This window comes from Cajanus cajan, chromosome 6 (assembly GCF_000230855.2).
Source record: "Cajanus cajan strain Asha chromosome 6, NIPB_CcT2T_4, whole genome shotgun sequence".
NCBI lineage: Eukaryota > Viridiplantae > Streptophyta > Magnoliopsida > Fabales > Fabaceae > Cajanus > Cajanus cajan.
This window is the reverse complement of record NC_138522.1, coordinates 45,878,669-45,998,795: the sequence shown is the minus strand read 5'-3', so window position 1 is coordinate 45,998,795 and position 120,127 is coordinate 45,878,669. Positions and strand designations below refer to the sequence as shown.

At 31.4% G+C, this 120,127-nt stretch overlaps 9 protein-coding genes and 3 pseudogenes across 19 annotated transcripts in view; 9 read left to right on the top strand and 3 right to left on the bottom strand.

The window, feature by feature from the left end:
• Positions 1–4,094: 4,094 nt before the first annotated feature.
• On the top strand, positions 4,095–7,034 carry LOC109796349 (putative disease resistance protein RGA3). The gene is made up of 2 exons (XM_083077218.1): positions 4,095–4,571; positions 4,695–7,034. Exons 1-2 carry the CDS (start codon positions 4,266–4,268, stop codon positions 6,900–6,902), a joined length of 2,514 nt encoding a protein of 837 aa, XP_082933344.1. The 5' UTR covers positions 4,095–4,265; the 3' UTR covers positions 6,903–7,034.
• Positions 7,035–10,860: 3,826 nt separating this feature from the next.
• LOC109796350 (putative disease resistance protein RGA1) lies at positions 10,861–18,884 on the top strand. Its single transcript, XM_083077217.1, has 2 exons — positions 10,861–11,450; positions 16,361–18,884. Exons 1-2 carry the CDS (start codon positions 11,145–11,147, stop codon positions 18,689–18,691), a joined length of 2,637 nt encoding a protein of 878 aa, XP_082933343.1. The 5' UTR covers positions 10,861–11,144; the 3' UTR covers positions 18,692–18,884.
• A 2,142-nt stretch (positions 18,885–21,026) lies between these two features.
• On the top strand, positions 21,027–24,116 carry LOC145959097 (putative disease resistance protein RGA1; annotated as a pseudogene).
• Positions 24,117–33,816: 9,700 nt separating this feature from the next.
• LOC109797323 (putative disease resistance protein RGA1) lies at positions 33,817–36,774 on the top strand. The gene has a single exon (XM_020357330.3). It carries the CDS (start codon positions 33,927–33,929, stop codon positions 36,525–36,527), a length of 2,601 nt encoding a protein of 866 aa, XP_020212919.2. The 5' UTR covers positions 33,817–33,926; the 3' UTR covers positions 36,528–36,774.
• Positions 36,775–43,295: 6,521 nt separating this feature from the next.
• Positions 43,296–50,616, top strand: LOC145959096 (disease resistance protein RGA2-like; annotated as a pseudogene).
• LOC109797247 (Insulinase (Peptidase family M16) family protein) lies at positions 45,033–63,942 on the bottom strand. Of its 4 annotated transcripts, XM_020357221.3 has the most exons (26): positions 63,579–63,942; positions 63,410–63,485; positions 62,633–62,700; positions 60,750–60,841; positions 60,599–60,672; positions 60,462–60,505; positions 58,397–58,448; positions 58,028–58,150; positions 57,822–57,934; positions 57,567–57,729; positions 55,721–55,813; positions 55,399–55,484; positions 52,456–52,542; positions 52,257–52,360; positions 51,567–51,669; positions 51,305–51,400; positions 51,033–51,222; positions 50,855–50,916; positions 49,614–49,718; positions 47,985–48,186; positions 47,701–47,909; positions 46,610–46,734; positions 46,478–46,529; positions 46,302–46,388; positions 45,826–45,948; positions 45,033–45,659 (listed from the first exon to the last, which is right to left on the bottom strand). In XM_020357221.3, the coding sequence occupies exons 1-26, from the start codon at positions 63,699–63,701 to the stop codon at positions 45,417–45,419; spliced, it is 2,895 nt and encodes a 964-aa protein (XP_020212810.2). In that variant the 5' UTR covers positions 63,702–63,942; the 3' UTR covers positions 45,033–45,416. The 4 variants fall into 4 exon arrangements, with proteins under 4 accessions (XP_020212810.2, XP_082933341.1, XP_020212811.2 ...); XM_083077215.1 differs by lacking the exons at positions 63,410–63,485; positions 63,579–63,942 and adding an exon at positions 63,030–63,334; XM_020357222.3 differs by lacking the exons at positions 63,410–63,485; positions 63,579–63,942 and having other exon boundaries at positions 62,589–62,706.
• Positions 63,943–68,452: 4,510 nt separating this feature from the next.
• Positions 68,453–71,633, top strand: LOC109795892 (disease resistance protein RGA2-like; annotated as a pseudogene).
• Positions 71,634–71,761: 128 nt separating this feature from the next.
• LOC109795869 (putative disease resistance protein RGA1) lies at positions 71,762–75,834 on the top strand. Its single transcript, XM_020355430.3, has 2 exons — positions 71,762–75,389; positions 75,551–75,834. Exon 1 carries the CDS (start codon positions 72,825–72,827, stop codon positions 75,372–75,374), a length of 2,550 nt encoding a protein of 849 aa, XP_020211019.1. The 5' UTR covers positions 71,762–72,824; the 3' UTR covers positions 75,375–75,389; positions 75,551–75,834.
• Positions 75,835–77,153: 1,319 nt separating this feature from the next.
• LOC109797783 (putative disease resistance protein RGA1) lies at positions 77,154–80,119 on the top strand. Its single transcript, XM_020357921.3, has one exon. It carries the CDS (start codon positions 77,283–77,285, stop codon positions 79,857–79,859), a length of 2,577 nt encoding a protein of 858 aa, XP_020213510.1. The 5' UTR covers positions 77,154–77,282; the 3' UTR covers positions 79,860–80,119.
• Positions 80,120–90,906: 10,787 nt separating this feature from the next.
• On the top strand, positions 90,907–95,413 carry LOC109796929 (uncharacterized). 2 transcript variants are annotated; one of them, XM_020356790.3, is made up of 3 exons: positions 90,907–91,292; positions 91,523–94,169; positions 94,658–95,413. In XM_020356790.3, the coding sequence occupies exons 2-3, from the start codon at positions 91,832–91,834 to the stop codon at positions 94,981–94,983; spliced, it is 2,664 nt and encodes an 887-aa protein (XP_020212379.2). In that variant the 5' UTR covers positions 90,907–91,292; positions 91,523–91,831; the 3' UTR covers positions 94,984–95,413. The 2 variants fall into 2 exon arrangements, with proteins under 2 accessions (XP_020212379.2, XP_020212378.2); XM_020356789.3 differs by having other exon boundaries at positions 90,907–91,320.
• Positions 95,414–102,177: 6,764 nt separating this feature from the next.
• Positions 102,178–103,848, bottom strand: LOC109797237 (uncharacterized). 3 transcript variants are annotated; one of them, XM_020357207.3, is made up of 3 exons: positions 103,700–103,848; positions 102,584–102,691; positions 102,178–102,505 (listed from the first exon to the last, which is right to left on the bottom strand). In XM_020357207.3, exons 2-3 carry the CDS (start codon positions 102,675–102,677, stop codon positions 102,360–102,362), a joined length of 240 nt encoding a protein of 79 aa, XP_020212796.1. In that variant the 5' UTR covers positions 102,678–102,691; positions 103,700–103,848; the 3' UTR covers positions 102,178–102,359. The 3 variants fall into 3 exon arrangements, with proteins under 3 accessions (XP_020212796.1, XP_020212797.1, XP_029126785.1); XM_020357208.3 differs by having other exon boundaries at positions 102,584–102,686; positions 103,700–103,839; XM_029270952.2 differs by lacking the exon at positions 103,700–103,848 and adding an exon at positions 102,809–102,942.
• A 2,043-nt stretch (positions 103,849–105,891) lies between these two features.
• Positions 105,892–120,127, bottom strand: part of LOC109797106 (protein SEMI-ROLLED LEAF 2) — a 15,089-nt gene continuing 853 nt past the window's right edge. For 2 of the 5 annotated variants that reach the window (XM_083077209.1, XM_083077210.1), the window contains 18 exons: positions 119,581–119,655; positions 118,278–118,393; positions 116,852–116,966; positions 116,577–116,705; positions 113,787–113,834; positions 112,751–112,953; positions 112,470–112,666; positions 112,066–112,358; positions 111,731–111,880; positions 111,207–111,632; positions 110,825–110,971; positions 109,983–110,070; positions 108,786–108,913; positions 108,267–108,467; positions 108,082–108,180; positions 107,836–107,958; positions 107,500–107,727; positions 105,892–106,559 (listed from right to left, as the gene is read on the bottom strand). In XM_083077209.1, coding sequence (XP_082933335.1) covers positions 106,389–106,559; positions 107,500–107,727; positions 107,836–107,958; positions 108,082–108,180; positions 108,267–108,467; positions 108,786–108,913; positions 109,983–110,070; positions 110,825–110,971; positions 111,207–111,632; positions 111,731–111,880; positions 112,066–112,358; positions 112,470–112,666; positions 112,751–112,953; positions 113,787–113,834; positions 116,577–116,705; positions 116,852–116,966; positions 118,278–118,393; positions 119,581–119,655 — 2,937 coding nt within the window. In that variant the 3' untranslated portion in view covers positions 105,892–106,388. The remainder of the gene's footprint in view (positions 106,560–107,499; positions 107,728–107,835; positions 107,959–108,081; positions 108,181–108,266; positions 108,468–108,785; positions 108,914–109,982; positions 110,071–110,824; positions 110,972–111,206; positions 111,633–111,730; positions 111,881–112,065; positions 112,359–112,469; positions 112,667–112,750; positions 112,954–113,786; positions 113,835–116,576; positions 116,706–116,851; positions 116,967–118,277; positions 118,394–119,580; positions 119,656–120,127) is intronic. The other 3 variants (XM_083077213.1, XM_083077212.1, XM_083077214.1) reach the window with 3 other exon arrangements.

Genomic DNA, 120,127 nt, shown 5'->3' with positions numbered 1-120,127 from the left:
TAGATTTAAATTTCTGTATTGATTAATTTCGAATTGAATTAGGTTGATTAAGAATTCGTATTTGTTATGAACAATGAAAATTACATCGTATGAATTGAAACCTTGAACCAATATTTGATAATATTGAAATTCTGTGTTTGGATTCTATCTTCTCTTTTCTATATTGTTGTTTACAATTTGTTTGAAACAAAATTCCTCCAAACCTAACACAATTACATGATAAAAACCAAAAATAGAATGAACTTGTGTCTTTGAGAGATGACCTAGGTTAATTCTCTATATTACAAATTTTTTGAGAAACCTAGTTTTGTTTGATAATGACTCGGCAATGCTATCAAAATGACATCGTTGCTAGGAACACAAGTCATTTTGTTTTGATTTTTATCATGTATACTAACAGTTTGATGAAATGTTTCCATTTTGTATACCAAGTGTTTATATAAATGTCTTTATTTTTCTGTCTCTAAATAATAGAGTATTCTGTTGCTTTTATAATTTTAGTTTTTAGGTTTGTAGTATAGGTAAATTTTTGTTTCTATTTTTGTTTGTTTGTTTAGTCACTAACTCCCTACAGGTTCAGATTCGTCTCTAATTCTGTTTCAAATAATAGGTATATTTTGTTGTTCGTCTCTAAATAATATAGAGTTTGTTATTTGTTTGCTTAAAAAAAAAGAGTTTGCTGTTCATCTCTAATTCTATTTCTGATTATTGAAAAAAAATTGCAATTGTTTTGTTGCTATTTTGTAGTTTTTTTGTTGCTGTTTTGCAATTTTTTCGTTGATGTTTTACAATTTTTCCATTGCTGTTCTGTAGTTATTTTGTTGTTGTTTCTTTTTACTGCCAAAACAGAGGAAAAACAAAGTAAAAGGTGTAGAAAAAAATAGTGGACTAATAGAAATCCGAAGATGGAGAAATTGTCTTCCATAGAACCTACTCAGAAATTTTCATTTCTTCTCTGATTGGGCTGAAACTTGGCTGGCAAAGGTAAACGTGATTATGAGCAAACATACTCCCTTTAGAAGTTTTCTGGGCTCAAAATTGCGAAATTCCTTCATCTTGATAGAGTTCTATAAATTTTTACATAGGGGTATTTTGGTAATTTAGAAAAAGTAGCTCCGATTGGGCTCAAATTTTGCCAGAAGGTAGCTAAAATTCATAGATTTGGGGCTCAAATTTGCGACGATGTTGATTCTGATGGGGTTTTGCTTCACAGCGACGTTGATTTTGCTGATGAGGGAGGGCGCGGCTAAAGCCGCGCGTGGTGCACTTGGGGTCGGCGAAGGCAACGACGCGATGATTGTTGGCACGACACTACTTGAGGAATTGGTGGAGGTCTAGGGTTTCGGTGGAAGAAGAAGAGTGGAGAAGAAAACTTTAAGTAAATCCACGTAGGCATCCACGTGACAAGGAGTTAACCTCGTTAGTCAAATTTGGACGAAAGTCCCTAATTATTGAGGTATTTTAAATTAAATTGAGACCAAATTGAAACAAAAAATTGAAGTGAGATCAAATTAAAACTTTTTAATATTATAAGGGAGCAAATTAGGCTTTTAGCCTATAATTTATTAAGCAAGGGTTTGTTTAGATAAACTTTTTTATTAATATTTTTAGGAGATAAAAATAAAAAAAATTATAAATTAAAATTATCTTATACATAAATTAAAAAATATATTTTAAAGAAATTAATATAATTTTTGTTTTACAAATTAACTTGTGTATAAATTAATTTTAATTTTTGAATAAGCATTTATATTTCTTTTAGAAATGATTTTAGAGAAGTTTCCCTAAATAAATTGTGATATAAATCTAATTTCGAAAAAGAGTCAATAGCTAATAAAAATTATCTTTTCTTATGGCTTTTCTTTTTCTTTTTGTTATAATCACCCAAAAAAGAGATTTAGAACTTAAGTTATGATCAAATTAGTAAGTGGTGGTTATGATGTCAAATTTAGATTGAAAAGTTGCAGTATTGTAATTTTTTAAAATAAAAGATAAAAAAAATTAATTCTTGAGGTCAATATAAAAATTAGATAATTGTATCATCTTTCTAACAAAATTGATATCAATTTGATATTATATGTATAACTCTTAATATCGCATTTAGACCCCACAATATCGTAAGAGCTTAATATAAGGAGAGACAATTTGAAAGTTGTAATGGTGAGTTGTTATACCCTTTAAGTATTTAATCTTGGAGATGTTTTAAAAATCTTATATCAATCATTAAGAAAGAGAAAGAATGAGAGGGGATATTTGTGAATGAGTTATGATGATGATACAAAGTTATGTTTGTGTTACCTTATGCTTGAGACATTGTGTCTATATGCAATATGAAGTGTTTTTATGTGATATGCATGATATGATATGTTTATGGGTAGCATGAGAAATTTATATGTGATAGGAGATGTCACGCATGATATAACCTAAGAAGATTATACGTAATATGTAATGAGATGTTGATATTTGACTTGAGAATATTATTTCCAGTGTTTGAAACATTGGTGAATAATGTGATGTGGAATGATGATTATATGTGACATGAGAATGAAACGATGTTAATGTGTATGCATGAGTTTTACGTTAAGATGATATGTTAAGAGAATGAAATGAGTATGAATTGAATTTATAAGACTAAGCCTTTGGGTCAAAAGACTAAGCCTTTAGACCATGTGATTAAAACAATTAAATGCAACTAAAATTTAAAAAAATCATAAGCATGGTGAAAATTTCATAAACATAAGTCCAAAAAGAAATTGAAAAATTCAATAATCTAATTTCATATTATTTTCTAATTGTTCACGAAACATATTTTTCACATGATTTTTATTATGATTTTAACTCTATTGATTTAGACGTCAATTGAATTTCATAGATTTCATATACATGAATAATAAGTTTCAAGTCTTCGATCAATAAAAAAACTAATTGAAACTCATTTCACAAAATTGGAAATGATAATTTTTTTAAAAGGAAAAAATTGATCCAAATGTAAAGGATAAAAGATTAAAATTAACATTTTAATAGATAAAGATCAAAATAAATCTAAAAAATATGATAAATGACTAAAATTATAATTTAGTTAATTTTTTATTATATTTAATATTATTGTGATGTATAATGTCATTTTAAAAATTATTTGGTTGCTTTTTATATTTTAATTTAACTTAAATATATTTTTAGTCCTATAAATTTAAGGAGTTTTACTTTTGATCCCTGTATTTTCCCCCCTTTTTCTTCATGTTTTTTAAATTTGTAAACATTAATTTGGTCCTGTAAAATAAATAAATTTTGGTTTAATTTTTGTAAAATATTTTTCTTTGATTTTTGTCTCTCTAAATTTAAAGTTACTATTTTTTGTCCCTAATAATTATTTTAAGAAAGATGAGTAACAAGCATTTTAAGGATCTATACAAATTTTTAGAGATAAACACTAACATATAATCATATGTAACACATAGAATGTTCACTTAACCTTTTAATAAACATAAAGGATAATAACAAGGTTTCAATTTTTCAGAGATGAAAAAAAAACTTTATAGAGACTAAAATAAAAAACAACAACTAATTTTATACGAACTAAAACCATTTTTATTTTATTTTTGGTTAAAATTTAATTTGTATTTTTTAATTTCTAAAATAAAATAACATCTTATAAGTGTTTAAAGAATGATATATTTAGACATCTTAAAATTGTATGAGTATTTATTAAATATTATTAAATAATTTTTAAAATTATTAAATATTTATAAATTAGCTAATATTTATTTTTATAAAATTTAATTTAAAAATCTCATCATATAAATACAATTTTAAAATTAATTTACTATAATAAAAACAAATTATCATATAAAACTTAACAATTTAAAATTTGATAAATTTGAATTGATTTATCCAAATAAAATATTTTAAAATTAATAAAAATTAAAATAAAATAATTTAAATTAAAAAAATTTAAAATTTCTTAAATTTGTAAATTTTCTCTCCCAATCACAGCATTTACCTAGCAATGAATTTCTTATCCAAAGATGAGAGCTAAGGGACACCAGTGTCCAGTATGAGTTTGAAGAAAGATGTTTGGAGTTTGGATTTGGACAGAAGTCAGAGTCAATAATATTGTGGCATTAATAGCCGCGAGTCAAAATCAACGACTTATGCAGTTACCCCGATAGGTGTACATATCATGTTTTTCCACTATACACCATAGTCATTGGTCATTCTCACCACAAACTTATATCCCAATTCCTTTATGCTCTTTCCTGAGTATCATGGCCGAATATTTTGTCTTTGATATTGCTGAATCATTGCTGAGGAAGCTTGCTTCTTCTGTTTATGAAGAAGCTTCTCGTGCCTATCATGTGTATGAGGATGTGCAAGGGATCAAAGACACCTTGTCAATTGTGAAAGGTGTGTTGTTGGATGCTGAGGAGAAGAGGGAGCAGAAGCATGGGTTGCGTGAATGGCTCAGGCAGATTCAAAACGTATGCTTAGATGCTGAAGATATATTGGATGGATTTGAGTACCAAAACTTGAGAAAGCAAGTTGTCAAAGCTTCAGGCAGCACTAGAATGAAGGTAGGCCACTTCTTTTCTTCCTCAAATTCCCTTCTTTTCCGTTTTAGGATGGCTCATCAAATCAAATATATTAGACATAGATTGGATAAGATAGCAGCTGATGGCAACAAGTTTGGTCTTCAGAGAATTGATGTTGACCACAGACTTGTGCAAAGGAGGGAAATGACTTATTCCTATGTTGACGCTTCAGGCGTTATAGGAAGGGAGAAGGATAGGGAGGAAATTATCAAGCTTTTGATGCAACCTCTCCCTCATGGTGATGGTGATGGAGATAGAAGTCTGTGTGTTATTCCCATCGTAGGCATTGGAGGCTTAGGGAAGACCACACTTGCAAAGTTGGTGTTCAATGATAAGAGGATGGACGATTTTTTCCAATTAAAGATGTGGGTGTGTATCTCAGATGATTTCGACATTAGGCAGTTAATTATTAAAATTATCAACTCAGCTTCTGCTTCAGCCCCAATTATTTTTCTTGCTCACCATGAAAACATTAACAGCTTAGATATTGAGCAGTTACAAAGTCGTCTTAGATACACACTTTCTTGTCAGAAGTATTTACTAGTGTTGGATGATATATGGAATGACGACCGAGCAAAATGGATAGAGTTGAAAGATTTCTTGAAGGTTGGTGCAGTGGGAAGCAAAATCTTGGTGACAACACGAAGTAGCTCAATTGCTTCGATGATGGGCACAGTTCCCTCGTATATTTTAGAAGGCCTTTCTATGGAGAATTGTTTATCTCTTTTTGTCAAATGGGCATTTAAGGAAGGCGAAGAAAACGAATATCCAAATCTGGTGGAAATCGGAAAAGAAATTGTGAAAAAGTGTCGAGGGGTTCCACTAGCGGTGCGAACTTTAGGGAGTTCCCTGTTCTTAAATTATGATTTAGAAAGGTGGAAATTCATAAGAGATCATGAGATATGGAACTTGCAACAAAAAAAAGATGACATTTTACCTGCTCTGAAGTTGAGCTATGATCAAATGCCATCCCATTTGAGACATTGTTTTGCTTATTTTTCCCTTTTTCCTAAAGATTTTGGTTTTGCTGGTCTTGAAATTTCTAGTCTTTGGGTGGCACTTGGATTACTAGGACCTCCAGTTGGAAATCAAAAGCTACGGAATATTGCAAGACAGTATATAGATGAGTTGCATTCTAGATCATTTCTTGAGGATTTTGAGGACTTTGGCCACATTTACTATTTCAAAGTACATGATTTAGTACATGATCTTGCGTCATATGTCGCTAAAGAGGAGCATCTACTGGTAAACTCCACTCAGAATATACCTAAGCAAGTAAGGCATTTGTCAGTTGGGGAAACTGATTCACTTAGCCATGCTTTATTCTTCAAGTCCAGAAGTGTGAGAACTATATTATTTCCCATCGTTGGAATGGGTGTTGACAATGAAGCTCTTTTGGTCACATGGATAACAAGATACAAATACTTACGGATTTTAGATTTAAGTGATTCCTCATTTGAGACACTACCTAATTCGATTGCTAAATTGAAGCATTTGCGAGCTCTCACACTCGAAAATAATTGCAAAATAAAAAGACTTCCTGATTCTATACGCAAACTCCAAAACTTGCAACTTTTGTCACTCAGAGGATGCGTGGAGCTTGAAACATTGCCTAAAGGATTAGGAATGTTAATCAGCCTTCAACACTTGCATATAACCACAAAACAATCTATTCTTTCAGAGGATGAATTTGCAAGCTTGTGCAGTCTCCAATCTTTGATTTTTGAATATTGTGACAATTTGAAGTTTTTGTTCAGATGGGCACAACTTACATCCCTTCAAGTTTTGCATGTTCAATCGTGTGGGAGCCTTGAGTCCTTACCTCTTCATATTCTCCCTAAACTGGAAGTTCTGCTTGTAATAAGGTGCGAGATGCTAAATCTGTCGTGGAACTATGAAAGCCAAATCCAAAGATTGAGGATGAAATTTCTGCATGTCGAGAATTGTCCAAGGCAAGAAAGATTGCCTCACTGGATTGAAGGAGCCACTGATACTTTGCAGACATTGTTAATTTTAAATTGTGATAGTCTTAAGTTGCTTCCTGAGTGGCTGACAAGAATGAGTCATCTTAAGATGCTCCACATTGTTAACTGTCCTCAACTGTTGTTTCTCCCAAGTGGCATGCATCGACTCACTGCCCTTGAAGATTTGAGCATAGATGGTTGTCCTGAACTGTGTCGAAAATGTGAGCCACAATCTGGTGAGTACTGGTCTTTCATCTCTCACATCAAACGTCTTTCCATTGGAGAAACAAGAGAAGGGGACCTCCTTTTTCGATTGCAGTTGCGGATGCGGTTGAAATTGCGGGATTAGTAAAACTGAAATGCTGCGCAGGCACGGCGACTAAAATTTAAATTATGATCTTGTATGAATTTTTCTTTTCCTCGTTGAACTGTTCAATCCACTAAAAATTGTGTATGGAGTACGTCGATGTCTTGTTTTGTATTTATTTGTATTTTTTTTAGAGATATACATTTTAGTCTAATTTTACTCATTGGCTCTATGTATAGTGAGCATATTTAAAACAAAATTTAAACATTAATATCATGCTATTTTAAAAATAAGGAATCAGATTTTAATTTACAATAATTAAAGTAAATTAAATATAAGTATTAGAAACCAAAAATAACATATTTTTAACAAAATTAATTTATTCTTTCTTTGATTTATACTTCTCTTTAAAAGATGATTCTTCATCATTTTCATTCTCCTGGTAAATATAAGTCTCTTTAAATGATATGTATTTTTGTACTCTTCATTTATATTTTCATCATTTATAGTTGGTTTTTCCTTTGTCAAATTTAAAAGCAAAATTCTTGTCTTTCCTATGAACTTTGAGCACTTTTGTGTTTGTATAGCTAATCACATAATTTTTTTATCTTCAAATAACAGTTTGTTGCCTTTCTAATAACTAAGCAACATTCAACAAATCTTGATTAATATTATGAACATATAAAACATCAAATTTGACTCTTCTAAAGTAAAATAAAGTACTTTAGAGGATAAAGTGCATTTACAACCGTTGATTATAAAATTAATGATTAAGATTTGGGATAAAATTAAATTCTTGCAAAAATAAAGTATAAAATTAATTATAATATCAATAGTTGATTTAGTGCAATTTCTTCACTTTAGAGGAGTTAGATTCTAATCAATATATATATATATATATATATATATATATATATATATATATGTATATATATATTAATATATGAATAATTTTTATTTGTAATTATTTATTTGCCTTTTATCATAATGTGTGCTCCATTCCCTTAAGATATATCAATTTTGTTGACCTCCATGGAAAACTCTTAGTCATAAGCCATATGATTTGTATAACAACTATTAATAAGCCAAGCTTTTGTGAATTTATTGGTTGTGAAACATGTCATTCAAAATAGTTGTTGACTTGTTCTTGTTGTTGTTGATCTTCTTTTTGTTGATTAGTAACAAAGTTTAATACCTTTTGTTGCACATGAGATTTGCATACTTTTTCATGTGCCTTAATAGGTCACATTTGTTACTTCTTGCATCAAGCTTTCACAAATATCTTTGTTATGGATGATTAGTCTTTTTACAGTAAGGACATTTCCATAAAAAAAAATTTAAGTGTTATTATTTTGGTTGTCCTTTAGAAATGGTTCCTTCTTGTTTTTGTCACTATTGATGTTCTTCTATTTAACTAAATATACACACTTCACAATGCCTTTTTATTTTAATGCATAGTAGTGATCTTATGTAACCTCATATATCATGATAGTTAAGAAAAATAACTTATATACTATGTTGTATAGTTGCTAAAATTTGAACTGAAAGATGAAATCAAAGTGTTGTAGCACGGTGGCATTTGCAGCTATGTTGAACAATGTCAATGCCATGGTGATTAATTTGTATCTTCTGAGATTTGTATTTGGGCATAACTATGTGCTTGCCTATGACACAGGGATAATTCTATATGGGCACAATACCTAGGAATGTCCTTTGCATTAGTATTTTTAGTCTGGATTATCTAAAATTGGTATAATTCTAATTTCTAATAGATTGTATCTCTATAACAGAAGGGAAACTTTCTTGTTTTATTTGTCGCGCATATGGTTGACTTGCTTTATTTGTTTATCAAGTTAGTTTTAAGGTGTTTTTTTGTGTCATGTTGGCATGATCGGCCCGGTTGATTTAAGTTTTAATTTTTACATTTAATCATTTCTGGATGAATTAAATTGGATACATTCTTTGTTTAACAACAACTTTAACTAAATTTTGGCTGATGAAATGGGGCTTGGAAAAGACAATGCAAACCTTCAATTTGTAGGGAGAGGGAATATAATTATGTTTGTGAATTCTACACATCATATTCATTTTCAATTTTTAAATCACTTGTGCCTTCTCTTTTTGATTCAGCATTGCAATTTTTAGATTGATAAGGCTATTATTTGTCTTTTTATCTACTGCTAAATATTAATGGCTGACTAGCTAGGGTTCTAATTTTATCCGCTTGATAACATGATAATATTTGTGGGACCATGTTCTGTGGGTTTTTAGTTAAGATACATGAAATTGAACTGAGATCTTTATCACGATTAAATTATATTTTTAATCTTTTATTTTATTTAATTTGATCTTTTATTATTAAAAGGTCCAATTTAATTCTTTAATTTTCTAAAATATGCGACATAAGTATTTTTGTCCAATTAAAGATTAATGATGTTAATTTCTTATACACAAAGAAAATGACACATATTATTAAGTGTACCAAAATTTATGGTCTCAAATACTTGTACTAACAATGCCCCAAAACTTCTTGAAGAGAGTGAAATTAAATCCTGCTGCATCTGAGCTTTTAACCCCATAGCAGCTCCACACCGCCATTTTAACTCTTCCTTTAAAATGGGAGCCACCAGAACCTTGTTTTGTGCCTCAATTAGCCGATTGAACTGTGAAAGGCAAATCCAAAGATTGAGGATGAACTGTCCTCAGCTGTTGTATCTTCCAAGTGACATGCATCCCTCGAAGATTTGTGCATAGATTGCTGTCCTGAATTGTGTCCAAAATGTCAGCCTCAATCTGGTGAGTACTGGTCCTTCATCGCTCACTCATCCAAATTTGTAATTCTTTTTCTACTTCTCAAATTTGTTTCTCTATCCTATACCGTTGCACGGGAACACAATACTCAATTCACGTTCCAAATCACTTCTTCACCCACTCATCCAAATGCAAAAATACACGCCCCCAAGAACCTGGTGTAATGGTGTGCAAATTAATTCGCATTTTCACACGAAATTGCAACATGCCGACATAAACCTCAGCCAATATATATAACTTATAACAAGGTAATTGATAATCATACTTTTACTTCTTTTTATTATAATAATATATAATTTAGGTAATTAATTATCACTTGTTCTACTATTGTTACCTATAAGGATTCTTGTGTCATTCACAGTCATTTATTTTATTTTATTTTTCTCTAATTATATACTAAATAATAAGTAATAAATAAATTTCATTATATTATTTAATCAAGTTTATGTATTTAATGTAAGATATTTATGACTAGGAAAATATTCATGTATTATATTTTAAAATTAAAATTTTTATAATAAAACATAAAGAATTGATCTAAATTTATCATTTTTTAAAATATAATTACAAAAAATGATCTTTACTAAATAGGAGTTCTCAAAATAATAATTATATTTTCACATAAAAAAGTAAATGTAAAAACAAATATTATTATTATTATTATTTAATTATATTAATCATTTTGCCTTTGTTAATTATTAGATGAAGAAGTCGACTACAACTGATGCATTCTTCAAAAGAAAAAATGTTGAAATTCAAACATCGAAGAAAAAACAATTAAATCTATTAGTGGAGAGTGATCAATTGAATTCTATATTTTAATAGATTATCAACGTATTTAAAATTTTAGAGCAAATAAATACAGATATTTTTTATTTAAAATTTAATTTATCTTCTTGGAATAAGTGAGTTTCTTTTATATATACTAAATAATCAAGGTACTTCATGTTTTTTAATAGTTACACATAAAGAAATATTAGAAATTATAGATAGTTATTCAGAAAAAATATAAAAAAGTTTTTACATTATTAATGAGTATAATTATTTATTAAAAGTAGAAATTTTTATTGATAATTATTTATTAAAAAGTAGAAACTTAAAAGTGATTAACAAAATATATCGATTTATAATATGTATAAATGTATAGATATATAAATAATTGGCCTCCAATTCATTCAACTCCGACTCATTCCTTAATAATATATAATTATTTTCATTTATATTTATGAGATCTAGTTAAGTGTACCGTCGTAATACCGTGACTTGAAGAGTCACAAGTCAAAATTAACGACTTATGTGGTTACCCGATAGGTGTACATACCATCTGTTTCCTTTATACAACAGTGTCACGTCATTGTCTCATCGAACTCATCGGTCATCCTTACTGTTCAATTTGGAAAACAAACTTATAGGAGCACGAATGACTGCACCACAAACTTACATCCCAATTCCTTTCTGCTCTTTCCTAATATCATGGCCGAATATTTTGTCTTCGATATTGCTGAATCACTGCTGGGGAACCTTGCTTCTTCTGTTTATGAACAAGCTTCTCGAGCCTATCATGTGTATGACGATGTGCAAGGGATCAAAGACACCTTGTCAATTGTGAAAGGTGTGTTGTTGGATGCTGAGGAGAAGAGGGAGCAGAAGCATGGGTTGCGTGAATGGCTCAGCCAGATTCAAAACGCATGCTTAGATGCTGAAGATATATTGGATGGATTTCAGTGCCAAAACTTGAGAAAGCAAGTTGTCAAAGCTTCAGGCTCTACCAGAATGAAGGTAGTGTTGAATATGGTGTGGCAAATTTAGTCCCACATCGAATAAGTTTTTTTTGATGTGGCCAAATTAGTCTCACATTGGATAGGTTTGGGAATGTGTAGTGCCTTAGGTTCTATATATAGAAACCCTTCCCTTCACTTTGAAATCATCCCAACTACAAGTTCATTTGTAACTTCTAAGGCTTGTAGTTTTCTCTTCTCTCTCTATTGTAATATTTCTTAGTGAAATATATTTGGTAGTGTCCGAGGAAGTAGGCATAATTGGCTGAACCTCGTTAAATTCTTGGTGTTCTTTCTTTCTTGTTTTGCTTTTGGTTTAAAATTTGCTAGACGTTTTCGCAACAATTGGTATCAAGAGCCAGGTTATTTTAAGGAAAAAACACTATGCTCTGTGCGCTGTAGGTATTCTATAGTCGGCACATCAGAAAATTTTTCCTTAATCCTGGATTTTTTTTATTATTTGACATTTAGCAAATTTTAAACCTCTGTTCAAATTGAGCTGAGATGGCAAACGAAGAAAATCCACTTAGAATTACATCATCAACTTTGAATGCTTCTTCAAGCATTTTGCAAAGAGCTGTTGGTGGGAATCCAAGGTTGATGGTAGAGATTTTCGATGGCAGCGGTCATTTCGGCATGTGGCAAAGTGAGGTTCTAGATGCTCTTTTTCAGCAAGGTCTAGACATTACAATTGAAGGAAAGAAACCAGAAAGTATGGGAGAGGAAGATTGGAAGACCCTCAATCGATTGGCATGTGGTACAATAAGGTCATGCTTATCAAGAGAGCAGAAGTATGCATTCTGCAAAGAGACCTCTGCTAGTAAGTTGATGACGGAGTTGGAGGAAAAGTTCTTGAAGAAAAGCAGTCAGAATAAACTTCACATGAAGAAAAGGCTGTTTCGGTTCACTTACATTCCTGGTGCCACAATGAATGATCACATCACTAGTTTTAATCAGCTTGTTGCTGATTTGTTAAACCTGGACGTGACTTTTGAAGATGAGGATCTTGCCCTAATGTTGTTGGGATCACTTCCTGAAGAGTTTGAGTTTCTGGAAACAACTCTACTCCATGGGAAGGTTGCTGTGTCTCTAAATGAAGTTTGTGGAGCCCTATACAGCTATGAACTGAGGAGAAAAGACAAAAAAGATAGTTCAGAGAAGGCTAATGAAGCTTTGGTTGCAAGAGGACGTCCGGTGATCCAGGCGAAAGGAAAGAAGAAGCGATCGAAGTCGAAGGCTAAAGTTGGGAAAGATGAGTGTGCCTTTTGTCGAGAAAAGGGGCATTGGAAGAAAGATTGTCCTAAACTAAAAAACAAAGGTCAATCTAAGACTGTTGCAGATTCAAATGTAGCTGAGTATGTTGATGACTCAGATTATTCACTTGCTGTTTCTGGTTCAACCAGCTCTTCTAGTGCTTGGATTCTTGATTCGGGATGCAGCAATCATATGTGTCCTAATCGAGAATGGTTCTATGATTTCAGAGAACTAGAAGAAGGAGTTGTTTATACAGCAAATGATGTTCCTCTTACCACACATGGGATTGGTTCTATTCGATTGAAGAATCGTGATGGAGCAATCAGAACTTTGAAGGATGTTCGTTTTGTCCCGAGTTTATCAAGAAATCTCATTTCTGTGGGAGCCTTAGAAGAGAAGGGTTTCATGGTGCACGCAGAAGGTGGAGTAATGAAGATAATCTCTGGAGCTCTGGTGGTAATGAAAGGAGTTCGGAAAAATAATAGGTTGTACTATTACCAAGGTACTACTATTATTGGAACTGCAGCAGTGGCATCCAGTGACGAGAAGGAGTTGGAGTCGGCCAAGTTATGGCATATGCGGCTGGGACACGCTGGTGAAAGATCCTTGAATTTACTCATGAAACAAGGATTGTTGAAAAATATTCAGGCTTGCAAATTGGACTTTTGTGAGCATTGTGTCAAAGGGAAGAAGACAAGGGTGAAATTTGGAACAGCTATCCATGATACTAAAGGTATTTTGGATTATGTTCATTCTGATGTGTGGGGACCTTCAAAAACAGCATCATTGGCAGGAAACCACTACTATGTCACCTTTGTTGATGATTTTTCCCGGAGAATTTGGGTGTATGCAATAAAGACTAAGGATGAGGTGCTTGGAATTTTCCTTAAATGGAAAAAGAGGATGGAAACCCAAACTGGGCGAAAGATCAAGCATTTTCGAACAGACAATGGTGGGGAGTACACGAGTGATCCATTTAAGAAGGCTTGCGAAGAAAGCGGCATTGTCAGACACTTCACAGTCAAGCACACACCACAACAAAATGGAGTGGCAGAACGCATGAATCGAACATTGCTGGAGAAAGTTCGGTGTATGTTGTCCAATGCTGGATTGGGCAAACAGTTTTGGGCTGAAGCTGTTGTATATGCGAGTCATCTTATCAATCGCCTACCATCAAGTGCAATTGGTGGCAAAACACCACTAGAGAAATGGTTCGGAAAACCTGCTACAGATTATGATTCCTTACATGTATTTGGCTGCACTGCTTATTATCATGTTAAGGAGTCAAAATTGGATCCTCGTGCAAAGAAAGCAATTTTCATGGGGATTGCATCTGGTGTAAAAGGATATCGTCTTTGGTGCCTAGAGACCAAGAAGACAATCATTAGCAGGGATGTCACCTTTGATGAATCTACCATGTTGGGAAAGGTGACAACAGAACAAAAGAAGAATGGTACTCCAAAACAGGTGGAGTTTGAAAGGAAGATTGTTTTTCCAGCAAATGATGAAGAAAAAACTCCTATGGTAGATGAGGAGTCAGATGAAGAAGAGGTTCATATCCAAGAACCTCCACAGCAACTTGAATCAATTGCATTAAGAAAGCCAAAGAGGACAACCATAATGCCTGCTCGTTATGTTGATATGGTGTCCTATGCATCTCCAGTTGCAAGTGATGATATTCCTACCACTTATATTGAAGCAGTCAAAGGTTCAGAAGAAGATAAGTGGAGAAGTGCCATGTCCGAAGAAATGGAGTCCCTTAGAAGGAACCAGACTTGGAAGTTAGCAAATCTTCCAAAGGGAAAGAAAGCAATTGGGTGCAAATGGGTATATGCAAAGAAAGATGGATTTCCTGACAAGTCAGAAGTGCGCTACAAAGCAAGGTTAGTAGCCAAAGGTTATGCTCAGAAGGAAGGAATTGACTACAATGAGGTGTTTTCTCCAGTTGTAAAACACTCTTCCATCCGTGTTCTGTTGGCTTTGGTGGCACAATTGGATATGGAGCTGGTTCAAATGGATGTAAAGACGACATTTTTACATGGAGACTTGGAGGAGGAAATCTATATGACTCAGCCTGAAGGGTTCAAGGTTGCTGGAAAAGAAAATATGTTTTGTAAACTTGAAAAATCGTTGTACGGATTGAAGCAATCACCAAGACAATGGTACAAACGATTTGACAAGTTTATGTTGAGGCAAAAGTACACAAGGAGCAAGTACGATCACTGTGTGTATTTGCGCAAGCTGCATGATGGATCTTTTATATATCTTCTTCTTTATGTTGATGATATGTTGATTGCTTCCAAGAACAAAGAGGAAATTGAGAAGTTAAAAACTCAATTAAATGGTGAATTTGAAATGAAGGATCTTGGTGAAGCAAAGAAGATTCTTGGCATGGAGATAAGTAGAGACAGAAAATTGGGAAGACTTTGTTTAACTCAGAAAGAGTATTTGAAAAGGGTACTAAAACGTTTTGGCATATCTGATGAATCCAAACCTGTTAGTACACCACTTGCTTCTCATTTTAAACTCAGTGCAAATTTATCTCCAAGAGATGCAGCAGAGAAAGCCTACATGTCTAAAGTTTCATATGCTAGCGCTGTTGGAAGCTTAATGTATGCTATGGTGTGTACAAGGCCTGACATTTCTTATGCAGTAGGGGTTGTGAGCAGGTACATGCATAATCCAGGAAAAGAGCATTGGCAAGCTGTGAAATGGATTCTACGGTACATTCTGAACACTGTAGATGTTGGTTTGGTATTTCAGCAGGAACAAGATGGTCAAAATGTGGTTGGATATTGTGATTCCAACTATGCTGGAGATCTGGATAATCGTCGATCAACTACTGGCTATGTTTTTACTTTGGCAAAAGCACCGGTATGTTGGAGGTCTACTTTACAGTCAACTGTAGCTTTGTCTACAACAGAGGCAGAGTATATGGCTTTGACAGAGGCTGTGAAGGAAGCAATTTGGCTTCAAGGGTTGCTTGGTGAATTAGGAATTCTACAAAAGCATGTGAAGGTGCATTGTGATAGTCAAAGTGCAATCATGTTGGCAAAGAATCAAACTTACCATGCAAGGACGAAGCATATTGATGTTCGTTACCACTTCATAAGAGAGATTATCGAAGAAGGTGGAGTGGCTATCCAGAAGATAAGGACCACAGAGAATCCAGCTGATATATTGACAAAGGTAGTAGATTCAATCAAGTTCCAACACTGTTTGGACTTGATTAATATTATCAAAATTTGAAGACTGCATTGGTAGACACTATCAAAGATGAGAGATTTGAAAATATGAAATTTGCCAAGGTGGAGATTTGTTGAATATGGTGTGGCAAATTTAGTCCCACATCGAATAAGTTTTTTTTGATGTGGCCAAATTAGTCCCACATTGGATAGGTTTGGGAATGTGTAGTGCCTTAGGTTCTATATATAGAAACCCTTCCCTTCACTTTGAAATCATCCCAACTACAAGTTCATTTGTAACTTCTAAGGCTTGTAGTTTTCTCTTCTCTCTCTATTGTAATATTTCTTAGTGAAATATATTTGGTAGTGTCCGAGGAAGTAGGCATAATTGGCTGAACCTCGTTAAATTCTTGGTGTTCTTTCTTTCTTGTTTTGCTTTTGGTTTAAAATTTGCTAGACGTTTCCGCAACAGGTAGGCCACTTCTTTTCTTCCTCTAATTCTCTTCTTTTACGTTTTAAGATGGCTCGTCAAATCAAATATATTAGAAATAGATTGGATAAGATAGCAGCTGATGGCAACAAGTTTGGTCTTCAGAGGATTCATGTTGACCGCAGACTTGTGCAAAGGAGGGAAATGACTTATTCCTATATTGATGCTTCAGGGGTTATAGGAAGGGAGAATGATAAGGAAGCCATTTTAAAACTTTTAATGCAGCCTCATCCTCTTGGTGATGGTGATAAAAGTCTTTGTGTTATTCCCTTAGTGGGTATTGGAGGCTTGGGGAAGACTACACTGGCAAAGTTGGTGTTCAATGATAAGAGGATGGATGAACTTTTCAAATTGAAGATGTGGGTGTGTGTCTCAGATGATTTTGACATTAGGCAGATAATTATTAAAATCATAAACTCTGCCTCTGCTTCAGCTCCAAATATTGCTTTTGCTCACCAAGAAAACCTTAACAGCTTAGATATTGAGCAGTTACAAAGTCGTCTTAGACACAAGCTTTCTAGTCAGAAGTATTTACTAGTTTTGGATGATATATGGAGTGATGACCGTACAAAATGGATAGAGTTGAAAGATTTATTGAAGGTTGGTGCAGTGGGAAGCAAAATCATAGTGACAACACGAAGCAACACAATTGCTTCAATGATGGGCACTGTTACCCCGTATGTTTTAGAAGGTCTTTCTATGGAGAATTGTTTATCTCTGTTTGTCAAATGGGCATTTAAGGAAGGCGAAGAAACAAAATATCCAAATTTAGTGGAGATAGGAAAAGAAATTGTGAAAAAATGTCGAGGAGTTCCATTGGCGGTTCGAACTTTAGGAAGTTCCCTATTCTTAAATTTTAATTTAGAAAGGTGGAAATTTGTAAGAGATCACGAGATATGGAACTTAAAACAGAAAAAAGATGACATTTTACCTGCTCTCAAGTTAAGCTATGATCAAATGCCATCCTATTTGAGGCACTGTTTTGCTTACTTTTCCCTTTTTCCTAAAGATTTTTGTTTTTCTGATGCTTGTGTTACTGATCTTTGGGGGGCACATGGATTGCTTAGATCTCCAGTTGGAAGTCAAAAGATAGAGAATATATCTAGACTATATATAGATGAGTTACGTTCAAGATCATTTCTAGAGGATTTTGAGGACTTAGGCGCCCACCTTTACTGTTTCAAAGTACATGATTTAGTACATGATCTTGCACTGTACATTGCCAAGGGGGAGCTTGTAGTGGTCAACTCCCATACTAGTAATATACCTGGGCAAGTAAGGCATTTATCAGTTGTTGAAAATGATTCACTTAGCAATGCTTTGTTCTACAAGTCCAGAAGGGTGAGGACTATACTTTTTCCCATCCATGGGGTGGGTGTTGACAGTGAATCTCTTTTGTATACATGGATAACAAGATACAAATACTTACGGGTTTTAAGTTTAAGTGATTCCCGTATTGAGACTCTGCCTAATTCAATTGGTAAATTGGAGCATCTGCGAGCTCTCTGTCTTGAAAATAACAGAAAAATAAAAAGACTTCCTCATTCTATATGCAAACTCCAAAATTTGAAATTTTTGTCCCTGAGAGGATGCATGGAGCTTGAAACATTGCCTAAAGGATTAGGAATGTTAGTCAGCCTTCAAAGATTGCTCATAACCACAAAACAATCTATTCTGTCCGAAGATGAGTTTGCAAGCCTTAACAATCTTCATACTTTGAGTTTTGAATATTGTGACAATTTGAAGTTTTTGTTCAGAAGGGCACAACTCACATCCCTTAAAGTTTTGCTTGTTCAATCATGTGGGGGCCTTGAGTCCTTACCTCTTCATATTCTCCCAAAACTGGAAGTTTTGTTTGTAATAAGGTGCATGACGCTAAATCTGTCGTTGAACTGTGAAAGCCCAAACCATAGTTTGAGGATGAAACTTCTGCATCTTGAGCATTGTCCAAGGCAACAGACGTTGCCCCAATGGATTCAAGGAGCCGCAGACACTTTGCAGACATTGTCCATTTTAAATTGTGATAGTCTTGAGGTGCTTCCTGAGTGGCTGACAAGAATGAGTCATCTTAAGATGCTCCATATTTTTAACTGTCCTCAGCTATTGTCTCTCCCAAATGACATGCATAGCCTCACTGCCCTTGAAGATTTGAGCATAGATGGTTGTCCTGAATTGTGTCGAAAATGTGAACCACAATCTGGTGAGTACTGGTCCTTCATCTCTCACATCAAACGCTTTTCCATTGGAGAAACAAGAGAAGAGAAACTTCTTTTTCGAATGCTGTCGCAGTTGCGGTTGAGATTGCGCAATTAGTAAAACTGAAATGTTGCATAGGCATGGAGACTACAACAGTGAAGAGAAGATCATCCTTCTAATGTGATTTTGTTTTCTGTTTTTCATTTTCTGAGATCAAGTTTCATTTGTGCAGTTCCGAACTGCAACCCCTGTGAACAAATAAAGGTTTCGGTTCAAAATTGATTGCAGGGTTTAGGGTTTAATAAACTTATTCAACTTAATAGTACAATATCTACTAAATCAACTTAAATTTCCGGCCGTCTAGGTGCTTTTTGTGAAGGAGGTCTTATTGTTATGGGATCTGAGGCTGTCATATTCTGCACAAAACTACTGAATTATGAAAAAATTGCTGTCAGCTTTTGTTTCTAGAACGAGAAATGCTTGTTAGTTTGAAATTATACACACGAAATCATATACGAATTGCAGTTACGTGATTTCTATCTTATTTACTCTAATTTTATTTTAAATTTTATCTCCATCCAATGAAATACAAACATGTGGCTTTTTGTAGTTTTACGTGTGAAATCTTGTCGTACCAAATAGTAGTGCTCTTTTAGAATTTATTTATTAACATTTTTAGGAGAAGAAAATAAAAGGGAAAAATAAAATAATAAAAATTATTTTATTAAGTTAAAAAGTATATTTTGAAGAAATTAATATAATTTTTTTTACAAATTAACTTGTGTATAAATTAATTTTAGTTTTTGAATAAACATTTATATTTCTTTTAAAAATGATTTTAGAGAAGTTTTGCTAAATAGATCATGATATAAATTTGACTTCAGAGAAGAGTCAAAAGTTGATAAAATCTATTTTTTCTTATGGCTTTTCTCTTTCTTTTCGTTGTAATCACTCAAAAAAGAGGTTTAAAACTTAAGTTATGATCAAATTAATAAGCGTTGGTCAAGATGTTAAATTTAGATTAAAAAGTTTCGATTTTGTAATTTTTTAAAAATAATAGATGAAAAAATTAACTCTTGAGGTCAACATAAAAGTTTTAGATAATTGTATCATCTTTCTAACAAAATTAATATCAATTTGAAATCAGATATATAATTCTTTATATCGCGTTTAGACCCCATAATATTGTAAGAGCTTAATATAAGGAAAGATAATTTGAGAGTTGTAATGGTGAGTTATTTTACCCTTTAAATATTTAATCTTGAAGATGGTTTAAGAAACTTATGTCAATGGTTTAAAAAGAACAAGAATAAAAGGGGATATTTGTGAATGAGTTATGATGATGATACAAGATTATGTTTGTGTTACCTGGTGCTTGAGACTTTGTGTCTATATACAATGTGAGATGTTTTTATGTGATGTGCATGATATGATATGTTTTATGTGTAGCATGAAAAATTTATATGTAATAGGAGATGATTATGCATGATATAATATGAGAAGGTTATTCGTAATGTGATGAGATGTTGATATTTCACTTGAGAATATTGTGTGCAATGTTTGAAATATTAGTGAATAATGTGATGTGAGATGATGATAATGTGTGACATGAGAATGAAACAATGTTGATGTGTATGCATAAGTTTTACATTAAGATGATATGTTAAGAGAATTAGATGAGTATGAGATTAAGCCTTCATGCCATGAAATTTAAACAATTAAACGCAACTAAAATTCAAACAAAAAAAATTCATAAATATGATAAAAATTACATAAACATAAGTCCAAAAAGAATTGAAAAATTCAATAATATAATTTCATATTATTTTCTAATTATTCATGAAATATATTTTTCACGTAATTTTTACTATGATTATAACTCTATTGGATTTAGACTCCAATTAAATTTCATGGTTTTCAAATACATGAAGATAATAAGTTTCAAGTCTTGGATCAATAAAAAAAAATTGACTCAAAATCATTTCACAAAATTGGAAATAATTTTTTTAAAAGGATCAAATTGATCCAAATATAAAAGATATAAGACTAAAATTAACATTTTAACATATAAGAATCAAAATAAGATAAGAGACCAAAATTTAATTTAGCCAATTTTTTAAATTATTTTTAATATTATAGTGATGTATATAATGTCATTTTAAAATTTATTTAGTTATTTTTTATATATTTATTTGACTTAAATATGTTTTTACTCCTTATAAAATTAAGGAATTTTGCTTTTGATTCTTGTAGTTTTTTTTCCCCTTTTTTCATGTTTTTTTTTTAATTTTGTAAACATTATTTTGTCCCGTAAAATAAATAAATTTTAGTTTAATTTTTGTAAAATATTTTTCTTTAATTTTTATTTTTTAAAATTGAAAATTACTATTTTTTGTTCTTAACAGTTATTTTAAGGAAGATGAGTAACAATCATAGGTAACAAACATTAAGATATAATCATATGTAATACCAAATTAATTACTAGCGGTGAATTTCTTATCTAAAGATGAGAGCTAAGAGCCTACACCGGTATGAGTTTGAAGAAAGATGTTTGGAGTTTGGACAGAAGTCAGAGTCAATAATATTGTGGCATTAATAGCCGCGAGTCAAAATCAACGACTTATGCAGTTACCCTGATAGGTGTACATATCATGTTTTTCCTTTAAACACCATAGTCATTGGTCATTCTCACTGTTTCAATTGGAAAACATGTGTATTTGAACAGGGAGGGATACGAATGACCGCACCTCAAACTTATATCCCAATTCCTTTATGCTCATTCCTGAATATCGTGGCCGAATATTTTGTCTTCGATATTGCAGAATCACTGCTGGGGAAGCTTGCTTCTTCTGTTTATGAACAAGCTTCTCGTGCTTATCACGTGTATGAGGATATGCAAGGGATCAAAGACACCTTATCAATTGTGAAAGGTGTGTTGTTGGATGCTGAGGAGAAGAGGGAGCAGAAGCATGGGTTGCGTGAATGGCTCAGCCAGATTCAAAATGTATGCTTAGATGTTGAAGATATATTGGATGGATTTGAGTGCCAAAACTTGAGAAAGCAGGTTGTCAAAGCTTCAGGCAGCACCAGGATGAAGGTAGGCCACTTTTTTTCTTCCTCTAATGCTCTTGTTTTCCGTCTTAGGATGGCTCATCAAATCAAATATGTTAGGCATAAATTGGATAAGATTGCCGCTGATGGAAACAAGCTTTGTCTTGAGAGGATTAATGTTGACCAAAAGCTTGTGCAAAGGAGAGAAATGACTTATTCCCATGTTGATGCTTCAGGGGTTATAGGAAGGGAGAATGATAGGGAGGAAATTATCAAGCTTTTGATGCAACCTCACCCTCATGGTGATGGTGGTGGAGATAAAAGTGTGTGTGTTATTCCCATAGTGGGTATTGGAGGCTTGGGGAAGACCACACTGGCAAAGTTGGTGTGTAATGATAAGAGGATGGATGAACTTTTCCAATTGAAGATGTGGGTGTGTGTCTCAGATGATTTTGACATTAGGCAAATAATTATTAAAATCATCAACTCTGCTTCTGCTTCAGCTCCAAATATTGCTCTTGGTCACCAAGAAAACATTAACAGCTTAGATATTGAGCAGTTACAAAGTCGTCTTAGACACAAGCTTTCTGGTCAGAAGTATTTACTAGTGTTAGATGATATATGGAGTGATGACCGTTCAAAATGGGTAGAGTTGAAAGATTTATTGAAGGTTGGTGTAGTGGGAAGCAAAATCATAGTGACAACACGAAGTAACACAATTGCTTCAATGATGAGCACTGTTCACTCGTATATTTTAGAAGGCCTTTCTATAGAGAATTGTTTATCATTATTTGTCAAATGGGCATTTAAGGAAGGGGAAGAAACAAAATATCCAAATTTGGTGGAGATAGGAAAAGAAATTGTGAAAAAATGTCGAGGAGTTCCACTGGCTGTTCGAACTTTAGGAAGTTCCCTGTTTTTAAATTTTGATTTGGAAAGGTGGCAATTTGTAAGAGACCATGAGATATGGAACTTAAAACAAAAGAAAGATGACATTTTACCTGCTCTTAAGTTGAGTTATGATCAAATGCCATCCTATTTGAGACGCTGTTTTGCGTACTTTTCCCTTTTTCCTAAAGATGCTGGTTTTTCTGGTTTTCACATTTCTAATGTTTGGGTGGCACTAGGATTACTTGGATCTCCAGTTGGAAATCGGAAGATAGCAAATATTGCAAGACAATATATAGATGAGTTACATTCAAGGTCATTTCTGGAGGATTTTGAGGACTTTGGCTACTTTTACTGTTTCAAAGTCCATGATTTGGTACATGATCTTGCGCTGTACATTGCGAAAGAGGAGCTTCTAGTGGTAAATTCCAGTACTTGCAATATACCTCAGCAAGTAAGGCATTAACCCATTTTTGAAAACATTTCACATAACCATGCTTTGTTCCCCAAGTCCAGAAGTGTGAGAACTATATTTTTTCCGATCCATGGAATAGGTTTGCACAGTGAAGCTCTTTTGAATATATAGATAACTAGATACAAATATTTACGGATTTTAAATTTAAGTGATTCCTCTTTAGAGACTCTACCTAATTCCATTGCTATACTGGAACATTTGCGAATTCTCAATCTTGAAAATAATTGCAAATTAAAAAGACTTCCTCATTCTATATGCAAACTCCAAAATTTGCTAGTTTTGTCGCTCAGAGGATGTGTGGAGCTTGAAACATTGCCTAAAGGAATAGGGATGTTAATCAGCCTTGAGCACTTGCATATAACCACAAAACAGTCTTCCATTCCAGAGGATGAATTTGCAAGCTTGAACAATCTTCAAATTCTGACTTTTGAATATTGCGACAATTTGAAGGTTTTGTTCAGAAGGGCACAACTCACTTCCCTTGAAATTTTGCATGTTCAATCATGTGGGAGCCTTGAGTCCTTACCTCTTCATATTCTGCCTAAACTGGAAGTCCTGTCTGTAATAAGGTGCGAGATGCTAAATCTTTCGTTGAACTATGAAAGCCCAAACCAAAGTTTGAGGATGAAGTATCTGCACCTTGAGCATTGTCCAAGGCAACAGACATTCCCTCAATGGATTCAAGGTGCTTCCTGAGTGGCTGACAACAATGAGTTATCTTAAGATGCTCCATATTGTTAACTGTCCTCAACTGTTGTACCTCCCAAGTGGCATACATCGCCTCACTGCACTTGAAGATTTGAGCATAGATGGTTGTGCTGAACTGTGTAAAAAATGTGAGCCACAATCTGGTGAGTACTGGTCCCTCATCTCTCACATCAAACGCCTTTCCATTGGAGAAACAAGAGAAGGGCACATCCTTTTTCAAATGCAGTCGCGGGTGCGGTTGAAACTGCGGGATTAGTAAAACTGAAATGCTGCGCAGGCACGGCGACTAAAATTTAAATTATGATCTTGTGTCAATTTTTCTTTTCCTCGTTTAACTGTTCAATCCACTCAAAAATGTTTGGTATGCAGTAGATACATTGATGTCTTTTTTTTTATTATTATTTTTATTTCTTTGACTTATACTTTACTTTTTAAAAGATTCTTCATCATCTTCATTTTTTTCATAAATATAAATTTCTTTAAAGAAAAAAACGTATTCTCTTATTCTTTATTTGTATCTTCATCATTTACAGTTGATTCTTTGTTTGTTAAATTTAAAGCAGAGTTCTTATCTTTTCTAATAACCGAATAATACTTAATAAATTTTGATTAATATTAACAACATATAAAATATTGAATTTGACTCTTTTGGAGTAAGGAAATAGGCTTTGAAAGAAAAAGTGTCCTCCAGATTATTAATTATAAAATCAATCATTAAGATTTGAATAAAATTAAATTCTTACAAAATAAAATCTAATTTAATTCAACAATTGATTTTTGTAATAAATGGTTATTGCACTTTATTTTTTGATGTGTAATTTCTTCATTTTAGAGGAGCTAAATCCCAAATATAATATATATTAATGACATATATGAATGGTTTTTAATTATAATTATTTATTTGCCTTTTATTTCAATATGTGCTAAATTCCCTTTAGATATATTAATTTTGTTGTGCTATATGAAGGCTCTCAATCATAAGTCATATGGTTTGTATAATAACTATTAAGTCAAGTTTTTGTGGGTTTATTGGTGGTGAAGCATGTCATTGAAAGTAGTAATAGTAGTAGCAGTAGTTCTTCTTCTTCTTTTTTTTGTTGATTTTTAACAATGTTGATTACTTTTTGTTGCACATGAAATTTGCATACTTTTTATGTGTTTTAATAGATCACCTTTGTAACTTCTTGCATCAAGCTTTCACAATATCATTATTGTGTATGATTAGTCTTTTTACAATAAAGGCATCATGAAAAAATTTTAAGTATTATTTTGGTTGTTCTTTCGAAATGGTTCCTTCTTACTTATATCACATTGATATTCTTTTATTTAACTAAATATACACACTTCACAATTCCTTTATTATTCTGATGCATAATGATTTTATATAACTTTATATATCATGATAATTAAGAAAAACAACTTATATATTTCATTGTATATTTTGAATAAAAAAATGAATTAACTACATTCATTTTTTTTCATAATACTTGATAAATTTCTATCATTTATTTATAATATATGCATTTAAGAGGGTTTATTTGTTTATTTTTAAGTCATTTTCTCATGTAAAATTTGTCTATGTTGTCATCCTCGTATGAGAATTTTTTATTTTTTATTTATGTTTATTAATATAATTTAAACAATACTTCAAAATTAATAATTAAAAATTAATATATGTTTGAGAAGTATAACTTTTGTTAATCAAAAATTATTTTAACACTAACGCAAGCTGCCTAAATAACATCAGGTCTACTTCCATATTTGAGACAAACTTTACAACCTTTGAGTCATGAGACTTGAAAATATATATAACTAATTCATTTATGTGTGTCTTAATCATTGATAATTACGTACTTGCATAATAAGAAAATAAGCCCGAGGGAAATTTTCTTTGTGAATTTTAAATCTATTCAAAATATTATCGCGAAATTTCTTTCACATAAATCCTATAGGAACATTTCTTGTGTATTTTTTTCACAAGAAAATTCGTATGAAATTTTGTACGGATTTTAAAATTGCATAAACTTGTTACCGACGTATAGAATCATATGGGGACTAAAGTCAGCAGGAAAATCCGCGGATGTATAGATGAGTGTTAGCTGCGTGTTTTTAGAAAAAAATTTCAGTGTGCCACCTTCTATTATGTATTACTATCTCTCTTCTTAAATTAAAAAAAAAAAATAGTATCTTATTTTAATCTTAATTATAAAAAATATAAGATTATTTTTAAATTTATTCGTCAGTGACTATCTTTTATATTTTTAACTTATTATGAGTCATTTATTCATTTTTAAAATAAAAATATATTCAAAATAAAAAATACTACAAGTCATATTCATTAGTTAGAAAAATTATTCTTTATTTTTAAATAATGTTATTAAATATAATTCTCATTAACGCCATTTAATTTTATGGACATTTAAAAAATATTTTAAATTATGACGTTGATAAATTAGATACTTATTCCTTATATATAAAAACGAAGTTGGTATCACTTAAGTTCTAATTAAATAAATTACGATTTTTTTTCTTTAAATGTTTTAATTATAAAAATACATAAGTGTTGAGATTTTCGTTGAAGTACTTTTGTTATAATTGTAAATTAGTTTAATTCCATCAACGGTCTCAAACACGGCAAGTATACCGGCCGTTCAAGTAGTAAAAATATCGTATCCACAGGGATTAGAAGGTAAAATAAGCATTTATTGACTATTCGTGACTAAAGAATAATTCCAATTTATAGTTTGTCATGTAAATGTGAGATGAAGAGCATGACTATTGGAATGTTAAAACTATAAAAAGATTAGTTTTAGAATGGGAAAGGGTAGAAATGAGATAATGGTATTGTGAGGTTGTGGGGGTCAGATTTCACCGAACGAAACACTAATGTATCCTTAATCTCTTGTTAAATTCATTGCTTAGTCAACCCATAAGTTTACTCAAACCTAATCCCTTAGAGAAAGCCTAGGTGCGGATATTGAATATCAATCCCTTGAGTACCCAATACCTACACCCGCATTACGGGCTAGGGTTTAAGACTACTAATGGGTCAAGCTCTATCCCTAGATACAATTTCCACTAGGCATATGTTCCAGAACTCATTTCAAAGGTATTTCCCAATACTCAATGGAACCTTAAATCATGCAAAGGGTGATCAATCCAAAGCAAGCATTAAGCATAGAAACGTACACAACAAAGAATGAAACAACATGTATATATATCATTAAAAACGTAAGGATTACATTAGAGTACGTTGGTTACATCTAACCCCACAAAATGGGTGAAACCACTCAACAAAGAGGGCAAATACAAAATAGAGATGAAAGGAGGATGAAGAACCGAAGGAAAGATCCGCACACGAACGGCTCCAAGCTCCGGGAATCCCTTCCACAGCTCCTAAAACTCGTCCAATGTGTGAATGGAGGTTTCTCCCCCGAAAATGGCTTCAAATACGGGCCTGGGAGATCAGATTAGGGTTCCGCGCCCGGCGCGTAAGTCTTGGCGCCCGGCGCGAAGCCTTCCCAACAAACTTTCTGCCTTAAGACACGCGCCCGGCGCAATTCATATTGCGCCCGGCGCATTGGCTTCCATAGACGAAATACTCTGCTTTGCTAGCCTGGCGCAGGTCTTATTGCGCCCGGCGCAACACCTCTTCTCTGCTCCTTAGCCTCTTTGGTTTCCAATCCTATGGGTCTTCAATCCTTAAGTCTCTAGCTCAATACCTGCACAAAAAATGAGATGTATTAAGGTATTGTTAGCTAAATTTGGGTTAGTTATATCTGCACACAAAATGAACCAAAAAGAGAACAATTATATTGCAATGGTTCAGAGGATGACCGGAATTTGTTTAATAAATCTCATCCAAAAAGAGGTAAAATTGAGACTTAACAATAAGTTAAGTCGTATTTGTGAAATACAGCTCACAAAATATAATAAAAATTACTTAATTATATTTGAGATATATAATTTTATAAAATACCGTTAAGAAATAGAAAATTATATTTAACCATACATATTTTGTATTATTATATATATTCTTCTGGATTGGATAATCGAGTCATGAAAAGTATTTTATTTTATAGTAAAACACTACTAAAAATATATAATTCACCGTCCAATTAATACCTACCTCATAATAATTAATTTTTTTTTTCAGATTTTGACTTTTAATAAAAAGAAGATAATTTAGAAAAGAAAAATATTTTTATACTTATTATAAAGGAGATATATGTAATCATCTTTTATTTTTATTTTTTAATAAATTATTATATCCTTTAAAGATTAAAAAAAATTATATTTTTCCTAAATAATTATATTAACTAATATTTTATTTATATATAATTATTAAAGATATAAAGTGTTTTGACTACTCTCCTTTTATATAATATTGATGGAAACTAGTGAAATCAATTAGACTGTGCTAATGGAATTATGGTTGCAATTAATATTGCATTCATTTTTGTTTTTTGGGCAAAGCACAAATCTCATCTTCTCTTGACGTACCAGCAACCAGTAGCCACTATCAGTCTGTCACCGACTCCTTAGTGTGTATTAAAACTCTGTAGTGACGATATTTTCTTATTGAAACTATATAAGAAAAATGATATTTAAACACTTCTTATTACAAACACCTCTCAATAACTATTAATTCTCTCTATTTTTTTTTCTTTATTTTATTTTATCATAGTGATATCATATCTTTATAATTTTGTATCTATTTCCTTCGGCGTCAAATAAGTTGTTAGTGTTGCATATTTTAAGACATTTTAAATGTATTATTTTTTATATTATTAGAAAAGTGTCATTTTCTTGCAAATTTTTCTGTAAAAAAATATTTGCAGAAATTTTTTGCGAATTTGCTGCAAAAAAATATTCACAGAAATTTTTTGTGAATTTATTTGCTAACAATAATTTACAGATATTTCTTACAAATTTTGCTACAATTTTAATAATTATAGAAATTTTTTTTCATGGTAAAAATTTACGAAAAATATTGTAAGAATTTTATTTTTTTTCTTGCAGATTTTCTTACAAAAATAAATTCGCAAGTAATGTTTACTAAATGGTAGAAAAAATTGCAGGTAACTTTTCATGCGGATTTCCCTGCAAATTTTAATCCGCAGGAAAAATAAAAAAAATACATTTCAATTTATAAATTTAATATTTTAAAAAAATTTCAAGTATCACATTGATTGAAAATAAAATAATTAAAGAGTATATAAGTTGGGCAACACTTACCTTACAAGTTGATTTGTATAGTTAAGTGTTAGACTTATAATCTACAATCTTAGAATTTAAAAAATTATATATCACATGTTGGAGGCATGAAAACAAATGTTTCGGATGAATTCATTGTGAGCATTTTATAGAATTTATAGTAATTTATTTAATTTTTTTCGTAAAATATATTCCTGCAGAATTTCTTGCAAAAAAATTCATTAGAGACTTTCCTGCGAATTTTTTTTTTCAGGAAACTTTCCTGCAAATTTTTTTTTTGTAGGAAATTTTTTTTGCAAGAAATTTTCGCAGGAAAATTTCCTGCAAATTTTAAAATTTGCAAAAATATATTATCCACGAAGGTATTACCTGCAGATAAAATTTCGCAGAAAAATTTGTAAGAACAACGTTTCCTGCGAATTTTTCATAAAAATTCGCAGGAAAAATCTCATGTAATAAGAGAAATTCTAGTAGTGTTAATTTAAATTTAAAATAATTATTTTATTAATTACAAGTTTTAAATTTTAATTGATATTAATTTTAATAAGATATAATAATATAATAATATAATAATATGACTGTTATAGCTTTAATTAATTTGACTTATCAAACAATTTTAAAATTAATTATTTTTAATTCTTGTAATTAATTTTAGTCTCCTATAAATATTGAGAATTAGTAAGAGTTAATGTACTAAGCATTGCTCTATTCTCTCCTTTTTGAGTTAAGAACTTGTTAATTCTACATCTTCAATCTAGTATTAGAAAGATTCTGTTGTATCTTGAGGACTTGCGTGAGAATATGCAGATAAGTCCTTTGAAATAATACATTGCAAGTCTTAGAAGTTCAGACCACTTCGTGTATTTAGCATCGATAGACAACAAATTAAAAGACATAAAGTTGTTTATGAAAAATCTTGAAGAATGTGAGAGTTAAGCACATGGTTGTGAAGGAGAACATGACTTGTGCGCACTACTATGGTTGTCACATGTGGAAGAGAACAAGATGTCAATTAAGTAAACCATTAATTGTGTTTTGTTTGCCGATAGTTATGACTTTGATCTTGTCAAACGCTAATAAGTTCTTGTTGGAAGGTCGATGTTGATGGCTTAAGAAGTCTAATTGTGCATTAAATTAAAAGTTTTTGAGGAAAATTAAATATTTGTTTATTTGTGTGAAAGCCTATGGTGAAGTGGTGGAGAAAATAATTGTGATACATAAAAGAATGGTATATGTAATTAATATTATTTAGAAAAGAATGGTGAGAAAAATTATAATTTTTATAAGACTCACCTAGAACCAACATAGATAAATAATTATATTGATCTTAGTGTGAATGATTTTATGTGATAATGAACATTTTTTCTCTAACTTTGGAGATATGTATGCTGATATTAGTAATGTGAACCTTTTGAGTTTAACTCTTCAAAGTTATTTGTATGAGAATGTGAATTATTAACAAATTTTCTAGATATCTTGATATGCTAGATAGATGTCATAAATTATGGTACTTAACATTGTGGATTTTCTAATGTATTAAAAAAAATACAATGATGATTAATTAAGTTTTGGATCCATATGAGGAAAAATCCACTAATGTTGCGTCATTACACTTATTATACTAAAATTAATTTGAGATCAACCAAATATAATTGTTGAATAAATATATATAATTGTTGATTCAGAGTTAGTTATTCTGGAAATGGTTGATTATTAAGTTTAGTAATTGAGAACCTCTTAACAAATATTATATTTGAAATATAAAATTAAGAAATAATGTAATATCACAATTGTTTAAAAGATCAAAAATTATGTGTAGTCAAATTTACTTGATCCTTTGATTTCAAGCCCCTAGGGAAGATATTATTTACTAAACATCATGAGTTATTTATAAACACCAAAGGGAATGAGATTTTTATTAAAGTTATTTGAAACAAACAAGGATAGTAACTCAAAATTTTGTGATTGGAGACCCGTGAAGAAGGTTCAATGGGAAAAATAAGTCATTTTTTTTAGTTCTTTTAGCACTAAAATTGATTTTAATTTTTTTTTTTAATTTTTTAATCTATGCCTGTGATGTGAGAAAGTACTAAAGTTGCATTAATGAGAGAATAATCTTTATAGTTAAGTTTTATGTGATTATAAGAAAGTTTGACATTTTATAAAAGATTTTAATGATTTTCATATTCCTTATAGGTGATGTATGAATTGTAGTATACACTTGATAAAATCACCCAAATGAGTGTCAAGTGGGACCACTTACATGGGATCTTAGTGAGATTTCTAGAACACTTATGAATACGAGCGCGTGCATGGCCTAAAAGTATAACGTAATGATAATAATGATTATTATGGGGATGTATTGTGATTACTTAACCTTTTATAAAGATTTTAATGATTTTCATATTCGTTATATATGAATTGCATCATACACTTAATAAAATCTTTTATATGAGTGTCAAGTGGGGCTAGGATCTTGGCGAGATCTCAAGAACACTTTTGAATATCGGGCAAGCATATGGCCTGAAAGCGCAACACAATGATAATGACAATGATTGTAGGGATGTATTATGATTGGTTAACCTATGATATACACCAAGTGTTTTGGGGACTAAACTTACTCCACTATGTGATAAGTTTTATCAAAGTAAGTCTAATTCAATAGCTTGTTACACTAGGTCCGTATTATATCCTATATAAGAACTCAAAATATCTTTTTAAACCTTTTGAAATATGTAGCAGATTGCTGTATATTTTTAAATATTTTAAACGGTTAATATATTTGTTAAATTATTTTGAATTTAAATTTAAAATAATTATTTTATTAATTATAGGTATTAAAACTTAATTAATATTGATTTTAATCTAACGATTGCAATTTTAATTAATTTTAATTATCAAGAATTTTTAAATTAATTATTTTAAATTTTTGTACTTAATTATAGGCACAACGATTGGTATCTTTTCTATAAATATTGAATCGGTAAGAATCAAATATACTAAGGAGGATGTATTAGATTAGGATTTTAATGAATTTTAAAAGATTTTTTTTATTATAAAAAAAGTTTTGTGGTATTCAAACAAGTCTTTGTTTTAATATAAAAAAGTCATGTAATATTCAATCAAAATACTTAAGATTTTTTAAGAGTCCATCAAAATCTGATAGTATTCAATTAAGATAAACGAGATCTATTTAGGAGTTTCTCAAAATATGGTGGTATTCAACTCAAACTTTTTTTTACTTAAAAAAAGTTTGTTGGTATTAAAAAAATATAGAGATTTCAATGAATTATTTTGAATACTAGATTTTATGAGATTTTTTAGCATAATTTACATGTAATTCACTCATTAAATAATCTCACCGAAACCTTTGAGATTTTGCACAACTTTTTTTCACTTGCTATTTTTACTCTTGCTTCTTTTTTTTTTCCTCTTAAATCTTTTCTCTAGCCTTTCTCGCTTCTCTCTCATTTTTTTCTCAACTTCTCTCGTCATTTTCGTCATTCTTGCTTCTTTCTCTTCTTTTCTTCTGTATCTTATTCTCTTCTTCTTTTTATTCATCTTTCTCATTTATTTATTATTCTCCTTCTTCTCATTTTTTCTCTCCTCCCTCACCTTTCTTGCTTCTCTTTCTCTTTCTATTTTTATTCATTCTTTCATTTATCCGTTCTTCTTCTTCTCTTATCTTTTTTTTTTAATCTATGAATTGATGTATAATTTATTAATATATATATTTTAAAAATTATTTAAATTAAAAATGATTTTTGCATTATTAACTATTATTTATTGTTAAAATTTTAAAATTATTAAAATTTAACTGTTTATTTTAAACCAAATTTAATATTGAAATATAAATTTTGAAATAAATATTAAAAAGACTTTGCACGTCATGATATTGACCTTCAAAATGAAAATGAGGTTTTTAATTTATATCATGCATCTTTAAAAAATGTGATTGAAATGATATTTAGTAATTTTAAATCACGCTTCACAAATTTTAAGTCAAGATCACTATTTCTATTTAACACACAAACTGAACTTGTATTAACATAATATTACATAACTTTTTTCGCAAAGAATGTCGGATAAATATTCAATTGAATCAATAGATGAATCTTCATCTTCAATGTTACTAGTTAATGAAGACTATTTAAACATATTGTTTAGACTCAAGTACATGAAAAATAATATGTCAATGCATAGAGAGCTAGTATAACTTTAGATATTGAGAAAATGTTAATTAGAAGGACATTAAAGACAATTTAATTATTTGTCAAAAGATAAAAATAATTATGTTGGTTTTACTTTTTTTTATTATTTATATTTTTTTATTAAATCTTGTAATATTATAAATTCATTAAATCTAAATTATAAAGTCTTGATTAAAATTTGATTTTAATTTTAAAAAAAAAATCTTAAAAGTCTTTTAAAATCTATTAAATCTATAAAACTTTTTTTTATATTAAAATTATCATTTGAAATTTCAATCCAATATATTCCTTAAATAGTGTTCTCATCTCTTTGTTCTGTTTTTTCTAGATTAAAGACTTTTGCATCCTCATTAAAGAAAATGATGTTGTATGTTGAAAAATTTATGTGAGAGTTTGCTGATAAATATAATATATTAATAATCAATTTTTATTTCACAACGGCGGAGTGAAGAAACCTTTTGTATTTTAATTCTTGTAAACTCATTCACACTTTCAACTATTGGTATTTCCACTCTCGATAATGTCTTTTTCAACTATTGCTTTTCTTATTGAGTCTAGCAAATTTGTGTGTTCTTCCAATTTTTCTTTTAAGTCTCTCAAAGTGTGCAAGGTGTCAACCAAGTTGTCAAGTGGAAGAAAAATATTTAGTATTTCAATATTATAAAGTAATTACACGCTGGTGGCATTTATTACTGTGGAACCCATTAGCCAAGGCAATGTATAATTATTGATTTGGCACAGAAGTTGACTTTGCAACAAGTGTTTTGCTTATCTCTGGTGTTGAGTTTCTCACAACGTAACGATGGCGGAGTCATTCCTCTTCAGCATTGCGGAGTCCCTTATGGCAAAGCTTGCTTCTCGAGCTTTTGAAGAAGCTTCTCAGGTGTTGGGTGTATACGATCATCTCAAAGACTTTGAAAAAACTCTCTCATTAGTCCAGGCTATGCTGTTAGATGCTGACCAAAAGCAAGAGCAGAATCGTGAATTGCAAGAATGGTTGAAGCAGATCAAATGTGTCTTCTACGATGCTGAAGATGTGTTGGATGAATTTGAGTGCCAAACACTACGAAAGCAAGTGGTCAAAGCTCACGGTACCACCAAAAACAAGGTAGGTCACTTCTTCTCGACCTCTAATCCACTTGTTTTTCGTTATAGGATGGCTCAAAATATTAAAGATATCAACAAGAGGTTTGACAAGCTTGCAGCTGATAGGCATAAGTTTGGCCTTCAAATAATTCATGTTGACACACGTGTTGTTCATACTAGAGAACTAACACACTCCCGTGTGGCCGATTTAGATGTGATAGGAAGGGATCATGATAAAGAAAAGATCATAGAGCTTTTGATGCAGAAGAAGCCTAATGATGATGATACAAGTCTCTCTGTTATTCCCATAGTAGGGATGGGAGGCTTGGGAAAGACTACACTTGCAAAGTTTGTGTTCAATGATAAGAGAATAAATGAGTGTTTCCCATTCAAGATGTGGGTGTGTGTTTCTGATGATTTTGATATTAAACACTTGATTATCAAAATTATCAATACTGTCAATGATTTAGCTTCAGCTGATGCCCCTCCTCTCCAACATAATTTAAACATGTTGGATCTAGAGCAACTGCAAAATCAATTGACAAACAGACTTTTTGGTAAAGAATTTCTACTCGTTTTAGATGACGTGTGGAATGAAGACCGTGTTAAATGGGTTGAGTTGGAAAATTTAATACAAGTAGGTGCTGCAGGAAGTAAAATTCTAGTGACTACACGTAGTCATTCCATTGCTTCCATGATGGGCACTGTTCCCTCTTACATTTTAGAAGGTCTTTCTTTAGAGGATTCATTGTCTCTATTTATCAAATGGGCATTTCAAAAAGGAGAAAAGGACAAGCATCCTCATTTGGTAAATATTGGGAGAGATATTGTAAAAAGATGCGGAGGGGTTCCATTGGCAGTGAGAACATTAGGAAGTTTACTATTCTCAAAATTTGAGGCAAATGAATGGGAATATGTGAGAGACAGTGAAATTTGGAGTTTGTCACACAAAAAAGTTGACATTTTACCTGCACTTAAATTAAGTTATGATCTCATGCCATCCTATTTGAGACAATGTTTTGCATTATTTTCCCTTTTCCCAAAAGATTATGAAATCACTACTTTTGAGATAATTTTACTTTGGGGAGCACTTGGGCTCCTTACTTCACCAAAAAAGAACATGACACTTGAAGATGTTGCCAATCAATATTTATATGAACTACAGTCAAGATCTTTTCTCCAAGATTTTTTGAGCTTTGGCACTTATTATGTATTTACACTACATGATTTGGTGCATGATCTTGCTCTATTTGTTGCAAAAGATGAGTGTCTATTTATAAATTCTCATGTTCAAAATATTCCTGACAATGTTCGACATCTATGTTTTGCTGAAAGAAATTTGCTTGGTAGTTTATTCACCACAAAATCAGTAGCTGTAAGAACCATATTGTTTCAAGATATTGATACAATAGGATTCAATGGTGAGACTTTACTAAATACTTGTGTGTCAAAATTCAAATACTTGCGAGTTTTGGATTTAAGTTATTCAACATTTGAGATTTTTCCTCGTTCCATTGGCAAGTTGAAACACTTGAGGTATTTAAGCATCATGAATAGTCACAATATTAAGAGACTCCCTAATTCTATTTGCAAGCTCCAACATTTGCAAGTGTTGAAACTTGATGGATGCACAAAGTTGGAAACATTGCCCAAAGGATTAAGAAAATTGATCAGTCTCCGACATTTGGAGATAACCACAAAGCAATCTATTTTGCCAGCCAATGAGATTGTCAACTTAAGCTCGCTTGCATTTCTATCTATTCAGTCAAGCCAAAATTTGGAGTTTATCTTCACAGGGGAGAAATTCCTCGCTCTTCAAACATTTAGTGTTTCTTCCTGTCAAAATCTAAAGTCTTTGCCTCTGGATGTTAAAAAATTCCCTAAATTAGAAAGTTTGGTTGTCAAAGACTGTGATAATTTGGACTTGGAACTGTGGAAGGACCACCATGAAGAACAAAGCCCCGAGTTGAAGTTAAAATATGTTGAATTTTGGGATTTACCACAAATGGTGGGCTTGCCTCAATGGCTTAAAAAAACTACCAACTTGTTACACTCCTTGTTCCTTTTCAATTGTGACAATCTTGAGATGCTTCCAGAGTGGTTGTCAACTTTGACTAATCTAAAAACACTTGTTATAGAAAATTGTCCAAAGTTACTATCTCTCCCAAATAACATCCATCACCTCACTGCACTTGAAATTTTGATAATTCAAGGTTGTCCTGAATTATGTAAAAAATGTGAGCCTCATGTGGGAGAGTATTGGCCTAAAATATCACATATCAGAGATGTTATACTTGAAGATTCAGATGAAGAGTAAGAAGAAATAGACAAAAAGCAAGACCAACAAGAATGCTTTGATGGATGAGATAAGTGTTAAAGTCCTTATTTTATGTATTTATTCTTTAGATTTTTTTTTTATAAAATAGAAATCTAATTTGATAAATTCAGGGGTGCTTTCTATTATGTAGATTGTGATTCTTGATGATAGTTCACATCAAATCGTACATGGATAACTTGTTTTTGGTGTAAGCCTCTTTGATTATATCTGTTTATCTTTCAGTTTTTCTTTCGTGAAAATAAATTTGTATTTTCAGTAAAGACATTTGATTTTAGAACCATCATCATAATTGTGTAATACATCGATTTTAGTTATGTTTTTCGAAATTCGAATTGTGGTGAGTGCTTTTTCTTTCATTTATCACGTTTTTCATTTATATATTGATATTTAGATGATGAATTGTTTTAATATTTAATTAATTGGACTCGGGATTGCATTCAAAATTAGTTTTGTTTTTTGTCCCATTCAATTTAATTTTAGGTTTTGTCCCATGAACAGTGTAGAGGCAACATCTTGGTGAAACATATGTGACTAAACGGAGATGATTATCATCCACAATTTATGGGTGTTATTTTCAGGAATTTAAATAGCACTCTGATTATCTTATATATAGTTTATAGTAATATTAAAACTAGATTATGACTTGTGCATTGCACAGTTTCACAATATAATATGATATAATCATGAAATATTATAACTATTTAAAAATTTGCATTAAATTATGAAATAAATATTTTTAAAATATTTGTTGAAATTGTGCATATTTTTTTCAAATGAGGTTTTTAGAGATTTTTCTAACTTCTTAATGAATTCAATTTTTTATTTATCACATTTATTTATGTATTAAATTTTAATATTTTAAAATTAATTATCAATAATTTAAAATAATCTTATGCTTTAAAATAAAAATTTATCTTAAATCTAAAATATAATTCATTTACTCAAAAATATTTATTTATATAAATCTTAAATATAATTACATATTTAAATGTAATATTTATTTGTATATCTAATTTATTATAAATTTCAGTAATATATAATAAACATTTAACCTATGAAATTAATGCACGCAAAAGCTAATTAAAATACTAGTATATAAAAACTAACATATATTTGTCAAAATTATATTAATTATAGAAATTATTTCTAAACTATTATTTTACAAAAAATTAATTTACTAGTTAAAATATTAATAAATCATATATAGAAAATGTATATTTGTCAAAAAATTTAGGAGACATTAATTTTTAGAATATAGTTGATGAGACGATTGTAATAATTAATAACTGTAAAGAATGTAGTTGTTGAAGAAAAGGGTAAAAGTAAATGGTTGGAATGCGCGGGTGGTGAAGATTGCTGCACAAAATGTTGGAGGATTGGGGAAGAACACACTTGCAAAGTTGGTGTTGAATGATGGGAGGGTAGATTAACTTTTCCAATTGAAGATGTGGGTGTGTATATATATGTATCTCTCATGACTTTTAACATAAGACAGATAATTATTAAAATAATCAATTCTGTTTAAAACGAAAGGAAGAACATTTTACCAGCTCTTAAGTTGAGCTATGATCAACTGTTTTGCGTTCTTTTCTCTTTATCCAAAAGATTTTGGATGCAAATTTTTAATCTTTGGTTGGCACTTGGATCTCTGGTTGGAAGTCAAAAGCTAGAGAATGTTGCAAGACAATATATAGATGAGTTACTGCCCTTGAAGATTATCGGAGAAACAAGAAAGCATATCTCCTTTTACGAGTAAAACTGAAATGCTGCGCAGCCACAGGGACTCAAATTTAAGTTCTGATCTTATATGATTTTTTTTTCTTCGTTAAACTCTTCAATCCACTCAGAAAATGTTTGGTATGGAATAAGTTGATGTGTTGTTATATATATATATATAGAGAGAGAGAGAAATTCTAATACAAAATTTAAGTATTAATATTATACTGGATGATAAATTATCAAGATTAAAAAATAATTTATATAGTTAATTTTAATTAATTCTATTATAAATTTAATTTTTATTTTAAATATATTGTTTATAATTATTATATTTAATGTTAGTTATAAGTAAATATTAATAATATATGAAGGGTATTAAAAAAATTAACGTTGAGTAATTTTAAAAATTAACAATTGTTATTTATAATTAAGATTGAAAATAGTATTACTCTAAAAATAAGAAAACAAATTTTAAAAGAATCAAAACAAGTTAAATCTAAATATTTAAAACATAAATAACATATTTCTAACAAAAACTAATTTATTCTTTCTTTGTCGATCAATTTGGTTTTTAACTTCAAATTTTTCTTCTCTTTTTTTTTTTTTTATGTTTGTTTTCTTTGTCAATCAATTTGGATTTTAACTTCAAATTTTTCTTTTCTCTTTTTTTTTTTTTATGTTTGTTTTCTTTTTCTTATATTTCTTATCCAATCTTTCTTGAGTGAGATTAACTTAACATTTGATTTGTGTTTCTCCTTCATCATCTTTGTTCTTCTCGTGAGCATCAAATTCTATAAAAAAAACAATATGTATTTTTATATTATTTATTTATATCTTCATCTTCTATAGTTAACATCTCCTTCGTTAAATTTAAAGCAAAATTTTTAATTTCTTATGAACTTTAATCAATTTTGTGTTTGTATAGTTAATCATGCAATTATTATTTTAAAATAACACTTTGTTACCTTTATAAGATAATGAGCAACAATTACTAAATTTTAATTAATATAAAAACATGTAAGACAACATATATTAATTTCAAACATGAATCATGAGTTATTTATAAACATTAAGGGGAATAAGATTTTATTAAAGTGACTTAAAACAAACAATGATGGTAACTCAACTTTTGTGATAGGAGATCCCGTGAAGAAGGTTTAATGGGAAAAATATAAGTTATTTGTTTGTTCTTTTAGAACTAAAATTGATTTTAATAAAAAAAAATTTAATCTCTTCCTATGGTGTGAGAAAGTACTAAAGTTGCATTAATGAGAGGATAATCTTTATAGTTAAGTTTTATGTAATTATGAAAAAGTTTGACCTCTTATAAAATTTTTAATGATTTTCATATTCCTTATGCATGATGTATGAATTGTGCATACACTTAATAAAATCACTTAAATGAGTGTCAAGTGAGACCACTTATATGAGATCTTGGCGAGATTTCTAAAACATTTATGAATACCCAGCACCTACATGACCTAAAAGTACAACACAATGATAATGTAATTATTATGGGGGTGTATTGTGATTAGTTAACCTTTTATAAAGATTTTAATGATTTTCATATTCGTAATGTATGAATTGCAGCATACACTTAATAAAATCACTTATATCAGTGTCAAGTGGGGCTAGGATCTTGGCAAGATCTTAAGAGTACTCAACGATAATGACAATGATTGTAGGGATGTATTATGATTGGTTAACCTATGATATACACCAAGTGTTTTGGGGGCTAAACTCACTACAACATGTGATAAGTTTTATCAAAGTAAGTATGATTCAATAGCTTGTTACACTAGGTCCGTATTATATCCTATATGAGACCTCAAAATGTCTTTTTAAACCTTTTAAAATATGTACAAATTGTTGTATATTTTGAAATATTTCAAAAGGCTAATTTATTTGTAAAATTATTTTGAATTTAAATTTTAAATAGTTATTTTGTTAATTATAGGTATTAAAACTTAATTAATATTGATTTTAATCTAACTATTTCAGTTTTAATTAATTTTAATTATCAAGCATTTTTAAATTAATTATTTTTAATTTTTGTGCTTAATTATAGGTATAACGGTCAATATCTCTTCTATAAATATTGAAACAGTAAGAATCAAATATACTAAGAGCAACTCTAACAGGAGTTACACTTACTTGTCCCATGAAGCAACTCAAGCCCCAATTTCTTGCCATTGGAGGATTCTGACGTGGTAACATGAGTTGCTTGAAGAAGAGAGAGAGTTGCTTTCTCAAGTAACCGTTCCTTACCAGATTTCAAGCAGATCTTATTGAACATATTTTGGAACGTTTAAAAAATAATAATGATAAAAATTAATTTCGTATAATGTCTATGTATTTACTATGCTTTATTTTATTTTTAATATCTATTTATTGTGTATTTTTTCTCGTAATTTATTTTCTTTCATTGTAGTGCAATTATCCTTTTTAATAAAAATTTAAAATTGGTTCATAAATGATTAGAAAAAAATTCTAAAAGTTGAATTTCTTAAAATTTCTTATCATTGGAGTAAATTTGTGTTTGAGTTGCTTAATACTGACATGACACACTGTGACCACTTTTTTCATTTTTCAATGCATGAAACAACTCAAATGAGTTGCTTCCATTGGAGATGCCCTAAGGATGATGTATTAGATTAAGATTTCAATGAATTTTAAAAGACTTTTTTATTATAAAAAAAAGTCTTGTGATATTCAAACAAAACTTTATTTTAATATAAAAAGGTCATGTGGTATTCAATAAAAACAATCGAGATTTTTTTTAGGAGTTCATCAAAATTTGATAGTATTCAATTGAAATAAATCAAGATCTTTTTAGGAGTCCGTCAAAATATGGTGGTATTTAATTCAAACTTTTTTACTTAAAAAAAGTGTGTTGGTATTAAAAAAAATATAGAGATTTCAATGGATTATTTTGAATAATGAATTTTGTGAGACTTTTTAATATAATTTACTTGTAATTCACTCATTAACAATCTCAACAAAATCTTTGAGATTTTGCATAACTTTTTTTCCCTTGCTATTTTTACTCATTCTTGCTTCTCTCTCATATTTTTTCTCTCCTTCTCTTGTCATTCTTGCTTCTCTCTCTTCTTTTCTTTTCTATCTTATTCTCTTTTTCTTTTTATTCATCTCTCTCATTTATTTCTTCTTCTTCCTCTTCATCTCATTTTTTTTTCTCCATCTTTTTCACCTTTCTTACTTCTCTTTCTCTCTTTTCATCTCTCTTCTCTTTCTCTTTTTATTTGTTTCTCTCATTTATCTCTTCTTCTTCTTCTTCTTCTCCTTTTATCTTTTTATAATCTATCAATTGATATATAATTTATCAATATTTATTTTTAATTATTTAATATTATTTATTGTTAAAATTTTTTAATTATTAAAATTTAAAGATTTATTTTTAATAAAATTTAATATTGAAATATAAAATTTTGAAACAAATATTAAAAAGACTTTACATGTCACGATAATGACCTTCAAAATAAAAATGAAGTTTTCAATTTATACCATGCATCTTTAAAAAAATGTGATTGAAATGATATGTAGTATTTTAAAATCACGCTTCATAATTTTTAAGTCAAGATTACTATTTCTATTTAAGACACAAATTGAATTTGTATTAACATATAACACTACATAAATTTTTTGTAGAGAATGTCATTCTGATGAATTTTCAATTGAATTATCATCTTTAATACTACTAGTTAATAAAGACCATTTAAACATATTGTTTATACTCAAATGCATGAAATATAATATGTCAATGCATAAAGGACTAATATAACTTTAGATATGTCAAGAAATATTAGTTAGAGGACATTAAAGATAATTATTTGTCAAAAGATAGAGACAATTATTTGTTAAAAGATAAAAATAATTATGTTGGTTTTACTTTTTTTTATTATTTATATTTATTTTTTATTAAATCTTATAACATTACAAATCCATAATTTTCCTGTGAAATCTATAAAAAAAATTCTTTAAAATCTTATGACATAAATTTATCAAAATCTAAATTACAAAGTCTTGATTAAAATTTGAGTTTTTAAATTTTTTTTAAGAAAATCTTAAAAGTCATGACATTCATATAAATTCTTTTAAAATTTTTTAAAATCTACTGGATTTTTTTATGTTAAAATTGTCTTTCAAAATTTCAATCCAATACACTCCTTAAGTTCTATTCTTTTCTCAGGGTAGCCTATGACTTGTTTCGCTTAAAACTTTCCTTGTAATTACTCTAAGTGAATTCTTAGAGTGAGTAACTCATTCGCTTAAGCAAGTTATCATGTGTGTCTAGGAGTAGTCTCTGTATAGACTTGCTCAAAGCAAGTAGTTAATTGCTTAAAGTGAGTTCTTTAAAAAAAAATTCCCTCATAGTACATCCAATTAATCTTGGAATGATCTTGGGTTGTTTTTTTTTTTTTTAATTTGTAACTTTTAATTTCCTTTTTCCATGTGTTACATCTCAACAAAGAAACTATTAAAAATACTTAAGATTAAGCAATTTCATCCTAAAAGTTAAAATTTCATCCTAAAAGTTAAAATTAACTTTAAATGTATATTTGTGATCTAAAACAAGATTTTGCAGCATAAAATGTACTTAATAGGTATCTAAATTAGATTAAAAAAAATATTGACATATTTAACCATTTTCAAAAATTTCAACTGTGTTGTCAAGTGGAAGAAAAATATTAGTATTTCAACATTATAAATTAATAACTCGGTTGCGTGGTACATTAATTATTAATTCACTACGCAAGCCAGGTACGTTAATCAAAGAATTGTTTTGGCTCTTGGATGTTGTTAGTTCATGGGTTGTTGAAAAATAAAAATATTTTAAGAGAGAAAAGAAAAAAAATTTATAACATATAGCATGTGGCTTAGGTGATAGAAACAAAAACATTTTATATAATTGATTGATAATAAGGAAATTACTTAGTAATTCAATATTATAAATGACAGAGGTTGGTAGAATGTGACATTTATTATTATGGAATTCACTATATATGAAAACCAAGCGCATATGGTTAATTAAGTGATCAGTGGAACAAAAGTTGACTTAAAAACAAGTCTTTTGCATTCCGATCTGTGGTGAGTTCCCGACAACAACTATGGCGGAATCATTTCTCTTCAGTATCGCGGAGTCACTCATGGTAAAGCTTGCTTCTCGGGCTTACGAAGAAGCTTCTCAGGTCCTAGGTGTATATGATCAACTCAGAGTTTAACGAAACTCTCTCAATAGTGAAGGCTGTGCTGTTAGATGCTGACCAAAAGCAGGAGCAGAATCATGAATTGCAAGAATGGTTGAAGCAGATCAAATGTGTCTTCTACGATGCTGAAGATGTGTTGGATGAATTTGAGTGCCAAACACTACGAAAGCAAGTGGTCAAAGCTCACGGTACCGCCAAAGAAAAGGTAGGTCACTTCTTCTCAAGCTCTAATCCACTTGTTTTTCGTTATAGGATGGCTCAACAAATTAAACATATCAACAAGAGGCTTGACAAGGTTGCAGCTGATAGGCATAAGTTTGGCCTTCAAATAATTCATGTTGACACACATGTTGTGCATAAGAGAGAATTGACACACTCTCATGTGGTTAATTCAGATGTGATAGGAAGAGAACAAGATAAAGAAAAGATCATAGAACTTTTGATGCAGGAGAATTCTAATGATGATGATAAAAGTCTATTTGTTATCTCCATTATGGGGATGGGAGGCTTGGGAAAGACAACACTTACAAAGATTATGTTCAATGATGAGAGAACACGAGTATTTCTCATTGAAAATGTGGGTGTATGTTTTTGATGACTTTGATATTAAGCAATTGATTATCAAAATCATCAATTTCGTCATTGATTTTGTTTCTCCTAATGCTCTTCCTCTCCAACAAAATTTAAATATGTTGGATCTAGAACAACTACAAAATCAATTGACAAATAAACTTGTCAGTCAAAAATTCTTACTTGTCTTAAATGAATTGTGGAATGAAGACCGTGTTAAATGGATTGAGTTGAAAATTTTAATACATGTAAGTGTAGTAGGAAGTAAAATTTAACTGACTACACGTAGTCAAACAATTGCTTCCATGATGGGAACTGTCTCCTCTCACATTTTAGAAAGTCTTTCCCTAGAAGATTCATTATCTTTATTTGTCAAATGGACATTTAAAGAAGGAGAAGAGGAAAAACATACTCATTTAGTAAATATTGGGAGAGAAATTGTAAAAAGATGCAAAGGGATTCCATTGACTATGAGAACATTAGGGAGCTCATTATTTTCGAAAGTTGGGACAAATGAGTAGGAAAACATGAGGGAGAGTAAGATTTAGAATATTTCACACAAAAAAAAGATGATATTTTACCTGCACTTAAATTAAGTTATGATCTCATGCCTTCCTATTTGAGACAATGCTTTGCATTGTTTTCCCTTTACCCAAAGATTATATATTTTCTAATAGAGTTAATTGCACTTTGGTCGACACTTGGCTTCCTTGCTTCACAGAACAAGAATAGGACACTGGAAGATTTTGCCAATCAATATTCATATCAATCATTGTCAAAAAAAATTTGACCTTGGCACTGTTTTTTTTATTTAAAATACATGATTTGGTGCATGATCTTGCTCTATTTGTTGCAAAAGGATGAGTATCTATTTATAAATTCTCCCAATCAGTCGAGAAAAGAACACGGTTGCCCATCTTGAGCACTAAATATTTGATATGACCCATAATTATTTAATATGCCATAGTTGCTCCAAAAACACATGTAAAAAAATATAAATACAAGCTGGCAGAAATGTTTGACATTCTTATTACATGGCCTTGCATTGCCTAACCTGCTATTTAGCTTACCACAATAAGTTCGTGGCATATAGAACAAATAAAAACGTTTAACCGTAAATTTATTACAAAAAGAATTGTAAGCCATTTAGAGACCAGAAATGGGATTCATATATTTCTGCTCATGCAAGTTATCATTCAATCAAATATAGATTGACAGCACATAGCACGTCAGTGAATTGAAAAGGGGAACATTTTGTCCCAGCTATCATGAGTGCCCGATATTACAGGTGATCTTTCATTTAAGTATTTCTTTAAGGTGAGGAAGTTTATAAACCAGGAAGATGCACTCGCTATAATTTCATCTGCCCAGAAAGTCCTTTAAATGAACCATAAAGAGATTGTGATCTTCTAAATGTGAATATATTATCTATTTTTGCCGAGTGTGTTTCTGAGGCTTCTGCTTTGTATTCAGAAGAATGGCGGTTCCCATGAACTCGTACACTTAAAGTTTTCTTTCGAGGTGCACCAACTTTGACATATTCATTGAAGAAATCTATCAATTCTTGAAGAGTGAGCAGTTTCAATGCTTCAACCTGTTCCAAAGCCATACAGTAGAATCATTAACGCATTCAAGTATAGCGCCAAACCCATCATTAGTGCTTATATTATGAGTTTCAGCGCTATTTTCAATTTTCAAGTCAACTAATCCAACTTAAAGTCCTAAATTCTCCCGTGTAATGAACAGAAAGAAGTACATACCTCATAGTCTCTTCTATCAAACCTCAAAGTACCATCGCTGATCTCTCGCCAGAAAAAAGCTGATTCTTCCCTTAAATTTTTGTGTTTCTCTAGTTTCATATCTATCAAAGCATTTACATTACTCTGCATACAAGCAGTTCAGAAGTCACATGAATAAAGTATTTAGAACCCAAATACCAACACAGATTATAATGATTTGTTAAGTTTAAACAGTTAGGTAAAGGCTCGAGATACATCACTCTTTTTTTTCAGATTTGTGATTATTTACCCAACTTTAGTCATTGGTGTGTAAAAATTGTTGCCCTTGCTTATAAATGATAATGATGCAAATAAAGTCACAAACGTAGATACTTGTGCACATTCCCGTCAAGTGAACATGTAGATATCCTTTATGATTAATTAGAACCAACAATTGCAGGGAACAACAATTCCAGGAAACAGCTAAATAAAATATTAATTAGAACCAACTAACAAACCTTGAATTCATCATTTGTCATCTCGCAGAGTTTGGTCTCAAACATTTGGAGAAATGCCATAACCCTTTGCTCAATGTTTCCGGGAGACTGAGAAGCAAGTAAAGTACTGGACTTAAGCATAGGTCATACATTAAAAATTATTTCAGATTAGTTCCAACTTCCGAATAGGAAGATACCTTTACTGTGGATTGGATAATAAACTGTAGGCCACGTATACCAGAATCATTCCTACGTGTTTAAAATTGAAGTTAAAAACAAGGGTTAGTCTTTCAAGCTAAATACATAGAGGATGCTAAAGATCAACATACCTCTGCATGAGCACAGTAATGTACCCAAGTTGCTCTACTGATCGTAGCTGATGAAAGGTCGGTTGCTTTGCAACAAGGGCAAAAAGCTGAAGTTTAACATTCAGCTTAAAGTCGTCTCGACCTACCTACAGATTTTATAGGAGGATGATAAGCAACAGTGGCTTAAAAAAATACACTTAAATCTGAAAATTTTCTTATTATTCTGAATTGATGGGTACAATCAAATACATAGGCATGTAACATAATCAATCCCTAAAGTTTAGGGATAAAGATAAATCTGACTAAGGAAAACTAAACTATAAATCGGGAGAAGATAAACTAGTATATCTAAACTATATCTTAATGAATTATTTTAACATAAACTAGTATATCTAAAACTATATCTTATAGAACTATCTTAACAAATACAATGGAAAAAAAAAAAAAAAAAAAAGTTGATCAAATGGCAGGGCCAAAAGGTGGGAGAAAAATACAAGTCAAAATAAATAGACAGAAAAACTGAGAACATAGGTGGCCTTCAAAATAGTGAAAATTCATGTAATAGAACCTCCATTAAGAGCAAGGCCTTTATAAAATTAAAATTTTAAGAAATTCAACACTTCAACTAGTTACCAGGAAGAATTATTCCAAATTGGAAATGCCAAAAATACCTAAATATGTAAAAGGAAACATGGCAGAGAAAGATAAACAAGAATGACAAAACTTCAGGGATATATGATCCTGGCTAGAGTCATTGGGTGCAATACGATAACACTTTGTTGTCCAGTAATTAACATGAACAATTAACGTACACATTAGGGTTCCCTTCAAGATGATTTTCAACCAGAGTCCTTTTTCATGAAAAAACCTAATTAAGGCGACATACTGTTTTAGAAACAGCATAGTTGTTTAAAGCCTAGGGTTCATCAAAGTTAGTCAGTGTTGGCATCAATTTTGAACTGTTCACGGCCAAAATTATAAAACAGGCATAATGCAACAATTAACTTTTTGAGTCCAAAAAGTTATTTTGATGGATTGATGCATACCAGTCTGGCAAGCTAAACATATCTTAATACAAATCATCAACAGACAACTAATATAAACAAATTTACCTGTATGTAGTGCACAAGAGAAGAATTCTCTTCTTCAGGATTAAGACATTCTGATGGGTAGAAGTAATTCATGCCATTTTCAAGTTTTACAACCCGATTTGTCAAATGTTGAGATGAAAATAAAGGCTTGCACAGAGGTTTCGAATAATTAAAGAGAACATCTTCTATGTGCTTAACCATTGACTCTGCTTCGTGGCTTTCAATGTTCCCTGTAACAGAAATTTTCAATCTAATTTAAGTAAAAGTAACTCACGAACCATAAGGAGAGAGAAAGGCATAAGAACCTGCTATGTAAAACTCTAAAAAGGTCCCGGAGAGCATTGTTGGTACAAATTTAGCAAGATCTTCAACTTGAAGAGCAGGAAGTACATCTAGCTGTTCTATCCAAGGCCAGGTTTGATCTTGTAGGATCAAAGAGCAATAGTACATAGCCTGCTGATAGGGTTGTTGGTACTTGAAATTCTGGTATTCCTTGGTTACCATTTCCTGATAAAATGTATATGACAAGATAAATAAATAAATTTGACTTACAAATTAAAAATCAGGACAACTTTTATTTTAAAATTGTGAGCATGGACAAAATAATAAATCAAATACTGAACATGAGTCAATACTTATTTGTTTGCACATTTTCTTATTAAGATATAAACAAGGATATGGCTCCATGAATTTCACGGATTTATAAGCTTGTATACATTGTATGAATTTGAATATTACCATATTTTACTTTTTATTTGTATTTATTTTAGATTAATTTAATTTGTGACAGTTATAACTAAGTGATACATAATTATTCTCTAATAAGAATGAATAAAGAGAAATTAGGAGTTACACCTACGAGGTAAAGGTGGCAGAATTGTGCTTAAGATGGTTTGAACATGTGAGAAAAAGACAATAAGAAAATGGCTAGAATCTAGTTGGCCTCTTTGAACACTCAAGTTTTTTGAAGTAGATTACAGTAGCAAATTTTTCTTGTGGTTTGAATATGTTTGTTCATCTGTTTAAATAAATAGGGATACTTTCAAATGTACAAATTAAATCATTTTTTTATAAAATAGACATAAAATTATTCTTTTCTCAAGTGTTAGATTCCATCTTAAAACCAATTGGAATTAAATGAAATTGTCCTATAGATATATATATGTTGCACCCCGATCATTGAGACAGTCAATGTGGAACCTCTCAACACTCCTCCCTCCACAAAAGCCTGCCGCACCAGGCAATACCTATCATCAGAATAGGCTGCAAATGAAGATAGACTATAGATTCTTACAATGTTAGATTCATCTTAAAACCAATTGGCATTAAAGTGAGTTTGCCCAATAGATATAAAAGTTGTGCATACCAAGAATCGAGGCAAGTGATGTGGGACCTTCCAACATTAAGAACCAGAAAATTATTCTTTCTTAAAAATATTACAAACAAATTTCAATAGAATAGTTGAATTTTTAATTTAAAGTATTGGTCCTAAATATAAAAGTTTTTTCATCAGAAAACAAATTAAGTAGTTCCAAATTATTTAATTCCAATTTTAAAGATATTCTGCTAAATATAAATAGCAAGTTAGCAACAAAGAATTTGGTAACCTTTTCCACTAAAAGTGCCATAAAACTTTCCTAAAGCAAAACATTTTCAGGGGCCCACCAGAAGTTTAGAAGCTTGAAGCACAAAACAATCCAATGGAAATTCAATTATCAATAAGAGGCACCAGCTTGAGGCAGCATCAAAAGAGAAGAATAATTTAGAGGAAGAAAGTAACTGCTAATGTTTGATGGAAAAAGACAGTATAAAATAGAAGAATCCAACAAAGAATTATCCCTACCCCATGGTAAACAATATAAAAATTCATTTCAGTCACAAAATGACAAGAATGAGTGAATTGATGGTTGTGTGAGAAGAGTCTGATAGAGTACCTTGATAACTGAAAACCTGTCAGTTTTCACTTCAAAGGTCACAATCTTTGCAACTATAGTTTCGAGTAGAATCCTTAACTTGTGATTATAACCAAGGAGAGTCACCTGAAAACAAATGGCATTTCAATGATGAGAATGGAAGTAGCACACACATACAAAGGCATACGGAGGAAGGAAGAGTTCCTCTGTTTCTATTTTCATTTATACTGCCACACAAATTTCATCATACAAAGCAGCCAAATAAATAGCAGTCACTCGAAGGTTTAATTAAGATACAAAATTAGTTGATAGATAAATAAAACTGAGTTCATTACAATGAGTCGAAGAGCTCTTCCAAATTATTATATCCCTCCTCAATATAATAATCAATTTAACCATGTTATTGTGCTTTCAAATATCAAATTCACAATTATCAAGACCCCAGTTGTTAAACTTGACTCAATGTGAGCTGCCTTAATCAATCATAGTCATAAAAATGTAAACTAAATCCATAAGTATATATTTATTATTTGCATTTTTAAATCACGGTATATCATCTATATCTTTACAAGTGAACTGAACTATACAAGTATGAATTTCTTTTAATAAAGAAATACTAGCAACACACTTTTTCCCATACTTTATGTGTGTTTCTGTAACAAGTCCCACATCGGGGAGGTCTCCTCACCAAGGAGTCCTTATAAGGCGGGAGGTTCTCCAACCTCTTGGGCCGGCTTTTGAGGGATGGTTCCCCTCCTTAGCCTTATGCTCGTTACAATGGTGCTTTCATTGAGAGCCAGCCAAATCGAGAAGGGCTACCCACGGAGGGTTCTGACCATCGGAGGGTTCTGACCGGCAAGAAGGCCGAGTGAAGTGCCGGTGAGTGAAGTACCGTGGAGTGCAGCCATCGAGGACGCTGGCTTTCGAAGGGGGTGGTAATGTAACAAGTCCCACATCGGGGAGGTCTCCTCACCAAGGAGTCCTTATAAGGCGGGAGGTTCTCCAACCTCTTGGGCCGGCTTTTGAGGGATGGTTCCCCTCCTTAGCCTTATGCTCGTTACAGTTTCACTCCCTTTCAGTAGGCCTCACTCCATATCTAGTAGGTATGCAATGAATTTCATCTAATAAGGAAGTGATGAAAAGATTGTGCAAGAAACTGTTTTGCTAGCACTCGTCAACACTAAACAGTGATTGTAGACTATTATTTAATTATCTTATACGGAAATTACAATGTTGCAAACTAAAATAAATTAAAAGAGTACCTGGAAACCACCATCTGTGTGATTTATGTTGTAATATAGACCGGCAACCTGAGCATAATAAGCTGGATAAAAAATAAATCAGTAAAAATTACTTCAATTTGTATTTAGCAACTGAGTAGACACAATAATGCAGAAATAACTTTGTACAAGTAAAGTCTGCATATAACTAGCAACCTACCATATTCATTCAAGTAATCCATTAATAACTGTGTGAAAATATGTGCCAAAACTTCAGCCTCAGGAGAGTTTCCGGCATATGGACAATTGAAATCAATCTTTACAAAAGCCTTGGGTGTAGAAAACAATGTATCTGGCTTATACCATAAGGCTGAATAAGTTGACCTTCTTAACAAAACTGGAAACTTTACCTGTTTCAAAGTATTAAGTACATAATCAAAACAACCATGTTGAAAACCATACACATAAAAACAACTGGAAATTTTGACATACTTTTTCTTGCACAAGTTTAAGTGACAAGTCAGTCGGAATGAACTCGTTAGGAACTGGAAGATGCATATTTTCATCAGGAGCGGAAAGCACCCACCCCTGCAAGTACAAATGTTATTAGGACTATCAAGTTCCATTCTTTCACAACAATTTCAATATATAACTGACAGTAGACAAAGTGGACCCCCATCGGACAAACAGAAAACTTATTCAAATCAATAATCAAGTCCAAAAGTCAAGCATAAAAGTTCTCAAAAGCACATACCCGAATTGCAGAGCCAGTAATTTTTTCAATGGAATATGCAGTTCCATACCAAGGCTCCACCTTATCAGTAAGCCCCTCAAACTTCTTAGACTCCCAAAAGATTCTGCACAAGAATGAGTTAGCTTAAATTTAATCACAACAAAGTCACAGAACCAGTGATACAAAAGCTCAAACAATGATAACAAATAGTAACCAAAAAAAAAGCTAACTTTCTGCAAGTAACAAACATTAAATGTGTAATTTGAATTTGAATTCAGGAACTAATAGAAAGGGTTAGGGTTCTGATACTCCAAATATAGGATAAATTTGTCTGCAAAAGAAAGGCATCTTCCATATGATATGCTTAATCTGCTACAATCAAATTCATACTGCAAAAAAGATGCTAATCTTCACAAGGAAAGCTGGAGCACAACCATGACCATTAGCATCATTAAATAAAATGCTAACATAATCCTCTCAAATGGAGAAAAAATGAATTAAACTACTATTCAGTGACCAAATTCAATCAAATGAAAATATGCAAGCATGCAATTATAGTTCTGAAAAGTGAAAACCATATAACACAACATTCTTAAACAAGATATTTTGTTAGATATAAAACAACTTATGAACCACCACCTATTGTTAATCAGATTTTTATTTGTTGGGTGAAATAGCGGCTTAAGATTTTAGAAGAGTTGGTACACCTACCGCACTTTGTCGGGAGAAAGCTGATCTAGTACCATTTGAATAACACTTGGGCTAAATTTAGAAGGCAAGGATGATCCTGTCAACCAATCTTTTACAGGATAAAACTGTAAAATAACAAAGATCATTAATAATATGATTTCCACCAAAAAGCTCCCCTAGAAAGTTATTTACTTATTTTAGCAAAAGAAATATGGAGTACCTGCATATTTGATGCAATATTAACAACATAATCACTGGGAGGAATTTTGTCCTGATAATGAAACTTGGTCTCACAAACTGCTGAAAGCTTCATGAACACAGAAAATTCCATTAGAAGCTGTTTAATCCAGGTGTGCAAACAGAAAAAGAGAGAAATTGAAACCAAAAGGTAGTTCAACAATTTTCCTATGGCAAGTTATTGGCCTAAGACCACAGGTGAAACACATACGAAATTCACTATCATCAATAAAGATTGCAATTGTAAGTAGTATCAATTATTCAGCTTAAGACACACCATATTGAAGTGTAATTAAATACAAGCCACTTTAATACTCAATAAAATAATCTTAAAGAACTTTTGGTATAATTTGTTTTATGTGATTATTGGGAAAAACTCAAGTCCAACATCGACTAGAGATTAGGCAATTTAATAGTATATAAGTGGAAAGTAACTCTCACCTTACAAGCCGGTTTTTTAGGGTTTAGTTAGGCTTAAATCTACTATTCTAAAAGTGATTATTAATTATTAACTTTTTTAATTTGAAAATGAGATTTCAATAACGAAAGAGAAAAAGAAAAAAATGCCAGAGTATTAAATTTGTAAAAAAAAATATATAAAAAATCTCAAATAATTACTATTATATTTTACAATACCTAGAGTATCTTACACGATCTCTTAGGTATGTTATTCTTGTAGCAGGCATATAATAAAGCAGGTGTATGTAAGAAGGAAGGGGAGAGTGGGCTAGAAGCTAGCAAGGCCCAATAAATATTAGTTAGGTTTGTTATAAGTAGTCATCTTGTCACTGTTGAGTGTCTTTTATGCATGATTTGCACTCAACTTTTGGTACTCTTTTTGGTAATTGTAGATATTATATATGTTATTTTACCCCCCTTAATTTAAAGAATCAAGTTATACTATAAGAGTAGAGGAGTAGTAGCAAAATCTTAAGGAAATTCCTCATTTTTTGCAGTTTTTTTGGGAAGGCAGAGATCCACAGCCATAGTTGAGGATCTGGAGCTCGAGCTGTGGAAGTCTGGGAAGGAATTAGAAATCCAGAAAGTTGGAGCTATAGCTGTGGATCTGTAGTTATAGCTGTAGAAATCTGAAATGCAATTTGAAGTTCCAGAGAGTTGAAGCTAAAGCTGTGGACTCACAGCTAAAGCCATGGAAGCACCCAAGACCCAGCAAAAAACTCCAGAGATCCACAGCCATATCTGTGGCTTCACAACTGCAATGCTGGAGGTTCCTTAAGCTTGAAGGAGTTGCCATAGCTATAACTGTGAAACCACAGCTGCAGCGTTGGAGGTTTCTTCACTCTGAAGGACTCTCCACAGCCATAGCTGTGGATCTACAGCTGCAGCCGTGGGAGGAAAAACCACTTTTTGCCCCTGTTTTAAAGCTCATATAAAAGGGGAAAAGGAGAGAAAAACGGGGGGCATCACGAACAGAAGAGAAAAACAGAGTAAGGAGGACTTGAAGAGAGAACCAGAGGAGGAACTACTACTTGGGCAGTTGGGTCATTTGGGAACGAAGCCCAACCCCTTGTTTTCATCTCCAACTTTGTAATCTCTTCTTTTACTTCTTAGATCTTGTAATGGCCATGTGTGGCTAAACTCATTAAGGATTGGTTGGATGTAACTACTAACTCTTCTTCTTCTTAAATATATGCATTTTGATCTCATTATTTGTGCTTGATTCTTCTCTTAATGCTTATATCGGTTTGATCACCCGTTGTATGAATATTTAGTTTTTGAATCCAGTTGAAAAACGTTTTTAAAAACCCGAACTGAATCTTGCACCTAATCATTTCTCGTTCTAGGAATAGACTTGATTTGGTTAGTCACATTGTTCAAGTCATTGTTCTTAATGCAAAGTGTTAAACTCAAAACATAGAGGAATCATATTTTGAGATTAATGACTTTAGGATTCAACCTTGAGGAATCTTGTTGGATTACTTAATGAACGTGGAAATAATGAAATTAGAATCGCATTTATCTTAAGAAGATCTACGAGTTAGCAAGTACTTATGAACCAATCCTTGTTTCTTAACCATTGTTTTTACTACTTTCATTTTATTGTGTTGTTCTACTCTGTCTTTACTCATTTGCAATTATAACAACATTCTCATTTAAATCATTAGAGCAATAATTACTAAACACTCAAATCCCTGAGGACAATATTTGAATACTACTTCGAAACTTGGTCCGCTTGCCAAGTGGTGAGATTGTGAAAATCCTCATCAGTCACCCCATCTTCTTGTCTTTTATATTATTAATTTAATGTCAAGTGTCTCCGTAATTTTTCTTATACCTTTGTCAATGTCAAGTATTTCTTGCCACCCCATCTTCCTGTAATAATCGCTCTCTCATTTTTTAGTATAATTTTTCACAAAAAGATAAATAAATAAAGAGTTTATAACCAATAAGCAAAAGAATGAGTTGGTGGAGAAGTATCATGTTTCTGTGTAACTTTGTCTATACCTTCGTTAAGAAGTATTTATTGTCACCCCAACTTCTTGTAATCATCTCTTATTTTTTTAATTTAACTTGGAGTGACCCTTTGCAACTTTTTCTATATCTTTGTAAGTAGTAGTAGTAGTAATAATAGTGTCAAGTGTTATTGTAGTACTAGTAATAGTAGTGTCAAGTGTCTTTTTTTTTTTTTTTTGTTCGTTCCTGGAGTATCCACCGCCGATAGCAGTGACTAATCTCCTCGTTACGAGGGAGGCACCTCAAAGGGTGGGATAGCTGGCCCCAAGATTTAATGCGACTGCATACACAAGGCAAGATTCGAACTCCTGACCTTGCTTTAGCGTGGATCAACCCCTACCGCTGAACCACACCCTTGGGATTAGTCATTAGTGTCAAGTTTCTTTATAGTAGTATTAGTAGTAACAAGCATAGAGGATATATTAGACCCTAATGCAACCTAGATCCATACCTCCTTAAAAATCCATTTGTGAACACCACACCGTTGTAGAAGCTCAATGTATTTGAACAACAACCCAATGATATCTTGAATGTGCTCTACAAACCCAAGCAAAAAGTACAAATGAGTTTATAGAATCAATAAAAAATACATAAAATACCCTGAATTAAGTAAAAAGAACTACTAGTAGTAGTAATAGAAGGAATAAAATTAACAATCGCATAAATTCTGCCATGAAGAGCACAGTAAGAAGTTAACATGGTAAAGAAAAATTAAAAGACAGATATGTACCACAAATGAGAAAAAGATAGAGGAGAGGAAAGATAAAACTAACCATGACCAGCATCAGTAAGATCAATTACAACTTTAAAGAAAGAAAAGTCCAAACTCCAATCAGATTCACCTGCAGACAAGCCCGTGGACCATCCTGCAAATGGAATTTTTTCTAGGGGGTAAAATCAAACAATTCATAATAATAGTGGGTCTTCAATATGCTCCAATTCTATGTAGAAAGAAAAGGACTGACAGAGAAAGGAGGTGTAAGACAAAAATAATTTGTTCTGGATGCACAGACTCAACTATTAGGCTCAGGTAACTCTATCCATACACACTGCAAATAGCATTGCACTAACACATCATACAAGCTTGGAAATCTAACCCAAAATTATAAGAGCTTAATGGACATTCACCGACGGTGTAAAATAGTTTTACATTGTCAACCAATTGAATATTATCATTGGTATGACTTTTTACTAATTTATTATTAAAATCAACAACATACCATAAATGGAAATATGTGATGGGAGGACAGTGTAAAACTACTTTACACAGTCAGTGCATCACCTATTTTCTCAAATTATAATACAGTCCATTAATCTTTAGAATAATAGTATCTAAATTTCCAATTGTGCAATCTAAAGTTCAGTCATACATGTTACATTCCATATTAAAACCAATTGATATTAAATGAAGTTAATCAACAAATATATAAGTTGCACCACAAGAATAGAGGCAAGCAATGTGGACCTTCCACCCCCCCCCCCCCCCCCCAATACGCACGACATGAGTATGCCACTTTGACACAAGTAATGTCTAAATTATAGGACACTTCATACACACGCACAAAGAGAGACTCTAATGAGATGAAATATGAGTAACATAACAAAAGAATATGTGAGACACGGATGATTGAATCTGATTAAATATACATATCATTGGCAGGAATTTGTTAATTAAGTCAGAAATGTAGGGGAAATTGTCAAATTTCTAATATATTTTTTATGCAGTAACATGTATGTGAACATGGTGTGACTTATCATTAGGATTGACAAACTAAAGGTTAATACAAATGGTGTCAACCTGTGCACAGGTCATTGCCCAGAAGAGGGTCATGACAAAAAAGAATTCAGTCCATACTCCTTCAATTTGTTTCAAAAACCAGTTTTTACATGGTTGAAATTAGAGAGGACCGCAAAGAAAGTAACATTCTGAAATGTGGATAATTTAAAAATTTTCATTAATATAAGCAAGATCTAAGGGAGAGCCTTGGCACAACAGTAAGCTTGCTGCCTCGTGACTTGGAGGTTGAGTTTAAACCCTGTAAAATGCTTGCAAAGGGATGGATCCTTACACCTGACCTCCCTATGCAGCTAGCCCCACTTGGTGGGAACCTTGTGCACAAGGCCACCGTCTTATAGGCAAGATCTCTTATACTCCATTCCTATATCTAAGACACATTTTTAAATTTGTTTATCCCTTTTTATAAGACTCTTTTCAAATTGTTCCTTGAATCTTGAATTAATTAGTTTTTGACTAAAATACCCTTGATTACTTTACAATAAATGTTATATATTAATATATTAATAATTCATTAAGACTGATCCATTCTCTCTCTCTTGTGAAGATTGGAGAACATGATTCGCACAAGTTAATTAATTAGGTAAAAAGTAATTAAGTAGAAAAAGTGAGATGATGAGTCCCAATAATTTTAAGGGTAATTTTGAAAAAAAAATGTTAACAAATTTAATGCTACTAACTAATCTAACTTTCTTAATATGTGTGAATTAGTTGAAAAAGTCTTATACTTAGGAAAAGAGTAAATAGAAGGATTGGATTTCAAATGAGGTAGACAATTCTCAGAATATTAATACTGAAATATGCAACAGATGGAGAGTACCCACCCAACTTTTTCAAGATGTAATATAAAGACCCTTCTCCTTCATGACCAATGAGATGACCAAGATACCTGCATGGCCCTTCAGTGTAATGATGAATTTCAGGGGTTACTGGCCATAAAATTCTCAATTTATGACCTTGCTTTATTGGGACAGTCCTGACAAGAATCTAATATAGAAAGCCAAAATAGGAAATACATTAGAACCAACCCTAAAGAAATTAGTTCAATTTTCCCATTAAAACAAGTAAAAAATGTGCACCTGCAAATGCTCTGATTTGCATGGTTGACCACGAGCATGGAAACAACTTTTGTTGGTGTTTCTAATATACTGAAACTTTTCTTCTACAAGGTTTTGAATTTTATCTAGGCTTTCTGAAAATATCCATGTGCAAATAATTGGATTGTACCCATTCAAAGTAAATAAATAAACAAGTAAACCTATATATTGTAAACAATATTTGTTACCATTTGTGTAAATAACTAGATGCATTAGATTAGCAGAATAGTTTTCTTCGTAGAATTTGAGAAGCTCGTTCCTTGTGTCTAATCCTTTTGCTTTTGGCCTAACTTCCAAAGTGTCCCAGTTCCCTAACAAAACAGCTATTTTAGAGCACTGCAGTAGTGATTATGATGAGAAGAAGATTCCAACCATGTAAAAAGTAAAAACACAGAGTCAGTATGATTATGACTGGGTTATTATGACTGCAATTAGCCTATTTGGACCTGGTAATCATTGTGTAGTTTATTATGAGTGACAGACATGGTTTCAACATCTCCATTCCAAAAGTTATTCAGTTGTTTGAGTTTAAAAAAGAAATTAAATCAATCACTGACCTGTGCTAAATTTATGATACGGATGATCTCCATCACTGATATGTTTCTGAAGCTGCATAGATTGTGATGTTTCACAAGGAGAGAGACTGATAAAGATTATAATATTTCTTCATGAAAGGCTTAAAAAGGGGAAAGCACCCAATAAACCCACATACATATTGGAATAAAGAAAACACAAGTATAAAAGGAGGATAAACAAAAGGGGAAAGGGGAAGAAAAACAGATGAACTGCAAAGGTAACAAATCAGTCCACCTTCTTTGACTAACACAAATAAATTATGAATTTTTTGGTTTAGTAAATGCATGTTAAAAGTTGTCGATATTAGTCAATCCTAGGTTAAGATATGAGAGACAAGACACAATCCAACTTCCCTTTCCCCAGCTTTGCTATCAATCTGATCCAGCTGGAAGAGCAACAATTCCATATTTCCATGTCCTATGAATTGTCAGTCCAACTATTTTCCTGAGACCATGGCCTCAATTATCAGTAATTAAAAAACTTACTTTCAATGAATTTCAATATTTCATCACTGAACAACTCAGCACCAATAGTAAAAGCTACACAACACATCCAGAAATGAAAAGAAAAAGGAGAAGACTAATTCAACAAGTGAATCCTTAAAGTCATAACATAGGGGAGGGGATTATAACTGACGATAGACTTCCTCACACATCCTCAGTAGTCCAAATAATGCAGCATAATTAAAGTGACAGAACACACATAGGATAACCATGTTCAGCACCAGATTGCAATAAATGAGCTACTTACTGCTTTGAAACTTAATCTACACCAAGTTAGACCAATTTAGAATCTCACTGCAGTTAAGACTTAAGAGCTCTACATGGATACAGAAAAGGTCTTGAATATAACAATTATCAATCTAAGATAGTAGCATATAGCCAGCCCAAAAACTTCTAAAGGAGTATTGCACATAGTATGATGGCTGTTATTCTGAATTTTATACATACATAAATGCTCTAAAATTAAGAATAAAAAAATTACTCAAAAATTTACAATAAAAGGTCATAGGTTTTAAGCAAAACATATTGGCAAATAACAATAAAAGTCAAGAAAACAAATAAATTTGAAAGACATCAATATTTGGTTAAATTATACTTTTGGTCCTTTATCTTATTTTTAAGATTCATTATGATCTTTTATATTTTAAAAAAATTATTTTAGTCTTATCTTTTAAATTTGGGTCATTTTGATCCTTCCAAAATCATTATCATTTTTAGCTTTGTGACACAATTTGAATTGTTTTTTTGACAAATTCAAGACGTAAAACCTATTTCATTAGATTTGTCTGCGTAAAAAACTATTGCATCCAACTGATGTTTGAATTAAAAAAGTTATAAACATAGTGGAAATTGCCTGAAAAATAAATTATAGATTTTTTTAATTTTTCAGTTGTTCATTAGACTCATTTTTATGTTAGCTTCATCTTATTTAAGACTCGTTTTGATTCGAACATCAATTAGGTTCCATTGTTTTCATGCAGATAAATCTAATGGGACAAGTTTCAAATCTTGTATCAGCCAAAAGTTTCAAAATGGTGTCACAAAATTGAAAACGATCACTATTTCAAAATAATTAAATTGACCTAAATTTAGAAGATAAAAGACCAAAATAATTTTTTAAAATGATATAGGACCAAACTGAATCTTAAAAACAAGAAATAATTTTTTTAAATGATAAAGGACCAAACTGAATCTTAAAAACAAGATAAAGGACCAAAATGAATCTAAAAAATAAGATAAAGGACTAAAGCCAATAAGGGGATTTTTAACTCTAGCTCCACTACAGCCACTATTTTAGCTGTGATTGCAGCCACTAGTAAAAAACGCTGATATTCAAGCTTACAGCCTCTGCACCACTATAGCTAGCATGCTATAGATAATTATAATAGAATATTCAAACTATATTCCATCATAAAATATAGAAGCCATTTTTGCTCCATGTTAATACTATTGGAAAATCTGCTTCATAACTATAATAATTATCATCTAAAACAACCAACTTTAGCACAACCCCCTAAAATGAATTAAAAGCAATAGCACGTACCTGGTTCATTCTCCATGCATCAGATAATAAATTCTTCTGGTTTTCTGCAAAAGAGAGCAAAGGAAAAGTAAACAGAACAGATAAGAAACAAAGGAAATAAAACAAAAGATATCAAACAATAAAAAAGATTAGCTAACCAGAGTCAACAGCTTTAATTTCCCTCATGGTAGCATCAGCAGACATCAATGGTTTAGTGAAGAACTGAGCAAATCTGGAATACAAACCATACCCCAAGATCAGAATTTTTATCAGCGATATAAACAAGGAAACTATAAAAGTAGGATCTACCTGTCAAGAGCCTCTTCAAAACCATCTATGTTAACATCAAAAAAGTAGTTGGTGTGTTCAGAAGCTGTAAAAGCATTAGTGCTTCCTCCATGCTGTGTCAGGAAGGCAGACCACAGCAATGAAAATGAAATGAAACAAAACCAAAGATGTTAGCAGACAAATGCAAGAATAATTCAAAAAAAAAAAAATCAATGGAACTATTTGAGCTTTGTAAACCCCAATTGATATTTATATTTGATATAACTTATATTTGGTACAATATAAACTGAATAGAAATTCTTAAACCAGTTTTAAAAATACAATATTGTATCTACATAGACACGCAGAGTGGGAGGCCAGAGAATATGCATGAAACTCTTACCATCCTCAAACGGATAGCTAAACTAAAGTGATCAATAGGTCTTTGGAGGCTTATTTGATTTGTTTTGCTTCAAAACAACCAAAATATTGATCTCATTGACTACCTTGGCAGAATTATGGTATAACACTACATTCCATTGAGCATTGCTCCCTTTCAGACTGTGTATGAAAGACAGTCACCCACTGTGGTTTATTATATTGACGGAGAAACTCAAGTTTAAGCAGTTGCAAGGGAGTTGTGAGACAGATATGAGGCCCTAAGACAGCTAAAATCAACCTCAACAAAGCACAAGAACACATTCAACAATTTGTAGATCAAAAGAGGAAGGAGGTTCATTCTTCAATAGGGAATTGGATACTATAAAGTACCGAGACGTCTATAGAATGTCATGTCAAGCGTAAGCATGTTAGAGACGTTTTAGACACGATACCTATCAAACACACTTTGACACACATATGACACCTCTCTACCACATCACAACTAAAAATATTAATTTTATTGTTCCCTCCGATATCGCTTTAACACCTTTCCAACATGACTTAAATCCAAGCCAAGAGAGTGAGTCGACACTTACTCTTAGCTAAACACTTTTCTAACACTCCTATTATAAAAATTTTAAAAAGTCAACTTATTGATAAAAATTGCAAAGCTCATAACATTTTTTTACATGTCATAAGGCTCATTTTCATAAGAATTGCTCACTGTTTTTAACTTTTAAGATATATGCTTCATCTTCTAAGAGTCATTATCATATAAAAACTGTAAAGCTTATATATATGTGCCATGTCCCTATGTCCGACATTTTGAACATTAGCTGTGTTTGGATGTCTATGTCATGTCCAATGTCCGTGCGAGAGTTGGTGCTGCATAGATTGGGTAATCCTCAGACTCAAACCACACAAACAAAAATCTATTCTTTCAGAATCTAATCCTTTAGTCCGTTCTGGAATCTGCAAATTTTCTCTCTATTTATAATTTTGTTCTTGGCCAGTTAATATATGCAATTTTTGTCCTCTCACCCAACTTCTCTTTTAGAGTTTATGATTTCAACAACAAAATAAAAGAATTGCATTCAATTATTTTGCTAAGTTCCCTAGTTAGAGGTTGAATATTTGATGTTAGTAATTAGGATTCGATTTGAAAATTTTCTGAATTATTTTCCAGTTTTCCTACTTTCCTGAAATTAGAGATTGTAAATCAGGTTATAAATACTCAATACTCGATCATGCCGTGCCTCCTCAAGAAATTCAGATGTAATTTCTCCCTTTTCAAGTAGTGCTTTTGACAAAATTTCAACAGTGACTAACATTTATCTATAAATAACAATAAGATTAGGATACATGTCAACAAGGATTAAATATTTTCTTCAACTTTTTCATTTTATAGCAAGATGGATAAAAAAAAGTGAAGACCTAAACTACTTGGAACAAAATGGTTAAAACATCTGTTGCCTATTTCCAAAAGGAGTGGTATTGCACCTTTCACAACTTAAAAGGGAGTAGACATCCAAACATTATGATACCTCAGCAATATACTTGGAGTAGCTATCTTCCATTGGGTATTTTTCACTGGCATAAAACAGCATGTGCTCTGTCAACCAAAAACACAAATGACCAGAATAAAATTTTTGAAGTGGTTTTCAATTCAACCCAAAAAAGAAATAGGTAAATTTTCAGCACCCCACCCATTAAGCTATCAAGATATAGTTCTTGGCATAAATAATAATATCCAGACAGTAGAATCTAGTATTTTCTTTTTCTTTTTGGTTCCTAACAGCACTACATAAAAATCTATATCTCAAAGAGTCACACAAGGACACAAACATCTCGAGAAGCAAGTGCCCCAACAATTAGCTCCTCTTTTCAATGTCAACAGTCTATCTCTTCCAATCAATATATGGACTTTGAAACGAGTTTTACACAATCACTGATCTATAGACTCCAGTCCTCCGTCCCATTTCTGTGTCCTGTAATGCAATGTTGGTTATGTCACAGCTTTAAATTGCGGTTGTGGTTTTGTTAGGTTCTTGATGTTGCAGCAAATTGCACATAAGTTTGGCCAACGTGGCCACAATTGCGGTTGTGAAGACTCCAAAAGCCTTGATGTTACAGCCGAAATCATGGCCACGGACCATTCTAAAACCTCTGAGTGTAAGTGCACATAACGTCAATCTTCAAACAAGGAATCCAATCCTCTTCAGACTCGCGACACAGCAACCAAAATCCTACACAAATTGAAACCTATACACGACACAACAGATACAAAATTAGATAAAGCGATAAAATAAATAAATAAAAACCTAGGAAATGGGCGAGGCCTTCGAGGCCAGCAGGGTCACTGAAATAACCGACACCAACGTCCATGGAAGCAGCACACTGCAACAAGCAAAACCAAAACACGGAATCGGGAGAGTGAGCAAATTGAAAGGGAAAAGAGAATCGGAATCGGAGATCGAAGAGAAATTGGACCTTATCCGTATCGGGATCACTAATGAGGAGCACTTCAAGCGAGTTGTGAAGCACGACCCTTCTGTAATTCCTCTTGTCGATGCGCGCCTTCACGATCTCCACGTCGTCCTTTCCCACCGCCATCTTCTCCTTCGATATAAGGCGTTGGGAGGTAATGATTTGTTCTGTTCCTTGCGCTCGGAATTCGAATTGAGAGAAGATGAGAAGGGTGCTGCGGAAGATTGGTATTCTGAGGTAACGAATGAAAGTAAGCGGAGACGAAGACTCTGTTTTGTTTTGTTCTGCTTTTTCCAAGTCTACAACTCTACATGCATCTGGATTCTGGAGTGCGGTGGAGTCTGCTAGGTGCTGTGTAGGTGGTAAACAGTGTTTCGAATAATCTAATTTATTAATTACAAAGTAAAAATGGATTTTAACTGCACTTTTTTTGTATTCAAAGTTACGCAATGTCCAAAATCTTGTCATCAAATAATCTTTTCAATAATTTTTTCTCTACTTTTTTTTTCCCAAATTTTGCCTTTTCTTAGTTTACTATCATCAATTAAATTTACTATTGACGTAACATGAGATGCTAATATGGTAGTATATGTTGTGTTGGCATAAATGTGACGTGAGTATAATAACTTACAATTAGGAGACAAATGTGCAATATTTTAGAAATATGAAGATAAATATGCAATAATTTAAAAGTATGAGACGAAGTATTAATATTTGTTGTCTTTAAATTCAATGGATATTTTAACTTGCAAACACTACATTTTCACATACTAAATCACGTTATTATGGATTATCAACTTTTTATCCTTTTTTAATTCAATCCTACCATCCAAGGTCTTATTTGTTGTCATAAAGTCAGTTCATCATACATGTTACCACAAAGCATATACTCATATCTCATGGTAAGTTTCCATCATATATCTTTCACCTTCATTTACACATAATCTGTCTCTCACTTTCATTTAGACAACCCCCTTAAACACACTCCCGTTGGTTTTAATACATAAAACCAAATTCTCTCACATTCACTTACTAATTCAACCCATCACATCAATCTTTAATACACTTTTTTCATTTGTCACAAATACATCCACCTCCTTACCACATCATACCAATGTAACAAACATTTTTAGGAATATTGCTCTTGTACATTCTTCAAGAAAGACATAAATTTATGAATAATGTCAAGTATGATTTTTAAGATAATTATGATAAAAAAAATTATCATAACTGCCATACATAATAATTTATAACGGAACGATAATATAAAAATTTATTATATTATCAATACATAGTCTATTTTGTTTTTGCTACGAGTACAAAAGTTATTTAATATTTATAATTAAAAACAAAAGTATAAAAAAAAAATGAATAAGTCTAGGAAGGTAATGTTTGTAGGTTAGAATACTTTATGTTTATGGCTTTGGATAGGAGGATTCGGTAAAAAAGTGATCAAATAATAGTCTACGATCAAGAATAACACACTTTCATGTGTAAGAAGTTAGCTTTTTTGTGGGTTAGAATGGTCTAACAAAGTTTAAAGACAATAATATCAATATTTTTATCATATTACCATTATTATTTTCTCGCATATTGTACTTTTACTTTCTAAGTATTGCATATTTTTTTCTCATTGTATATTTTTTTCTTTCATTTTTTTTAAATATTGTACATTTATCCTTGATTACTTATGATGATAATAATGTCATGCTATAGATTCATGTAAACACCACATGTATTCACATGTTACATTAATGATAATATTTTCAACGAATAATCATTGTATTTTATATCACCTTTTCATAATTATACAAAGTACATTTGTTTTGATAAATTGTATCTAATGTAGAAATATAACCATACAAAAGATAGTTGACACAAAAGAAAAATCTTTATTATAAGAAAAGAATAAAACTACAAAGAAGGATTTTCAATAAATTATTTATCCTCTCACAATAATGCTCTCTAAGAATTGAACCCTTATTTTTTTTTTACCATTTCTACTTGAATTAATTTGACATGCAAATGCAACATGCAAAAGTTAAAATCATATGGACAAATCTTCATCTTGGTTTGAATTCAATAAGTCATTTGATTTTCGTCTTCCAACAATGTTGCTTTATTGGTTTATAGTGTTAACAAGCATGTGTAATATCAATGATTTCAAATAATGTTTAAACTTTACTAATGGAAGAGATTTTGTCATTTATTTTGTTAAATTATCAAAAGTAACAATCTTCTCTACCAACACATGACCTCATGCAATACTATTATAATGTCACAAATAATATGCACCTTGACATTAATATGATTTGTCCTCTCTCATGGTACATTTTGTTATTAGTTAACTGAATTTTTTAGCACCATTAATTTATTCCTTTTTAATTAATATAATAAATAATTGAAATTTTTGCAATAAAAAGGTAAATGCAACCAGTTTTATATTATGTTTTGCAACAACAAAAGATTCACCTTACAAATGCTAGTAAGATAATCAAATAAAACTAAAAACTAATATCAAGTGTTTAATAAGTTTTTGGCATTCTAAAAATATAAAAAAAATATAAAGAAACTTTAATTAATTGAAAGCAATAAAACTAAAACTTTAATATCATGTCTCATCAAAACATGGTATCCAAAGTTATATGTAAAAGAGGTCAAAACCTCTTTATTGGCGTCAAAATTCAATTGACCCTTACATGCAAATGGAAATTAGTCTAAATATAAACAAATAAACAAAGGAAATGAGATGCATCTTATTTTTACTCTTGGTGTGAAACAAAGGCCGCCAACCTCAAACATAACAATAACACAAAATAAAAAATATTCAAACACATCCAAGGGCAAACAACATTATGCAATGGGTTGTGCAAAAATGCAATTGTGCTTGTGGTGTAAAAACACATCATGAATAAAGTAACCTAAGAATACATGTTAAATAAAGTCACCCAACCCATGTGTCTACCATCAAATACTTTTGGTAGAAAAAGATCCACCAATGACTCGTCAGGATTACAAGATTGCACTAAGGTCACCCATACTTATCACAAAATATGATTAGGGTTTCTAAACTATGTTAAACCCCAAGATTTATATCCGAATATCCTTAATTTGACCCCCTTAGCATGTGATTCCATGCCAATACCTAGAAAACACAAATTTAATGCATTTGAAACATGCACATGTAAATATGATTCAAACAATTTAATTATATCATCATTTGATTGTCAACCGTCAATTGTTCAACTATTCAATTGGTTTGATTGATTATGTCGCTCAATTATTATCAAGTTCTTAAATAATTAAATATTAACAAATTACCTCTCTATTTTCCTACCTCACAATGCTCACTTATATCTAATAAACCCTTAATTTATTGCATTTTGTTATGCTTTCGATCACCATTTTTCCCCATTTATGATCATAGTTTTTAGCAAACTTCATTTGATTAAGTATACAACAAATAGGTAAAATGATACAAAAGAGAGACTTTGTACAAATAAAGACCAAAAGAGGTAACAAGTCGATTGAAGCATTATGCACGACCATGCTTACTTGAATCATGGTCGTGTTAAATAATATGCACAATTGTGTTTTCCCTTTGAGCACCACATGGCTAAAGAATCGCATCCTTGATGATAAAGCATGCATTTGCTATTAAGTACAATCATGTTCAAAAGTTTGTTTTAATTTTAATTATAAATAGGGATGTCCAAACCACATATTTACCATCCAATTTTTAGTCTTAGTTTCTCTTTTCCTATTTTTTGTTGAGGTTTTGTAAGAAGTTAAAAGTCAAACTCTTATGGTTAATTTTTTCCCTCTATTTAATGAATTCTAGTAGCATGTTGGGTTATTTGTCTAGCATGTCTGACTAGTCTCTCTACTGTATGTAATTATTCTTTGCGAACCCCTAATGATGAAGTGTATAATCAAACTTTTTTGGTTCATAGAACCCTCAATTAAATGAATATAAGAAATATCTATGATCAAACTTATTTTCTTAATTTCTAGTTGAATTAATTTGTTAATTTACTTGTACACTTTTATGTTTTGTTTTACAAATAAATTTTTTAAATTAATTTGAGATTTTTCTAAGACATAGACTGTCATGCATTGTCGACAATTACAAAAGTAAATTGGTAGCAAGATTTAATAATTCATGAAATTTATTTTGGAGGATACAATAAGTTACGACTCTAAACTTATCTTTGAATCTAAGTGACATTTTCTTATTTTATAATTTAATTCTTAAATTTATTCCCTCTGGAATTAAATTACATCAGACTATCAAATTCTATTTCAAACTACTAAAAAATCATAATTAAGTTACTAATTACTTAAATTAATCTTTTTAATTTTAATAATTATACTCTATTCATTATTATTATTATTGTGAAAAGGTACACTTGACTTTAAATATATTTTATACACAACAAGCTTTTCACACCGTCGCCGGGATCTAAATTCCAAGGAATGGGTTGTGGCTGATTTAAATCTTTAATTTTATTTTTTTGCTTTTTATTAACTGCTCTTAATTTCTTGCTTTTTATTTTTTTATTTATTTTTTTTCTACATTAAGTAAAGAGATGCATAATACATGCACACACTGGCTGAGGAAGAAGAAGAATACGTAGCAGGTAGCACACGAAGAACAAGAGTAGCTGGAAAAAAAATCATGGCAGAAGAATGCACATTAGAAAAATGGCTCCTCCCAAACATTATATCAAAAAGTTAAAAAAAAAAAAGTATATTTAAAAAAAATTGCTTACTAAAATAAAAATATAATTTTAAAATAATCCAAGATAATGTATAATTATAAAGTGGTTGGTCCAGAAAAGAAAAGAAAAAAAAGTAGAAAAAACAAAAAGAAATTCTTCCAAGTGGGCAGAACGCAGAAGTTGACTTGGAGGCATGAGTTCTGCGTTCAGATAGTTGTTAGTCAGACAATGCTGCAGCTGCACCGCCCATCGGTTTAGCATTTTGTTTAAAAAAAATTTTAACGTACATTCAAGAAAATTATATTCAAGAGTTATCAAGATTATGATATCTACTTGATTAATCCTAGACTCATAGTTAATAGTTTTCTCCAGACTCATTTCCCGAGATTTCTGCAAAAAAATTGCATAATCTTTTTTAACATATCTCTGGTGTTTGATTTCCTGATCATGGCGGAATCTTTTCTCTTCAGCATTGCTGAGTCACTCATAACAAAACTTGCTTCTCAGACTTTTGAAGAAGCTTCTCGTGTGCTGGGTTTGTACCACCATCTTCAAGAATTTACGGAGACTCTTACATTAGTCAAGGCTGTGCTGTTAGATGCTGACAACAAGCAGTGGCAGAACCATGAGTTGCGGGAATGGCTGAGGCAGCTCAAACGTGTCCTCTCTGATGCCGAAGATGTTCTAGATGAGTTTGAGTGCCAAACACTACAAAAGCTAGTGGTTAAAGCTCACGGTACCACCAAAGACAAGGTTGGTTACTTCTTCTCAAGATCTAATCCACTTGTTTTTCGTTATAAGATGGCTCAACACATTAAAGATATCAGCAAGAGGCTTGACAAGGTTGCAGCTGATAGGCATAAGTTTGGTCTTCAAATAATTCATGTTGACACACGTGTTGTACATCAGAGAGAACTGACACACTCCCATGTGGCTGATTCAGACGTGATAGGAAGGGAAGAGGATAAAGTAGAGATTATACAGCTTTTGATGCACCACAATTCTAATAACAATGACAAAAGTCTCTCTGTTATCCCCATTGTGGGGATTGGAGGTTTGGGGAAAACAACGCTAGCAAAGTTTGTGTTCAATGATGATAGGATACACGAGTGTTTCCCATTGAAGATTTGGGTGTGTCTTTCAGAAGACTTTGATATTAAGCAACTGATTATTAAAATCATCAATTCTGCTAATGATTCTGCTCATCAATTCTGCTAATGATTCTGCTTTACTCGCCCATGCTCCTGAACGCCAACAGAATTTGAACATGTTAGACATGGAGCAACTGCAAAATCAATTGAGAAACAAACTTGCAGGTCAAAAATTCTTACTCATCTTGGATGATGTATGGAACGAAGATCGTGTTAAATGGGTTGAGTTGAGGAATTTAATACAAGTAGGTGCTTCAGGAAGTAAAATTCTAGTGACCACACGTAGTCACTCCATTGCTTCCATGATGGGCACAGTTTCCCCTCACAATTTAAAGGGTCTTTCTCAAGAGGATTCATTGTCTTTGTTTGTCAAATGGGCCTTTAAAGAAGGAGAAGAGGAAAAATATCCTCATTTGATAAATATTGGTAGAGAAATTGTGAAAAAAAGCATAGGGATTCCCTTGGCAGTGAGAACATTAGGGAGTTTACTATTTTTGAAATTTGAGGTAAATGAGTGGAAATATGTGAGAGACAATGAAATTTGGAATTTTCCACAAAAAAAAAAAGATGACATTTTACCTGCACTGAAACTAAGTTATTATGATCTTATGCCAACCTATTTGAGACAATGCTTCGCTTTGTTTTCCCTCTACCCAAAGGATTATGAATTCATTAATTTTGAGGTAACTGCACTTTGGGGGGCACTTGGACTCCTTGTGTCTACAGAAAAGAATAGGACACGTGAAGATGTTGCCAATCAATATTTCCATGAACTACTGTCAAGATCATTTATTCAAGATTTTGTTAACTATGGCACTGCTTATTCATTTAAAATACATGATTTGGTGCATGATCTTGCCCTTTTTATTGCGAAAGATGAGTGTCTAGTCGTAAATTCCCACATTCAAAGTATACCTGAGAACATTAGGCATCTTTCTTTTGTTGAAAATGATTTGCATGGCAAACCATTCTGTGCAAAATCAGTTGGTGTGAGAACCATTCTATTTCCTAACGATGGTGTAGGAGCCAACAGCGAAGCTTTCTTTACATTGATTTCAAGGTACAAATACTTGCAGATATTGGATTTAAGTTATTCGACAGTTGAAGCATTGCCTCATTTCATCGGGAAGTCAAAACATTTAAGATCTCTCAGTCTTTATAATAATAAGAAAATTAAGAGACTCCCTGATTCTATTTGTAAGTTACAAAGTTTACAAGTGTTTGACCTTGGTGGATGCGAGGAGCTGGAAGCGTTACCCAAAGGATTAAGAAAATTGATCAGTCTCCGAGATTTAGTCATAACCACAAAGCAAGTTGTTTTTCCTGAGAAGGAAATTACAAACTTGAGTTCTCTTAAATATTTGACTATTGAATGTTGCAACAATGTGGAGTCTTTATTCTTAGAGATAGAACTTCCTGTTCTTAAAGCATTGGATGTTAATAGCTGTAAGAAACTAAAATGTTTGCCACTTGAAAGTAAACATTTTCCAGCTTTAGAGATTTTGAGTGTTAGGAACTGTGACCAGTTGGAATTGACCAGTGACCATGGTGATCAAAATCTCTACTTAAGGCTAAAAACAGTAATATTTGATTCTTTGCCACAGCTACTGACTTTGCCTCATTGGTTTCAAGGATCTGTTAACACATTACTATCCTTGATACTAGGGAACTGCAACAATCTTGAGGTGCTCCCAAATTTTCTGCCAATGGTAACTTGTCTGAAACTACTACTTATCAATGATTGTCCAAAGTTGGGGTCTCTTCCAGAGGGCATCTATTGCCTCACTGCCCTTGAATGTTTGGAAATCATAAACTGTCCTGAATTATGCAGAAAATACACGCTGCAAGTAGCAGAGTATTGGAGCCAAATATCTCACATCAAACAGATTAGGATTGTTGATTCAAATCTTTGATGATTATGCCAGTCCACTAGAGGTTGCACTGTGGATGATTGGAACCCTCTCAGTCCTTTTAGAGGTTGCACATTTTAGTTATATAAAATAAATGTTTATGTAAAATACTAGTTATATGTAAAATGTGTTGTTGAATTTTCTATTTGCCATGTCAAATTGTTAGTCTTGTGCCTTTATTTTTAAGGCTACTGTAAGCGTTCCACCAACAGGATATATACAGTTAGAATCTTGATGTAATAGATGCAATTGAATGGAACACATAAGCATCAACAATTTTTATTGGTGTGATACTGTGATTTTTCCAAGAATTTGGCTAGCATGCTATCTGATTCAGTGATTACTGATGTATGCTTCTCTGACAATGGTAAAAGCAAACAATGTGCAGAGGCTGAATGTGCAGACATATTGATAACTGATAAGTGTCCTTTCTTTTTTCACATATGGAGACATATCTTGTTGTAAACTGGTTTTGCCTATTGATTATCAAGTCTGAGTCTGTTAGTGGTGAAATGAATCACAGAATCGCAAACAATTTTTTTATATGAACAAAGTTCTGAATAGCCAGAATATTGCATGGGTACTCCTGAACAAGCACCCTACTCCTGTGAGTATCTGGTATCAGTACTTATTGGTATTAGTATACATGGATACATATCGAACATTCACTTATCACTCGTGTATAATTCAATTCATATAAATACCGAATTTTGTTATTGAATAGTTCGGTTTGATACTAAATGAATATCATTTCACTCACTTTAAAACTTCTATCGTACATAAACATTTTTTCTATCTTAATTAGAACATTGCGAAACTTATATTTATGTTATAATTCAATTACTTCATTATTTTTATTTTTCTATGATATATCCTGCCGTGTTCATATTTAACTTTTTAGAAATTTTATCATAGCTCTACCAGTACTGGTATGTGTACGCAATATCCTTATTCATGCAACTTGACAGTAAACCCTTCCTGTTCCGTGAATATTAGTGAAATTTACAGAGGATTATTTGGTAATAATTTGCCTTGAGCACAAATCATAAATGAGGTCATGATATCATTTCATAATTCACATGATACTTTTGCTGCTAAACGCTGCAAAGTTATAACACGCAGTTAAATTCCTTTCCAAAAATACATATTTTATATTTTCATTTTAAAATTTGTTGTCATTTAAAATTGAAATTTTAATCTAGAGGCAAGTTTTAGCGCGACATGGCTTTAGTAGGCACAAACCCAAACATTATCTCTTTATATTAAATTAACTGAATTTATTTTCTAGAAGACTATTTATTATTGTTTGTTGCAAGACAATAACGCTGGAAAATATCTATTCTTGATTGACTCCAAAGTCAAAGTAACACCTGTAATCCCTCAAAAGTCAAAACTGTTGCCACAACTTAGTTTCTTGCAGATGTTTTATACTGAAACCTCTTCCACTGTTGCAACTTACTGATAACCATGGCTGAATTATTCCTCTTCAGCATCGCGGAGTCACTCGTATCAAAGCTTGCTTCTCTGGCATATGAAGAAACTTCTCGGGTGCTGGGTTTATACGACTATCTTGCAGAGTTTACGCAGACTCTCTCATTAGTTAAGGCAGTGTTGTTAGATGCTGAGCAAAAGCAACAACAGAGTCATGAGCTGCGGGAATGGTTGAGGCAGATCAAACTTGTATTCTCTGATGCCGAAAATGTAATAGATGAATTTGAGTGTGAAACATTGCAAAAGCAAGTGGTCCAAGCTCATGGCAGCACCACAACCAAGGTAGCACACTTCTTCTTAAGTTCTAATCCACTTGTTTTTCATTATAGAATGGCTAAAAAGATCAAAAGAATTATGAAGAGATTAGACAAGGTTGCGGCAGACAGACATAAGTTTGGTCTTGAAACAGTTGATGTTGATAGACGTGTTGTGCATAGGAGGGATTTGACACACTCCTATGTTGTTGATTCGGATGTGGTAGGAAGGAATCATGATAAAGAAAACATTATTGAGCTTTTGATGCAGCAGAATCCTAATAATAATGACAGAAGTCTCTCTGTTATCCCCATTGTGGGGATTGGAGGCTTGGGAAAGACCACACTAGCAAAGTTTGTGTTCAATGATAGAAGGATACATGAGTTTTTCCCATTGAAGATGTGGGTTTGTCTTTCTAATGACTTTGACATTAAGCAAGTGATCATTAAAATTGTCAATTCTACCGGTGATTCTGCTGCTGACCAACAAAATTTACATATATTAGATATGGAGCAACTGCAAAGTAAATTAAGAAACAAACTTGGCAGTCAAAAGTTCTTACTTGTCTTGGATGACGTATGGAATGAAGATCTTGTTAAATGGGTTGAGTTGAGAGATTTAATACAAGTAGGTGCTACAGGAAGTAAAATTCTAGTGACTACTCGTAGTTGTGTGACTGCTTCCATGATGGGCACTGTTCCCTCTTACACTTTAGAAGGTCTTTCCATGGAGGATTCATTGTCTTTGTTTGTCAAATGGGCATTTAAAGACGGAGAAGAAAAAAAGTATCCATATTTAGTGAGTATTGGGAGAGAAATTGTTAAAAAATGCAAAGGAGTTCCTTTGGCCGTGAGAACATTAGGAAGTTTACTATTTTCAAAAGATAACAGAGAGGAATGGGAGTTGGTGAGAGACAATGCAGTTTGGAATTCAGCAAAATCTGAAGCTGCTATGTGGCCTGCACTTAAGATAAGTTTTGATCAAATGCCATCCAAATTGAGACAATGCTTTGCTTTGTTCAACCTTTACCCAAGTGATTATGCATTTCATAGTTTTGATGTTACATCGCTTTGGAGAGCACATGGTCTCCTTCCATCGCCAAATAGAAATCAAATATTGAAACATGGTTCAAATCAATATTTGCGTGAACTATGGTCAAGATCTTTTCTAGAGGATTTTGTTGACTACGGCATTGGTTTTGCTTTTAAAATACATGATTTGGTGCATGATATTTCACGGTATTTGGGAAGAGACTCCATAATTGTAAAATACCCCTTTGAGTTTAGACTAGAACTCAGGTATGTCCAGCATATATCTTTTCCTGAAAACGTTGGCATTGAAAATTTCCCCATCCACGAATTTGTAGATGTCAGAACCATACTATTTCCTACTGCAGGAGTTGGAGCCAATAGTGAAGCTTTTTTGATTAAGTGCACATCATGGTGCAAACGCTTGCGATTTTTAGATTTGAGTGATTCTATGTACAAAGATTTACCTCCTTACATTGGCAAGTTGAAACATTTAAGATATCTCAGTCTTGAGAATAATAACAACTTAAAGAAACTTCCTGATTCCCTTTGCAACCTCCAAAAGTTGGAAGTTTTGATACTCAGTGGATGCACAGAACTTGTAAAACTGCCTAAAGGTTTAAGAAAGTTGATCAGACTTCAACATTTGGAGATAACCACGAAGCTATGTGTTTTGCCCGAGACTGAGATTGCAAACTTGAGTTCTCTTGAGACTCTTAGAATTGAATTTTGCAACAATGTGGAATCTTTGTTTGGAGGGATTAAACTCCCTACTCTTAAAGTATTGTGTATTGCCAATTGCAAGAGTCTAAAGTACTTGCCACTTGATATTGAACATTTTCCTGAATTAGAGACTTTGTTAGTTGACAACTGTGATGTGTTGGAATTGTCAAAGGAACATAATGACCAAAACTTCAACTTGAGGTTGAAGGTTGTAAATTTTATTTCATTGCCACAGTTGGTGACCTTGCCTCATTGGCTTCAAGGGTCTCTGGAAACATTGCAATACTTGTTAATTTCAAGCTGCTACAATCTTGTGGGGCTTCCTGAATGGCTATCAGCTATGATTTGTCTGAAAACACTCTGTGTCACTAGTTGTCCTAATATGTTGTTTCTCCCTGATGACATCCCACGCCTCACCACCCTTGAACGATTGGAAATTGATGGGTATCCAGAATGGCGCCAACACTTACTCGTTGCTGAACCAGAAGAAGTGGAGGATGAGGAAGAAGAATTGGAATAAGAGCAAAAGGCAGAGGTAAGTTTAATAACAAAGATAAATGTTGGTTTTTTTCTGTTTTGGGTTTACATCATATAAGTTGTTGTTCTTGTAAACTTCTTTAGTCTTATAACAATGCTTTTTATGAGTATGCCACTACACTTGAAATTGAAGTTGGATTATTTGTTTGAATTGAACAGAGAATGGAGCAAGGAATTCAGATAATAGCCCACCTCAAATCAGTCAACCAGGGAAACATCCAAATTCTTTACTGGGGAACTTTCCTGTGTGTTTAAATTAATTTTTTTAGATTGAATCTGTGTATGATATGTTATTTGGTTGTCTGGGTTCTGATACTAAGTAGTAAGGACTCAACAACATTATTTCTGTAAAATTTTGTGAAAAGGGTTGCAAATGACTATTTAATCAAATGACGGAAGGATAGTATCTGAATGAGGATATAATATGTTGTTTAGACTGAGAATATTGTTGAGATAGACGAGTTATATTTATTTGTTTCAAGGAAACTATTTCATACCTTTTAACAAATTCGTTTAAGTGTTTCGATTATTTTATAATATGTTCTAATTCATGGTTTATACCAGCACACTAGGCGTTTGACGATTTGCCTTGGTGGGTTGCTAGAGGAATTAAATGAAATGGATTTCGTTTCACAACAGACAAGTGCACGCTCAGTTTGAAAATTAAATTTATCTTATGATTTAACTAGAACAGTACGAAATTATATTCATCTTATGATATATTAATGGGTAAAGGACATTCCCCGTCTTCTTTGGAATACTCATTCATTAATGAATGTAATGAGCGATTATTAAGAGATTTAAAGAAGAAAAAAACTTTTTTAACCTTTATTAATAAACAATTTTTTTTAAATGTTTTTAGACTTCAATTGTTATGTGTTATTAGTATAAAAAATATTATATTACTAACTAATTAGAAACTATCTTTCAGATGACTTTCACTTGCATAATCATATGCAATTAGGTGATGACAATATATATAAAATGTATCTTAATTAAGTTATTATTTAATTTATATCTTTAATGTGACTATCTATTGTACACTTAAATATTTTATATTTTATTACTAAACTTTTATCATCATTGTACGAATTTAACTTTTATTTAATATCTCCCTATCATTTAATTTTTAAAAATAACATGAATATTATAATATTAAATAAATTAATAATATAGTTTAAGTAATGTGATGGAAAAGAAATAGAGATGGAAAGAAAATAGGTGGAAAATGAGATGAAAGAAAAAAGTCATCATTATCTTTAACACATTCTTTCTCTTCGTTAATGTTATTTCCTTCAATTATAACCATTTATAATTTTTTTTTTCTAAATAAGTAACTCAATTTTTTAATTAGTAATATTTTATTCAAAAAAATAATTTTAAAAAACTATATAGTAATATTTTATTCTTTAAAGACATTGAAAAAAGCCAAGTGAAATTGAACTCTTGCTAAGCTTATTCACACTATCAAGTGAGTTTTATAGAAAGGATTCCACGACCTAGCTGAGATGCTGCTTTTTACGTGCAAGACAAAATTATTAATCATCTATTTCCACTCTCATTTATTTAATTTAACTCTTGCTTTTCTTATTGGTCTGAAAATATTGTTTGCAGTTTTTTTCTATTCTTTTTTCTCTCTCTCAGTAAGCAAGATGCCGGGTGATGTTGATATGAAAGAAAAATAGTTAGTATTTGAATATAAAAAAATAAGATTGTGGTGGTGGTGGCCGAGGGATTAATTATTAAGAAGTTATGTCTGCTACGCAAACTAGTGTATGATTAACAAGTGGAGTCCAGGTCAGTATTTGAGTTGGCAACCAGTGTTTTGTGCAAGTGCAATAGCTAGCCTTCCGATCTGTGGTGTTGGAGTCTTTGACAAGTGACAACAACTATGGCGGAATCATTTCTCTTCAGCATGGCGGAGTCACTCATAGCAAAGCTTGCTTCTCGGGCTTATGAGGAAGCTTCTCAGGTGCTGGGTGTATATGATCAACTCAAAGAGTTTAAACAAACTCTCTCATTAGTCAAGGCTGTGCTGTTAGATGCTGACCAAAAGCAGGAACACAACCATGAGCTGCGTGAATGGTTGAGACAAATCAAGCGTGTCTTCAATGATGCCCAAGATGTGCTGGATGAATTTCAGTGTCAAACACTACGAAAGCAAGTGGTCAAAGTTCATGGTACAACCAAGGAAAAGGTAGGCCACTTCTTCTCAACCTCTAATCCACTTGTTTTTCGCTATAGGATGGCTCAACAAATTAAACATATCAACGAGAGACTAAACAAGGTTGCAGCCGACAGGCATAAGTTTGGTCTTCAAATAATTCATGTTGACACACGTGTTGTGCATAAAAGAGAACGTCTCACACACTCTCGTGTGAGTGATTCAGATGTGATTGGAAGGGAACAGGATAAAGAAAACATCATAGAGTTGCTGATGCAGCAAAATCCTAATGATAATGTTACAAATCTCTCTGTTATCCCCATTGTGGGGATTGGAGGATTGGGAAAAACTACACTTGCAAAGTTTGTGTTCAATGATAAGAGAATAGATGAGTGTTTTCAATTGAAGATGTGGGTGTGTGTTTCTGATGACTTTGACATTAGTCAACTCATTATTAAGATCATCAGTTCTGCCAATGATTTAGTTTCTGCTGATGCTCCTCCTCTCCCACAAAATTTAAGCATGTTGGATCCTGAACAACTGCAAAATCAATTGACAAACAAACTTACAGGTCAAAAATTCTTACTCGTCTTGGACGACGTGTGGAATGAAGACCGTGTTAAATGGGTTGAGTTGGAAAATTTAATACAAGTAGGTGCGTTAGGAAGTAAAATTCTAGTGACTACACGTAGTCATTCAATTGCTTCCATGATGGGCACTGTTCCTACTCACATTTTGGAAGGCCTTTCTCAAGAGGATTCATTGTCTTTGTTTGTCAAGTGGGCATTTAAAGAAGGAGAAGAGAAAAAACATCCTCATTTAGTAAATATTGGGAGAGAAATTGTGAAAAAATGCAGAGGGGTTCCATTGGCTGTGAGAACATTAGGGAGTTTACTATTCTCAAAATTTGAGGTAAACGAGTGGGAACGTGTGAGAGATAATGAAATTTGGAAGTTGCCGCAGAAAAAAAATGACATTTTACCTGCACTGAAATTAAGTTATGATCTCATGCCATCCTATTTGAGACAATGCTTTGTATCGTTTTCCCTTTTTCCGAAGGACTATAATTTCAATAATTTGTTGGTAACTTCATTTTGGGGGGCACTTGGACTCCTTGAATCACCAGAAAATAATAGGATGCCAGGTGATGTTGCTAATCAGTATTTGCATGAACTACTTTCAAGATCTTTTATTCAAGATTTTTTCAACTTTGGAACTATATGTTCATTTTCCATACATGACTTGGTTCATGATCTTGCCTTGTTTATTGCAAAAGATGATTGTCTACTTGTAAATTCTCATATTCAAAGTATACCTGAGAATGTTCGGCACCTATCTATTGTTGAAAACGATTTACATGGCAAATTATTCGCCACAAAAGCGGTAGGTGTGAGAACTGTTCTCTTTCCTAATGAAGGTGTGGGAGCCAACAGTGAAGCTTTCCTCACATTGGTTTCGAGGTACAAATACCTGCAGATTTTGGATTTAAGTAATTCTACATTTGAAACTTTGCCTCGTTTCATCGGGAAGCTAAAACATTTACGATATTTCAGTCTTGAAAATAATAAGAAAATTAAGATACTCCCTGATTCTATTTGTAAGCTTCAAAATTTGCAAGTGTTGGATCTTAATAAATGCATGAAGCTAGAATCATTGCCCAAAAGATTAAGAAAATTGATTAGTCTCCGAGAATTTTTCATAACCACAAAGCAATCTGTTTTGCCGGAGAATGAGATTGCACACTTGAGTTCTCTTGAATCTTTGGTTATAACTAATTGCAACAATCTGGAGTCTTTATTCTCAGGGATAGAACTCCCATTTCTTAAAACATTGCTTGTTGATAACTGTGAGAGACTAAAGGCTTTTCCACTGGATAGTAAACATTATCCTGCATTAGAGACTTTGGCTGTTTATAGCTGTGACAATTTGGATTTGTCCAAGGGCCATGAAGACCAGAACTCCAACTTAAAGTTAAAATCAGTCCTATTTATATCTTTGCCAGAGCTAGGGACTTTGCCTCATTGGCTTCAAGGATCTGCTAACACATTACTATCCTTGGTACTGGATGACTGCCGGAATCTTGAGGTGCTTCCGGATTGGCTGCCGATGCTAACTTGTCTGGAAGTAATTTTTATCATCAATTGTCCAAAGTTGCAGTCTCTTCCAGATGGAATACAATGCCTCACTTCCCTTGAACGTTTGGAAATTGAAGACTGTCCCGAGTTGTGCACAAAATACATGCCGGAAGTTGGAGAGTGTTGGAACCAAATATCACACATCAAACAGATTACGATTAGAGAGTAAGAAGAGTTGGTAGAAGTGGAAGAAGAGTTACTGGAAGTGGAAAAAGAATTTGAGGAAGTGGAACTTGATATAGCCTGATAATTTTTGAACACCCTTGTTTTTCATTTTTTGGTTCCATGATTAATGCAGGTGATTATTGTTGAGTACTCTCTTAATGTTTTTTGATTTATGTCAGTTGATTATGTTGTTCACTAGCTGTTGCACTATGATGTTTGTTTTATGTAGACATGAATGATGATATATCTTTTATCTTTCTCTTATTTTATTCTTGCAAAAGAAATTTGGTTGTGACGGTGGCAGTTTATTTAAGAAGAAGAAAGAGGTGGAAAAGAAAGAAGAAAAGAGAGGTACGAGAAAGAAAAAAAAACACGAGAGGTACAAATTTAAAAATTATAAGTTTTGAAAAATATTAAAAATAATTTTTGAATTTAATATATTTTTTTAAAAAAAAAAGAGTATATTTATATAAAAATGGAGGTGAGCATAAAAAAAAGTGATCCGAAAAGTATTCATCCCCATCAAAGACGGTGCCATTTAGGACGAGGCCAATCACTGTGACATTGTATTCCACGAGCGTCAGGGCCAACTTTTGCAGGTTGCGCCAAGTCACTTAGGGTGTGTTGGAATAAACGTTCGAGGAAACGTGAACGTACATTTAAGTAAAAGAACCCTCACACTTACTTCTTCGTTTAATACTTCGAAATTCAAGATTGTCCGTTTGAAGCCTCTGAAACAGAAATCCAAACATACACTTTGCAGATTTTATTGACTAAAAAAGGGTCTATTTGGATATGATTTAAACAAACCTCACTTTCCCAACTCCCATCTACAAATTTCCTCCATTGCACTTTTATCAAAATATGTCTGTTTGCTTCTTTCTCTCCAATACCTCATATTCGTAGTGATGGGACAAATCCAAAACACCCACACACACAACTAATCTACCTTCATTTGTAAATTATTCATCCTAATTCCTATCCACCAATAGGATGAGTAGGAATAGGTTGTTTGAACTCAAATGGTAACTTTATTTTCTTAACGTATTCATACCGTTAAATTCCAAAGGTATTATTTTAAATAATTTAATTAATTTTTATTAAAATATTAATATTAATTAAATAAATAAATACTTATTCTAAAATTATATAAATATGAACTTAAATAAAAATAAAAATAAATGCATAATAATTAATTATGTTAATTTATATTACGAACTATCGTTACCAACAATAAATTAGCTAATGTTAATACATGTTTTGAATTATCCTTACCAGTCTTTTTGTATTAAAACAAAAAAAAATGTTTTCACAATCTAAAAAGGTTCTAAAATAATCAAAATAATATCAATTTTTTCACATCATATAAGGCAAAACAAATTAAATTATTTTCTCACATCATATTAGTCCAATACATTTACTTTATTAGATTATTTAGATTGGTTCCTGAAAATCATTGTAATTATTAAAACAAAATCAATCGGTTTAATTAAAGAGAATGGGAACCGTATTAGCTAGATTTTTTTTAATACATGAATTGACCTATAATATTAAATCATGTATTATATGTTATTTATAAGATTATGTCTCATGATCTTAAAATGATAAGCTTATTGGGATTTATAATATCACATTTGGTGTGTTCTGTTTATAATGTATAAATACCAAAAGCCCCTTAATTATTTATATTATTTTGATGGAAAAATTAAAAATAAAAAAGTAATACTTATAACTCTATGAATAGCCATACAATTTTATAAATAAAAGGACACTTAACTATTAAAAAAAATGTTGCACTCCTTTAATTATATATATATATATATATATATATATATATATATATATATATATATATATTGCGTCAATTTTATTTTCTAACATTTTATCATTAGAGAAGATGAAAAGAAATTGTAAATAATGATTTGAAAGATCACATAACCCAAATTGTTTTTTCGTCACATAACCCAAATTATTTTTTCTTCAAAATAATATATGTATAAAGGTACGTTTCTACTTAAGTCTTAATCTTATATTATTGATGATTTGACATGAACTTAATTGTTGTAATATTTATCATCATCTAGTTTCTCCGGCCTGTTTTTGTGACAAAGCGATCAAATTAACCCAGAAAAATTGATGAAGCAATAAAATGTAACCAAAGGTAATATATATATATAGGTAGGGGGAAGCTAAGAAAAATCCAAATGGTAGAGCTAAGATAAGATGAGGAGAGAGAGGTGAGACAAGAAATGATACAAGGTTCATGATGCATGTCTACTAAAGGTAGAACCCAGTCTCAATCACTAGAGATTCTACAGTGAAATCCCATATGCTTTTGGATGTTGGGGGTCATATGGATGATAATCACACCCATCATCCATGCACATGCAATGCAAGGTGGGGAAGTGGAGTCATGTCTTTGGAAAGTGAAAAGGGATTGGATTTTGTACATCCATTCTTTGCTTCTTAATTTATGCATCATATTCATACCATTTCATTGCCGGTGGCTAACAAGTAACAAGTAGGGTCCCTCTTTTTTTGGAATTTCTATTATCATCACTCTCATTATTGCAACATCACACCCGTTTTACTCATAATCATACCATTAATTTGCTTTCTGCGTTTTAATTTTCTTTTCTCGCCTTTCTCTTTTTAATCGTTAAATAAATGCTAGCTAACTACTCAATTCTGCACACTCGAGTGTTAATTATTCATCAAATTCAATAAAATAAGACAAACTAGTACTGGGTAGTTCCAGTGTTCGATTCAGTGGTAGTACTATATTTTATTAAAAAAGAAAAGTAATACTCTCTACGTTGCAGTCTAAATTGAAACCATATTTTATGCTTTGTGTGGCAGGGCAATGGGGCATGATTGTTTGGCGGATGCAAGATGCAATAACACAAATCAAATGTGTTGATTGATTCATGAACATGTTTATGTGGAATGTGGGGTATTATGATACACACAGTATTATGTACAAGGTATTACACCGTGTGATACATGCGTTTTTCATTTTTGGCAATACATAAATAAGTTTTTTTCATCTACAAAATTGTTTTTGAAGTTTAATTGTGTAAACGATTATGTTACTAACATATTAGAAATTGTCTTTTTAATGACATTTACCATACATAATGATATATGTAATGTGTAAATAGATGACAATTGTTTGAATGGTGAAAATATAGAGTACATGGATAAATTTACCCATAAAAAAGCATAACCCAAACATAATGGTGGTGACCATCTATAAACATCCAACGTTCAAGTCACTCGATATTTGAGCAGAGTAACAATATGGTAAACAGGAAAAGGAGACCTTACTTTTTAGCTGGAGTAGTGAGAGTTAATATGTTATCCTACATTTCCTTCCCTAGTGTATAATTAGGTATTATACGTGTGACTAGGTGAGGTTATGTGTGATTGAGTCTAATGTTGAATTGTTCCATTTATGGTCATGTTAGTCATGTGTTAACCTTGATAAATGTATTGATTTTGGATTTGTATAAATAGCTGAGTTGGTATGTTCGTCTGCAGCTGTGAATGAGAGTTTCACATTAGATAAAATTAAATATATTACATAGAATATAAGTAAGAAAGATCCATAAATTTAATACCTTAAGATTTTTTATTAAAATGTATCAAATTTACTTGTGTGGTTTGCTCATGATTCATTGAGGAGATATTCTTAGTGTTTAGTAATTGCTAGTAGCCGGAGCTTATTGATGATGATAGTTAAGTTTTAAATGTCACCATTGAATACTTGTGAATAATAAAAAAAGACTTTCTCTTAAGAGAGAACAAATCACGTGGAATAAATTCACATTTGAGTAAAAAATTGTTGATGTGCAAGTATAAATGAGAGTCTCATATTAGATAGTGTTGAATATGTTGAATAATATATAAGAGAGAAAGGAAAAATCTGATGTCTTAAAGTTTTGAGTTAAGATGTATTGTCAAATTTACTTGTATAATTTATTTATGAATCATTGTAGAGATCTCTCTAATATTTAACGTTCCTCATATTCTTAACATAATGTGAGTGTGGCAAGCCTCTAAATTAATGGTCCATGAACGTAATAACGATTTTAGAGTTTAAGAACTAATACGATAGTCTAATGTAACTATATAAAGTGTATCTTAATTAACTTCTTATTTTAATTCTATCTAATGGTAAAGATTAGAGTAATAATCTTAAATTCAAACTTTTAGTCATTGTGGTTATAATATATCCTATAAAAGAAAAAATAAAAAGTTTAAAATGCCTTTCATTAGAAAAGTATATTTATTCTAATAAAAATGCAAAATTCTTTTGATACTTAAATTTTTTGGCAATTTAAAGTATTTAATAAAATACATTTAATAGAAAAAGAATATCTTAAATTGTATTATTACATTTTTTTAAGGATTAACTTAGTAATTCTTTTAAAATTTTGAGATTTAAATTAAAATAAAAAAGAATGACAATACCATTTTGTTTTTACTTAATTATATATATATATATATATATATATATATATATATATATTTTTTTTTCTTTTCTTATGTTACAGTTTTGTTTCGTTTATTTTATTTTATTATTCTTTCTTCTTTTGCACTTTTTGTCTTCTCTTTTAAAATTTTCACAAACTTTATTCATCTACTAGTTAATTATGATGTGTTAATATTAAATGTTGACATGAGGGTTTACATTAATATAAACTAGCGATCCTTTGAAGATGGTAAAAGTGTTAGATGTAAGGTTTGAACCTTTAATCCTGCCTCACTACCACCAAATGCACTAGTCATTTGGCTTGTTTTCATCGAACTTGGCTTATAAAAGGATCAGCAGATGAGGTTGGGTCGAATTTGAATATATTTATTATTTTATTTAATTAAAATTTAATATATTAAAATAGGTTGAGTTTATGCAATTTTTTATTAAAATTTAAATATGATCACAGATAGGTTATATTAGATTGAATTAATTGAGTTAATATAATTAAATTTATTTTTTTAATAAAAAATTAAATATTTTAAAAATAAATATAAATCATTTGATACATTGTTACAAATATAATTTATTAACTTATAAAATAAACAATAGTACAAATTAAATTCTAAAATAAATATGTTAATTTGTTATATTATTATCAACTCAAAAAATTAATATTAATTAATATAAAATAAGATTTTAAATAAATATATTATTTTGTTACAATATTATCAATTTAAAAATGTACCCATAATTGAATAAGAGTGAAAATAAATATTGTCTTAAGTAAATAATTATTTAATAACTATTATTATTATTATTATAATTATTATTATATATTGTCGAGTCGGATCAGACCACTAGCCAAAAGCATAAAAATAGTTACATGATCTGTACAGTGACAGATTTTGACGAGTTAGGTTAAGTCTGATTAGAATACTAAAGTTTTGAACCAAAGTCATTGAGTTAGTTATTATTCACTTATTCGTACTCACTTACACCCCCTGTTGAGCATTATCATACAAACTAGTGAGATCGAAACATTTTATGTTTATGTATATTTTGTTTGAAAATAATATAAATAAAAAATTAAATAAAGTGAGATAATATATAATTACAAAAGAGTAAAATAATCTTTAACAAAATTAGAGACTAAACGTAGTTACAAAATAAGAGGATAGTTATTATTGATAGAGTGAATAATTAATTTTTTTATACATTTTTTTCTTCTATTTTACTCTTAAGGGTTGTGATGGTGGGAGAAAAAATAATATAATAAAATGATATAAATGCCTAAAAATGTGGAGGCTAAAGGAAGTATCCTTTTTATATATACTATAGATTTACCTTTTTTAATATTAAATATTTATTATTTAAAATTTTAAAAATAACATAAATATTACATTATTAAATAAATAATACTATAGTACTATAAATGATGTGATGAAAAGGAAATAAAGGAACTAAGGAGAAAGAGATGAAAGAAAAAGTGATTGTGTTTTAATATTCACTACATGATAAAATATTAAGAGTGTAATAAATTTATTTATTAAATATTTTATTTAAATTATATTTTTTATAAATCATAAATATTTATTTTATTAAATTATATAAAATTATTTTAGTTAAGATTATAATTTTAATCATATAAATACTTTATCATCTTAAGTATTACACCTCATTAAAAATTTATAAATTTATCTAGTAAAAAAATAAAAATAAATAACAAATATTTTAAGTAAGCTAGGTGAGTACAATTTAAGCTATAAATCAATATCATTGTTAAAAGGCATCAAGTTCAATATCTTAAAATCAAATATGCACTTGCCAAAAAATGGAGGTAAAAAGTATTTTATTGAAGGTCCTCAATTCTCAACTTATCGATCATTGGTCTCCAAATATTAGATGTTGGTTGTGCTTGCAAAAGAAACTCTAATGTCAAAATTAACAAGTAATCAAAGTGTTTGAGGGTATACTATATATGTTGCATACCTTTTGAAGATGAAATGCATGTATAAATACATAAAATAAAGTTATCATTATGAACTCGACTAATTAACTATATTCAAGTTATTTTATTGTTGCATATCAGTTGGACGTTATTTTTTTACTATGTTAATTTGTTAGGTTAAGCCGAGTATCCCTCAGTCAAGGACCCCTCGAATGAGTACCCTTTGATTGAGTACCCTTCAGTCATTTCGTCATATTATGTGAGCATGAGATTCTGACGCGTGATTGAGAGCAATTAGGTGTTCAAGACCTATTTAGTACAAAATTTGTCAAAAGTTCCTTATGAGTCTAGCTGAGTTAGTAAGACAAAATAATTTTTGATATAATATTTTAGTCTAATTGATCAAAATCATACGAATTGAAAAATAGAAGATATTGTGTTTATCTCAAAAGAACTATATTGAAAAAGTTATATAAAAATTTCAAATGCAAAATATAAAAGTTATTAATACATCTTTAGTAGTTCAGTTTAGATTATTTAAAAACAATGTCATTACAAACTAAAAAGAAAAAGGAATTCATGAGTAAAGTACTTTACTCTAATGAAGTTAAAAGTCTAAAATTTGTCATAGAACTAAACTAAATATTACACATGAAATTAGTAATTTTAGTTATTATATGACTAATCCATTGAAGTCTCACAGACAATATGTACAAATGTTTCTCAAATATTTGAGGGACTTAAATTTAATATTTAATAAATGAACAAATTAAGTTGTTAATCATATTATTCGAGTTTATGTTTTAGATTATATCAATGACCTTAATTATAAGATCGATATTTTTACTAGTTATATTTTTATATTTAAAAATAATTTTATCAATTGATGTAAGACTTTCCATTATTCTCTTATCAAATATTATTTAGACTTATTCTCTTATCAAATATTATTTAGACTTAATCAATGTGAGGTATTTGTTGGAAAAAAAAACAAGTAAAACATTTCAAATGACGAATAATAAATAACTCTAGAAATTCAAGTTAAGGTAAATATGTATCTTTTTATAGTTCGACTTTTTATTATTATATAATTTTAATATATAGATTAATATCATAATGAATACAAACCATTAATAATGAATGATTTAAAGTAATAATATTTTACTATCGTTGTTTAAATAACTTGTGTTCTAATATAAATAGGTAAAAATAATTGTAGAATTAAATTCAAAAAACAAAAAAAAAATTAATCCTTCCAAGACAAACTTCTGAAAGATAAGATTTCTTAGATAATTATTCTTTACAATAGTAAAAATTCTAAAATAAAAAAAAAAAAAGCAATTAGTAATTGCATACAAAATTACAATAACAACATCGATATTAATTTCACTTTCAAAAAAAGAAGGGAGAAATCTTGGAGGGATTTCGGTTATCTATATTGAAAAGTACTATACCTCCCAAAAAAGAAAACTAATGAAAAAAAAATGTGCTACGACATCCATGATGTTGTCCTTTGCTTTTATTAACGAAAGTTAATGTAGGAGGAAACTTTGTCAAGGAAGAATGTGAAATTTGCAACATTGTTTTAAAGTTTTCTTTCTAAATCATAACGATGATAATGCATAGTGGTGGCCACCCTACTGTCACAGACATGAATTGGACCCACATGTCTGCAAGATGCCTCTACTCCTTGCCCATTGCTTGGGCCCCACTCACCATATGAAATAATTCGATTTTTGCCATACTTTTTCATTTTCTGTTTTGCTTTTACGACTTGAATCATATGCCATGATATGCTACAGGAATTACCATATTACAATTCTCACTTCCTACTTATTGCCTATGCTACATATTAATGGACCTAAAGTACCTCTTTCTTTTATTTTGAGACATAAAACAGATAATTTCATTTATCCATTAGTAGTTTAGTACCACTACTTGGGTGCATGTGTAACTGGGTTTAGTTAACTACTTAAAAAGTTTATTCATGATATCAACATTTTTTTTTAATGTACGTTGAAATATATTTTAGTCATAACTTTACTTTCATTCTTATTGCTTCTCAGCCAATCCCGTTGGTTGAGATTCAAACAGAAAGGACACTTCAGATTATAAGATTAAATTTGTACACTCATGACGAAAATAATAAAAACAATAGTACTACTACTACTAATAATAATTTGCAACATTGAGAAGTAAATAATTTAAATCCTTAAGCATAAATAAACTTATAAAATCATAAAAAAAATTAACTATATCCATGTTAGTGCCAGAATTTTTAATATAATTGCACCGTTTACCTTTTCTCCTCATTTTCGCCATGCCTTTGTTGAAGTTCAAATATCTGTCTGTCTGTAACATCTCTGGTGAATGCGATCGTTCGTCGTTATCATGCTTTGCAAGAGAAAACAGTAACACTTTCCTCTTTCTCCGCTCTCTTTGCAGCCATATGGTCCACAACCATGTTCATTGATGTTGACTTTGTTGAAAACTTTTGTCTGCTGGATCTTTATATTATGAAAAATCATACATATAACTAATTTTGGGTGTAGGTGGAGAAAAAAAGATAAAGGTAAAAGAAAAACAATTAAAAAATATGATAAATAAAAAAATAAGGTGAGAGAAATAAATAAAAAAAACACTACACATATATGAATATCATTGTTGTAAAATACAATAGCCTTGCATAAAGTGTAACAATAAAAAAGTATACAGCGGTAACTTGTGAAGTAATTAATGGTTGCAATGATAACAGAGGGAACAATAAAAGGACAAAATATGCTTTCTAAAGTATGCTTTTTGACACTAGTGATTTTTTTAAACATGAATTGTGTGAATGCTGTACCTAGTTAATGTGATGTATTATCTGCGATACCGAGAATTAAGCTATAGCATAAAATTATGCCACTTGTTGGAATGTAGATGGTTTGTCTCACACTGCATTGCACAGCCATGTTACTGTGATATTGTTCTTCATTATTATACACTGAAGAGCCTTTTATTCACTCTATTCAAGAGATTTGGCTTTCCCAATAGCAATATTGCATAAACTCCAATAAGCTATTAGTGTTGTCTTCAAAAATAAAGATAACTCTCTGCTCTTAGAATGAAGAGAAGGGTGGAAATCAAGCACCGTAACTGGACAGTTTGATTGCTCAATCATGCATATGCCCTCTCAACAAATAAAGTTTAGGTGAAGTGTAGGTAGCAAATTCACCTTAGTACCTTATAATTGACATTCTATATTATATGTAAACTTCGAAGTTTGAACGTTTTGAACTAATAAAATTACAAGTTTCACATGAACTGAGATAAATTTTAAAATACATCCAAGTACCTTATAATTGACATTGTAACTTGGTGATGGAATCAGCATGGTTCCATTCAAGCTATATATGGTTACTCTTAACTGAGATATAAACTGAGTATTACAAATTATCTTTCTGATTTAACTTACACCGAATCCCTTTTATGCATACTTGTTAATATTTCCCTTTCATGATTGAATAGGCTGGATTCATGAATGCTAGAAACGTAGACTAGTGTATAGCTAAGTAGAAAATTTTGATCATGTAGGTGAAAGTAAGATCCATGAATAAGACAACAGATGAGGGGGGCCAGGTAAAAAAAATAGACAGCTCCCAGAAATACAAACCTATGAGGAAATTTGTTTAGGTATATTTAAGAAAATAAATTGAAATATATTCTGAAAAGAGCATGTCTCATTCCCTATATAAAATAAGCCTACATGGAGGGAATCCTAGGATTAGGTATTGTGATCTTTGCAGCACAACTTTATTGCCATCCCAAATCCATGATAATTTTCAGATGAGGCAATAGGGCATAGCAAATTGATTTCCCATCAGGGCCCTTTTCCCTTCCCCTTGTATGACAAACAAAACATTTGCTAGGCCCTGACATCCATCCACCATCCCCTCTTTCCATTTGCTGATTTACTTTAAATATGTGACAGCAAATTAAATGCTACAGGTTGAGTGTTTCACTAAACTGAAAACACAGAACCTGTTTATCATTTTTCCTGTATTTACTCCGTATAATATTTTTTTATTTATCAAAATTATAATAATAACATCAAAATTTAAACTTAAAACTATGTAACTCTATTCTAACTTGGTTTTAAGTAGATATCAATATTTTTCTATTCATAAAAGCTTAGATTAGTCAAGTCTCAAGATTACAACAAAACTGCTTGTGTCAGTTAAATTCTGCATCTAAAACCCACGTCAAAAGAAAAGTTACATACATTAACTTCTGATTTTTCACATCTTAGATTCACGTATTATGATTCTAACGTAGAATCAAACCCAGACTCACACTACGAAGAGCAATTGTAGAGGTGAATTACCCACTAATCAAATTCTCATATCATATCGTCAATGAAATTCAAACTCACGTTTTTTAATAATATGAGTCATATTTTTACCAAGTTAACCACGACAAGTTTTCTTGGCTGCTTAATATCTATGTAATGTATAATGACGGGGGAAAAACTTTATTTTATCAATGGAAAATGCATTTTCCTACTTAGATTTCATCTGTGTTGCCTTTTCCATTTTTCATTTTTCACCAGTACAAGACTAGACAACTTTTTGAAAATAAAGATTTGATTTTTGAGGATGAGAATTGAGGGCGCCCAATGCATTATGCTCCCAAACAGAAAACGCTGTGTTGAACTGTGCCCCACATGCAATGAGACAGGAGTTTTATGCAGCTTTCATTCAGTGATGACTGCCCATTTCTCGTGATGCCTACATGGGAAAGAATTTCATTCCCAATCTTTCTCACTCCCAAAAATCTCTCTCTTTCTCTCTCTCTCTCTCTCTCTGAGACATAAGAAAACACCTGGTCCGTGAACCCTGTGATAAAGCATTCAACTCTTCTCTCATTTCATCACTCACTGTTCACTGAAGAGTGAAGAAGTTTTTCCTCTGCATAGCTGCAGTCACTTTCTCTGTTGCTTCTGCAGATATGTTTTCTTCTGCTACCGAGTATGGCATGTTTCATATGCAACCCACGGTTCATAATGCTTCCACCTTTTGTCTCTTTTATCCTTCTAGTTTTCCTTCCCTTGAAAGTGAAAGCTTGTGTTTTTATTTTCCCCCATTTGTTTCCTTTGTTTCTAGAATGAAGTAGTGGCACATGTGTTTTTAATTTTAGACAAATCTCAGATGGGTTTTCTTCTAAATGTTGATATGTTTCTGGGGTTACTTTATTTCAGGTGAAAGCTTCTAAAGGTTTTTCCTTTAACTGATGCAAGTAGCAGCAGCTCGCTGAGGAAGAGACACAAGGGTGAACTCGGTTCCAAATCCTCACATTTGAAGAATAAAGAAAAAGGGAAAGTTCATTGTGGAGGAAAGTTGGATTTTTTTATATTTTTTATTTGGTGAAAAGAACGAGAAGCAAAAGTTGTTAATGGTGTGGTAGAGTTTTGATAGCAGTTTTGGCTATTGGAGAAGAACACTGTTGAGTGGAGTGGAAACACTAACACTTCACTTCACTTCAGCAGAGAAGAGAAGGGTGTGCAGTGATGGAAATTTTATGCTTGTTGCACATTCTGCTAGCTTGGTGTGTGTCAAGGTTTGAGCTTGTTGGTGCTGAGCTTCAGGACCAAGCTATATTACAAGCCATCAACCAAGAGCTTAGAGTCCCTGGATGGGGGGATGCAACCAACTCAGATTACTGCACTTGGCAAGGTGTCAGCTGTGGAAACCACTCAATGGTGGAGGGCTTGGATCTGTCTCATCGTAATCTTCGAGGTAATGTAACTTTAATGTCTCAGCTCAAAGCTTTGAAGCGGCTTGATCTTTCACGTAATAACTTTGATGGAGTGATTCCTCCTGCTTTTGGAAACTTAACTGATCTCGAAGTTCTAGATTTGTCTTCAAATAAGTTCCAGGGTTCAATTCCACCTCAGTTGGGTGGTCTCAGAAGCCTAAAATCATTGAACCTTTCCAATAATGTGCTTGTGGGAGAAATACCAATGGAACTCCAGGGCTTAGAGAATTTGCAGGATTTACAAATTTCTAGTAATCATTTGAGTGGTCTTATACCTTCTTGGGTGGGAAATTTAACCAATTTGAGACTTTTCACTGCTTATGAGAACCGTTTAGGTGGCAGGATTCCAGATGTTCTAGGCTTGATTCCCGAGCTTCAAATACTTAACCTGCACTCTAACCAGCTTGAAGGTTCAATTCCAGCAAGCATTTTTGCTCCAGGGAAGCTGCAATTTCTGGTTCTCACCCAGAATAATTTTAGTGGTGAACTTCCAAAGGAAATTGGGAACTGCAAAGCTCTTTCCAGTGTTCGAATTGGAAACAACCATCTCGTAGGTGCTATTCCTAATACCATTGGAAATCTTAGTAGCCTAACCTACTTTGAAGCCGATAATAATGATCTTTCTGGTGAGGTTGTGTCCGAATTTGCTCAGTGTTCCAATCTGACCCTCCTGAATTTGGCTTCAAATGGATTTACTGGAACAATTCCACAAGACTTTGGACAACTTATGAACCTTCAGGAATTAATTCTCTCTGGAAATAGCCTATTTGGCGACATTCCAAAATCAATTCTGAGTTGTAAAAGTCTCAACAAGCTTGATATTAGCAACAACAGATTCAATGGGACAATACCAAAAGAAATCTGCAATATCTCCCGGTTGCAGTACTTGCTGTTGGATCAGAATTTCATAAGAGGAGAGATCCCCCAAGAAATTGGAAGTTGTGCAAAACTTCTTCAGTTGCAATTGGGCAGTAATTATTTGACTGGAACTATTCCTCCTGAGATTGGTCACATTAGGAACTTACAGATAGCATTAAATTTGAGCTTCAATCATCTCCATGGTCCTCTGCCCCTTGAATTAGGAAAACTGGACAAACTTGTTTCTTTGGATGTTTCAAACAATCGGCTGTCCGGTAATATTCCACCTGAGCTTGGGGGAATGTTGAGCTTGATAGAGGTGAACTTCTCAAATAATCTGTTTGAAGGCCCTGTGCCAACTTTTGTACCATTCCAGAAGAGTCCTAGTTCAAGCTTTTTGGGCAATAAAGGGCTTTGTGGAGAGCCTTTGAACTATTCATGTGGAGACCTTTATGATGATCACAAGGCTTACCATCACAGGGTTTCTTACAGAATCATACTAGCTGTAATTGGTTCTGGTTTGGCTGTTTTTATGTCAGTAACTATAGTTGTCTTGCTGTTTATGATCAGAGAGAGGCAAGAAAAAGTAGCCAAAGATGCTGGGATTGTTGATGAAGGCACCAATGACAACCCAACTATAATTGCAGGAAGCGTTTTTGTTGATAATCTAAGACAAGCAGTGGACCTTGATGCCGTTGTTAAAGCAACTCTGAAAGACAGTAACAAGCTCAGCAGTGGAACTTTCAGCACAGTTTACAAGGCAATCATGCCTTCAGGAGTGGTCTTATCTGTTAGGAGACTGAAGTCTGTAGACAAGACAATAATCCACCACCAGAATAAGATGATTAGAGAACTTGAAAGACTGAGCAAAGTTTGTCACGATAATCTAGTGCGCCCCATTGGCTACGTTATTTATGAAGATGTTGCTCTTCTCTTGCATCATTATTTTCCAAATGGAACATTGGCTCAGCTTCTTCATGAGTCTACTAGGAAACCTGAATATCAGCCTGACTGGCCTGCTAGGTTAGCCATTGCCATTGGCGTGGCTGAAGGTTTGGCTTTCCTTCATCATGTGGCAATCATTCATCTTGACATTTCTACTGGCAATGTTCTCTTGGATGCAAATTTCAAGCCGTTGGTTGGGGAAATCGAGATTTCTAAACTTCTGGATCCAACCAAAGGCACCGCAAGTATCAGCGCAGTTGCTGGTTCATTTGGTTACATACCACCAGGTATACTACTTTCTGGCATGAAATTCTCCAATCTATTCTTCCTATTAACTTCTAAAGTAAATAGTTTATGTACTGATAGTTTAAATGGTTTTTACTTTATCATCAAATAACACATTACCATGTATGATTAGTATTTTGAATTTTACATCTTAAAAGTTAGAGTAAACACAGACACCACTGCTTGAGATTTCGTGAGATGTTGCACACACCTCTCACTTTGTCAATTCCTACACCAACCAGTCTTAATTGTTTGAAAAACAATATACTGTGACTCTATGAAAGAGAAGTTATTATAAACGTTAAAAAGATAAGAAAGTTGCGTGTATTTTTGCGAAATCTTAGGGGTATCACTGTAATTTATTCTAGAAGTTGTGTCAAAAATGATTTATGATTGGTTGAGAAATAAAATTTTATACCGACACTGCATAGAAATTAAACCAACTTTTATTGTGATTAGCACTTCATTTTACATCTCTCCTGTAATGCAGAATATGCATATACTATGCAAGTCACAGCACCAGGAAATGTTTACAGCTATGGTGTTGTTCTGCTGGAAATCCTCACAACTAGACTACCAGTTGATGAGGATTTTGGTGAAGGTGTAGATTTGGTGAAATGGGTTCATAGTGCTCCAGTAAGAGGGGAAACTCCAGAGCAGATATTGGATGCTAGGCTAAGCACAGTTTCCTTTGGTTGGAGGAAAGAAATGCTTGCTGCTTTGAAGGTCGCGTTGCTGTGCACTGACAACACACCAGCCAAACGACCGAAAATGAAGAATGTGGTGGAAATGCTTCGAGAGATAAACCAAAACTAAAAACAACGAGCCACTCAAGTGTTCTATTCTGCTGTAATCTACACCATTGAAGATTTGATGTATGCAAAACTCTCATGATACAAAGGAACTGATGAGTTACAACTTAAAACAGCTTTAAATAGTAGACTTGTATCAGGAATTATTTTTCATTGTGAAGGTGATGTTTCAAAGTGGATCCAAGGCCAATGGCATTGATAGATCCTTCACCTTTCTAGTTTGTCCAAAGGGTTAGTTGTGAAATGGCAGCTTATCTATTTGAGTTGGACACTATGTTAGGTTGTGGGAGGATAAATGCGACAAGAGACATTGGAATGAGATTATATCAGTTCCTATTATTGCATATAGAGTCCACAGTTTTCATATTGTATTTACTCATTTGGGAGATGTATGCACCTATTAATCAATCAATCTGTTCCCATTGAAACTGAAAGTTATAGTTTATTACTGAATGTTTTACTGTTTAGACATATCACAAAAAGTTTCATTGCCCAAAATATTATGAATAATATATCCTAGCATATGTAACTTACTTGACAATAACATTGTTCTTGTTTAAGGAACGGTCATACCTCTATTCCAAAATAGTTTCTGCCTTTTGGAAGTAGATATGTGGAAATTAGGATGACAAAATGAGTTCCATTTTTGAAGGAAAAGGAAAAGAAATTGTAGTTATATTATGTATACTTGGCCTACAAGGGAAATTAAGATGATTAAAGATTAACTTGTGTAAAAGTAGTTTGTGTTGGAAAACTTATTTATAAGTTAATTTTAATTTTAATTTTTTAAAGTTTTTTTTCCTATAAGTATTTTTGAAGAAGTTTATCTAAACAATTTTAATGCATAATCTATGCTTAAAGTGAGTTTTGATTTTGATCATTGTAATTTTTTTAATTTTTAAAAATTTATAAACATTGTTTTTGATTTCTATTAAATAAACAAATTTTATTTTTTATAAAATATATTTTTTTTAATTTTTATCTCTCTAATATTTAAAGTCATTATTTTTTTTTTGTCAAAATCTAAATTTCACTTTACTAACTTGTATTGATTTCTAATGTAGGCTTTTATTTCATAGATTATTAAGATAAAACTTCAATTATTATAAGATAACACCGATAAAAGCACCTCAGTTTTGTCCTAACTATCATCACATAATTGCATAATACTCGAAATAGATTGCACGCAGGACTAAACTTGTTAGAGACACAAAAAGCAGCATTGGCCTCAGTTAATAATGAGTTTATGTTTTTCTTTTATCAACCAATGGTATATGAGCAGCCTGGGCCACCAATGAGACGGTGTTCTTATGATGATGATTGTTACAGCCATGAAAATGGGTGCGTAACTGAAGAGGAGTGAGTGATCTCTTTCACTTTTTTCTAAATATATGTGCAGTGCATGACATAAACTTCTCTTCAACCTATTCAAATTTAATTTATTTGCATTGTTCTACAAACATTTCTCAGAAATTCATTCGGCTGTCAAATGTATTAATATATATACTACTGTAAAAGAAGAGTTATGTGTCTCCGTATATTTTGAAAAATAAAAATAAAATAAATAATACAATATAAAGTAGAATAATAGTGATTTTGAGTTTGAATCCTAATATATAATTGTACTAAATACTTGAAAGGAGAGTTTTGTTGATTATAAAAATTCTAACATGTTTGAACAAAATTATCTTTCATAAAAGATGATAAAATTTGTTAGTGCTAAAATCAAGTGAATACAAATCACAACATATTATCAATGGATATAGGAGAAAAAAATATTTAAAAAAATCGTGCATATAATATAAGTTTTTCATAATATAAGAGGAAAATTGGAATGAAAGAAGGTTTCCCTCGGTCACCATTAACTTATCAATTCATTTTAATTGTTTAATAAAACAATGATTAAATAACTTAGCATATGAGAATAGAGACCTTTCATTGGACATAAATCAAATAGTTCAATCCATCATAGATCATTTAAAACACAAATCTAATATAATATTTATCTATTAATTAGGTATTAAAATTATTATTGACCATAACTAGTATATTAATGAATTAAAAAATAATTCTTAATAATTGAGTAGTGTTAATTCACAAAATTAATTAATTAAATAATTAATAAAAAAATACACGTGATTTATAAAAAAAACCAATTAAATGAAAATATAAAAATAATTTACACTATGAATATATTCTAATTAAAAAAAATTCTTTGTATAATTAATTTATATAATTTCTTTTGATAATAGGATAAAAAAATTGATTTTCATACATTATTAGTATAAAGATTTTTACACTTTCAATCAATTAAAAATCATTCCACATATATTATTTTTTTAAAAAAAAATTATAGAACAAGCGTAACATACAAGATCAACCACCTATGATTCAATCACAATATAAAAACTTACATTATTAGTATAATTATATTAAATTCAAGAAAAATATATGAAATAAAATGATTGTGTGAGGAAGAAAAATAAATAAATAAATAATAATGTTAAAAAAAAATTGTGTTTGATTGTCATGAATCGTAAATATTTTGTATTATCAACTAATAAGAAATCATCTTCTGATAGTTATATGATATTTCCTTTGTCTCAAATCTTTAATTCTTTAAGATTAATCCACATAGATTAAAAAATATTTTATAGATGTAAATTTAGAATAAAAAACCTAATTTTTATTTCATTATCTTAACTCCATCATCTCATTTATGTAAGAAATAAAGGTGAACAACTAATGGAAAAATGTTTATTAAATAAAGTATGATTAAAAAAAATATTAATTAGACTTTGAAAATTTAAAAGGCCAATTATTTTTAGATAAAAAAGTTAAAAGGATTAAAGATTTAAAATAAATGAAGTAGTTAATATAAAAGTTAAAAAGCTCATAATGGTTTATAATTAGTGGACAATATAAATACTTTTACACTATGTATTTAAATTAAATTAAAAACTTAAATGGATAATATAACTCAATTAATAAATTCACTAATTTCTCTGATTATATTTCATTTTCTACTATTTTTTATTCTTCATTTTATTGTTCTCACCCTTCAATTATTTATTCACATAAACCAAAGTTTAATTAAACCAGTATATGTGATTTGTTGTGATTTTACAAACTACGTACCTATACTTCATTTCTTAACCAAATTTACATGGTTTTTCTGGCCTGATTTCACTCCCTTTTTCAATTCCAATTATACTCCTAGAGTATGATACATATGAATGGCCAACTGCACAAGAGTTAAATTTATAATTTTCATAAGAGATGTCAAGGAGGATGACAAAAATAAAAAATATTTTTCCACGAACTTTAACTACGAAAACAAACTTTTACAAATATAAACATATATGAGTAGATTTTTACATTTATTAATAATTACACTCTACAAACACGTATATATAAGTAGCTGTGGAAGGATATATATATATATATATATATATATATATATATATATATATATATATATATATATATATTTATTTATTTATTTATTTATTTTAGTGCAAGTAATAAAAATTAAATCTAAATCCTTTTGCATTTATTTTAATTATCTATGTGAATAACAAGTCTCACTTTAAAAATATATTTTATATGTTTGACTTAAACCTAAATCAACATTCTTATGATAATATTAAAATTTGTCATAATAATTGTTATTAAATTTATTACTCTAATTAAACCACCACTAGATGTCAAATCTTGTAAACTTTGATTTGTATTTGGATGTGTTTGAGAAAGTTGTGAAAATTATATTATTTCAACAATTGATTATTATTATAATCAATTATACTCCAAATAAATTTTTGTTTAGGTAAATTTATTGAAAAATAATTTTGAAATATTTGATTTTATGTGGATACAACAAAAAAATCAAATTTTATGCGGTGAATTAGCTTGGAAAAAAAAAATGTTCAAAATAATCATAAACTTCAAATTTTCAGATTCATCAAAACAATTTATTTTTTTTTTAGAAAAAAATTGTTTGCAAATTTAAGTTTGCCTTAAACAACCAACTTATTTTTTTTACAAATAACAAGTAACTTATTTTACAAAATTTATTTTATTCTCATTAAAATTGCTGAAATGGTGAGAAAAATCTTTCCCAAACAGACGAAGCACATACACACACACACGAAGTCTTAAATGGGTCAGATGGGTTCATATATCCACCTGTACTAGTATGAAACACATACTCTCATCGTATTGCTCTCTTCACATCTGTTTCAAACTTCAAATTCGATCCTCTTTGTCATTGCTCTATCATACTTTCCCACCAAATTATATCTCAAACTTTATTCACAACATTTTAAAATAAAAATAATTCTTATATATTAAATGTGAATGACTTTTGTAGAATAACATTTTTAAAGATTATCCTGTGATGGAGTCTTAGAAAAAATTTTAACTTGTCAAATTCAATTTTTATTCATCATCCTTATTTATGAATTAAAATTTAATATTTTTAAAGTAAAATATTAATAATTAAAATAATCCCTTACTGCAATATAAATTATTTATCTTAAATAGAAAATATATTTATATATTTTAAAATATTTTAAATATAATTTATAAATTTAAATGTAGTATTTATTTAAATATATAATTTTTTTTATAAAATTTAGTTATATATAATAAAAATTTAGCCTATCAATATATAGACTAAAATACCGGTAACGATATAAACCCCTTTTTAAAAAGCTTTTTCATAATAGATTTAACCAAATAGGAAAAAACAGATTTTATGTAACAAGAAACGTATTTAAACCAAAATCAATTTCATAACACTGGTTCCAATCCAAGAGAAGGCTTTAGTTGAATGGATGTATGTTGAACATTAGAGACACGATCACGTTGAGATTTTCCACAAAGGAGTGACGATGAAGATATATATATATATATATATATATATATATATATATATATATATATGTGCTTGCGATTTTCAACGAAGCTTGATTTAAGCGTCAACACTATCTTATAAATGTGTGATTAAACGAGCGTTTCCAAAATTTAGATGAAAAATTGATTTTAATATGTTTTGTTACACATCCACAAAGCCTTCAATGTACATCCATTTTGAAGCTATTTTCAACAGCTTTCACAGCCAAGACATTGGCTATTGTTAAAAATTGATTTTGAATTTGAATATTTTTGTTCTAAATTAAATTAGTAATCAAATTTAGTATAAAAAATCAAATCTAAATAAAAAACCTTAAATTTACTTCAACTCAAACTTAATTCGTTAACCTAACTTTAAATATTTAAATATTTATCCAAAATCATGTTTGTGCAAGCATTTGTAAAATTAATTTTAAATAAATTTGAGACTTAAATATATTTTTTCACTTTTAAGTTTAAAACTGATGGCTGATATTTTTAATTCTTGTAATTTTAAAAAATATATTTTAATTCCCCAAATCACAAATAATATTTCAATATTTCAAGTTTGTAGTAAAAGTGGGTTTTAAATTTTTTTATCCAACACAAACTATTCAAAGTTGTTTCAGTTAGAAATCAATTAATTCTCAATGTGAATCCAAACATGTCCTTAGATTATGGGTCATAAATGATCACAAGAGACTTGCATAATACTCTCAACACTTCACATTATTATGAATTAGCTATCATTTAACACATTCGTTTTAACTCGAATGTAAACTATGTTCTTATTAAACACATACAAGTTAATTAAACTTTTTCATCTTTATCAAGCAGCAGAAATAAAATCCCTGTAACTTGCTAAATTTTACGAGTAGCACCAACAAAATAAAGTAAAAACAAAAACCACATAATGCACAAGACGCAGATTTTTAACATGAAAAATTCTTTGATGCAAAGATAAAATCTGCAGGTCACCCAAACAAAAAACAGTTTAACTATGATCAATAAAGGTACAAAAAAGCTCCCAACAAAGTGCACAAACAATGCATACAATCAGCTAAAGCAACTCCCAGACCAATACTTAAAAATGAAAAACAAGAAAATGAAAACCTTCGAAAACATTGTTGTTGCTGAGAACAGTTTTTCTCTCACTCAAAATAATAAATCTCTCTTTCCCTAATCTAAACCTTCTCCAATTAGACTAAATGGCCTTGCATATTTGAGTCTTTCCTTAACACAGGAAGAGAACCCAAAACACTACAGTAAATACTCAAATCTAACAACAAATCCTAAAAAACAAACTTGCTAGTCAGGATCACATACGTGACCTTAACACAATCGTCAAAGGATGTTCTCTAGTCACCACCCAAAAAAATTAAATTCTAAACTCAGCAAAAAAGACTGCTTCAAACAAAACACGTGAATTTTCTTTCCACATAACCTTGCAAATTAAAAATGAGTTTTCTACGTGATGGTTTACAACTGGGCAGTACATGTCTCATACAACCCTCACCTTAATAATGATGACAGACTCACAAATTACTACTAAGAATGAGAAAATAATGTAAACCAATCGATTGTAACTAACAAATCCTACATATTGAAAAATGAATTAATCACTTATACACTACCAGTGTAAAAATTTTTTATACTGGTAACCAATTAGATCTTTTAATTGTGTCATGTCACTGGTAAAAGTAAATGTGTTTATATTGACATGACACAATTAAAAGATCTAATTGGTTGCCAGTGTAAAAAAACTTTACACTGACAGTGTATAAGTGATTAACTCTTGAAAAATTCAATCAAGCACTATTTGGTTCTGATTTACATTGATAAGGTGATGTTATATAAAATTTGTACCCTAAATACGTATCAATGAATTCACAGTAGCTTCAATAACATTTAATTTACCTACAAATCGATACAATAAATTCAAAAACTTATAGTTTTACAGCAAAGGAAGATAACAATAAGTTGGATTCTCGTAATAGACAACATTGCCTAAAAGTACCCAATATTGTAGCAGATACAACTGCTTTAAATTAAGACTCACAAGATAAACCGCTTATAATAATTTTCGGCACACCTTTGCTAAACATAATTTTAGCCATTGATTCCCTGTGTGTTTGGCCACGCAATTTGGTCATGATTTTCCATGTCTAAACCAAAGCTACCTGCGGTAGCTTTTACATCTTGGACATGATTTCATTGTTGGATGTACGTATTGGATATGTGTCCAAACACACACTCCCATTCATACCAAAGTAAAGACTAAACAGAGAATTTGAATACAAGAATATGCATCAATCAAACAATGATTGCCAAGTAACATTTTATTTAGACAAGTAAAATTCACATGTTATAACATCCAAACACTAATTGAACTGCAAGAGTTTTACCTCAAACATGATCATCATTTATGGAAACATATCCCATGACCAAGGTGCATCATTTAACTCAAAATTAATAAACAAAAAATTATTAATCAGAACGAGATTTGACAATGAAATTTTGGCGACTTATGGGATTCATGACCACTGGTGGACCAGCAGTTCGTGGCCATGCCTGCAACTTTTTGTCAGTCTCTTCCCCCCACTCAGTGTTTGTAATAGTTCCAGGGGTACTACCTGAAGAAAGAAGTTAGCAGTTACATATTGCTGAAACAGCCACAAAGTAAACAGATTCCCGAGGAAAACACAACTTACCTCCAAATATCTTTTTGTCTGAAACATAATGATCACATACCCATGCAATTCCAAATGATCCAATAATTGCGGATACGATATACTTGGCTGACATGATTACAGACTAAACTACACAAACAAAAGAATAAATAACAGTCAAAATTCAAAAGAGAAAGAAAAGGACTAAATGAAAGACAGAGATGTTCCTAGCCAAATAAACAAAGGGTATGGACACAAGAAAATTACTAAGGTTCATTTCACACTAAATTGCACAGGCACTAAAAGCATCCAACCATGAAGGCCAGTGTGGTAAAGTTAACATCACTAAACTCCTAAAGCCGTTTGCCACGAAAAATCCTGGCGGCTAAATGCTAAACATCCTAACAACCGGAGACACAAGGATATTAGATTCCAGATTCCAACCTACTCAAGAACAAACATAAACATATAGCATATAATATATTAACATAATAGATTAATAAAAACAGTAAATGTGAGGAGTCAAAGCAGATACCATGCTTCAACAGACAATTGTCGATACAAACACCCTATGTTGCACTTGGCGACATTTTTAAACCCATCCAGCATCCAAAACAGCCAATAAAAATCAAGACATAAGGAAAGTACAGTTCAATCCATAAGGAAACAAATCAGAAGCTTCTGTTGGCACCACCTAAAGGGTACCAATGATAAAAATCAAGACATTCACACAGTAAAATCCATCACAATAATCCAAAAGCGTAGCTTCATAGGGAATCACGGGGTATAGCATAAACAGAGAAGGTAAGACATTGCCACAAACAACAGTGTGTAGAAGATTAGATGAAATTCAAGACAATTTTAAAGGAAATCAAACTTGCACAGAATCGATCCAAATTGATACAATCCCAAGACGCGGTTAACCACAAAACTATTTGACTTAAACAATTAGCCAAAAACAAAAGTCGAAGGAACAAATAATTAGTTACGTAAGGTACAAATTGTTGAAGTCTACTCGATTTTCATAGAATCGATCCAATCAAGAGGATTAAGCAGCGAGGAAGCCGTACAACAACATAATGAAATATTTTAGAGAAAAGCTTAGGATAGATGAAATCGAGAAAGCTTAGAGAAGAGCCCTAGGGTTAGGGTTCGTACCTGAAGACTGAGATCTATTGGTCGAAACGAAAGAGCGAAATGGAAGAGGCAACACTACTAAGACAGCCACAATCGTTTCTACTGTGTTTTCCGCATTCCATTCAAATATATGGGCTTCCTCGCCCACTCGGCCCAACTCTGCAATACCCATTATTCTGCCTTTTTTTCTTCTCCTTTGACCAAAAAAAAAGAAAAAAAAACTTATTATATTATAGGAAAAACAAAAAGTTAGTATACTATCATTATAACCTTTGAGAGGTATATTATTTATGAGGAAAATATAATATTTTTTTATTCCCCTTTTTTTATTTTACTTTTCTTTATTGCATTAATTTTATTTAAACTTAATTTTCTATCGATAACTCAAATATACACTGCATCTGTGACTCATTGTAATAATTCACATTTCATAGATTTAATCGTAAACTATTAGGAGTTTGTTTGAATATAAATTGAGAAACAATTCTTTTTAGAACTTCTCCACAATCTATAAATTAATGAAATCATTGGATGGTGATTGGTGAAGCAGAAATATAAGGAGGACTAGAATTAAAAAGAAAAAGTAAAATAAAAATTAAAAGGATTAAAAAAATAAAGGGGGAATCTATGCACCAAATTCAAGTAGAAGCATCGTAAAATTCGCCTAATATTTTGGCATGCAGACCTTTCACCACAATTTTCTCTACAATTAAGATCAAGAAGATCCATTACATTCAATATTCTTAATTGATGTGTAATAATTATCGTGTTATTATATGAATTAATTATTTATTAATTTTGTTAATATTTAATTTCTGTCGAAAATCCTGTTGATTATAGATTCCTTTCTCCTAAAACAATTTCTTCATAGCGACACATGTTCTAATATAAAATCTACGAGTGAGATTAATTTGGACAACTCCTAATTAATTAACAGTTTGGAATTAATTCAATCAAAATTAATTTTATTTATGAATGGACTTCAAAAAAACAGAGAAATGCGAAGGAGGCTTTCGGATTTCTGTCCCTCGTTATTCTTTGAAACTCCATTTTTTAAAAGTAAGGTCTTTTCCTTTTTTTTTATTTGTAGAATCTATATACTTTGTATCTGTATATTTTATTTAATAAAAATATTTAAAAATTATTAATTTTTGATAGATCAATTGGTATTGTATTTGATTTTCAAACTTAAAGATCTTAAATTTGAGTTTTATTTGTATAAGAATGATTAATTTTTAATATTATTTTTATTATTTAAAAATTTGAGAGTAAAATTATCTAAAAAATATGTCTGTCAAAGAGGACAATCCTCTTTATTATTTATTATATATTATAGATTCATATGCAAGGAAACATAAATCGTGGAAGATTTTCATGCTTAGCTCCACAACTAAAGAATTACACTAAAAAAAATTATAATGTCAAACTAAGCTCTGGTAAATATTATTTATTCATTTTTACTAAAATCTTATGAAGTCTTAACATTTAACATAGTCCAAAGTGATCATAGCTTGACTTGAATTAATTGGATATTCAATGTAGTGTTTATTTATTAGTGGCTAGCTATTCTATAACAATTTTTTTATTTTTTTTTAACTAGAAGGTATAAGTATAACTTCCTCCCACCTGATCAATTCATATTAAAGGTAAAGTAATATCTCTTGTTACGACTCTGGCTAAGACAAGGAGCTAATTATCCAGACAAGGAGCTAATTATCGAGTCTCAATCAAGGATTAAGACACACAAATGACATTTGTGTTAATAACTTTTGGTATTATATAACAATTTTTATTATTGAAAAACAATTTGTGATCATAGCTTAACAATTTTTGTAACTGAAAAATAATTTTTACAATGCATTTGGTTAGCAACAAAAAAACTTACACAATTTCTCATGATGCATAATTTGTGTTTTCTGGGACAGGGTTATGTGATGTGATTTCTTTCCTACTCAACTCCCATTAGCTTTTACTGCAATATTAAACATTGCGTTAATTTTCTCTATTCCAACCAACGTTAGCGATCTTCATTGCAATTCTATGAACACAACTTTTTTGGCTACAATTCTTTGAGCATAATTTTTATCAAACAGTTATGATGTCTAACCTTGTAACTTATTTAAAGTCACAATACCGTCAAAGATAATTCTACAATCACAGTTCAATATCAAAACGATAAAATAAATAAATAAATAAATAATTGCCATCCGTAATGATTCAAAGTTCTTTTTTGCAAAAATATTATACCATTATCACTCAAAATAACATGCAGCTTCTACATATGTATGGAAACAGAGAGCCAATAAATTTTAGTACTTTATAATTTACAAGGTCTGCGTAGCATAGTATGAAGCCTTTCCCCGGCCGTTACATACCAGTTGGGTGAGGAAAATTATGTAGAATCGAACACCAAAGTTTAACATATCACGATCACAACAATAACACCAATATTTCGAGATATATCTTGGCCTTGTGCACTAGTTAAGTTATAATTCTTATAGCCTATTTGAATACAGTCTAGAAGACCTTCTGAAAGCTTTTCTACTAAAAATAAAACGTAATTTTCAATAGAAAAGCTCTTAAAAGTCTTTTTAGACTTTTATCCAAATATGTTAGAAGCCTTCCCCAGTTCAACTTGCGATCCTCTACTCACTTCATCGTGATTTTTTAACTACCTTATAGAGTGTGTAATTCCAGCATAACTACGGGATCAGCAACCAGCAGCTTTCAGAAAGTTATCGTAGGGGCTAGATGCTGGCAGTTTGAAAGGGTGAGTCTGATTCTGATATTCAGTTGCACACAGCATTGGAAGAGGGCCAGAAGTTGGTTTGTAGAAACCCACAGAAGTATTCTCTTCAAAGGGTGAGTTTCCCACCTGCATCTTATATAAATTTATTAGTTACTCCATTCAAAACTAGTATATTGTAGGGCCTATTGAGGGTGATGGCGAGTTTTCAGTTTTTGGTTTTCAAATGCAAATTTCAAAATTAACTTGTTTGGCTAAAATAAAGTTTAATTGATTTGTAACCCAATTTTACATAAACTCTTAAAACCAAAAGAAGTCATTTTGTTTTTTAGATGCAAAAACAAATTATTTAACCCATTCATCTTTCCCTAGAAGACACACAACAATTGCCTCTATCATTATCACCACCATCGTAGCCACAGTGCCACCACAACAACCCCCGCCCCCCACCACGATCAAAAGCACCATCACAACAATAATCAACATTGTAATAATTATTATTGTTGTTATCATTATCATGAATATTATTATTGTTGTTGTTACTATTACGGCTATCACTATTGTTACATCACTATCACTATTACTATTGTAGTTGTTACCACCACTATACCAGCTGCTACAACCACTATTTCCATCACCGCAAGCACATTGTTTCCATAATTGCCACCTCACCTGCCCCTCTCTTGCGCCCTATCACCAAACGAGCTTAAAAAGTATAATTTTATGTAATTTGGATACAAGATTTGGTGTAAAATTTGAAAACTGAAAACCACAATTTTGAAACTAAAATTTATAAAACTGAAAACTGATTTTCGTTTTTAAGAATTGAAAACTTAAAACTGAACCATACTGAACATGACTGCAGATAATAATGTCATAAAACTGATGGAAAAAAATATCTAGTCATATAAATGCTAGAACTGAACTGTGGGTTGTAACATCCACTCTACATCCATACATTTTTATCTAAATAATACAATCAGCTGTCACTGGATCAGAAGCAAATATGCATACAAAACGTGAATATGTATTTGTGAAATATTTAATGGAAGAATGAAATTTTCAAAGGGATTACCTTGGGAAAATCCACATGGGAAGTGGAATCTATTTTTTTCAATTCATTGCCATGATTAGGTAAAGGGGAGTCCACTAAATATTCGTGCTTCTGTTGGGTACTCATCAATCTGGACATCTTCTGCTTTTCCATCAAAAGAACCTCACACTTGTCGGCCATATCCTTGTATGGCATATTAAATGCATTTGATACAGAAATCCTCCCAGATGGATGAGATGTATCCAAAATCTACACTCAAAGTGTGGTGCCAAATTTTAAATAATTTATATAAGAACTTACACAATCCAAAGGGCACAAAAATGTACGAGGAAACTGATCACGAAATGTATCACATACTAATTCTAAAAGTTGATTAGCACCCAGAAGGCTTGGGACCTCTGTGGACAAACCCCGATTATGTATTACTTGACTTTCAAATGGTTCAAAAATAAAGTCATCATCAATACTTATTGAAGCATCCTGTAAAATGTGAAAGTAACCATATCAGTCATAATTTGGAAGTATAAACAAAAGAAACAAGAAACATACAGAAGGTTATTTGTTCCAAACAAATTGCGTCATTCAGAAATCCATTTGACACACCTTTGCGGCCATGTTCACAGTCAATTGAGATCCAAGTTCACACATAGCATCTGGTGCAAATTCTTCTAGCAACTGTTCCCTTATTGATGATAATTCAGCCTGCATAGAAGATGAAAGGTTCATAATGTCTACAAATGCGATTATTTTATCTGCTGACAGTCTAAAACACAGAAGTAAAGCTTTACTTTTGCAAACATTTCCAAGCTCTTAATGATTTCAGAAGCAAATAGTTCCCGTGTTTTGTGTATATAACTCAACAAGTCTGTAAGAGTGTCTAAGGCCCTCTCATCATCTTCTTTGGAACCATAGTTGATGGTTAGATTATCAGGTGCAAAGCTGACAGCTTGCAACTTGTAATCTTCAATTAACTGAAGGTAGGGATCAACCTGAATACAGAATATGAAAACATTAGGGGGTATATGATGCTTTACTTTGAAGAAAACCCATAAGCAGGGATGAAACAGGGAAAAAAATATTATTTGATTTTTTATAGTTAAACTATTTCTCATTATACATATATATTTTTTTCTTGAGAACTAAGACATCAAATATATATGGATGAAACAGCGGAAAAAAATATTATTTGATTTCATCGTGTTCTTCATTTATTGTCCCTGTAAATGACCGGATATGGTTTTGACACATCCGTGATGGCTCCCAAATAACAGGGCACACGATGCAGGAAACCTCCATATGTGTCTCACCTTTCTCTCTGTAAGCACTTCCTTGGCACTCTGGACAAGACTGTCAAAGTTGTATTCTTTTGAAGCAAACAAAATCATTGAAGTTGCCAGAGTAAAGAGTGATCTCCGACGAGATGGAGGCAATGGCCCTGCAATAAAAAGTCGGAAATAAGAGCTGAAAGGACCGACATTGCAACAACAAAGTAAGTTTTTTTCTTGGCCTCACTTTTGCACCCACTCCCAATGGAAATGTGTTTGTTTTCTAATAAAATGGCTATCAATTCTGTACAGTAACACTGTTTCTTCTTTTTTATCTTCATTCACCAAAAAAAGAAAAATAGCTTTCAACAATGTTTTTCATATTTTATCTTGCAAGACTCCTCTGACAATAACAATTTAGGAAACAACTTGTCTGATTCATCAAATTTACTTGCTTCTTATCAATCACGATCTAGTATTTCACATTCAACTAAATGTCCATCCAATTCACATCCTTTTGGTGTGTTTTATAGGGGGAAAAAAAAAGAAAAAATGCCTCTTGTTGTCCCTCTTTCTTGAGAAATTTATCAAGAAATCCTCAAATTTTTAAGGACATACTAAATTTAGGCCTTATTTAGATAAATTTCTCCATAAGCACTTAGAGGAGAAGAAAATAAGAAGATAAAATGCATTGAGTTTCTTCATAAGCTAAAATCAACTTATGCACCTTAACTTTTGGAGAAGTTAAATGAAAAAGAACTTATATAAAAGTTAAACACATAAGTTGATTTTAGCTTATATGAGAAGCTCAATTCATTTTACATTCGTATTTTCTTCTCTTATAAGTATTTATAAGAATATCATCTAAATATGGCCTTAAACTTCCTAAATAGTTCCAAATAACCTACACAACAAACTACAAATTCCAAGTCTTTAAGCAGTGTACTAACAATTGGCTATTGTCCCTCAGAAGCACAGTAACACTTAATACAATATGCAGGAAGAATGCCTAATAAGGTCTTCTGAACTGCAAATGGTCAATTATAAGTGTGATTGTGTACTATAGTCCAAATGATTTGAGCAAGAAGAAAGAAGAATGGTTGGGTTGTCCAATATCGACATAGGATATGTTGGATAAGTAATGCCTACTATTAAAGGACTCAAGAAAAATCCAATCATGTCTCATTCTGTATCAGACTGTATTGAGCGGATTCTCTGCTAGAGACAATCAAACTTAACTGTGTGATTGCTCACCTTCCTTAAGAGAAATATTCCATAAAGAAAAAGCCAGCTGAAAACTCCGAACTAGTACCTCATGAAAAGAATTCTGCAAAGGCAAAGTAATATTGGGAAATTATTTAAAAGGAAAAGGAAGTCTCATTCATTAAAAGAAAAGATGGTAGACAGCATTAAACATTTCTCCATATTAGCAGTATGATCCCAGAACAATGCATACTAACATATTATATCTAGCACAGGTAATTTAAAAAACGAGGTCAGACCATGGACATTAATGTTCCATAATTCATTCAAAAGTATTATATGAAAAGTCATCACAGCATTACAAATGCTAGGGAAATATAAATATTTCTAGCAGCAGAATTGAGTTCAGTAGACATTTTTTGAGACAATAGAAGAATAGAATAGCGTTACAATATAAAATGATATTACATCAAAGATGTGGAGCACAAGAGGAACTTAAGAAAGTTCCTACAGCAGACCTTATCACCAATAATAACCGACCCACAAAACATTATGCAACCCTAGAGCAGCACTAAAAAGCACAATCAATATCATAGTTACAATTAACCTAGTCTCATTGACTTACATGTGATTATTTGTTTGTCCCTGTTTTCCCTTTTTTCCTATTTTTGCCCCTTTTTCACATGTTATGAAGAATTTGAAACATCAAAAATGCTCAAACATCAAGAAAAAAAATTAATGAAAACTTTTGCAGGTACCCTATATTATCATGAAAAGAAAATAGCATCATTAAAAGAGAAGGAACTCCTTCAACAAGTAAAATTATCTTGAGATGATATACGAAGAGTACAATCAAGAATCATGAATCCAGTTATCACCTTTGCTCTAGAAACAAGTAATATCAAAGTGTATGAATAAGCAATTGCTTCATAATTTGCAGGCATATTTCCTGGAGACATAGACTGTGCCCAAATTGACGATAACAATCGATTTATCTGAAGCTTACTTAGCCTGAGAGCAACCCCCTGTGTATAAGTGAAGCTGATCAGTATTGTTAACCATGATAACATCAACCTCTAGACAAAGTAAAAAAGGCACTTTGTGATTAGAGTGGGGTTTATATCACCCCATATAGTAGTAATATTTGAAGAGTGAGCAGTAATTATTTAACTGTTATATTTCCAGGAAGTTGAATACAGTATTGTAAGACTATTATCAAATCCTCTGTGGATACTAATCACTAATCAATGTGAGACTCACCGAGTTCTGATTAACTTTGTTTGCAGCAATTTCCTTCACTTCTAATTGTAGAGGAGGGTTATTCACGCTAGACACCCGACTATAAGTTGGCTTTAATTTGCTTACGATCCCAACATTGCTATTAACTGGTTCAATCTCTCCAGAAATATTTCCCCCGTTATATTGACTATATCTTTCACTTGAAGAACGTTTCTCCAGTCTTAGCTTCTCAAATAAGACAGCTGAAGAAGAGAAAATAGAGACTGCTCTTGAGAGAGTTCGAGGAACACTCGATGCCTTGGGATCAGAAACAGACAATCTTGAACCATGGAAAACAGAGGATGGTAGAAGAATGACAGAAAAGATGCGGTGAGCTACCACTCGTGTTTCATGATCTGGATGGACCATAGCCAGGAGAAGTTGATGAAACAAGGTCTCAGGGAATGCCTGAGGAGGAAAGTAGGGTTTAAGTGTCAAATTTATCCATAAAACTCAAAGTAGTGAACCTTAGAGGAAAAACTAAACCAGGAACATCCACTCCTTGCCTTTTTCTGATAGGACACATTTGTTAAGGAGGCTACAATTTGAGCACTCCGATGGACAGCATAGACTGTGGTTCTAGATGTTGATGTGATAGTTGAGATGTTCTCCAACATCACGGCCATAACATCAAGAATTGGACCGGCTTCTCCAACCTGTTGATGAGTAGAAGTTTATATCTCTCCCTTTACTTTTATGATAAATCTAATATTGAATGACAGCTGCACATTTATGGCTTTATCCAAATTTGAAAGACAACAAAACAAATTAATCATTCAAATAATTGATGGTTCAGTTATTCTTTAAGTTTAAGTATAAACTTGATTGAAAAGTGACTTACCTTATTTGATAACTGTACAAGGCACTTATCCACAACTTTTTTGTAATTCTTGTTCCAATTGATTACATCAGGGGCCAGATTTGAGTCATCTAGGGAACAAAGTATGCACTTCCGCAAATGTCTCATCATGTCACTTACTGCACCAACTATTGATATAGAAGGTTGGACCTTTGCATATTGGATAAGTGAAGTGGTAACCTCAACAATGTCAAGCTGCATGTGAGGTTCTTTAAGGACAATTTTATGATCCAGATGCTTGATTAACATTGACAGCAAAACATGTGTGTTTTTCTCTGCAACAAGATGGAGGGAAAATGAATGAGAAAACAGAAGAGCAAGATAATTAACAATAGATTGATTATATGACACGAGAACTTTATGATTATATAAGAGAGCAAGTGTACCAGAATCATCCATCAAAAATAGCATATCCTTTAAAACGGAAAAGGCGAGGCCATGGTCTATAGACCATAAGTTTCCATTATCAAAATACCGGAATAAAGATTCCATTACACGACGTATGGTAGTCCCCTCCTTGGCTAAGTTGGCCATATTATGAAGGCAAACCCCAGACCAAAAAGAGGGATTCATGTCATCTTCCCTGCATTTATTTATGGAATATAAAAGTGATGAATAATTAGAAGATAGCAAAAATCCATTTCAAAGATTTTCTGCTGATAATTACATTGCTACAATTATTTCGCCTTTATCATTAACAGTTCTCTTCCAGGAAGGGTTTCTCCTTTTAACATCCAGCAAAGGAGAGATTTGACCCCCATTGGCCATCAAGTCTTGGTCCCACATATTCTCAGCACCTTTTTCCTCTTGATCAGGGTTTGCTGAATTTTTCTTAGGAACTTCATAGTTTTCCAAGACAGCAGAAACAATCTATAATGAAATAGAGAAATTTTGACTATAGATAAAACAACATATATAATACTCTTTTTATTAACACCAATTGGCAATATTAATAATATATGAGGATACTTTCATAAGGAAAAAGCCAGTGGCCACACTAAACTTATCAAGCAAGGAGTGAAACAGTACATATAATTTGATGATATTTTAAAGTGAGAATGTGTAAATAACGCAAATTGGGATAAAATTTCCTGACTCTTTTATAGCTCTACGGTGTAAAATCTTTTCAATTTGTCAAATGTTGGCTAACTGAAGGGATATTACCAAGTTCTAGCAGCAAATTAAGCCTATAAAATTTTATAGTGAATGCGTATGAAATGAGATTTTACATAAGCTGGCTACAGCTACAGTTATGGGCATGGTACAAATTAGACAGAGCAGTGGATTACACTTTCAACAAAATGACCTGTATATACTAAAAAGTAAAGGTCATTTTCAATTCCTGGACAAAGGTACAATTATGAAAATATGTTCATGCATCAAATCTCTCTGAAATCTATCCTCATAATCTCAATTACTATTCATTAATATATATCCATAAAAAGTATCATTTTCAATTCCTAAGCAAAAGTACTATTTTTCAAAGATTTTTCATTTATTAATTATCAAATCTCTTTGAGCCCTACCCTCATGTTATCAATTACCTTTTCATTCTGTCACACACCATATCTTAATAACTACTAAGAATTTGGAGAAAAATATAGATTCTCACTAAAATGAAAAGGCACAAGAGCCATCATCAGCAGGTATGAGAAACATATGCAAGAATACAAAAGATTGAAGAAGTAAAAAAATTCAATTACATTATCAAATTCAACTGATATGTGAGAGTGTTCGCCCATAAACAGAACCTGCAGAGCAAAATAGTTCATTTAATTCTAAAGGATATGTATATAGATTCTACTAAAACTGAAGAAAGGAGGTAAGGTTACTAAGCAAGCAGGAAATACAACAGAAATCAATAATCCATTTCATGCCAGTATCTTCACATAGGGACTGAGAGGCATGCAATCTCGAAGCAGAATGGAAAAATAAATAGAATTTAATATATCATTATAACTTTAAGACACAATACAATATAAGACCTAAGATTTTTGATAAAAGAAAAAAGAGAGCCTTCAATTAAAAGCAAGAACTTTCAATGATAAATGATAAATGTAAAAAAAAATGAACTAAGGTGCCAACAATTGTCTATCCCAGGTCCATATATAAACATGCTAATTGGCCATAAATATTATTAAAAAAATGGGGGAAAAAATCTTTATTTTTGGAATTCACTTAAAATTAGGTCAAGTTCAAGAAATTATTGGATCATTGAAGATAAAATAGAAAGATAATATAAAATTATTTGGAATTTGGAAAGTCACAAAGCAGCAATGCAATTTCTCCACTGCAAAAAAGATGGACAAAAATGCTGGAAGAAAAAAATAGAAAATGAACAAGATGGAAAGAGCAGTGTTGGTGCCCAAAAGGCAATCAGAGCATTTAATTTTAGATAAAACTAAAGAAAAAAGATATTGATGCTTATTGTATCTTTTTTTTACTTTTTGTCACTATGCAGAAAGAAATGTCAGAGACCTAAGATGATCTAGCCAATTAACAACCAGAGAGATAAAATATTGCCCCAAAAAAATCTATATTTGCTCAGAGACATAATGACCAGAGAGATATAAACTATTGCCCCAAGTTCAGTGTTAGTTTGGACCAGAAGATTATGCTAGTTGACTCTCAAGGTATCATTTGAAGGAACATCATCCATTCTTTCCAACGAAGTGTTGGGTATCAGAGTGACAGAATAGTATCACACGACTAAAATTAGAGTTGAGAAAAAAGGAACTGATACACAATATTTAATGTGGAAAACCCTCAATGGATAGGGAAAAAACCATGGGCAAGAGTACAAAATAGGATAAGTCAATTACAATCTCTTTAAAATAGGAGAATATACTCATTGAGTCAACATCACTCGAGAGCATTATCTTCTCTCTGAATATATTTTTTCGGAATGCTACAAAATGGTAGAATTCACTAAATGATGGAAAAACTATTTATAGGCAAATTTTAAGCTCCATCATTTAATTCACAGAAATACAATTGCAGACATTTGCTCTCCAGTCACCGCCAATGCATAGCCAACCAACATATACATAGGGTAAGAAACTTGCTTCCTTTAGTGCATCAATTTTGACATTTGTCACAAAAGTGGCTTTACCCACATTCACCCAAAGGAATTGCAATCAAGAAATTGTTGAGATCCCACATCAACTAGAGATACATCATTGTAGACCTTATAAGGCTTATGCAATCCAAACAAAGTTCTCAGACATAACATCTTAATTTTATTTTAATATATTTTCCTTTTTATTTAATTATTCTTAGAATTTGGGCTTAGGGCCTAATTCAATCTCACAAAATGAGTTTAAACCTGTTTGGATAAATGTCTCCATAATCACCTTCAGTCGAAGAAAATAAGAAAGGAAAATGAAATAAATTTTTCCATAAGAAAAAATTAACTTCTGTAAGTTAAAAAAATAGCTTTCAAAGAAGTTAATATAAGATAACTTCTACAAATTAACTTATCTATAAATAAGCTAATTTCAACTTTTAGAAATGTTTATTTCATTTTTCTTTTCATTTTCTTCTCCTAAAAGTGTTTGTGAAGAAATTTATCCAAATAAACTCCTTGTAAAGTGAGAACACCTAAGCTTTATAAGGACTACATTGGCTTATCTCAAGTAGACGTGGGATCATAATCCATCCCTTCATGCCCAAGATTAGACATCTGGAGCATGGACAAATGTGAGTAACCTAATAACAATAATACCTCATGCCTAGGAACAAACATCTAGATGTATGCAAAAACATGTGACTCAATAACAGATCTAGAACAAGCTTTGATATGTATGATATCATCTTAGAATTTGAGTTTACAATCTAACTTAACTTCACAAAATTGACTTGTAAGGTGAGAATTGTCCAAACTTTATAAGGACTACATTAGTCATATCTCTAGTCAATGTGTGATCTTAACAAACTCCCTCACGCCCAAGATTGGACATTTGGAGTGTGAATTAATGCAGTTGACCCAATAATAACAATTAGATGCCTAAGAATATACATCCAGAGTGGAGACAAATACAGGTAACCTAATAACAGATGTAAAGTAGACTTTGATACCAATTACCATCTTAGAGTTTGAGCTAAGGGCCTAATCCAAACCCACAAAATCAACTTGTAAGGTAAGACTACCCAAAACTTAAAGACTATATTGGTTATATCTCTAGTCAATTAGGATCTCAACAAGATTCCAACATTATGAATGTTGGGGATACTCAAAAAATGCCTAAATGTCTATTTGTGCTTAATCAAAATTAACTCAGGATGCTTTATTAATCTATTTCTTCTGGGTTTAGTACAATCAATTTTTCTTTTATTAATGCTGATTTCCAATGTTGACAATCATTACCATGTCTTAAATATAGTTTTCCTTTAATCACTCTTCAAACTAGAAACTGACAAGCAACGTGCCGTTGTGCAAGACTAATTTGTGATCTAAATTTTAAAAACAATGGTGAAATCATAAAAACAAATACCATTGCTGAAAGGGCTTTCAAACCAGTTGAACGGCTAGTTCTTGCCCTTTCATCATCTCCAGTTTCTTGAGCTAATTGACAGATCTTCGGGATAACAGATTCTAAGTTGAACAGGTAACTTCCATCAGTCTGCAAAATTTAAAAAATTTGAAGCTCATGTTTTGCCAATCAAATATTAGAAGGGTATCAAGAAATGGCAATTGAATAATTTGAATTATAATTTTTAATCCGCTGAACTTAAAACTTGTAACTGTAGAAGAAACAGTGAAACCAACCTGATTATTTACAAAATCAAACAGAATTTGACATCCTATAATTCTCATTTCATCCTGCCGTGATTGATCCAGCAGCGTGTGAATAATACTTAGCAAGCTACTCGCAAATAGTGGCCTGTCAACAAACATAGAAATGATAATGCACCACTTCTTTTAAAATCTCTTAATTCCAGGAGATTAAGCAAAAATCACAAAAAGAACTGTATGTAAAGTTAACAGCTATTACCATCAAAAAGAAAAAGAAAGAAAACATTAGCAGGAACAAACTAAATTTCTCTTAGAAATTACAATTATCTGGCCAATAATTGCTGCATGCATCAACAAATCGAGTAGGAAAAGCAAATAAATAAACCTCACATCAACCGATTCGAACTACATATTAATGAATTGTAACAAAATATGGTGATTATGCTTTATTTTTCATCTAAATCTTCATAATAAATAATGATAAAGTACAAAGTTAAGAAGCAAATGCTTTACAATGACATTCATCACCAGTTCCATCAGATGTTCAATGGGAAATTTTCAACTATTGTATGTTAAATTTTTTAGTATTTATGTATTATACACATCTCAGCAAGGGAAGAAATGTAATCTTCCAAAATGCGGGCATAATTCTATAAAAGCTGATAAAGAAGTAAACAATAATATGTGATTTTAAACCTAAAAAAATTGAAGAATGCTTGATTTCCACTTTGGAGGCTATCTCAGGTTTTTGGAAGATTTGAGCTGTTGAGTTGCTATGCTAGATACGAAATAGGTTCTGATGAAAATTCACCTACAACCTACTTTTATGATTTATTTTATTTTATTTTAAATGTATTTCGTGATCAGTAAAATATTTTGGAAAATGTCAAGGGAAATAATTCAAATACACAGTTATTTTGACCCTCCTACTCTTTCAGCACTCACATCACAAAAATACTTCGGTAAAGAAGTTGAACTATCAGTAAAAAAGCACCAACCTCCTTCCCATCCCATGTTACATTCCATACTACTCCCTTACCTCCTCAAATAATTTGCCGTGTCATCTGAAAGTGAAAATTTTGAAAGGGTTGGTTACAAGAAAGAAGAAAACCAGCTTTTCAATAATGAAGGAGAGAGGGGTGAAAGGTGGGTCCAAGTTAATATAACTAGTCTTTGAAGAAACCACAATGATTCAGCCGTCAGGCACCATTAGTGGAAAAAAATTCATTAGACACACTTCGAAATTCTAAGAACAATCTGTTAGAGAAAAAGTGTTGGTATCAATTACAATGATTCAAACCTAATTATACACAAATCCAATCCTACATTATGGCATATGGTTGCTCCTAACTGATTCTACCATATACACCTGATAAACTAAAAATATCTAAGATATTCTAACAGACATGCATAAATCCATCTGTATACCAGCATAAAGATAAGACAAATATGAACTCACATTTGTTCATTACAAGAAGACAGAAGTTTCTTGTAAATGCACATGACGATTTTGGTTGAATGGAAATTCTCATTTCGTAGCTCCTTGTAACACCTTTGCTCAAGGGCTTGCACAATCTGATCAATTATATTACTTTTGTAAGCATAGGAACACCCTTTAGGCATTTAGAACTTGAGCTTTCTAAAAACAATCACTCCAATCTATATTCTAGTTATTCAAAAATGATATGAAAATCATTATTCAAAGAAATCAAAGAAGGATACGGCTGAAGAAGGATACAAAAATAACTTTAGTGATTTCCCTTCAAGGTCCTTTTTTTAGTGGGAATTATGATTACCATAAGTCAGTTCACAATAAGAAGCATATCTAGAACAATACAGGTTAGAGAATTGCCCATCATATAGATGCTTAAATTTCTCTAATAGGGCTCTAGGGTGACCTCTCTCCAATGGTTGAATATTTAAATCTTCAAAGTAAAAATCTTAATGACCAAGAAGCTCCTGATTTGATCTCAATGGTATCTTCACTTGATATGCAAACAAAGACCTAGAGTCTGAGATTTTTCAATTGTAAATTTGTTATCCTTCTTAGCATCTGCCATCTGGAATTCCTCAAACAACAAACTTTGGAAAGCTACCACCATGATTGATGTTTTTGTTTAGGCAGCAAAACTATTAGAATTTATGCTAAATTACTAATGATCTTCTGAAGTTGCATAGGCCACATGGCTTTTTCTCCAAATGTCTGTCATTATATGTGTTATAAGAATTTGAAATGTGGCTAAGTTGTTTGGGATGTTTGGTATATAGTGGAATTAATCTCCCACGCTTAAATATTTTTTTTCCTACCAGTTACAGAACCTTAGAGAGGAGAAAGAAGGTTAATGTACTGCATACTTGTGCTCCTTTTGCAAGCATGTGCTGCATTTAGTTATAACAAAATTCTAGAATTTTTGGTCAGCAGCTGCAGCTGGTAAATTTTCTTGGAGATAGGATAGTTCTATGTGCATTTAAGCACGCAAGTCTTTTATGGAGTTTTCAGTGTCAGGTATGCAAAGCGAATGAAGAACTATATTGAGCTGAATTTTTAACTTCCCCTTCCTTTTCCTCTTTTGCTGTCATAAGATCATGCTCTGTAGTTTGCTTCTTTTCTTTCTAGTAAATTATCATATAATACAAGAAATACATTTCATTTTGTAGAATTTCATAAAAGTGAACATATACAAGAATCAGTGTACACTATATAATTCACTGAATACAATACATCAGAACTTATTAGGGCTCTTTGTTTAAAGATTCCATACCCTTGGGATACGTAAAGGATTTCTGGCAGCATAATCACATAATTTTCCTATTTTCCTATCATTCGGCCCTTCCTCCTGTCAACTCATAAATAAAATAAAAAGAAATCAATACAGTAGCCATTTTGTGAGAAAAATACAGGTACAAAAGGAATAAATAAGTCAATTAAATTGACATAGGTATCTTTGTTTAATTCTATGTGTTGCATCAAGCTGAATGCCACTATCATGTAACCATGGATCTTTCAATTAGAATAAATCATGCTTGCTTTGTTTACATAGTGAAAATGATTGCTTGCCTTCAACTTCATTGACCAACATTTTTTTATAAACATAATATTAATATGAAGTATTTATGGGATGATTAATTTTTGTTGAAGAACCTGGTTTAGTGAGTTCTCTCTCCCAATTACATTTTTTCTATCCACAAGACTCGAATTCAAGACTTTAGTGGCCTACTTAACTATCATAGTTGAACATTAAACTAAGCCTAGCAGGATTTTGACATCAATAACAAGGGAAAACAAAACGCGATTTGTTGACACGGATT

Bases quoted from the DNA above. Each gene is read 5' to 3' on its own strand.
- LOC109795869 (XM_020355430.3), top strand. From the start codon at position 72,825: ATGGCTGAATTATTCCTCTTCAGCATCGCGGAGTCACTCGTATCAAAG.
- LOC109796929 (XM_020356790.3), top strand. From the start codon at position 91,832: ATGGAAATTTTATGCTTGTTGCACATTCTGCTAGCTTGGTGTGTGTCA. The intron at 94,170-94,657 runs GTATACTACTTT...CCTGTAATGCAG, and splicing joins ATTTGGTTACATACCACCAG to AATATGCATATACTATGCAA.
- LOC109797783 (XM_020357921.3), top strand. From the start codon at position 77,283: ATGGCGGAATCATTTCTCTTCAGCATGGCGGAGTCACTCATAGCAAAG.
- LOC109797323 (XM_020357330.3), top strand. From the start codon at position 33,927: ATGGCGGAGTCATTCCTCTTCAGCATTGCGGAGTCCCTTATGGCAAAG.
- LOC109797247 (XM_020357221.3), bottom strand. From the start codon at position 63,701: ATGGCGGTGGGAAAGGACGACGTGGAGATCGTGAAGGCGCGCATCGAC. The intron at 63,486-63,578 runs GTCCAATTTCTC...TGCTTGTTGCAG, and splicing joins GTGATCCCGATACGGATAAG to TGTGCTGCTTCCATGGACGT. The intron at 51,223-51,304 runs GTATGTCAAAAT...ACTTTGAAACAG, and splicing joins TTAAACTTGTGCAAGAAAAA to GTAAAGTTTCCAGTTTTGTT.
- LOC109796350 (XM_083077217.1), top strand. From the start codon at position 11,145: ATGGCCGAATATTTTGTCTTCGATATTGCTGAATCACTGCTGGGGAAC. The intron at 11,451-16,360 runs GTAGTGTTGAAT...TTTCCGCAACAG, and splicing joins CAGGCTCTACCAGAATGAAG to GTAGGCCACTTCTTTTCTTC.
- LOC109797237 (XM_020357207.3), bottom strand. From the start codon at position 102,677: ATGTCAGCCAAGTATATCGTATCCGCAATTATTGGATCATTTGGAATT. The intron at 102,506-102,583 runs GTAAGTTGTGTT...TTCTTTCTTCAG, and splicing joins AGACAAAAAGATATTTGGAG to GTAGTACCCCTGGAACTATT.
- LOC109796349 (XM_083077218.1), top strand. From the start codon at position 4,266: ATGGCCGAATATTTTGTCTTTGATATTGCTGAATCATTGCTGAGGAAG. The intron at 4,572-4,694 runs GTAGGCCACTTC...TTTGGTCTTCAG, and splicing joins CAGGCAGCACTAGAATGAAG to AGAATTGATGTTGACCACAG.